Raw genomic sequence first — 143,328 nt, forward strand, 5'->3', positions numbered from 1 at the left:
TAGAATCCAGAGTGCTTCTGGGCAGTGCCCTTTCTCACTTTCTTAACCAAGCAGAAAAGACAAGCAATGTCCAAAAAGAAATTTGGTGCCTGTTTGTCCTTGGAGCCCTGAGAGAGGGAGGGACACTGTTTGGAAAGAGAAGTCCCAGCACAAGTCAATAAAAAGTTTAGGGTGGTCTGACTAATTTATCCTCAAATGACAGTGGTGTTGTGAAGTAAACCCTTGAGGGGACACACAGACTCTTATAGCCAACAGAAAGTCTTTATTCACTGACTGCAGACTATACAGGAAATCATGTGGTCCAAATCGTGTAGCCACAAGCCTTACTGTTCTTGGCTTTTTATACACAAAACCATATCCTGGTTGGTACACATCAATTATTAAAAACAGTTAGCAGTAAGCAAAGCTAAAAATGTAAAAGAGCAAGGTTAGTACACTTATGGACTATTCCAGAACTAGGAATAATAATGATTACGACTTTATTCTCATTTTGGCAGGTGTAGGGGTCTATGTGATGGGCTCTTAGGTTACAATGGTGCCTTGATACATCTAACATGGCACCAGTTGTGCTAAGTTCTGAGAGTGCTACAATGGTCCCCAGACCACACATTCGATGCTTGATCAGTACACTCTTCCTCTGGTGCTCCATCTCTTCTGTCCCAGCGTCATTTCTCTGTTCTCTGAGTATCACTGCTGTTTGCACTTTCCCGCAGTGGAATGGAGTCCTTCCTCCTAGGTGTGGTTTCATTTTTGTACACAGTGTTATCTCAGCATGATAACAAGGCTGTTGCATTGTTTACATGGCTCCTTCGGCAGTTACTATGAAACTTTCATCAGACTGTATTTGTTAAGCCAATATTTTCTTTGTGAATTTACACAGCTCCACAAGCTCTAACAAAAGAGAATAGGACTACATCTGGGTCTAAGACAAGTGTTTAAATTAAGTGTATACTTCCTGTAGCACTAGACGTAGCGCTTACTGTCTCTAATGATGGTAACATATTTTTGTTTCGGATTCATCCTACACAGTACAGTTGTTCATCAACATGTCTTTGATTCAATGAGAAATGCTCATTCTGACATCAGCAGCAAGTTGCTACAGTGGGAAAAAGAACTTCCTGGAAGCCTGAGACTTAGCTGAAATTCAGGGTCTGATACTACTTAGATACAACTGATTTCCATGTTAGCTTTATATCCAATAAAAATATTCCTTTCATTATAATAATTGATCTGCCACTATAGTGTAGATTTTTAGATTTCCCATCTAACCATTTTGTCTAGCAGCTATAGTTTAGATTTCTATCTAACCCGGAGAAAACAACTTATTTCTTCTTCTGTTTCATCTCTCTGAACCCCAATATTTCCACCAAACATTTATAACAAACTCTACCCCAAGGGGTAGTCTGAGGAGTGAAAGTAAAAGGCCCAAAAGAGACTGGATGCAGACACAGAGGAAGTGCTATGCCTTTCCTCCTTTGAAAGAATCTCTCCTGTACTTCTGAGTCTCAGAGGGAGGGAGGCAGAGACCTAGGTGCTGGAAAACTAAAGGAACGATCCTTACTTCTACCCTTCTGGCAACCCGTAATACTGGTAGATGCTTTGGATACAGCCAATTGAATGCTGTAGACTGGAATTCCGACTCTTGAGGTGGAGAAAGAAAACGTTATGTATTTTAATATGGAATGTCTACTACAGGCTTGTGCATTGATTGCTTGGTCCCAGTTTGGTGCCACAGAAGCTAGAGGCAGTGGATTCCCTGGAACTAGAGTTCTAGGCAGCCATGAGTCACCTGACAAGATTGCTAGGGATCAAACTTGAGTCCTCTGGATGAGCCGTTCATTTCCTTAAACACTAAGTCATTTCTCTAGCAGGACACCATGAAAATAATGGCATATGCCAGTTGTCTCTCTAGGGTAGGCCAGGAGTTAAGCCAAATCACCTTCTCAGTGAGGTCTTCCTGGCAGCCTTCTCTGGATTAGAGGTTCCCCTCTGTGCTTCCCCAGCTCCATGACATAGGCTTTCCTAGAACTTGTCACTTTCGCATGGGCAAAGCCTGCAGTTTTAGAACGTGGCTCGTCTGTTTGGCTTTTCACAGTGCAGCAGTCCTTACTGAACTAGTTCCTGGACTCAGTGCTGGGGAGCACGTGAAAGACAGACATGTTCTGCAGATGGTCTGCACACTCCCAGTCAACTGTCCTGTAAGGGGGAGGTGGGTAAGGGAAGAACTGGGAGAGGAGGGAGGGGAGGCTACTGTCAGGATGTAATATGTGAGAGACGAATAAATAAAAAAAGAAGTATTTCTATATCAGAATCTGCATCCACGTTATCCCAGGAGAATCAAATAGGGATGCAGAAACTCTTGAAATTTTCCACCCCTGAACATAAGGAAGTCATGAAGATACCCAAACATGCAATGAACATGATTTATTCTTCTTTCCCATGTCATTAGCATTTTAGTTACTAGGTATTATTTTTTCTGTGCATGTGAGTCCACAGACCGGAGAAGATGTCTGGGTCCCACACCACAACGTTTTCAACGATAGAACAGAAGCACGGCTGCTTCAGTTATCTCCTGGCTACTGCTGTACCCATTGTGAGTTGCGTATCCATTCCAATCAAATGCAGAGAAGTCACCACACTGCAAGGGGTCACCTTCTGGGAAGTATCCTCCTCCACCAATGCAGTGCTGAAAAACAGGGGAAGGAAGTAGCAATGAGAGGTGTTATGTTTTGGATATGAAGTTCCTTATCGAAAGATGTTATATTGAAGACCTGATCCACAAGATAAGTAATATTCAGAGGCAGCACTTTGGGGGAAGGGACTAAATATGAGGACCCTGCTTTCATCAGTTAGTCAATCACTAACAGAGTCACCATTTTGAACTGACTATTGGGAGGTGGTGGTGGTATGGAAGGGGGCATCTGGTTAGAGGAAATAGATCACTAAAAGTGTGAATGGCATGTTTTGAAGGTTGTCTTTCCCTGGCCTTTTCTAGTCTTTTTTGGGTCCTTGAAAACTGTGACATGGGTCATATTACTCTGATATGTCTTCTTGCATGATATTTCTGCCCCACTATGGATTTAAAAGCAATAGAGTCAAATGACTATGGGTTAAAATCTTGGAAACCATCAAGCTAACAAAGTTCTTAATCTTAGGGTGACATTTGCTGTGATGAAACATCATCAACACAGCAACTTGGGGGAGAAAAGAGTTTATTTGGCTCATAGTTTCACATCATTGTTCATCACTGAAGGAACTCAGGACAGGAATTCAAACCGGACAAAAACCTGGAGGCAGGAACTCATGTTGAGGTCATGAAGAAGTGAAGCTTTATGGCTTGCTTCTCATGGCTTGCTCAGTCTGTTTGCTTACAGAACTCAGGGCCACCAGACCAAGGGTGGTGCCACCATTTATCAAACAGCAATTAAGCAAATGTTCTGCAGGCTTGCCTACAGCCTGCACTTACGGAGGCATTTTCTCAATGGAGGTTTTCTCATCTCAGATGACTATAGTTTGTGTCAAGTTGTCATAAAACTAGCCAGCACACTTCTTTCCATGTATTGTTTCTCTCAGGTATTTATCACAGAGGCAAAACCCACTAATATAGCTAATGAGCTCAGAGACATCTCAAAAGCCAAGTTCAGTGTGATTCTTTGTCCTTCATCAGATTCTGCATTGGAAGTATCACTCTATTTGATCCATAAATCCCACTTCCATAGACTCTAGTGGCATCACTGTTTCTTCCTACCTTTCCTTCAACTTCTCTGAGGCTTTGTGCTCAGCTTCTTTGGCTAGTCTTTTCCTTCATGAATTCCTTAATTGTTACTTCTCAGGGGGCACACATTTACAACTCACTTATGATTTGTGTTACCCCTTTAGCTTTAGTTATGAACAATTCACTGGTTGCTTAAAAATCCCTATCTCCAATCCAGATATTTCTTAAGTTTAATGCTTAGAGATTGGACTGCTATTTATAATCACTACTCAGGGTCTTCATACTCCACATGACAAAAAACAAACAAATATTAAAAACACAGTTACTTACAGCTGTGCATAACTTAAAAATGGGGATTTATTTGGGGGAAGTTCATCGGCAAGTTTGCCATCGTGAATGTCATAGGCTGTACTTACACAAGCTAGAACGACTATGCTGTTTGTATGCAATACAAATCTCCGGGACCCCCTTCATATTCAAAGGCCATCAATGATCAAAGCATGTAACACTGGGGCTGAAGAGATAGTTCTGTGTTTTAGAGCACTTGCTGCTCTTGCAGAGGACCAGGTTTGGGTCCCAGAACCCATATGGGCTCATAACTGTTGTAACTCCAGTTCCTGGATATAGAATGCCCTCTTCTAGCTCAAGTGCACCGGGATCTCAAGCAACACACATACATATATGCAGGCAAAACACTCAAACTCATAAAATAAATACACCTGAAAAAAAGACAAAACAAAATACCACCCAAACAGGCTAGTAGCTTGGGGGCTGGAAGATGGCCCAAAGGTTAAGACATCTTACTACTCTACCATAGAACCAATGTTCAGATCCCACCATCCATATCAGATGCCAGCACCAAATCATAAGACTTTAACTCCAACTCCCAGGGATCAAATGTGTCCTTTTGACCTCTGTGATCACTTGAATATACATGTGCACACATACAAGCAAAGTCAAAAAAAGGTTTTAAAAATCCAACATCATATGTCTGTATATCCCTCATTGATCCCAAACATATTAATCACCCAGACCTCTTGGCTTACTATTTAATATTCATCTACTCAAACAAAAACCATGAAGTTATTAAAAATTACTTCTCTTTACACTCTCTGTGTTCTAATATTAATACATTTAAAATCTTTGGAGCTCATTAGTGCCCACTGTTCCCCGAAATGTTCATCACATTATATCAGGCTTTTATTTGGACCATGGACTATTGGACCACTTCAATATTTATTTCCTTACGCTTAGTCTTTCTTCCATTACAGTCTGTGACCTCTAGTATACCTGTGTCATCTTTGAAAAAAAAGAATGATCATATCAATCTTATGTGCACACTAAAACTTTATATTGTTGCTCATGACTTATACAGCCCCCAACCACTGCTGTGATGTAAAAGTGCTGTGTGATTTACTTTATGTTAACATTTCTAAAGGACCTCTTCCTGTATCCCACATCCATCCTACATACCAAAAATGAAAACAGCTTGCTGCTCCCCCAATACCATATGCTCTCCCCCATTCTATCATTCCATATCACAGTGCTAATGCCCTCTTTGATAATAAAACTGCTCCATCTTGACCAGATAAGGGACAAGCTAATGAGGAATGAATAGACACAAATCTATAGGACCACCTGCCAGGAACTGACAACACTATTCTCAGACTGTTACTTTAGGGATGGCTGGACCCCAAAAGAACATGCTAATTTATTTTTTAAAGATAAGGTCTTAATATGTTGTTTTTTTTTTAACTTGGAACTCACTGTGTAGGCCAGGATGGCCTCAAATTCACAGAGACCTGCATGTTTCTACCACCAGAGTTCTGGGATTAAAGATGTACATCACCCTGCTTGGCCAGAACATGCTAACTTGTTACAGCTTTCACTGTGGCAATAAAAGGGCCCCATCCTCAATGTGCTTTTGGGAACAAATTTTTAAAAAACAAAACAAAACAAAATGTTGTGAGTCTAATGATCACAGGCTCAGGGATCATCAGGTTGCTGTAGTGGAACTGAGTTCACCTGCCTTGACACTTAGTTAATATGCCAACATCCAACAAGAGAAATTTCCTGTGATAGGGAGGAGAATGGCCTGGGTGAGGTTTACCAGATGTCCAAGACTCTCCTAGTCACCCCTTTACACAATACAAATCTGTACAACCCCCCCCCCCAAAAAAAGAATGGAAAGGATATGTTTCACTCTGAAAGCTTAATTCTGGGTGGAGATTAACTCTCTAACAATTTCAGCCTCCAAAGGTTTGCACATACTTCCTGAATAAAAGTGTCACCCTTATTCCAGGTAACTGAGTGTTTTGTCTTAAAATCTAAACAAAAAGCAACAGTGCATTAGAAGTTTGTAATGTTGACTAGATTTCAACAAGACAGTATTATCTGTGTCTAGACAGAAGTTCTGATCCCTGAGACAAAGCAAGGTATAGAGAAAGGCCACACACCTGTATATGCATGTACACTAATATGACATCTCCCATACTCAATACGCACAGAAACACAGTCTTATTGGTCACTACAGACTTACAAACTCAGTGTTACATCCAGTGACCTTCATCCCAGCACACAAAGCATTGGCTGCTCCCTCATTATTAAACACTCTGAATTGGATGTATCCTGCAGTGAATTCATCTGAAAACAAGAGACAGAAAACAGCATTCAAGGAAAATGCTAGAAATATTTGTCAGTCCAGAGTTTAGTGGTGCCAAGTTCAGGATATACAGTCTAAAATATCAGCCCCATCAGAGGAGCCTCATCTATTCCCATCCACAGATCCCAAGAGCCAGTCTTTGAAAAAAGGTCCCCATCTGCCAGAGCTTGAGTGGAAAAATTTCTGATATGGCAAGGTCTCTACTGAATATCTCCAAGGACTTGTCACAGCAGTTAGCAAGTGCATCCATTGTGGTCCTGTTCACATTTATCTTGCTAACTTTTCTTACATCTCAAGAATAAATAAGAATAAATAAGAAGAGCTTTGAATTATACAGGTCAGGATTAGCATTTACAAAGGGCACATGCTACATATTAGTCATATTAAGCAACATGGCTGTCATCCTAACAACTGAAATAAATCTTCATTTTTTTCTGTTGTTTTGTCCTGTGCACATGGACCTGGTTTGTTCCTAAGAAACCTCTGACTGATAATGAGGTTGCCAAGAGTAGATTTCAGAATCATGTTTCCACAATGCAAATGCCAACTCTCCAGCTTATACCCTGTGCTCTCGGGCAAGTTCCTGGACTCAGTGCTCCAGTCTCCTAATCTGCAGAGTGGGTTATTAATAGTTGAGAGCCCAAGGGCAATCAACTAAATGGAGTGAATCAAAACACAAACTCTTACAGAGAGAAGCAGGCTGTGGTGGATGATAAATGGCTGCTACTTATCATAACTGAGTTTATCACGTGTCCTGCAGAGGGTTCAGTCACATTAGAGACTCACTCTGGCCATAGGGGGAGTAATAAGAGGCTGTCTTCTGAGCATCACCAAAGTCATAGAGCACTGGTGTTGCTGGGCCGTTGTCAGTCCAACACTTCCCTATTCCATATTTCACCGGGTAAATCTACAGGAAACAAAAGAAGTCACTGGGTAAGGATGGCAGCATTGGCAATCTTAGGCACACTAAGCTATACAGAGAAGCACAGCATGTGTTCAGTAACAGATGTTTCCCAACCAGTCAGATAAGAAAGAATTCTTCCCTTTGTCTGTGTCTCTCTGACACCCTAGACCCCTCCCACCTTTCTTTTCTTTCCCCTCCATACTTTTCTCCTCTCTTCTCTTTTACACATACCCCTACTCTTTGGCTTCCTTGGCCCATTACACTTTAGAATAAGGGAAACATGGAACACAATTTGCCAAACCTCAAACACCTGCCTCTCTCTCCACACAGATGAAAAACAGCTTCAGACAACAGTTTCGAGTACCTGGTACAGACCAAATAGGTTATGGCCCATATGCTTCAGGAAGCCACTGTAGGTATGGTATCTCAGCAGGGAGCTGTTCCTCCAATCTTCCAGGGGGCTATTGTTGGGAACATGCCAGATCCCCAGGTTCTCAGCCTGGATGTCGAAGTAGCCAGGGTTCTGGAAAGCAACCAACACTGAGCCTGACCAGACAAGATTTCGCTAAGCAGAAGATCCTCATGCACAGTGTCCAGCACAGCTGGTATCTCTGGGATCCAGGTGGACAGAGGGTCAGCCATGTTCAGATGTCATTATTTCCAAGGACAATGGTCCCACCACCACCACCTACTTACTGAAAACCCTACTTGGAAGGATGCTGAGATTCAAGATAAGCACTTTTCACTTCTTCAGCTCTGTGTTGAAGGACAAACTTCCCACCCTCTCCAGGGCATCCTTGAGCTACACTCACATCCTCATGTTTTCCCAAGTGACTACAGAGTGTACCAACCTTGTAGTCATCACTTGTGGCCCCCTCTGCAGTCCCAAAGGTGTTGTAGTTGGCCCAGTTGCCATCCCCCTCTGGGTAGTCTACTCTGTTGCCTTGCTGACTGGACCAGCGATCGCCCACTGTGCACTTCCCACGCATGTTGTTCTCGTGCACACTGGCCACCAGGGTCCATCCACCACCAGCAGTGGTCATGTCACAGAAGGTCTGGTAGATGGCACTGTTCTCCGTGTAGAGGAAGTAGAGGCCATCTGTAGAGAGAAGCAGTCCACAGTCCTGTGTGCAGGCTACATCGTCCATCTCTTTTCAGAAACAGAATGACTCTAAGGACCACAAACATGGCTAATGCCTCATACCCTGAGTGTCCCACCACAGGTGTCCCTGGGATTGTGCCTGAGTTCAGAAAGCCATGATTCTGTGACTGAGGCAGAACACGGAATTACCCAAACTGACAGGGATGTTTCTCCTAAAGTTAACCATAGTATTATCAAAGGACTTAGCAACTCCACTTGATTGATACCCAAAGAACTGAGAACAGGGACTCAGATATGGACATTCATGTTTGTTACAGCTCTGGACACAAGACCTGAATGGCAGAAACAAGTCAAGTATTTCTCCACATAAAAAGGTATAAGCGAAATATATGCTGTCTAGTAAGCAGAATCATATGTTGTGTATATTCCTATATATCCCATAGATCAAAGAGAATGAAGTGAACTGGAGAAATGCCTCAGTGGTTAAGAGCAAGTACTGCTCTATCAGAGGATTTGGGATAGCTTCCCAGCACTCACATTTGACAGTGTACAAGTCCTTATCACTCCAGCTCCAGAGGACTAGATGGCCTCTTCTGGACTCTACAGGTACCTGCCTACCTGCACATATATGTACAAGTTTCCAAACACAGACGTACATCTGCGCAAGAATATTATCATTAATATAGTAATAATTAATCTTTTTAAAGTAAGGTAACTCTTCTACAACACTTAAGTACCTTGAAGCTTGCTAATGTAATGAGGCGGATACCTTATATAAGATAACAAGAATTGACATATTCATAGATGTAGGAAACAAAACAGCAGCTCACAGGGAATACAGGAATTTGTTACTTGGTGACTACAGAATTTTTATTTAAGGAATGAAAACCTTCTGGAGATGGATAGTGGTGATCCCTCCCATTGTAAAAGTCATTCTTGATTCTGAAAACTCTTAAAATTGGTTAAGTAAAAATTTTACCCACCACGTACATTTGATCACATTTTCTATATAAAAAAAGAAAAATGATTACAGAGGACAAGTCTGATTTGTGTTTGCATTTCTGAGACAGGGTCTCCCCAGGTTGACTTTGAGCTTTTAGTCTTCTGCCGTAGGTTCCCAAGTGTTAGGATCACAGTGTGCTCCTTAAATGTTCATCACTCACCTCGTGCCCCAGTGACCTCCTGCTTGATTTCCTTGCAGCTTCTGAACAAAGGGGAAGACACAGAATTGGCCCGGCTGTTGGTGTCCAGGTTCCCTTTAACAAGAGAAGATGCAGACTTTCACACCCATGGGCACCCAACCTCCCCTGTCATTCCTCCTAAACTCATTCCATGACTTCTCAAAGCCTCCCTCTGAGAATCAACAAGATTTCTAAGTAGGAATAAAGATAAGAGATTTGAAGGTGTGGAGAACTTTTTGTCTAAAGTCTTGAAAGAGAGAATAAAGTGAAGTCCAGCTTTGCAGGTAGGAGAAATGCAGGGAGCCTAATGTGCCTGGAGCATGGGTCGTGAGGTCGACAGTGCAGAGACTGACCAAGAGACCATGGAAGTAAAAGCCTTGCAAATTGGCCTCAATTCTGTAAAGTCCTCTGAGAACATAGAAGGGGTGCAAACAAATGGAAACTTTGGGGTCAAAGCTACCCAGGTCGATGTAGCTCCATGTTTACCAGTCAAGTATTTTTGGATTGTATTCAGTATGTCTATGCCTCAGATCCCTAGTGCCTCATATCTCTCTGCCAAAGATTATCATGTAGAGATCATGTAAGATGGCATTTAGGGACTCGTTTCTTTCCTTAAAGATACTAAAAACCCAGTGAAGGGGAATTACGCATTTTAAAATACCACTGTGTTCGTGTAGAGAGTGGAATTGAAGAAAATATTCTCTGGGAACAAACTAGACCATTCACTTGGTATTGAAACCCTAAAGCATAGGTCCTAATCTTAAGGAGTCACTAGGATGGGACTCAGCTCTTGCAGAAGTACAGGATTGGGACCAGGACCTGTCTCAGCGATGTCATTGATACTGGCCATTTCCTTCAAGAACCAATCAGCATCCAGACTAATCTCAAAGGCATCATCTTTATGGGGATAGACTAGGTTGTATTTACATATCCAGGAATATTTATATATATACACACATATAATACAAACATATACATAAATACATCTGTATATTGGAAATGCTTATATATTCCACAGTTAAACAAATGGAGGCCTTTATTTTGTAGAATGTAGGGGTGGGAGATAAGTTAGAAAGGTTGGAAGGAGGAAAAGGAATGGTACAACAACACAATTATATTTAATTTCCGTTTGTTTAAAAAGGCATAATCAGCCAAGCTATGTTGACCCACATCTTTTTTTTTAACATTTTTTTTATTGATAAAAGAAGAATAAAGAAAAAAAAACAAATTTCCACCTCCTCCCAGCCTCCCCTTTCCCTCCCCCTCCTCCCACTCTTCTCCCTCTCCTCCCACTCTTCTCCCCCTCCTCCCACCCCTCTCCCCCTCCCCCCACTCCTCTCCCCCTCTCTCTCCAGTCCAAAGAGCAGTCAGGGTTCCCTGCCCTGTGGTAAGTCCTAGGTCCTCCCCCCTCCGTCCATATCTAGGAAGGTGAACATCCAGACTGGCTAGGCTCCCACCAAGCCAGCAGATTGCGTAGGATCAAAACTGCGTGCCATTGTCCTTGGCGTCTCATCAGCCCTCATTGTTCGTCATGATCAGAGAGTTCAGTTTTATCCCATGCTTTTTTTGGTAATAGTCCAGCTGGCCTTGGTGAGCTCTCAGTAGATCAGCTCCACTGTCTCAGTGGGTGGGTGCACCCCTCGTGGTCCCGACTTCTTTGCTCATGTTCTCCCTCCTTCTGCTCCTCATTGGGACCTTGGGAGCTCAGTCCAGTGCTCCAGTGTGGGTTGACCCACATCTTTAATTTCAGCTCCCAGGTAGCAGAGCCAGGCAGATCTCTGAGTCTGAGGCCAGTCTGGTCTATAGATGGAGTTCCAGGACAGTCAGGGCTACACAGAAAAACACAATCTCAAAAACAACAAACAACAACAACAACAAGATTATGATCTCTGGGCGCAGAGTCCCAGGTCCTGGAAGTAACCCAGTCTAATGACGACTGTCTTTAAAGCTAGGGGGTGACCTGAGGAAACTGGGGTCCTGCATCAATACTCACCTGAACTGCAAAGTCTGGTGGCCTTGATGATAAATAGCAGGAAGCCGAGTTTCATCATGGTCATCTAGAGAAAAGCAAGAAGGTCACTCTCTATCCAGACCATCTTTTCCCCCATCCCTGTCTCAGCTCCCATCTAGTCCCACTTAAAGATTCGTTTCTTTCCTTTAAACTCCTCGTATCACTGGGTCCTAAAGCAGACCTGAGCCGGAGTCCACTTTTCTTCTTCCTCTGACAGCAATTACCTTCCCCTCCATACCTGGCCAGACACTAAAAGTTGCCCGCTGAGTGGAGATGAGTTCCTCTCTCTCTGCAGAGTCTCTAGTGTGATCCAGGTGAGGCTCTTGTCCTTTTATGGGATGAACCTGGTGGGAATAGCCCAGACTTTGCCAGGCTCCCCCTTTTCTGGCAGGATGCCACTAGAAGGGAAACTTTTATTTACTTCAGGAAAGTTCTTTGTACCGCGATGACTCATGGGATTCAAGTCTCTAAAAGATACATTTAAAATGTCATATTCTAGCGCTATTACCAGGTTTGGGAATTTCAACGAACTGCGCATTTTCCAAAAAGGTAATAGATAAGGAAATTCACAACATTTGACATCCATTTGGGCTTTTTTGTTTGTGTCTTTCTTGCAATACTAAAAAAAAATGGCAAATGTTTATAATTATACTCACTTCATAAGAGAAGAAAACATTTTTGGGAGGCACTTACAATATATAAAAGAGTACATTTCCTGTAGGCCAGGCTGATCTCAAACTCACTGTATAGGTGAAGATGTCCTTGAACTCCTGATTCTCTTCATCCCACCTCCTAAGTGTTGCGATGACAGGGACACACCATCAAATCGTCACTATAAAAAAGGAAAGTTTAACAACAAAATAGGAAATAATCATTTAAGAATAAATATAAAACTTCAGGATGCATAAATTGAGTTCCATATAACCGTCATTATTTGTACTTGATTTTCTCATAATCACTACAAACTTGTGAAATTTTACAATAGACTGAACTTGGGATGAAGTCACTAGAAATCGCCCCTGAAGATGCTTCGTGCTTCCTCTATCCCCGCCTTTTGTTTCTCCAGTTCTTAGATACCACTTTGGCCTATAATGGAATAAATTTCCTTTTCCTCAGCAAAAAAACATCCTCAGTACAAAGCTTTGCTATAATACTGATAATATCGCAATCCTCTGGGAATCACCTTTTGGTAAAGCTTATATTTTATATCTTTGTGTGTTCACAGGACTGGTTTATACAATGTAACTCAGATAGATTCACAGAATAGAGTAAAACAGAGGCATGTAGCTCAGCTGGTAGAACATTTACCTTGTGTATGTGAGCGCTAGGTTCAGTCACTAGGATCATGCAAACAAGGTATGGATGGACATGCCTGAAATTGCTGCCCTTAGGAAGTGGGAGTAGGAGGATCAGAAATTTGGGGTTATCCCTTACTACATTGCCAGAATGGAGGACAGTCTATGGTACATAGGATTCCTGTCTCAAACATAAAAAACAAAGCAAAACAAAAAATAAAACTGTTCACACACAAAGAAAATCTGTACATCTTCTAGCGAACAAATTCAAGATCATTTTTTGCCTACATAGTGAGTTGGAAGTCACCCTCTCTGTGACTTTATCTTAGTGATTCCTAGATTGCTGCTGTAAGGATCAGACTTTAGCAGCTCAGGAATTGAAGGGGGGGCATGGAGTCTCCGACTAATCACTCAATTGACCTTTCTATCTGAGTGAGTAAAACTTAATTCTGGGGACAACCAGAAGGGACAATACACATGCATGCATGCACGTGCGCGCACACACACACATCACCCCTTCAGGGTTTCTCTATCACCTATCTCTCTGCTCTTTCTTTTTTAATACCCTTTTTAGAATCCCCATAACACGTTTGTTACAGAGAGAATTTTCTGCATTACCCAAAGTCACACAGTTCCTACATAATCACTGTCAAACCATTTTTCTGAAACAAGTCAACCCCAATGCATTTCTTAAGCACATCTTTATGCATTTCCTGAGAAACCCACACTTAGTCAAACACTTACCTTTTAGACTTCTCACAGATCAGGAGCCCGTCATCCATAACTGTGTAAATAGGCAGTAACTCTTATAATTGCCAGGAAAACAGGTTACTTACTTTACTTTTCATATTTAGAACCCTGTCCAGTTATCTTAACTAAGCATTCAATTTTTAAAGTTCTACTTACATAAAGTCAATGGTTTAAAGCTTTGTCTTAGCTATGATGACCCCACAACCTGTGAACACACTTCCCAGTATCAAAAACCACTTGAGCTAATTCTTGGGACTCAGTTGTTTTCCTAATCATTAACTTAAACCACAATCTATTTGGCTCCTAAAGTAAAACTTTTAAGTCCTAGCCTGGTGACACTTCCTTGTTCATATTTTCTATCCTTTCCCGGCCTTGCATTATGATGGGCAGGGGCAACATCATATCCTACATTTACCCATATTAATTTTTCCACAAAACTAGCCTCCATTATAATCCTTTTCTATATTTGTTAAAAACCCTTAATCATGAAAACTCTATTTAAACTAACACTGTTCTTGTATAAAATCATTACTTCAATTAAGCAGTACAGCTTAAGAGGAAACATCTTCGTAATAGTCCACAGGTAAAAATGCCCAGTAGAATGGGATACTTCCATGAAATAGCCACACTACATTAAAGGCAATGGGGATTTCCCCACACCCGTTCACACCATGCCAAATACCAGTGAAAAATGGGAGCAGAAAACATGTAAAGGCACAGCTGTAGCAGGAAACATTCTGGAACTGAAGCCCTCCAGGCCTTTTTTCCTCTGAAATTTACCCATCAGGGCCTTGTATTGTGGTGAGCTAACTCTTGAAACTCAATTGGCACCTGCTGCTCCTCTGACATCGCCACCACTAGATGTATCTTTTCTTTGTATTTATTTTTCTCTCACACAATACAGCCCAACTGCAGCCTGCACTCCTCCACTCCTCTTAGTCCCACTCCCCACACCCTCTCCCAGATCCTGCTTCTCCATTCCCTTCTTGTTATGTTGTGTTTAGTTTGTTACCCCTGGGAGACTTGCTCTTGTATTATTATTTTTGACATCTTTGACGTCATAATATATCTCTTCCTTACTGGTACATAGGTCATAGGGACCTTTTCCCTCCTGAGTTTCCCTGGCCAGCCTAGATATTAAGGCTTTTGACTTGTCTTATTGTATCTTGTTTTGTCATGGAGACCAATTCTTTTTTCAAGAGGAAATGGAGAAGAAGTGGATTTGGGGGAGAAGAAAGGTGGGGGGATCTGGGAGGAGTAGAGGTAGGGAAAACTGTGGTTAAGCTGTTTTTTTTTAATGAGAGAATTTGAAGTGGGATTCCCCTCTTATGCTGTGAATATCATTGGTTAGTAAAGGAACTGCTTTGGGCCTATAGCAGAGCTATAGTGGAACAGAGTTAGGCAGGGAAAACTAAACTGAATGCTGGGAGAAAGGAGGTGGAGTCAAGGAGAAGCAATGTAGTCCTGCTGGAGACAGACACCAGAAATTTAGCCAGTAAGCCAAGCCATGTGGCAATATACAGATTAATATAAATAGGTTAAATAAATATGTAAGAGTTAGCCAATAAGAAGCTAATGGGCCAAGCAGTGATTTAATTAATACAGTTTTTATGTGATTACTTCAGGGCTAAGTGGCCAGGAACTAACTAGCAGCCTCCCCTCCTCCAACAAGAACTGATTTTCAATAAAATTTAAAATTGTACATCTTTCAGGACTAGAGAGATGGCTCAGCAGTTAAGAGAGCATGTCACTTTTCCAAAGGGCCTAAGTTAAATTCTCAGCACCCATGTCACCTGTATCCAATACCAGTGACCTCCATGGATGCCCATCCTCATGTGCACACACAACTACCCACACATAGTTAAAAATGAAATAAAAAGTAAATATATCACTCTACGAAGTAAGAACTCTAAAGAGAGACAAGCCTCCAGGCTTAGTTGACATATTAGTTCGTTTGTCTTCAGGGCCATAGGTTCTTCACTGCCGGCGGCAGTGCCCTGTTAGAGCCATAGCAGGTGTCAATTGAAGTTCAGGTATCAACTTATCAGAAGAAAAACTCCATCATGGAAATGTCTTGTTCAAGCAAGGCTTATGCGAATACAGACTTCAGAATATCCTTTACTTATGCTGTGCCTTCACACTGTTGATGCTACATGTTCTTCTCTGGTATCTGCTATGATGTACTTATATATGGGGAGTCCCTCCATTGCCTGTCTTGTAGGCTGTTTTTTTTTTTTTGTCATGAATGCATCCCTATCTACTGGGGATGTCTATCTATGGATTGTCTAGAGGATCACTCCTCCTTAAGCTGTCTTGTCCATTTGATATCAATAATGTTAGCTTCTACAGAGTTCTGAGGAATAAAGATAGATCCAAAGAAATGCTACACAAGTTAGCAATTATAAATACCTGAGAACTGTTTTATATCACAGCTCAGGTTAACATAGAAAAATTATTTAATTTCCCCAGCTGACAAGATAGTTGTACATTATTAGGTGATATAAAGCTTCAGAGTAGCCTTAGAATAGACCAAGTGCCTTGCTAATGGTTTTTAAGATAAACTATTCCCAGGAAAAGCAGTCCAGCTCACAAGGACATAACAGCCAGTTTTCTGATTTGATGACGTTTCCCTTTTTATCTCCCTAGATAACAAAACAACTGGTACTTTCTATATAGTTGTAAGTAAGAGTTGAGATTTATTTCATATGAGTTTTTGAGATGATTCTGCTTTTTACCATTTACTTAAGAAATGGATTACAAATTGGCACCCCACCTGGCCAACTAAATCCACTTAAAACCTGAGAGAGTTTGGGAAGGAATTCTAGATATAAAAAAACAGAGTATAAGGCAGTTTCTTGCTCTGTTTGCTGGCGACAAGCAGAAACATGGCTCTTTTAAGAGGTTTCCTGACTCAGCTTTAGTGGCAGGAACTGCACAGTTTCTTTAAGGGAAGGCTTCCTGATTCATGTTAGTTACAGGAACAGCGTTGGATCCTTTTTTGGGTTGATGTCACCACCCACTTTGGGTTCGGATGCTTATGTGCCCACTTGGGGATGGAAGGAAAGTAGCTAAGACCATGACCAGGGCTCAGCACTCCCAGCCTGGGCAGGCAGCAGGATTGAGTCTGCTAGGCTTGCATAGGCAGGAGAGCATGGCAGATTCTAAGCACCATATACAAAGATATTTCCAGGCCATACAGTGCGCTGCATGGCAGATTTAGCTTTTACTCAGATAAAAATGGTTCATATGATGCATGGTGCTTTCCAGAGTTTAGGTAGTGAGGATGGCTCCCACCAGGCAGTCTCAGAGGCAGTAAACATGCTTCCTCCATGTTGGACTGGGTGGAGGAAACAGGGCCTTATTGGCCCTAATGAAGTCACTTAGCAAAAAAAGGAAAAGACACTTCTGGTCAGAAAATAACTACAGATCACAATAAAGACAGATTCAGATAAAAAAAAGACCTCTAAATGGGTCACGTATTGGATAAATGTACATAGGCTTGGGAGAGAGAAGAAAAAGAGTATAGAGAATTATAAAAAGAAGTAAATAGTTTTTTTTTAAAAAATAAAACAAAGTCTTTAAAGAGACAGAGTAAACTTGTAGAAAAAGTAATAGGAATAAAGAAAAATAAGCCACATAAAGATGGAATATACACAGTGTGGATTATGTATATTATTGCGTTTTCTTTGATTGTTTTCTTTTTTATTACTTAAAAAAATCAATCCAAATTCCCACTCCTTGCCCTCCTCCCATTCCATCCTCTCCTCCCATTCCATCCACAGACCCTCCCACCCCACCCCTTTCCAATCCTAAGAGAGGGCAATGCATCCTGCCCTTTGGAAAGTTCAAGGCCCTCCCTACTCCATCTAGATTGAGCAAGGTATACATTCAAAGAGACTAGGATCCCAAGAAGCCAGAACATGGAGTAGAGACAAATCTCAGGGTCATTATCAGTGGCCCCTCAGTCTGCCCCAATTGTCAACCCCCTTCAGAGGGACTTGTTTGTTTCCATGCTTGTTCACTCCCAGTCCAGTTGGAGTTGGTGAGCTACCATTAGCTCAAGCAAACTGTCTCAGTGGATGAACCACTCATAAGTGGATACTAGCCATAAACAAAGGACATTGAGCCTATAGTTCATGATCCTAGAGAAGCTAAGTAATATGGTGAACCCAAAGAAAAACATGTATAGATCCACCTGAAAATTGGAAACAGACACAATCGCCTGGCAAAATTAGGAGCATGGGGGTGGGGGATAGAAAGAAGGCAAGAAGGGGAAGAGAAAGAGAGAAAGGGAGGATTAAGAAGAACTTGAGGGAATGGGATAGTTGAGACGGAGAAAGGACAAATATGAGAGCAAGGAAAGAGATATATTGATTGAGGGAGCCATTATGGGGTTAGCAAGAAACCTGGCTCTAGGAAAATTCCCAGGAATCCACAAGGATGACCCCAGCTAAGACCCTAAGCAATTGAGGAGAGGGTGCTCGAACTTTGCCGTGTATTCAAACTGATGACTGTCTTAAATATCACTATAGAACCTTCATCCAACAACAGATGGAAACTGAGGCAGAGTCCCACATCAGAGCACTGGACTGAGCTCCCAAGGTCCAGTTGAAGAGTAGAAGGAATGAAAATATAAGCAAAGAGGTCAAGACCATGAGGGGTTTATCCACTGAAGCAGTTTGCCTGAGCTAATGGTAGCTCATCACCTCCAGCTGGACTGGGAAGGAACAAGCATAGGACCAAACTAGTAGGCTAAGATCAAACACAGCAATGATAACTTTTGCTGGAGAGGATGTAGAGTCAGAGGAACATGCCTCCATTGCTGAGAGAGCAAAGGGGGAGGAGGAGAGGAGAAGGGGAGAAGGGAGGGGTAGTTGAGGAAACAGGGTCATCAAGATGGGGAAAGAACAGAGAGGGAGACCAAGGAAAGAGATATCTTGGTTGAGGGAGCCAACATGGGTCTACCAAGAAATTTGTCAGTAAGGAAATTCCCAGGAATTCACAAGGATGACCCCAGCTAAGACCCTAAGCACTAGTGGAGAAGGTGCCAGAACTGGCCTTGCCATGTATCAGATTGATGACTATCTTACATGTCATCATAGAACCTTTATACAGCAATTGATGGAAGCAGAGGCACAGATCCACAGGGGAACACTGGACTGAGCTCTCAAAGTTCAGTTGAAGAGTGGGAAGAGTGAGAAAATGAGCAAAGAGGTCAAGACCATGATGCAAATACCCACTGAAACAGCTTGCCTGAGCTAATGAGAGCCCACTAACTCTGGCCTGACAGCAGTGGAACCAACATAGGATCAAGTAGGTTCTCTGAATTGGTGGACAGTTATATGACTGGGGTAGACTGTGCGGCTAACTGGCAGTGAAAACAGGATCTATCCCTACTGTTTGTACTGGCTTTTTGGAACCCATTCTCTTTGAAGGGATATCTTGCTCAGTCTAGATATAGTGGATAGGGTCTTGGTCCTGCTTCAAAGCAATGTGTTAGATATTGTTGATGCCCATGGGAAACCTTAACCTCTCTGAGGAGAGAATGGGAGTGGTATTGAATTGATGATGGAGGGAGCATGAAGAAGGGAGTGAGTGGGAACTAGAATTGACATATAAAATGAGAAAAGGTAATTTTTAAAAAATAAATTAAAAAGGAAGTTACTATTACCAACTTTTTAGAATAATAATGAAATGCAGGTTAGTAATTTGTCACCTATTACAATTAAACTTGTAGTCATATTAGGTATGTTTTCAATGTCAAACAGGGATATATTTTAGATTGATATGTCATTTCCATTCACTTCAGAGATATGCAGAATATGGCATTTAAGATGTTTTAATAGCATAGGTTCTTTTATTTTATGACAATGAGACATGTCTGCTCCTGGCAGCACCCATCTATTTTAGAAAAGATGGTGCACATTGAAGTAACTACACATGAAGTTTACTTTCTTTGTGGCAAATGTAAACCACTGGAAAAGAAATGCCTTTGCCTCAACTGCTGGTAGTATGCTGTCATAATTGGACAAGAAGGAGACAAAAAAGAGTGATTGCCAAAATTTGTCAAGACAAGGTGGAACAGTCCTTAAAAAATACTGCTTCACAGAAAAGTCTGTTAAATATCCTGGACCTTTAGGCCAAAGATGGATGCCACAACATTGCAGAGGAACCCTGGGTGACTGTCCAGGCAGCCAGCTCTTTCTGTCATTTCTTACATTTTTTGTAAGTCTCTTGTTTGCACTTCCTACTTACTCAGTTAATATTATTTCCCTCACGTCTCTGAGGTAGTTGAAGACTGGATAGTTATAGTTACTGTTTCTCTTGTTTACGAGACTTGGAAAAGAAATTTACTAAAGAAGTGTAATGTGTATAAGGTTGAGAGAGTAAAAGATAGTTTTGGATGGTAATGAAAGTTATAAGAGAAAGTAAATTAGGAACAAGAATTTGGACTCACCAAGATAAGACAGATAATGAAGTATTTTCTTTGAATTTGTCAAATACACATGGACTAGACATTGCTGATATATTTATTGCCTTTATATATTGTATATAGTTATTGTACTTATTGATTATAGTTTTTCTTATATTAGTTACAGCCTTATTTTTTATAGAAAGGGAAATATCATGATATTTTATTTGTGTTTTAATAACTAAAGCTTGCCTGAATGATGGAGGAAGGTCATTGGCTAATAAAGGAACTGCCTTGGCCCATTTCATTGGTTAGAAGATAGGTGGGAGGAGTAAACAGAACAAAACGCTGGGAGGAAGAGGAAGTGGGGTCAGACTCGACAGCTCTCCTCTCGGGAGCAGACGCCTCACGAGAGACACCATGCTCCCAGCTCCCAGGCAGACACAAGCAATGAAGCTCCGGCCCAGGATGGACATAGGCTAGAATCTTCCCGGTAAGCGCACCTAGGGGCGCTACACAGATGATTAAAAATGGGCTAAATTAATATGTGAGAATTAGCCTAGAAGAGAATGGGCCAAGCAGTGTTTAAAAGAATACAGTGTCCGTGTAATTATTTCGGGTAAAGCTAGCCGTGCAGGCGGCCGGGGTGTTGGGGATGCAGCCCTGCCGCCGCTCCTTATTACTACACCTGAAAATCAGAGTGCAAAGCTAGTTGCACTAGTCAGCCATACAAGCCAAAAGTGATGGCACACACCTTTTAATCCCAGCAGCCACACTAGTTAGCCATAGAGACGGAGGAGATGTACAACTTTAATTCCAGCACTAGGGAGGAATATAAGTTGGAATGAGACAAGAATTCACTCTCTTTTTAGTCTGAAGATTTTGTAGAGGTAAGAGCTCTCTAATGGCTATCTGCTTTGCTTTTCTGTCTTCAGCTTGAACCCCAATATCTGTCTCTGGGGTTTTATTATTTGTGCTACAACTTTTATTCATTGTTTTCATGGTGTGTGTGTGTGTGTGTGTGTGTGTGTGTGTGTGTGTAAGGGTATATGGAAGTCAGAAGACATTTTGAGGAATTAGTTTTATCTTTCCTCCATGTGGGTTCTGGGAATTAAACTCAAGTTTTTAGGCCTGGTTGTGAGTGAGTCATCTTATTGGCTCTGTCCATCTTTATAATCGAGACAGGGAATCTCCCTAAACCTGGAGCTTGCCCATATCGCTAGACTGGATGTCTGGCAGGGCCCAGAGATTCCCCATCTCTGTTTTCTCAGAGCTGTGAGTCAGGTACATGTTGCTCTACCCAATTTTTATGTTTTTATGTATGTGGTGGGGATCCAAACTGATGCTTGAGCAGTGTAACAACTAATCTTGGCTGTCAACTTGACTACATCTGAAATCAGCTAAAATTGAAGCAACTGGGCATGCTAGTGATAGATTTTCTTGACTGAATCATTTGAGGCGAGAAGACACACCCTATACCTAGACCACACCTCTGCTTGCAGCCCAATAAAGTGTTATGGAAGAAGAAAGCTTTTGCTTTTTGCCTGCTTGTCTTCACTCTTGCTGGTGAGTTTGTAGATTCTGTTGCTGAGACATTTTTCTGCTGGTGTTATAACATGCTTCTCTGAGATTCCTACATAGACTGAAGAATGGCAGCTCTCCAGGCTTTCCCTGGGACTCCAGCAGCACACTGGGACTGCTGAGACATCCAGGCTCATGCACTCAACAACCACTGTGTCCTTGGCTTTTCCTTTGGAGACTCGGGAAACATCTGTTGTTGGACTACTAGAACTATAGACTGTAAGCTATTCTAATGAATCTACCTCTAACAACTCTCTCTCTCTCTCTCTCTCTCTCTCTCTCTCTCTCTCTCTCTCTCTCACACACACACACACACACACACACACAATCAGTTCTGTTCCTTTAGAGATCCCTGATTAATATACCTAAAAGCCCTTTACCTTTTACCCTGTGAATGAATGCTTTGTTGTGAATTGTAGCACAAATTCTAATTGGTCTTAATAATAAAAACCCAGAGTCAGATTCAGGGTTAAATGTTGAAAGATCAGAGAAGTAAAGGAACCAGTCACTAGTGAGATTTTTACCTCTTCTAAATTCTCAGACTAAAGTAGGTAGGTCCTGTCTCCATGAATTCTCAGACTGAACGGGCTGAGCTCTGGTCTCCTCCTGCCTTATATTCCTCTCTTTGCCCAGTTGTATCCTTTTCTTTCTTCACTTCCCTAGTGCTGGGATTAATCATGTGTGACTTTCAAGTGCTGGGATTTAAGATGTGAGCCACCATTCCCTGGATCTATTTATTTCTCTTTTAAACTGGATCAATCTTGTGTAGCCCAGGGTGGCCTTGAACGCACAGAGATCTTCCTGCTTTTGCCTCCTGAGCACTGGGATTAAAGATGAGTGCCGCCACTGCATGGTCTCTATGGCTAACTAGGGTGGCTAGCTCCACACTCTGTTCTTCAGGCAAGCTTTATTTGTTAAACCACAAACAAAATATAACCACAATAAATGATTATCAGATTGTACACATCACACTTTTTAAATCTATCAAAATGGTGATATTGTGTTTATCTGCATTTTACCATAAGTTTATTTTAAATTCCACCTTTTTATGCCCAGACCTCAAACCCCAGTGATCCTATAGCAGCCCCTGCAGCAAAAACCCACAGTAAGAAGCCACAGGTTACACATAAAACATCACCTTTAGGCTTGGATGCCAAAAGCCCCTTGCACCAGCAATTTCTGTCCAAGCAGATCATGTCAATTCACTCAGCCTACATTCCTATTGCAGTCTCAGCCCCACAGCTTCCCCTCCTCCAAGCTGTGTCATCAACCCTGAGCCCTTGCTCAGAGTTACTTCTATGGTGCTGCACGGGACCTGATTCTTAGGCTTCTGACTGCAGAGGCTGAGCAATCCTCTCAGTGTCTACCACCCCCCATTCGCACCAGCAAACATCATAGAATCCTGCTTGTTTGTGGAGAGTGCCCCTCCTCTCCTTCTTCGCCACGCAGAGGAGACAAGCAATGCTCCCAAAGAAATATGGTGCCTGTTTTTCTTTCTATCAGAGAAAGACAGTGAGCTCAGTGGAGCCCTGGAAGGTGTGTGTGTGTGTGTGTGTGTGTGGGGGTGTCATTGTTTGGAAAAAGAAGTCTCAGCACAAGTAAACAAAAAGTTCGGGGTGGTTTAGCCTCAAATGACAATGGTGTTACTAGGTAACTCCTTCAGAGAACACACGCCTCTTAAAGCAGACACACAGTCTTTCTTTACTGCCTGGCAGACTACGCAGGGAATCATGTATCCCAAAATGTATAGCTACAAACCTTATTGTTCTTGTCTTTTTATGTATAAAAACCATACCCTGGTTGACATATTCTTCATTTATCAAAAACAGTTACCAATAAACAGAACTACAAAAGCAAAGAGGCAAGGTTAGTGCATTTAGAGACTTTCCCAGAGCTATGAACTATATTGATTTAGGTCTTTGCTCTCATTTTGGCAGGTGTATGGATCTATATAGTGGACTCTTAAGTTAGGATGGTGCTTTGGTACATCTAACATAGTTGTTTTGCTTATGTTCCGAGAGCCTGTTACAGTGGTACCCATATTCAATGCATGATCAGTGCACTCTTCCTCTGGTGCTCCATCTCTTCTGTTCCAGTGTCCTTTCTCTGTTCTCTATCACTGCTGTTTGCACTTTCCCTCAGTGGAATGGAGTCCTTCCCCCTAGGTGTTACTTCATCTTTGTACACAGTATTATCTTAGTGTAATAATAAGGCCATTACATTGTTTACCTGTCTCCTTTGGCAGTTCCTTCAAAACTGTTATGAGACTATATTTGTTAAGCCAATATTTTCTTTATAAATTTACACAGCTCCATAAGTTCTAACAAAAGAAAACAGAACTACTTCTGGGTCTAAGATCGGTGTTTAAAAGCATGTATTCCCTTCCAGGAGGACTCAAGTTTCATTCCTAACACTCTTGTCAAGTGACTGACTGCTGCCTATAGCTCTAGTTCCAGGGAATCCAATGCCTTTAGCCTCTGTTGCACCATCTGGGGACCAAGCATTCAACACGCAAGCCTGTAGTAGACAATCTGTATTCATTCCTCCAGTCCCCATCCCATATCTTAAATTGTATCTGTGTTTTTCATTGTTCTGTAGACATTTTCTCTAAATTGAAACCATTTTTTTTTCTGGAGGGAGGAGTAAGGCTGATAAGACTCATGAAGTAAACATAACCTATAAGACTCAGAATGTTCATGCAATTAATCAGATTCATAAAGACCCTTTCTCCTCATCTTTTCAAAATGTCCTAGTTTTATTTCTTCTGCTATAATAAGATACTCTAACAAAAGCAACTTATGGGAGAAAAGGCTTATTTTAGCTCAAAATTCCAGGCTACAGTCTATCACTGTGGGAAGTTAAGGCGGGAAATTGACATCCACAATTGAAAGAAGAGAGAAATGAATCAATGTAAGCATGGTTAGTGCTCAGCTAACTTTTTTCTTTTTTTTCTTTTTATTAAAATTTCCACCTCCTCTCTTCCTCCCATATCCCTCCTCCTCTCCCTACTCCCCCTCCCCCCCTTCTCCAGTCCAAAGAGCAGTCAGGGTTCCTTGCCCTGTGGGAAGTCCAAGGTCCTGCCCCCTCCATCCAGGTCTTGGAAGGTGAGCATCTAAACAGGCTAGGCTCCCACAAAGCCCGTTCATGCAGTAGAATCAAAACCCAGTGCCATTGTCCTTGGCTTCTCAGTCAGCACTCATTGTCAGCCACGTTCAGAGAGTCCGGTTTGATCACATGCTCCATCAGTCCCAGTCCAGTTGGCCTTGGTGAGCTCCCATTTGATCAGCCCCATGTTTCAGTGGGTTGGCGCACCCCTTGTGGTCCTGACTTCCTTGCTCATGTTCTCCCTCCTTCTGCTCCTCATTTGGACCTTGGGAGCTCAGTCCAGTGCTCCAATGTGGGTCTCTGTCTCTATCTCCATCTATCGCCAGATGAAGGTTCTATGGTGATAGGCAAGATAAATTATAGTATATCTTGTGGCTATAGTATAGGGCCTGTTCAGGCACTCTCTCCTCAGGTGCACAAGGAACAAGCTGGGGACATCTCCTTGGACACCTGGGAACCCCTCTAGAGTCAAGTCTCTTGCCAACCCTAAAATGGCTCCCTTAATTAAGATATCTACTTCTCTGCTCCCATATCCACTCTTCCTCTATCCCAACCATCCCATTCCCCCAAGCTCTCCCCATCCTCCCCTTCTCCCTTCTCCCTTCACTCTCCCCTTACCAAAAGCAATCTATAAATTCAACGCAATTCCCATTAAAATCCCAACAAAATTCTTCACAGACCTTGAGAGGACAATAATCAACTTTATACGGAAAAACAAAAAACCCAGGATAGCCAAAACAATCTTATACAATAAAGGAACTTCTGGAGGCATTAATTACCATCCCTGACTTCAAACTCTATTACAGAGCTACAATAATAAAAACAGCTTGATATTGGCATAAAAACAGAGAAGTCGACCAATGGAATTGAATAGAAGAGCCGGGTATTAACCCACAAACCTATGAACACCTGATTTTAGACAAGGGAACTAAAAGTATACAATGGAAGAAAGAAAGCATCTTCAACAAATGGTGCTAGCATAACTGGATGTCAACCTGTAGAAGAATGAAAATAGATCCATATCTATCACCATGCACAAAACTCAAGTCCAAATGGATTAAAGACCTCAATATCAATCTGAACACACTGAACCTGATAGAAGAGAAAGTGGGAAGTAGTCTACAACACATGGGCACAGGAGACCACTTTCTATGTATAAACCCAGTAGCACAGACTATAAGGGAGACATTGAATATATGGGACCTCCTAAAACTGAGACACTTCTGTAAAGCAAAGGACACTGTCATTAAGACAAAAAGGCAACCTACTGATTGGGAGAAGATCTTTACCAATTATGCATTAGACAAAGGTCTGATCTTCAAAATATATAAAGAACTCAGGAAACTAGACTTTAAAATGCTAATTAACCCAATTAAAAATGGGGCACTGAACTGAACAGAGAATTCTCAACAGAAGTAGTTCAAATGGCCAAAAGACACTTAAGGTCATGTTCAACCTTCTTAACAATCAGGGAAATGCAAATCAAAACAACTTTGAGATACCATCTTACACCTGTCAGAATGGCTAAAATAAAAAAACACCAATGATAGTCTTTGCTGGAGAGGATGTGGAATAAGGGGAACACTCATCCATTGCTGGTGGGTGTTGTAGGTGGATCTTCTTTCTATGTGTTGCTTTCATTGGTTAATTAATAAAGAAACTGCTTGGCCTGATAGGTCAGAACATAGGTGGGTGGAGTAGACAGAACAGAATGCTTGGAAGAAGGCAATGAGACAGATGCCGTAGCTCTCCTCTCCGAGATGGATGCAGGTTAGAATCTTCCCGGTAAGCCACCACCTTGTAGTGATACACAGATTACTAGATATGGGTTAAATCAAGATGTGAGAGTTAGCCAGTAAGAGGCTAGAGCTAATGGGCCAAGCAGTGTTTAAATGAATATAGTTTCCGTGTAATTATTTTGGGTAAAGCTAGCCAGTGGCCGGGAGCTGGGCAGCGGGAAGTGGCCCGCAGCTCCTTTTACAGGTGGGAATGCAAACTTGTGTAACCGCTTTGGAAATCAGTGTGGTGGTTTCTCAGGAAATTCGGGATCAACCTACCCCAGGATCCAGCAATACCACTCTTGGGAATATACCTAAGACATGCTCTATCATACTACAAAAGCATTTGTTCAACTATGTTCATAGCAGCATTATTTGTAATTGCCAGAACCTGGAAACAACCTAGATGCCCCTCAATGGAAGAATGGATAAAGAAAGTGTGAAATATATATGCATTAGAGTACTACTCAGCGGTAAAAAACAACGACATCTTGAATTTTGCATGCAAATCGATGGAAATAGAAAACACTATCCTGAGTGAGATAACCCAGACCCAAAAACATGAATATGGTATGTACTCACTCATAAGTGGATTCTAGCCATAAATAAAGGACATTGAGCCTATAATCTGGGATCCTAGAGAAACTAAATAAGAAGGTGAACCCAAAGAAAAACATATAGTTATTTTCCTGGATATTGGAAGTAACTTTTTCCTTTTTATCCAGCCCAGGACCTAAGTCCTGAGTAATAACGCTACCCACAGCCATTAATGCAAACAAGGAAAACTTCATCTCTGTGTTAATTAATTCATTGACACAATAGTGGCATGAATATTATAAAGGTAAGCAATAATTCCTGATTGCATTTAAGGCTTGCTCTACATGATGTAACTCATAGTGGCATCATTATTGGGTCTAATAACCTGTGGTTAGAGACTTGTAGATCCTAGGGGAGACCCTACTACTATTATTAGCTAAATAGACATAGTTTTTTTTGTTTCATTATTTACAAATTTATTATTATTATTATTAATTTCAGATTACCCCCTCTCTCATGTTTCCTTCTCTCAAATTCATGGTGGGACGTTTGGTTAATATAGTCTCTGAGAAAGAAGATTTTTTTCCACTCTTACTATTTCTTAGTTGCCTGTAGTTCTTTGTGTAAGATTGAGGCCTTGTGAACTTCCCCCTTCCACATTAGCCTGTCTATTGGTGTTTCTGGGCATAGATTAAATCTACTTCTCATGAAATTCTTATACCCACTGTTCAATGCATCTTTCAGTACTCAATCTTTAAAATCAGTGAAGCTTCTATTTAGAATAGATGAGACTCCTAACTGGTCAAGGGGCAGAGAACAAAAAATTGGAAAATATTTTTTCTTTAAAATTTTTACTATATTTATTTTGTGTGGATGCACATGGCATAGTGCATGAGTGAAGGTCAGAGGACAACTTATGGTTGTTGCTTCTTTCCTTCCACAATGTGGGTCCCAGGGAGGCAATTAGCATTTCCCACTGAGATAGCTCTCAACCCCCCCTTTAACTTAAGGGCATTTATTTTTTCTCTCTATTCTCTTTTCTCTTGTCTCTCCTTCTCATTCCATTCTGCTCTTCTCTCCTCCTTTCCTCACTCCCTATTTTGTTGAGATATGGTCTATCTATGTAGCACAGACTAACCTTGAACTTTCAGTACTTTTGCTCAAACCTCCCAAATACTGGGAAAATAAACATGTACCAGTACTTGCAGATAATGCCATCTCTTTAATAATATGTTAATGAGGGTAGGAAGCTGCCCACAGTGTCGACACTGTTTTTTTTTCCTCCTCCACTCTTGTGTACACAAGACTGGCAGCAAACTTACTGTATAGATAAGGTTGGCCTTGAAATCCCAATCCTCCCACTTTCACTTCCCTAGTATCATAGATGTGCACTACCACATCTGGCACGATGCCTGTTCTTAGCGTTCAAGTGTAGTAAACATAACAAAAGCCTTTGGTTCCAAAGGCAGTGGTTTGCATGCTTGTAGTATCCCAGTACTAACTTTCTTATCACTAAGGCTGCTAATAGAACCCCTTCCCCACATCCTTTTTATTTTTAGTTCTTGTGACAGGATCTCACTTTGTGTTCCTGGCTGGCCTGAAACTCACTATGCAGTCTAAGTTGTCATTAAACTCATGGTAGTCCTATTGTCTCTGCCTCCTGGATGTTAAGGTTACAATAGTGCTGGTCTAACATTTCTCTATCAGTTATAAACACGTTATCAAGCTGGCTGTTACAGTTCTGTGTCTTCCAAAGGCTCTGGGTTGAAGGCTTCATTGCTAATCTGTGGTGCTATTATAACTATTCAGGAGTGAGGTACAGAAGGAGGAAGTTAGAACTGGGGGTGTGCCCTTGAGGGAGGTGTTGGGGCCTGGCCTGGTTCCTTCACCTTTCTTCCTTTGCTTTGTAGTCACCATGGCTACCATTTGTTTTCCACCCTGATGTTTCCACCACAGGCCCAAGCAACAGTGCCAACTGTCTACTGATTAAAACTGCAGCCATTATATAGATACATATATACTTTTCTTCCTTGGGAACTGATTATCTCAGGTATTTTGTCACAGTGAAAGAAAGATGACCAACACTCTGAATGCCACACATTTTAGGTATTAATGAGTTAGGAAGATAGGCTGATTGATGCCTGCCCACCTCAGAGACTTCAGCCTCCAAGTGACTCTGCTTATATTTTGTGGCTAGAAGAATTCCACAGTTCAGTTCAACTTCAACAAAAAGAAGTGGTATCCCTTGTGCCTCCTATGAAGGGAAATGAATGTTAATGATTACCTGAGATGACTTATGATGATGTGATAGTCTTTTGTTTTTAAATTTTTATTGATTTATTTTTACTTTATGTGCATTGGTATTTTGCCTATATGTATGTCTGTGTAAGGGTTTCAATACCCTGGACCTAGAGTTCATAGACAGCTGTGAGCTGCCATGTGGGTGCTGGGAATTGAATGCAGATTTTCTGAAAGAGCAGTCAGTGTTCTCAACTAATGAGCTATCTCTTCAACCCCAAGATGATATTTCTTATTACATCATTTGAGGTGAGAAGATTTACCTTAATTCTAGACCACACCTCTGCTGGCAGTCCACATAAAAAGATTTGAATGAGGAAGCTTTTGCTTTTGGTTTTTTATTTTATTTTATTTTTTTACTTTTGCTGGTGAGGTTGTATATCCTGTTTCTGAGGCTTTTCTTTGCTGGTATTCTAACATACTTCTCTGAGATTCCAACATAGACTGAACACTGGCAGCTCTGTGAGATTTCCTTTCCCTGGAAGTCCAACATCAGACTGGGACTGCTAAGATATTCAGTCTCATGCACTCAACTAACACTGGGTCCTTGGCCTTTCCTTTGGAGACTTGGGAGACATCCATTGTCAAACTAGTAGGAGCACAGCCTGCAAGCTACTCTAATGAATACCCTTATAAAACACACACACACACACACACACACACACACACACACACAGAGAGAGAGAGAGAGAGAGAGAGAGACAGACAGACAGACAGACAGACAGACAGATAGACACAGACACACACTATCAGTTCTGTCTTTCAAAGAACCCTGAATAATACACCCAACAATATTTTTACCAAATGAGTTAGTTCCCCAGCCACTGTGAGTGGATCTTTTGTTATGAATGGATGTCAGATTGTACACATCACCCTTTCTATATCTATCAAGATGATGATATTGTGTTTGTTTTCATTTTATTACAAGTTTATCTTAAATACCACCTTTTAGTGCACAGATCTCAAACCCCAATGATTCTGTAGCAGCCCCTGGAGCAAGAGCCCCCTGTGAGGAGAACCAAGTGGCCCATATACCACCTTGGATCTAGATGCCAAAGAGCCCTTGTACAAGCAATTTCTGTCCAAGCAGATCATGTCAATTATCTCTGTCTACACGATGAGCACCCTGATTGCAGCCTCACCTGCATGGCTTACCCACCTTCCAGCCCTGTCACCACTCATGAGCAAGCACTTGCCTAGAGTTACTTCTCTGGTGCTGCACAGGACACCAGATTTCTAGGCTTTTGGCTACACAGACTTGGTAATTCACTCAGCCTATACTATCCCACATCCACAGCAGGAGACATCATAGAATCCTTAGTGCTGTGGACAGCATTCATCCCTACTTCTTTCCCCATGCAGGGGGACAAATAATGTCCCAAAAGGAATATGGAGCTTGTTTTTCCTTCTAACCAAGAAAGACAGTGAACTCAGAGGAGGAGGAGGAGGAGGAGGAGGAGGAGGAGGAGGAAGAGGAGGAAGAGAGAGAGAAAGAGAGAGAGAGAGAGAGAGAGAGAGAGAGAGAGAGAGAGAGAGAGAGAGAGAGAGAGAGAGACTGTTTGGAAAAAGAAGTCTCAGCTGTTGTGATCTATCTGCCCTCACTCCCCCTGACCAACAGAAGAACTGCCTTGTGTTCTGTAACCGACAAAGGATGTTTGTGTTCTTTCTGGCAGGTGCTTTTCCACAGAAGCAGTAGAGGTATAAAAGGCTTTAGCTTGGGATAAAAAAAAATGGTTGCTGTTCTTCTACCTGAAAAGAAGCCTCCATGTCTCAATCCCGGCACCCCCCACCAGTCTTGGCATCCAGGCTGTGCTGGTGCAGCATCAGCACAAGTAAATAAAAAGTTCGGAGTTGTTCAACTAACTTATCTTCTAATGACAATGGTATTATGAGGTAACTCCTCTAGACAACACACAGACTAAGAGTCAACAGACAGTCTGTATTTACTAACTTGAAGACTACACAGGGAATCCTGTATTCCAAATCATGTAGCTATAAACCTTACTATTCTTGCCTTTTCCCTTGTTGACACACTGTTCAATTATCCAAAGCAGTTACAAATCAGCAGAACTACAAAAGCAAAGAGGCAAGGTTATTACATTTAGAGACTTTCCCAGAACTTTGAACTATAATGATTTAGGTCCTTGTTTCATTTTAGCATGTGTATAGGTTTATGTGATGGACTCCTTAAGTTAGGATGTTGCCTTGGTACATCTAACATGGTGTTAGTTGTGCTAAACTCCGAGAGCCTGTTACAATGGTCTCCAGACCACATATTCAATGAGTGATTAGTAAACTCTCCCTCTGGCGCTCCATTACCTGCTCTATCTCTCCTGTCTAATATAATTCTTCCGTTCTCTAAGTATCACTGCTATTTGCACTTCCTCTCAGGTGTTGCTTCATTCCTGTACACAGTGTTATCTTAGTTCAACAGCAAGGCTGTTGCATTGTTTACATGGCTCCTACAGCAGTTCCTAGGAAAATTTTATCAGACTGTACTTGTGAAGCCAGTATTTTCTTTGCAAATTTTCACAGCTCTGTAAGGTCTAACAAAAGAGAATAGGACTACATCTGGGTCTAAGGTCGCTGTTCAAATAAAATGTATACTTCCTGTAGCACTAGACTTAGTGCTTACTGTCAGTGAGGATGGTTCATGTTCATTCAGTGACATATTGTTGTTTGTGATTCAACCTGCACAGTACAGTTGTTCATCAATATGTCTTAGATTCCATGAGAAATGATCATTCTGACATCAGCACAGAGTTGCTATAATGAAAAAAATCCCCCGAAAGGCTAAAGACTTAGCACAAATCTAGGGTTTGATACTGCTTAGATACAAGTGATTTCCATGTTAGCTTTATATCCAATAAATATTCCTTTCATTTATTCTGATAATTGATCTGCAGCTATAGTTTAGATTTTCTAACTAACCATTCTATCATCTGGAAGAAATAACTTATTTCTCTTTCTGTTTCCCCTCAACCTCAGTATTCACACCAAACTTTTATAACAATCTCCATCTCAAAGGGGTGCTGTGAGGAGAGAGAGGAAAAGGCCAAAAAGAGAATGGATGCAGACATGGGGGAAGGATTACACTTTTCTTCCTTTGCAGAAATCTCTCCTGTACTTCCTAGTCTTGGAGGGAGGCAGAGACCCAGATGCTGGGACATAAAAGGAATGATCCCTTCCTCATACCCTTCTGCGAATCCATAATACTGGCAGATAGCCCGGATATGGCCATTTAGATGCTGTAGCCCAGAATTCTGACTCTTGAGGTAAAGAATCAAAATGATCTATTTGAATATGTGAATTGAATTATGATTCTAATTAGTCTCTATAAATTCTCAGACTGAATGGGGGGGGGACTGAGATCCTTTCTCCACTTGCCTTATATTCCTTTCTCTACCTCTCTAGTGTGGGGATTAAAGTCATGTGCCTCCCAAGTACTAGGTTCAAAGGCATAAGACCCCAAGTGCTGGGATAAAAGGTGTGAGCCACCACCATGCTCTGTTTCTCATTTAGAATGATTCAACTAGTGTAGCCCAGGGTGACTTTGAACTCCTGATCTTCCTTCTTTCTCCTCCCAAATTCTGGAATTAAAGGTATGTGCCATCACTGCCTGGCCTCTATGGTTAACTAGTGGCTATATCTGCCTTCTGATCTCCAGATAAGTTTTATTAATCAGAACACAAAATATCATTCAACATTTCCCCGTTTTTTCTTAAATAAAAATGGAAGTTTTAAGTAACATAGAAAAACTACATACAATAGGTAAAATAGCTATATACAAATACACACAGGCAATAGTTAACATTAGCAATGTCTAGTCCATTCACAATTGACAAATTCAGTGAAAATACTCCATCATCTGTCCTATCTTGGTGAGTAAAAAGTATTGTGCCTAATTCTCTTTTTATTCTAACTTGCATTACCAATACAAAACTATTCAAAACTATCTTTTGATATCTCTCAAATTTATACATCTTTTGTGAGTGTCTTTTTAAAATTTTTTAAAAAATAATGCTGTAACTATAAAGTTTTCAACTACATCAGAGACCTGAGAAGGGTACAATATTAACTTAGTAAACAGGAAACATAGAGCAAATACCTCCAAAAATAAGAAATGACAGAAACAGGTGACTGCCTGGACATCCAACCATGCTTTCTCTGCAACTTTGGGGCATCCATCTTTGACCTACAGGCCTAGAATATCTGCCAGGCTTATCTGTGAAGCAGGATTTCTGAAGGTCCTATCTTTTTTTTGGCAAAATTTGGCAGTCATCTTATTTTCTGTCCTGCTTGTCTAATTTGGATGGCATACTGTCAGCAGTCAAGGCAAGGATATTTTCTTGCCCAGTGGCTAACTTTTGTCACAAAGAAAGTAAACACCATATGGAGTTTCTTTCTTTTCTATCTTCTTCTCTAGAGTTGATTGGTGCTGCCAGGAACAGACATGTCTCATTGTCATAAAAAAACTTATGCTATTAAAAATCTTATATGACATATTCTACAGATCTCTGAAGTGTTTTAAGACTATATATCTATCTAAAACATATCTCTGTTTGACCTTGAAAACATACCTAACATGACAATTTTGATCATGTAATAGATGACTAACTACTAACCTACATTTCTTTATTTTCCTAAATAGTTTGTAATAATACCTTTCAAGTACTAAAAATTTCCATTACATTGTTAAATGAGTTGCATAGGTACAATACCTTGAGCAAGAGTAAAAATATATGTACAGTATGTTCTAACAAAAATAGCTATATGTTTGTATTAATGTACGAAAATCCATATCAATGTAAAATATTTAAAACTAGTAGCTGCTGTTTGGTTTAAAAGTATATTCAATAATTTAGCTTTTTGTCCTATCATTTCTACAATATATGTACAGTATAATAAAAGTAACCTCAACTTTGTTTCAATATACAAAAATCCAAGCTAATGTAAAATATTTAAAAGTAGTGGTTGCTTTTTTGATTAAAAATAGATTCAGCAATCTAACTTTTTTATTTCTATATCCCCCTTTTCATTTTAGAATGAGATCATTTGTTCAACTTTTTCATGACCATTACTAATAACAACATATAACCACCCCCCCATAAATGATGACAAATATCCATAACCCACTGAATGACCAAAATCCACCCATCTAACTCATAAGAATGTGGGCATAATGTTCTTAAAATTACTTCCTACTACCTGTGGGTGATGGCATTTTGAGTAGATCCTGAAAAATTTGGGTTAATCGTCAAGTTCTGGCAGAGTTTTTCATATCATTTGCTGTCTAGTCTCTGTGTAATAGGAAAATACAGGGTTTGTGTCAAGTCCTGGTTAGAGTAGACTGAAGCTGGATCATTTCAGCTAGCCACCTTGAAATTGTTCTTTGTAGTTCAAAGACAATCTTTAAGTGATGTTTGTTAACTTAGTGGCATTACCATTGTCTAGGTGGAATCACCATTGTGGGATCCCATCATCTTTTGTAGTCTTCAAAGTTCACATTAGATCAGATTATTCCTTTTCTTGGTATTTTTTTGGGGTACTTCTCCCTCCTTTTTTAGATACTTATTTGCTGTGGGACAATTGTCTGTATCCTGTCAATTATATTTTAAATAAGCAATGATTGGCCAGTAGCCAGGCAGGAAGTATAGGCAGGACAACCAGACAGGAAGTAGAGGAAGGTCAAGGAGAATAGGAGAATTCTGGGAAGAGGATGCAGTCTTGGCCCAGACACAGAAGAAGCAAGATGTGACTGCCTCGCTGAAAAAGGTACTGAGCCCTGTGGCTAACATAGACAAGAATAATGGGCTAATATAAGTTATAAGAGTTAATAAGAAGCCTGAGCTAATGGGCCAATCAGTTTATAAATAATGTAGACCTCTGTGTGATTTCTTTGGGACTTAGCAACTGTGGAAACCGGGGAGGGGGGGGGACACAGAAACTTCAGTCCAAAGGTCTTTAAATTCCTCAAGGTGTTTTTTTTTGCTTGTTTGTTTTAGCTTTTGTTTTGTTTTGTTTTGTTTTCCCCTGGGAAGACAAAAACAAAATCCTTCAACACTAAGTTTGAGGAGGTTCCCTTTTGGCAAGTTATATCTGATCAAATGAGAAGCATTTGTTAGTCTTCTAAGTTAGTTTAGATTGAATGGTAATGCTCTTGATGAACTATCAGCTCTTTTAATTGAGAGGTCTATTTCATTCTGGTTTCTCCTGAAATTTTTGTTTTATCTTCTAAAGTTCTATCATCCATAGTGGTATGGTTTTTTACAATAGGAATTAAGTCCTTTAATTGCTCTGGGAAGGAGTTTCCCCTTCATGGAATGACTGAATCAAATTTGACATGGAGGCCTATGAGAGGCCTCACAAGGTGTTTCCCAATGGCAAAAAGTTACCCTGACTGTCCCTTGATGATGTGCATTCATTTGCCCAATGCCAGCTTTTGCCACACTTTCTGCAAAGGGTCTTTTCTTGGATTATTACTAGAAAAAACATTCTTTCTAGGAACACCCTGTCTACAATCCCTTTTAAGGAACCCTTGTTTGCCACAATTAAAAATACCTGATGTTTTTATTTTTCTTCAAGTTTCTGGAAATCACCTTTTCTATCTAAGTACCATCATGGTTATGAGATTCCATATTGACTGTATCTCAAATCCATTCCTCAGTGGGTGCTGATCTTGCCTTTAAAGGTCTAATTAACCTTTTGCAATGATAATTAACATTTTCAACAGCCAAAGATTTAATTATTTGTGTAGCTTCTAAATTTGGTATCATCCTATTTACTAATGAAGTCAGTCTTTGTAAAAAAAAAAAAACCAAACCAGTGAAGGTTTCTTTGGGGCTCTAATTAAACTTCAGTAAATGACTCATTTTTCCTAACTTCTTCAGTTCTGTCACAAGCATTCAAAACTGCTGCATGGCATAGAGCCAGGGTGTGGTCATCTTATAGACTGTCTTCATACAGCAACATAATTGCCCTCTCCAAGAAGTTGGTCTTGAAATAGTTCAGTACCTTTAGCCCTACTTCATTGTTCAATGGTCCTAGCTTTAGCTTTCCACCAGGTTCTCCACCGTAATTGAGGACCAGGTTCCAATACTGCTATAATTAAATCTCTCTAGTCTTGTGGGATAATTTTATTACTAACTGACCATTGACTTACCATCTGCTTCACAAAAGTGAATGCATACCCTATGAAACTACCAATTCCTTAAATATCCTTAAATATAACATTTCTAAAGGAATCCAGTCAGCTCTGACACAGACTTGGAATTAGGTATCATTTGGCAGTTCTTATAAGATGACTGGATAAATTAGGGTTGATTGTTTAGAAAGATTGGGCTGTTCTTCTCTTATTTTATAATGTAATGCTGAGGTTGGTTGCCTTTTAAATTTCTCTGTCTGGATCTGAATATCTCTATGAGCCATTTTAATAAGTTTTTTAAGGCCAGTGTCTTGGCACACATATCAGCCAATTTTTTTTAGATATAAACAAAGAATTATCAAACTGATAGGAAGAGGTATCAAAATGATAATTAACATTATGCCGATCCCTGTTAAGATGATTATCCCTTCATTTAATTGTTCCATTTTTAAACCATGGATTGCATCATCATACAGAGACCCGACTTCACTATAACAGTGTTTTCCATTTTTTTTGATCTGTAAAATAACTCTCTTTTATAACCAGTTCCTCCCTTTAAGGATTCCCAATTTTCTCATCAAATCTCCTGCTGCTGCTGCTGTGAAGAACAGTTGGAACCTGAGTGGATGTCAGGGCAGTTACCTAGTTGTTGTAGTATGAGCGGCGGGGCAGCTTCCCCAGCACCCCACTGCCCACATGGCTAGCTTATGCCCCGAAATAATTACACAGAAACTGTATTCTTTTAAACACTGCCTGGCCTCTTATTAGCTAGCTCTTACATATTGATCTAACCCATTTCTAATACCCCTGTAACACCATGAGGTGTCTTACCAGGGAAGATACCTGCCTCTGTGTCCGGTAGGAGAATCATGGCGACTCACTGACTCAGCTTCTTTCTCCCAGCATTTGTTCTGTTTACTCCTCCCACCTATGTTTTAACCCATGAGGCCAAGAAGTTTCTTTATTACTTAACCAATGACCTTCCTCCATCATTTCCCCTTTTTCTGTTTAAACAAAAAGGAAAGGCTTTAACTTTAACATAGCAAAATTACATATAACAAAACAGTTATCAAGCAAGAATTACAGTTACAATATTTATATCTATTTTATCTTTTATCATAACTAAGGAAAACTATAACTATTCATTCTTCAACACCATCAAAGACTCCAGAAGGATATAATACTACCTAAGTAAACAAAAAATAAGAAAACTCTAGAAATGACAGAGACATCTCACTGCCTGGACAGTCACCCAAAGTTCTTTTGTACCGTTGGGGCATCCATCTTCAGCCTTCAGGCCCATAGTATCCAGCAGACATTTTCATCAAGCAGGAAATTCCAAAGACAGTTCAGTCACTTTCTGCTGTGTCCTGCAGAATGTCTCACAGACTCTTTCATGAGTCAGGAGCCCCGAAAGATTATCTCACCTTTAGGCAAGTTCAGTAGTCCTCTCTCTGCGGGTTCTCTGGGTCCATTTTATGCAACAGTCCAGGCAAGAGCAGTTTCTTGCCCAAATGGCTATCAAACTCCATAAGAAACCTCTTTGATGCCCATCTTCCTCTCGAAGTAGATTGGTGCCGCCAGGAGCAGACGTGTCTCATTGTCATGAAAAGTCCTAAGTTATTAAAACATTTTAAATGCCATATTCTGCAGCCTTTGAGAGATATGAAGAATGCCTATCTGAAATATACCTCTATATATCTAGAAAATCTAAGTAACATGACTACAAACTTGACTATTATTTATGATTATCCATCAGCAACCTATATTTCCTAATTATACATTACATTTTAAAAATGAACTACACAATCACAATACCTTAATCAAGATCAGAAATACATATACATATAACAAAATTGACCTTAAAATCCATACCAATGCAAATTATTCATACCTATATCATTTCCCCCTTTAAATGTAAAAGAACATTTATAAACAATATTTTGGGAACATGGGCACAGTTTTTTCTCTCCAAACTGCTTCCTGCTGAATGGGGGCGCTGTTAATCATTTAGGGTGTAACCTGTGTGCCAGGTTATCTCAGTTGGCAGTTGAGTGAAGTAATTTTTTGAGGGTGTTCACAGCAACTTTTCGGGAGGTCGTGGTCTATCATACCAAATTGGGATAGATGCAATCCACAGGGTCTGGTCCTCTGTGAAAACAAAAGAAGACCCACTCCAAAGCATCATATCCTTAGACCCAAATTTTGAAATCGTAATACCCTTATATCCATTCTGGTTTAGTTTGGCAGCCCATGTAATGAAATGTCTCTCTGTACTTAGCTCCTTCACAGTCAAAAATTTTAAAGAAAGCACAATGTACATAATCCAGACTCTCTGTGAATTTTCCATTTTTACGTGGCTTATTTTTTTATTTCTTTTAATCTCTTAACTATCTGTACTCTGTCTCTTTAAAGACTTTACCCTTTTTTTTAAGACATTAACTTTATTCTTTATATTCTTTTTCTTCTCTCTCCCAAGCCTACGTACATTCATCCAACAGTGTCTGAATCTGTTTTATTGTGAATCTGTAACATTTTTTTATTATCCAGGAGCATTTTTTAAAATGTTAAGCAGTTCTTAAAATCTTAAGTTGCACCATGTACAGGTAATATGGTACTGCCTGTGTCCTGCCCAGTTGAGACCTTAACTGCGCTGTTTTTATGGTAATTATGGTAGTTCCTGCCTGAGACCAGCACAGTTCAGCATGGCGGAGCTGAGCCCCTCCTGCCTCAGAGCCATTTGGTGCCCCTGAGCCACACACAGTTCCAGGCACACAGCAGTCCACATTGTCATCAAGCAAGCCATAGAGCTTTATTCCAAATGCTCCATTCAAAAGCTCTGTCTCCCGCAGGAGCCAGACAGAGATCGCAATGGTGGCATAGCCCAGAAAGCCGGCATTTTAAAACAGCCAGTTTTTTTCCTGGAAAATTTCAAAATGGAGAACGTACCATTTTGTGCTAGCTCTGAGGCCGCCAGGTAGGAGTGGCACTCAGCACTTTAATTCTGAGACTGAGTGTGCAGCACAGAAATTCTTTTCATCCATGTTACATCCAAATCTGACATGCAGAGCACTGCGCAGTTTGAAAACATCTCTCTATATGGCGGCAGGAATCCGCCATGCTCTTCTGCCTGCCTAAGCCTGATTCTCCCTTCTTCCCAGGTGCAGGTGGGGAGCGCTGAGCCATCTGCACGGTCTCCAAGCACTCTCCTTCCGATCCCAAGCGGGAACACAAACATCCAGGGCGCCACTCTGTTGTAGTAAGAGCGGTGGGGCTGCTTCCCCAGCACCCTGCCGTCCACATGATTAGCTTATGCCCCGAAATAATTACACGGAGACCAGCCTGGTCTACAGAGCTAGTTCCAGGACAGGCTCCAAAACCACAGAGAAACCCTGTCTCAAAAAAAAAAAAAAAGAAACTGTATTCTTTTAAACACTGCCTGACCTCTTATTGGCTAGCTCTTACATATTGATCTAACCCATTTATAATACCCCTGTAACACCATAAGGTGTCTTACCAGGGAAGATCTTAACCTGCGTCTGTGTCCGGTAGGAGAATCATGGCGACTCACTGACTCAGCTTCTTTCTCCCAGCATTTGTTCTGTTTACTCCTCCCACCTATGTTTTAACCTATGAGGCCAAGAAGTTTCTTTATTACTTAACCAATGACCTTCCTCCATCACCTAGTATGGCAGCAGCCCCAAGAAAGGCCCACAACCCTCCAGGAGAGAAGCCATAGAGCCAGCTCTCTGCATGGGGGAACATGCAAAAGTGTCTTACTCTGGTGTCCTTTGGAGCCCAAATATCTGTGGATCTTGCTGCAGAAAGGCTGTAAAAGAAAAATCCTAAACTCACTAAGAGGCTTGGAGGGGGGGGAAAGGAAAACCTAGCCAGTGTGGTGGTGACTCCAGCAGGAGCTCCACATGTAGCTCTGGCATGTGCCTGTGGCTACAAAGCCATGGGCATGCAGCTTTTTCATGAATTCATACCCTAAATGTTAGACACAAGATGAAGCATAATCTTAATTAGTCTCTATGAATCATCAGACTGAATGGGGACCCCAAGATCCCATCTCTGCCCACCTTGTATTCCCATCTCTACTTCCCAGTATTGGAATCAAAGGCATGTGCCTCCCAAGTGCTGGTATCAAAGACACGAGATCTCAAGTGCTGGGGTAAAAGGCATGAGCCAACACCACCAGGCTTTGCTTCTCTTTTAGACTTGATCAATCTAGTGTAGCCCAGGGTAACCTTGAACCCCTGATCTTTCTTCTTCCTCCCAAGTGCTGGGATTAAAGGTGTGTGCCACCACTGCCTAGCCTCTATGGTTAACCACTAGCTTGGTCAGTCCTCTGATCTCCAGGCAAGCTTTATTTGTAGGAACACAAACAAAATGTCCTAGAACAAACATAGAATGTCTACTACATGTTTGTGTGTCAAATGCTTGGTCCCCACCTGGTTTCATAGAGGCTAGACACATTGAATTCTCTGAAAGTAGAGTTATAGGCAGGAGTCAGTCTCCTGACAAGAGTGATGGAAATCAAACTTGAGTCCTCTGGAAGAGCAGTCCTCTTAAGCTCCAAGTCATTTCTCCAGTGGAACACCATCAAAATGATGGCATATGCCAGTTGTCTCTGTAGGATAGGCAAAGTGTTAAGTAAAATCACCTTCCTAGTGAGGTCCTCCTGGCTGCCTTCTCTGGATGAGAGGCTTCTTTTTGTGATTTTCTAGTTCCAGGAGACACACTTTCCTAGAACTTGTCACGTTTACATTGGAAAACCTACAGCTTTAGAACATGCCTCATCTAGCTGCTCTTTCACGAGTCAACAATCTTTACTGAACTAGTTCCTACACTATGTGCTGGGGAGCGCGTGAAAGACAAAAGTGTCCTGCCACTGGTCTGCACACTCCAGTCAACAGTGCTTGGCGCAAGGGAACAGGGCCACCCACAGCAGACTGTTGTTTTATCCTTGGTTCAGTGGTGCAGTGGCTGTTCCTTTATCTACTGCTATTTCAGCCAGCAACCGTGACCGTGCAGTTCCCGGCCTGCTTTTCTGGCAGTGACCCCGCTGCCCATGCTGCAGCCTGGTGGGAATTCTGTTCCCACAAGCATAGGCTCTCCTGCTGCCACTAAAGGTAGCTTTTACCAGATCTCTATCATTCTATTTATAAACAAGACTCGAGATTCAGAAGTTGTGGGGAGACCTGCTAGCTCAAAGAGGTTGAGAAGCAACTAGCTAACCTCCTCTCCTTGTTGGAAGCTCCCCCAAAAGCATGCTTTTCTGGTCTGCCAAAATGAAAAAAGCCACATCTCTCATACTTCCAGTGCATCTCTCTGTCTCTCCCAGATGCCCACCGATGTTCTATGATAACTTTCTGTCAACTAGTTCCTGATTCAGCCTCCTGACCCAAGGTTAATTTCATTTAATTAACACAAATGCTTACTTGGGGTTCACAGTGTGATCAAGTATCCCCCAACAGGGGACTGCCATCAGATAAAACTCATTCAGATTTCTTTTTGCTTTCTCTAATTGGAAGAAAGGTATGTGAGAATACTGAGGAGCCAAGAAAATCCATATAGTTTTTTTTAATATTCTCATTTATTTATGCATGTCTGTGTGCTTGTGTGTGCATGCATGCACATATTTGTGTGTGTGTTTGTGTGTGTGTGCATGTTTATGTATGTGTCACTTTGTGTTCTATGTGTCATTATGCCAAGGAGGTCAGAGGACAATTTTGCAACTCGCTTTTCTTTTTCTATCATGTGGATCCTGAGAATCAAACTCAAATCATTGAGCTCACTGGCAAGTACCCCTACCAGATAAGCCATCTCGCTGGCTGTGCATCTTCAGGATGAGGAATGAGGATAAGAAGTAAGAAAAAATTAAAAAAAAAGAACAGCTTATGAAAGCCAGGCTATTAAAAAAGAGAAAGAAATGGGAAAAATGGGGGAAGAATAGTGAGACCACAATTTCTCATTCAGAATCTAAGAAAGTTATCTCAAAAAAGATATTCTTCCCTGCCACAACATTCTTTTTTAATATGTATGACTGTATTGCTTGCATGTATACATGCACCATGTGTGTACAGTATCCAAGGAGCTTGCAAGAGGAGATCCGGGTACATACACATTTGTGAGCTGAGGGTGCTGGGAACCAAACTTATGTCTTCTGCAAGAGCAGTTCAAAGCCAATTTAGGACACGTAAGACTCTGTCAGAATAAAAGAAAGAGAGGTGAGGAGAAAGAGGAGTAGTTTGGAAGGGGACATTGTTTCTTTCAAAGGACCCAAGTGCAGTGACCAGCACTTCAGGTCTCTATAACTCCAGTTCCAGGGAATCAAATGTCCTCTTCTGGACTCAGCAGGCACCTGCACATAATGTGGTGCACATTGCCACACAGACATATATACCTAATTCCTTTATATATAATTCTTTGATTTTGATCTTTAAAAATAAAAAAATAGTATGCAAGGTGCTTTCTACGTACCCTGTATCCCACAGGATGATTGGGAGGCCATCCTTGAAAAAAAGTATTTCTTTAAGTAGAAGAGTGGTGGGAAGCCATGCCAATCAGAAGAACAGATAAGAGGCCTATCTCTCTTTGGAATTATCCCACACCCTTTGTTCAAATCAGTTTGATTGTTATAGATAATTATTAGCCTGTGATTCTTTATTATCCTAAATAGCTTCCAAGGATTAAAATGTTACATTTTAAAATGAGATGCATAGAAACAATACCTTAAACAAAAACAGAAACTTACATAAAGTATATAAAAATCACCTTAAATTTGTATCAATATACAGAATTCCATACCAATGTGAAGTATTTGATACTAGCAGCTGTTTTTTCGGTTTAAAAGTACCTTTTTCTCTTATCATTTTTATATTCCCCATTTTTCCTTTCTGGATGAGATCCCTGAATCTAATCTCCTTTGTTCAACTTTATTTTCCTGACCATAACCAATAACAACTTGTAACCAACCCCCTAAATGAAGATAAATATCCATAACCAACTGAATGACCAAAAACTTTTGGGAGTGTGAGCATCATGTTCTCTAGACTTCCTTATGTTGTTTGGGAGCAATGGCATCTCTAGGGGACCTTTTGAAAATTGGGATAATGGACAAAAACTGGGAGAGCTAGCTGTTGTCTAGTCTCGGTGTGATGGGAAAATGTAGGGCTTATCTGAAGTCTGGTTGAAGTAGTCTGTGAGGCTGGACTGCCTCAGCCAGCAGCCTTGAAGCTGTTCTGGATGTAGAACTCTGAGGAAACCACAACAGAGGCACCCTGAGAGGCTGGATCACCTGAGCCACCCGTTTTCATTGGTGTCTGGTGTCCTCGTTCTGAAAACACACACATTTTTAAAGGTAACTTGCATATCTGCATTAACACAAGTCTGGAATTTGTGGTGTGCACAAATCCGTTAAAAATGATTTTCTTTATTCTATATTTGAGAAGGTAAGAGGAATCTGTCAACTTTATAAGACCACCTGGACTGCATAACCAAAGTGTAATACAAGTCTCCATCCATTGTATATAAAAGGATAGCATGTAATAATAAGTCATGAGGTCTCTGTAGCTAACAAGATTTATCATGTCTCATCTCATCTCTGAGAAGTTCTCATGCAGAGTGATCAGCTTACACATCACCTGTCCTGTAGTCTTTCTTGGCTTCCTCTCTCACGTCTGTAGCCAAGATACTCGGTAGTCTTTCCCTGGTCAAATATGATTTCTATTAACCTGAAAGGAATTCACAATCTTTTGTGTCCTATGGAAACAAAAGCATAATCTCTTTCCCTAATGTAAGACATATTTTAACTTCCATTTTAAAGTTAAGGCATTTCTAAACTATATAGGTTGGTTTAATTCAGCAGTACTTTCCACGATCCAATGTCTCTCAGCAGCTGTTGTCTGTTCATTAACATTGAAAAAATTCAAAATTAGCAATGCACCACATAAGGTCCAAAGTCCTTATGTTATAGTATTTCCCATTCTTACATGGCTTCTTATTTATTTATTTTACTTCTCTCTTTAAAGGATTTTTTTTTATTTTCACAATTTATTTTTTTCTACTGGTGTCTATATTTTATTTTTCTGTCTGGACTTTGCTTTACTAGGCACCTGCATCATTCTGTGGCCTCATGAGTCAAATCTTAAAACCACCATACAGCTTAGCTCATGGTGTGCTGGTGGTTCAAGCCCACAGCTAGCTGCTGGGAGACACAAGGCAGCCCAACCCAAATGAGACACTGTGCCGCTAGGAAGCTGTGTTTGCTCTGTGTTCTCTCTCTCTCTCTCTCTCTCTCTCTCTCTCTCTCTCTCTCTCTCTCTCTCTCTCTCTGTGTGTGTGTGTGTGTGGTGTGTGTGTGTGTGTGTGTATGTGTTTGGAGACTTTTTTTTGAAAAAACTTTCTCAGGGCCTACATGGATATGTTTCCCTGTGTTGGATACCATTATTTAAACAGATTTTCCTTTTTTTAAAATTTATTTTACTTAAAAATTTCCACCTCCTCCCCTCCTCCCATTTCCTCCCCCTCCCCCTCTCCTCCCTCTCCAGTCTGAACAGCAGTCAGGTTTCCCTGCCCTGTGGGAAGTCCAAGGTCCTTCCCCCTCCATCCAGGTCTAGGAAGATGAGCATTCAAACAGACTAGGCTCCCACAAAGCCAGTACATGCAGTAGGATCAAAACCCAGTGCCATTGTCCTTGACTTCTCAGTCAGCCCTCTTTGTCCGACATGTTTAGAGAGTCCGGTTGGATCCTATGATCCATCAGTCCCAGTCCAGCTTGCTTTGGTGAGCTCCCATTAGATCAGCCCCACGGTCTCAGTGGGTGGGCGCACCCCTTGCGGTCCTGACTTCCTTGCTCATGTTCTCCCTCCTTCTGCTCATTTGGACCTTGGGAGCTCAGTCCAGTGCTCCAATGTGGGTCTCTGTCTCTGTCTCCATCAATCGCCAGATGAAGGTTCTATGGTGATATGCAAGATATTCATCAGTATGGCTATAGTATAGGACCATTTCAGGCTCCCTCTCCTCAGCTGCCCAAGGATTTTTCTTTGGGCTGCCAATGTTCAAAAATGAAATGAAGACTTCTTATTAATGATAAAAGTTTGACCTTAGCTTAGGCTTGTTACTCTCTAGGTTTTATAACTTAAGTTAACCCTTTTCTATTAATCTTTAAAGTATTGCATGTCTCATGACTTTTGTTTCTCCTCCTTCATGACTGACTTCCTTTATGTCCAGCTGTTACTCAACCTTTCTTCTTCCCAGAGCTCTTTTTGTACAGAAGTTCTTGCTATACCACCTACTTTGCTACTGTGTGTGTATGTATATATATGCATATATATACTTTAAAATTTTTATTTTATTGTTTTTATTGTGCTATATATGTTTCTTCACTCGGCCATTTAGATTTTAATTAAACCAATCACGGTACCTTTACACTGTATAAAGGGATATTGCATAGCATTTTCCTGCTACTGGGTTGCCTCGTCCAATCTTAATATGAGGGGATGTGCCTGTTCTTATTGTAACTTGTTATGCCATGTTGGATCAATAGCCTTGGGAAGCCTGTGCTTTTCAGTAGAGAAATGGAGGAGGAGTGGATCTGGGGGAGTGCAGAGTAAGGGAGGGGCTGGGAGGAGAGGAGGAAGGGGAGGCTGCTGTCAGGATGTAATATATAAGAGAATGAATAAAAAGAGTATTGCTGTATCAGAATTCCCACCCTGAATAAAATGCCAAGAGAATCAAACAGGACAGCAGAAACCCTTTTGATATCACCCATCCCTACACAAAAAGAATTCACAAAGACACCAATGTCTGCAATGAACATGATTTATTCTCCTTCCTGTATCATTAGCATTCTAGTAACTAGATAGGTTTTTCTCCATGCATGTGAGTCCACAGATTAGAGAAGAATTCTGGGTCCCACACCACAAAGTTCTCAACGGTAGAATAGAAGCACGGCTGCTTCAGTTATCGTCCGACTATTGCTGCTCCCAGTGTGAGTTCCATATCCATCTGCATCAAATCCAGAGAAGTCACCACACTCCATGGGGTCCCTTTCTGGGAAGTATCCTCCTCCACCAATGCAGTGCTGAAAAACGGGGAGGAAGTAGCAATGAGAGGTGTTATGTTTTGGATATAAAGTTCCCTATCAAAAAAAGGTGTTAGATACTGAACACCCGATCCCCACATAAGTAATATTCAGAGGCAGCACTTTGGAAAGGGACTAAATATGAGGACCCTGCCTTCATCAGTTAGTTAATCACTAATGGAGCTACCATTTTGAACTGACTATTGGTAAGTGGTGGTGGTATGGAAGGGGGAGTCTGGTTAGCGGAAATAGATCACTAAAGGTGTGAGTGGCATGTTTTGAAGGGTAAATTTTTCTCTGACCTTTCCTGGTCGTTCTTGACTTCTTGTAACTAAGAAGTGAGTCATATTGCTCTGATATGTCTTTCCTGCATGATATTCCTGCTCCACTATGAATTTAAAAGCAACAGCGCCAAATGACCATGGGTTAAAATCTTGGAAACCATCAAGCGTTGCTATTGCTGTGAGGAAACATCATGACCAAAGCAAGCTTGCTCTCTTGCTCTGGTTGGTGTGTGGCATGGTACTTAGTGTGTTTGGAGACCAGCAAGTGGCAGAGAGATGGCACAGGATCAGAGGTGACTTCAGCCTTACTCTGTATCTGTGAGTTTGTCCTTCTCATTGCATTCCCCAATAAATCGGTTTTTAAGCCTTTATGATTTCATGCTTCACAAAGAGGAATTGAAACCCATGGCCTATGGCTAGCCTGCATGACATCCTTGTTACATGATATCCAGAGTCTGCAGACATCCGTTAGCTGTCACCTGGACATGGTGGAGGTCTTCTCTGATTAGGCACAGGGTCCCACAGCAAGCCATCAGTTAGGCTGTTTCCCATCTGGAGCTGATTTCTCCATGCATAGTGCCATAGGCACGTGTATTAGTCACATTAGCCGCCCCAGTCTCCCCTCTCCCCCACGCTGAACCCTGTGGCTGTTGTAACAGCTCAATATTTCTGATCTGCCTTGTGCTTCTGTCTTACCTGACCTGCTCTGCACACGATCTTGCTGTTTTGTGGACTGAGGCTGTCTCCAACCCAATCCCAAAGACACTAGGTCTGGTCAGGGAATAGTCATGGCAGTCACAGTCAGGTCTGTCCCATGCCCAAGCACAAGAGTTTTTTCCCACATCCTCAGACCATCCTGCCCTGTAGGAGCAGAGCCTGCGTCTAGCCAGTCTCTCAGCCAAGCAGGCCTGCTCTGGAGTGTGTTTATGCCCCTCCACAAGCTTCACATTTAACACCGGGTTTTATTTGTATTTGTTTTTGTCTTTTGGGACAGGGTTTCTGTGTGTATCTTTGGCTGTCCTGGAACTCGCCTTGTAGACCATGCTGGCCTTGCACTCACGGAGATTCGCCTGCCTTTGCCTCCCTAGCACTGGAATTAAAGGTGTGACCCACCATGCTTGGTAAACACTGAGTTTTAAATTACGTGCTCTGGGTTTCCTGTGTGTAATCAATCAATCCCTCTAAGACTACAGGATAGGCCTTTACCGCCAGTGATTATTGAGCTGGTTGTTAGGACTGCTCTCTGGTTGCTCCGCATGGCTGCCATCTTCCTTGGCATGTACCCCATCTCCTAATCAGGTTCTAACCAAATCTAACCAATTTTATTAGATATAATTCATTTCAGCTTTGCTAGGTCTCACAGGTTATTCATGTTGTGCTCCAGAACCTTAGTGTTACAATGGCAACACCTGCTGGCCAACATCCTTATTACACCATAAAAATCTCAGTAGCCACCTGAACCTGCCACCTGAACACTGGCTCCACCTGCTGATCAATCAAGATTATTACACCTACCACAGTTTTTTGAGAATTTTAATGGAGGTAAATTATTTGATAATTAAATATTAGATTGATAAATAAATAATTTTTCTACACCAATTGTGGATAATATCACCATCCAGGAATTTAAAAACCTTTTCATTTCTACTATAGATGGAATTTTAGAAGAGATTTAGGACCTATCTGGGATGTATACATTCTTAACCATAGTTGCTATAGTCTGAAAATTCATATTGCATCCTTAAAATATGGTTTTATAAATTACAGGAATGAGAAACTTAGACTTATAGACTTTACAAACTGACACTGAGAAATTACCAAAAGGATTTATTCCATGGATGATAAATTAACAGGCAAAATTTATTCCATAGAACATGCAAATGTTCAAAAGGCAGAAAAGATTTATTTATATCAAATGGTTATGGAATGTTAGCAGATAGAACATGGGTTTCGGAAGGCAATTTGCAAGCTTTCCAGATAATCTCTAAGAATAAAAGTTATGATTGATGGCTAAAATTAAATCCTTAGAATCATATGTGAATGATGAAAACAAGAAGCTGAGTGATCTAATGAAATCACTGGAATCATTCTCTGTTCAGGAAGTTCAAACCTTACAGAAAGCAGTGAAAAGTAGATTTCAATATTTAGAAGAACTTGTTAAAACTGATAAAAAGAACATTGATGCTCAGACAAAGAGATTAGAGGGACTTAACATCACCAGTATCTCACAGAGTCAGAGATGACTTGCCAAGACTTGTAACTTCACCTGATATAATCTATCCTGTTACAATTCTGAAAAGGCAGCAAACATTAACTATCCAAAAGGATATACAGAGAGTAAATGGGAACATATACATACGAAAAATTTAAAAGATTTTAAGGAGGCAATAGTTTCTTATGGTACTCATTCAGCGAGGCAGTTGTTAAATACATGGTCTTCAAGAAATAGGATTACACCATGTGATTGGCTTCAGCTAGCCTTAGCAATTTTATAATATGGCCCTCAGTTACAATGAAGGAACTATTAAAAAGAGGAAGCTAAGGTCCCTGAACATCAAGGTAAAAATCAGAGAATATGAAGTTTCCCAAGATCAAATTTTTGGTGAGGGCCATTATGCTGATATAAATAGTCAAGCTACTAATAATGAACATGTTGTGTCTCTATGCCATACAGCAGCCTCAAATGCTTGGGACAGGATTCAAAAACTAGGAAAAGAATTGAGTTGTATACTAAAGTTATACAAGGCCCACAAGAACTCTTCTGTGACATTTTACAGAGATGAACTAAAACTGTTCATATAGGGGTATCAGATAAAGAAGCTAGATAAGTACTAATAGAATCTCTGGTTTTTGAAAATGCTAAATGAGAATGCAAAAAGATACTTGGGCCTTTAAAGATCAGATCAGCACCAATAGATGAGTGGATTTAACACACAGCCAATGGTGAGTCTCTTGACTAATGAGACCTGGGCAAGAGAGGCATTTTCCAAAGGCCTGAAGACACATCAACATGTGAATCTTTAAATTGTGGTAGAATAGGACATCTGAGAAGAAACTGAAGACAGGGAATTCCTAGAAATAATGTTTCTTCTGGGAATGACCCAAGTAGAAGGCCCCAACCTTCTTGACTATGTAGAAAATGTGGTGAAGGTCAACATTGGGCCAACAAATGTAGCTCAACAAGAGACAAACAAGGTAACTCTTCACCACTGGGAAGCTTCTTGGGGGACCTTTTACAGGCCCTCAAGTTGAATGTGGTCTAATCATTCCCAGTCAGTGTGGAGGACAATCTTCCCCAAAATAATTAGAAAATCAAGGGTCTATTGTAAAAAAGCATAATACTTGCTGAATGATAAAGTAGTTTTGGAGGATGAATCATAAGTTCCAGGAGGAACTAGAACATGTGTAATTGGCAGACTTCTATAAATGACCAAAGACCAAAGCTAAAATTACAAATAAATAACATCATAATTGAGGGATTATTAGACACAGGTAAAGCTGTGACTATTAATACTCCATAATCTTAGCATCTGAATTGGCCTCCTGAGAAGGTAGATGTTCAATTCCTTAGGATTGGAACCCTATCTCAGGTAAAACAAAACATGAGATGGGTTGAATGCACAGGGCTAGAAGGACAAAGAGGAAGGCTGAAGCCATCTGTGGCTAATGTAGTAGTGGTTCTATGGGGTCATGTTATACTGCAGCAATGGAATACCCAGATTATTATTCTTCAGATCTCTGAAACAGACCATAAACCAACTCATGTTTGTGGGAAGAATATTATAAGGCATTATTAAAAAAACAGTTTCTGACCATCCAGGCTGTACAAAAACAAGGCAAACAGCTCTCAAACTCTCAGAGGTACCAACAGTCCTATCCTTAAAATGGTTTTGTATTATGCCTAGAACTTTTGTATTATGCTCTATAGTAGAACTTGAAGTCAGGGATTGTGATGCCTCCAGAAGTTCCTTTATTGTAGAGGATTGTTTTATCTATCCTGATTTTTTTGTTTTTCCGTATGATGTTGAGTATTATTCTTTCAAGGTCTATGAGAAATTGTGTTGGGATTTTGATGGGGATCACATTAAATCTGTAGATTGCTTTTGGTAAGATTGTTATTTTATTATATTGATCCTACCTCGTGGCTTTTACCTCTCCTCCATCACGTCTGACTTCTTCTGTGTTCATCTGGGGACTCTGCCTTACTTCCTCCCAGCACTCTCTCTGTCCAGAAGTCCCTGCTATACCTCCTGCCTAGCTATTGGTCATTTAGTTTGTTATTAAACCACTCAAAGTAACATATCTTCACACAGTGTAAAGGAATATTCCACAACATTTTCCTGCTACTGAGTTTCCTCATCCAGTCTTAATATGAGGGGATGTGTCCTGGGAAGCCTGCCCTTTTCTGAATAGAAATGGAGGAGGATTGTATGTAGGGGAGAGCTGGATAAGAGAGGGACTGGGAGGAGAGGAGGGAGGAGAGGCTGCTGTCAGGATGGAATATATGAGAGAAGAATACATTTAAAAAAAGGGTTTTGCTGTATCAGGATTCCCAGTCCTAATAACCCAAAAGAATCAAACAGGGCAGCAGAAACCCTTTGGAAATCTCTTATGTCTGCCCAAAAGAATTCACAATGATACCCAAGCATGGAATAAACATAATTTATTCTCCTTTCCCATGTCATTAGCATTCTAGCTACTAGGCAATGTTTTTTTTTTTCTGTGTATGTGAGTCCACAGACTGGAGAAGATGTCTGGGTCCCACACCACAACGTTTTCAACGATAGAACAGAAGCACAGCTGCTTCAGTTATCTCCCGGCTACTGCTGTACCCACTGTGAGTTCCGTATCCATTCCAATCAAATGCAGAGAAGTCACCACACTGCAAGGGGTCACCTTCTGGGAAGTATCCTCCCCCACCAATGCAGTGCTGAAAAATAGGGGGAGGAAGTAGCAATGAGAGGTGTTCCGGTTTGAATATGAAGTTCCCTATCAAAAGGTGTTATATACTGAAGACCTGGTCCCCAGGATAAGTAACATTCAGAGGCAGCACTTTGGGGAAGGGACTAAATATGAGGACCCTGCCTTCTTCAGTTAGTTAATCACTAATGGAGTCACTGTTTTGGACTATTTGAAGATGGTGAAGCTGGGGATGGGGTGGGGTCACACTGAAGGAGTGAGTGGCATATTTTGAAGAGCATTTTCCTCTGGCCTTTCCTGGTCTTTCCTGACTCCTTGCCACTATGAAGTGATCTATCTTGCTCTGATATGACTTTCTTGCATGATATTTCTACTTCACTACCAATTTAAAAGCAATAGAGCCAAATGAACATAGGTTAAAATCTCAGAAATCATCAAGCTAACGAGGCCTTTTGTTTTAGTTAGGGTCACTATTACTGTGATAAAACACCACGATCAAAGCAGCTTGGGGAGAAAAGAATTTGACTCATACTTTCATATCACTGTTCATCATTGAAGAAACTCAGTGGAGTTCCTGGAGGCAGGAACTCATGCTGAGGCCACAGAGAAGTGCAGTTTTATGGCTTGCTCCCCATGGCTTGCTCTGTCTGTTTTCTTACAGAACTCAGGGCCACCAGCCTAGATCGGCACCACAATGGACTGGGACTCCTTCAATTGGCAATAAGCACATGCTCTGCAGGCTTGCCTACAGCCTGATCTTATGGAACAATTTCTTAATTGCTTTTCCCTTATCTCAGATGACTACAGCTTGCATCACGTTGTCATAGGTCTAGCCAGCACACTTCCTTCCATATATTGCTTCTCTCTGGTGTTTATCACAGAAGCAAAAACTGACTAATATAGCTAATGAGTTCAGAGACATCTCAGCCAAGTTCAGTGTGACTCTTTGTCCCTCATCAGACTCTCTCTTTTGGCAGTATTGACCTATTTGAACCACAACCCCCACTTCCATTGGTTTTAGTGGCATCGTTATCTCTTTCTACCTTTCTTTCAACTTCTCTGAACCTTTGTTCTCAGGTTCTCAGTCAAGACTTTTTCATCATTGATTCCTTAAGTGCTACTTCTCAGAGGGATACATTTACAACACTCATACTTTGTGTTATCCCTTTAGCTTTTGTTATGAACAATTCATTGAAGGTTTAAAATCCTTTTCTCCAATCCAGGTGTTTCTTAAGTTTAAGACTTAAAGATTGGACGGCCAATTAGAATCACTACTCAGGGTCTTCACTTTCCACATGGCAACAAACAAACAAACAAAAGCACAATTACTTACAACCACACATAACTTAAAAATGGGGATTTTTGTTGGGAAATTCTTTGATAGTTTTGTCATTGTGAACATCATAGTCTGGGCTTACACAAGCTAGAATGACTATGATGCTTGTTGACAATTCAAATCTTGTGGGACCACCATCACATGCAAAGTTCATCAATGACCAAAGCATGTAACATTGGGGCTGGAGAGATAGTTCTGTGTTTAAGAGCACTTGCTCCTGTTGCAATTGACCAGGTTTGGGTCCTAGAACTCATATGGGGCTCACAACCATTGTAACTCCAATTCTAGGGTATAGAATGCCCTCTTCTGGCTCAAGGTTTAAACATCTTATGACACTACCAGAGAACCAAATTTAAGATCCCAGCTTCCTTATCAGATCCCAGCACTCAATCAAAAGACTTTATCTTCAGTTTCCAGGGATCCACTGTGTCCTTTTGAACTCTGTGATCGGTTGAATACACATGCACACACATACAAATGAGTTCAAATAAGTGTTTTAGAAATCCAGCATCATATGACTATATATTCCTACTTGATCACAAACATATTCAGCATCCAGACATCTTGGCTTACCATATGATGTTTACCTCCTCATATGCAAACTATGGAATTATTCAAAATGACTTCTCATAACATTCTCTGTGTTAAATTATTAATAAATTTAAAATATTTGGAACTTATTAGTGTCCACCCTTGCTCCAAATATCCACCACATTTCATCAGACTCTCATTTGGACAATGGAAGCCATCTTAATGCTTATTTCCTTATGCTTAGATTTTCCCCCAAGAGAATCTGTCATCGCTAGGCCACAGTGTCATTTCTGCAAAAAAAAAAAAAAGAATTCTCTGAGGAGTGGGTGGGGGATGGGAAGAGAGGTAGGTGGAGGGAGCAGGAAGTACGGAGGGAGAGGAAACTGGGATTGGTATGTAAAATAAAATAAGAATGCTTAAGTCAATCTTATGTACCCATAAAACATTTAAGTGGTGCTCACCCTTATACAGTCCAATAACCACTGGTGTGATGTAAAGGTTGTTTCCTGATCTTTTCATTAACATTGGACATTTCCAAAATGAGTTCTTCCTGTATCCCACATCCATTTTACATACTGAAATAGAAGCAGCTTGATACACTCTTAACACCACATGCTCTCCCCATTTCATCATTCCACATCACAGTCCCACGGTCCACCTTGACAAAAAGATGTCTCATCTTGACCAGGTAAAGGACACACTAATGACCGAGGAATGAATGGATACTGAGATCTTCAGGATCACCTTCCAAGAGCTGACAACCCTTTGCTCAGATTGTTAGTTTAAGGAGGTCTGGATCCCAAAAGAACATGCTATATTTCTTTTTGAGACAGGGTCTTACTATGTAGGTCTTATTAGCCTGGAACTCACTATGTAGACCAGGAAGACCCCAAACTCACAGAGATCTGCCTGTCTCTACCACTTGAGTGCTGGGATTAAAGATGTGTACCACCATGTTTGGCCAGAACTTGCTAACTTGTTACAGCTTTCCCTATGGCCAATGTGCCTTTGCCACAAATTATTAGAAAGAAAACAAAACACTATGAATCCAATTATCACAGGCTCAGGGAGGCATCAGATTGCTGCAGTGGATCTTAGTGCACCTGCCTTGGCACTTAGTTGCTATGCCAACATCCAACAAGAGAAATTCTTTGTGATAGGGAGGAGAATGACCTGGGTGAGATGTCCAGGACTCTCCTAATCACTACTTAACACAATGAAAATCTGTATAAACACTGGAAAAGGTTAGATAGAATTTGTTTTACACTAAAAGCTAAATCCTGGATGGGGAGTGACTCTCTAACAATCTCAGCCCCAAAGGCTCCCACAGGACTTCCTGAATGCAAGTGTCATCCTGACTCGAGGTAGCAAGTGTTTTATTCTAAAAGCTAAACAGTCACAGTTCATTAAAAGTTTGTAATGTTGACTCTGGTTTTCAACAAGACAGAATATCTGTATCTACAAAGAAGCTCTAGTTCCTGAGACCAATGTGAGGAAAATGTCACATGTTCATAAAGGTGCACACACTAACATGGCAGTCTCCCATACTCAGTATTCACAGATACACACAGGCAACTTAAATCTTATTCATGTACTTCTTTGGTCACTACACAGACTCACAAACTTGGTGTTACATCCAGTGACCTTCATCCCAGCACACAAGGCGTTGGCTGCTCCATCATTATTAAACACTCTGAATTGGACGTATCCTGCAGTGAATTCATCTGAAAACAAAAGACAGGAAACAGCATTCAAGGAAAATTCCAGAAATAGCTGTGAGACCAGGGTTTGGTAGTGCCAGGATATACAGCCTAAAATATCAGATCCGTTAGGGAAGCCTTACCTACTCCTGTTTACAAACCACAAGAGCCAATTGTTAAAAAGGTCCTCGTCTGCCAGAGCTTGGATGGAGAAATTTCTGATATGGCAAGGACTCTACTGAATATCTCCCAGGCTTTGTCACAGCAGTTGGCAAGTGCATTCATTTTGGCCCTGTTCACATTGACATTGCTAACTTTTCTTTAAAGCCTTACATTCTAAGAATAAATAAGAAGAGCTTTAAATTATACAGAACAGGCTTAGCATTCATAAAGGACATGTGTCATGCTTGTATTTATATCAAACAACATGTCAGTCACCCCTCAAAACAAAAATAAAACACTATTTTTTTTCCTGTTGTTCAGCCCTGTGCACATGCACCTGGTCTGTTTCTAAGAAACCTCTGACTGATAATGAGGTTGCCAAGAGTAGATTCCTGAACCATGCTTCCCCAATGCAAATGCCAACTCTCTTGCTTATGCCCTGTGATCTCAGGCAACTTCATGGACTTCAGTGCTCCAGTCTCCTAATCTGTAAAATGGGTTAGTGATAGTTGAGAGCCCAAGGGCAATAAACTGAATGAAGCAAAACACAAACTCTCACAGAAGAGAAGCAGGCTGTGGTGGATGGTAAATGACTGCTACTTATCACAACTGAGTGTCCTGCAAGGGATTCAGTAGCATGAGAGACTCACTCTGGTCACTGGGGGAGTAATAAGAGGATGTCTTCTGAGCATCACCGAAATCATAGAGCACAGGTATTGCTGGACCATTATCAGTAGAACACTTCCCTCCATTATTTTTCACCGGGTACTTCTACAAGGAACAAAAGAATCTGTTGTAATAAGTGCAGCGGGCCACTTCCCGCCACCTGGCTAGCTTTACCTGAAATAATTACACAGAAACTGTATTCTTTTAAACACTGCTTGGCCCATTAGTTTTAGCCTCTTTTTGGCTAATTCTTATATCTTGATTAACCCATTTCTAATAATCTGTGTAGCACCATGAGGTGGTGCCTTACCAGGAAGGATCTTAACCTGCGTCCGTCTTGGAGAGGAGAATCATGGTGACTCTGCCTCACTTCCCTTCTTCCCAGCATTCTTTTCTGTCTACTCCGCCTACCTAATTTTCTGTCTATCAAAGGCCAAGCAGTTTCTTTATTAATTAACCAATGAAAGCAACAGATAGACAAATGACCCACCTCCATCAAGAATCCACTAGGTAAGGATGGCGGCATTGGCACTCACAAGAACATTACCATCTACAGAGAAGTAACTGTATCTGGGATTGTTTCCCAACTACTCAGATAAGAAGGAATCCTTTCTTTTGTCTATGTCTCTCTGAAACTCTAGACCCCTCCCTCTTCTTATCTTCTCTTCAGTCCCCCTTCCTACTCTCTTTTCCACATACCCCTACTCTTTGCTATTCTTGGCTCATTGCTCTTTAGAATAAGGGAAATATTGAACACAGCCCACTGAACCTCAAACACCTGCCTTTCTCTCCATACCCATGAAAAGCAGCCTCAGTCAGCAGTCTTGAGTACCTGGTACAGGTCGAACAGATTATGACTTATGTTCTGCAGGAAGCCACTATAGGTGCGGTACCTCAGCAGGGAGCTGTTCCTCCAATTTTTCAGGGGGCTATTGTTGGGCACATGCCAGATGCCCAGGTTCTCAGCCTGGATGTCGAAGTAGCCAGGGTTCTGGAAAGCAACCAACACTGAGCCTGACCAGACCAGGAGATTTCACTAAGCAAAAGACCCTCATGTACAATCTCCAGTAGAGCTGATATCTCTGGGCTCCAGGTGGACAGAGGGACAGCCGTGCTCAGATGCCCCCATTTGCAACGGCAGTGGTCCCACCACCACCACCTACTTACCGAGAACCCTGCTTGGAAGGATTCAAGGTAAGTACTTTTCACTTCTTCGCCCATGTTGAAGGACAACCTTCCCACCCTCTCCATGGCTTGCTTGAGCTACACTCGCATCCTCACGCTTTCCCAAGTGGCTACAGAGTGTACCAACCTTGTAGTCATCACTTGTGGCCCCCTCTGCAGTCCCAAAGGTGTTGTAGTTGGCCCAGTTGCCATCCCCCTCTGGGTAGTCTGCTCTGTTGCCTTGCTGACTGGACCAGCGATCGCCCACTGTGCACTTCCCACGCATGTTGTTCTCGTGCACACTGGCCACCAGGGTCCATCCACCACCAGCAGTGGTCATGTCACAGAAGGTCTGGTAGATGACGCCGTTCTTTGTGTGGAGGAAGTAGAGGCCATCTGTAGAGAAAACCAGTCCACAGTCCTCCTGTTTTCAGGTTCAGTGTCTATTTCTGCTTTTGGAATGGCTCTAAGATCTACCTGCAATACCTGCACATAGATGTACATGTTCCCAAACATAGACACGTGCATCTATGTAATAATAATGATAATAATAATAAATCTTTTAAAAGTAAATTGACTCTTCTACACATATGAGCTATGAAGCATGCTCAGATACTCAGATGAGGTAACAAGAATTGACAGGTTCATAGATGTAGGAAACAGAGCAGCAGCTCACAGGAAATACAGGAATTTGTTACTTGGTGGCTACAGAATTTCTATTCAAGAAATGAAAACTTTCTGGAAATGGATAGTGGTGATTCATTCCATTGTGAAAGTTTTTATGGCCCCTGAAAATCCTTAAAATGGGTTAAGTGTCAATTTTTAACCACTATGTATATTTTGTAACATTTTCTATATATAAATAAAGCTGTTCCAGAGGACAAAACCTGATTTCCTATCTGGGTTATGTGCCTGCATTTCTGAGACAGGGTCTCCCCAGGTTGATTTGGAGATTTCAGTCCTTCACCATAGGCTCCCAAGTATTAGGATCACAGTGTTCTCTTTAAATGTTCATCACTCACCTCGTGCCCCAGTGACCTCCTGTTTGATTTCCTTGCAGCTTCTGAACAGAGAGAAAGACACAGGATTGGCCCAGCTGTTGGTGTCCAGGTTCCCTTTAACAAGAGAAGATGCAGAGTTTCACACTCATGGGACACCCATCCTCCCCTGTCATTCATCCTAAACTCATTCCATGACTTCTAAAAGATGACATCTGAGAATCAGCAAGATTTCTAACTAGGAAGAAAGACAAAAGATTTGAAGGTGTGGAGAACTTGGTGTCTAAAGTCCTGAAAAAGAAAAATAAAGTGACGTTCAACTTTGCAGGTGGGAAAAATGCAGGGAGCCTAATGTGCCTGGAGCATGGGTCGTGAGGTAGACAGTGCAGAGAGTTGACCAAGAGACCATGGAATAAAAAAGCCTTGTGATCTTCCCTCAAAGTCATCTGAGAACCTAGAAGTGTAGAAGCAAATAAGAACATTGGGGCGAGAGCTGCTCAGGTGTAAGTAGCTCCATGTTTCCCAGTCAAGTATTTTTGGATTGTATTTACTGTGTCAAGCTTCAGCTCCCTATTGCCTCATATCAAGCTGAAAAAAGACTGCCGTGTGGAGATCAAGTAAGATGGCATTTAGGGACTTGTCTTTTTCCTTAAAACTACAGTGAAGAGGAATTACATATTTTAAAATAATGTTGAGTTCTTGTAAAGAGCAGACTTGAAGAAAACATTCTTCTGGAACAAATAAGACTGAGCACTTGGCACTGAAACCCCAGAGCAAAGATCCCAAGCATAGGGAGTGAGTAGGATGGGACAGTTCTTACAGCAGTTCCCCTAGAGCTACAAGTACGGAATCTGGACCAGGACTTACCTTGACAATCTCATTGCCACTGGCCAATTCCTTCAAGAGGCAATCAGTACCCAGTCTATATCTCATGGACTGTGTTGTATTTACATGTCCAGGAAAACACACACACACACACACACACACACACACACACACACACACGGGGAGAGAGAGAGAGAAACACACATGTGTGTGTATATATACACACAATTAAACAAATAGAGGCATTTAGTTTTGTAGAATGTGTGAATGAGGATAACTGGGAAAGATTAGAAGGAGAAAAAGGAATAGGAAAACAATACAATTATATTTAATTTTGATTTTCATTAAAGGAATGATTGGTCAAGCTGTGGTGATACACATCTTTAATCATAGCACTCTGGTAACAGAGGCAGGTAGATCTCTAAATTTATGGCCAACCTGGTCTACAGATGGAGTTCCAGGACAGTCAGGGCTACACAGAAAAACCCTGTCTCAAACAAACAATAACAAATGTATAATCCCTCGTTCTCAGAGACCCAGGACATGGAAGCAACCCCATCTAGTATTGATTTCCTTTTAAACTAGAGGGTGATCTGAGGAATCTGGGGTCCTGTATTAGTACTCACCTGAACTGCAATTTCTGGTGACCACAATGAAAAACATCAGGAAACCAAACTTTATCATGGTCATCTAGAGAAAGGAAAGAAGAAGGTCACTCTCTATCCAGACCATCTTTATCCTCATTATAGTCTCAGCTCCTGTCTAGTCCCACTTAAAGGCTTCTTCCTTTCCTTTAAACCCCTCGCATCTCTGGGTCCTAAAGCAGACCTGAACTGGAGTCTACTTTCCTTCTTCCACTGACAAAAACTACCTTCCCCTCCATACCTGGCCAGAAACTCAGAGTTGCCTGCTGAGTTGAGGTAAGCTTCTCTCTCCTTTGCAGAGTGTCTAGTGTGGTCCAGGTGACGCTCTTGTCCTTTTATGGGAAGAGCCTGGTGTAAATAGCCCAGACTTTATTAGGCTCCCCCTTTCCTGGCAGGATGCCGCTGCAGGGGCAACTTTTATTTACTAAAGGAAAATTCTTTGTATAGTGATGACTCATGGGATTAAAGGCTCAAAAAGACATATGTAGAAATATCATGTTCTAGCACTATTAACTAGGTTTGGAAATTTTACTGAACTGTGTATTTTCCAAAAAGGAAATAGATGAGGAGACATTGCAACATTTGGCGCCCATTTGAACTTTTTATGTGTGTCTTTCTTGGAATATTAAAAACAACAAATACTAAAAAATGACAAATATTTATAATTACCCTCATTGGGGGAAGTTTACAATGTATCAAAGAATACATTTCATGTAGCCCAGCTTGGCCTCCATCTTACTGTTTAGGTGAAGATATCCTTGAGTTCCTGATTCTCTTTATTTCACCGCCCAAGTGCTGGGATTATAGACACACAACATAAAATCTGACTATAAAAAGAAAAGTTTAATAACAAAATAATAAAATAATAATTTAAGAATGAATATAAACCTTTAGTCTGCATAAATTGAGTTCCATATAACCCTCACTCTTTGTCCTTGATTTTCTCATAATTACCACACACTCGTGAAATTTTACAATAGACTGAATTTGGGATGAAGTCACTAGACATCCCCCCTGAAGATGCTTTGAGCTTCCTCTATCCCCACCTTTTTTTCTCCAGTTCTCAGATACCACTTTGTTCTATAATGGAATGAACTGCCTTTTCCTTAGCAATGAAGCATCCTTAGTACAAAGTTTTATTATATATTAGCCATAATACTGCAATCCTTTGGGAGTCACCTTTTTGCTAAGCTTATATTTATATCTTTGTTATTCAAAGGACTGATTTATACAATGTAACTCAGATAGGTTGGTAGAATAAAGTGAAACAGAGGCATGTAGCTCAGCTGGTAAAACGTTTGCCTTGTATGCATGAGCTCTAGGTTTAATCCCTAGCATCATGTAAACTAGGTATGGTGGGACATGCCTGATCCCTACCCTTTGGAAGTGCAAGTAGGAGGATCAGAAATTTAACATTATCCTCTACAACATAGTCAGATTGGAGGCCAGCCTCTGGTACACAAGAACCTAGAAACAAAACAAATGAACTGTTCACACATAAATAAAATCTGTACCTCTTTTAGTGGATAAATTCAAGGTCATTTTCATCTACATTTTGAGTTGGAAGTCACCCTGGGCAATAGAAGACCCTGTCTGTACTACTTTATTTTATTGGTTCCTAGATTGCTGCTGTAAGAATGAGTCTTCAAGCCGGGTGGTGGTGGCACACGCCTTTAATCCCAGCACTCGGGAGGCAGAGGCAGGCGGATCTCTGTGAGTTCGAGACCAGCCTGGTTTACAAGAGCTAGTTCCAGGACAGGCTCCAAAACCACAGAGAAACCCTGTCTCGAAAAAAAAAAAAAGAATGAGTCTTCAGCAGCTCAGCAATTGAAGGGGAGCCATGGAGTCTCTGACTAGTTTCTCAGTTGATCTTTCTATCTGACGAAAAAGGGAAATACACACAGACATACACACACACACACACACACACACACACACACACACACACACCTCCTGGGTCTATCATTTTCTATATCCTCTTCATTCTTTTAAACACCCTTTCTGGATTCCCTACACCATACTCATTACAGAGAGGATTTTCTGCATAACGCAAAGATATCGTTACTACATAATCACCATCAAAACATTTTTCTGAAACAAAGTCAACCCCAATACATTTCTTAAGCACATCTCTTTGCATTTCCTGAGAAACCCACACTTAGTCAAACACTTATTATTTAGACTTCTCACAGATCAGGAGCCCGTCATCCATAACTGTGTAAATAGGCAGTAACTCTTATAATTGCCAAGAAAACAGGTTACTTGCTTCACTTTTCACATTTAAAACCCTGTCCAGTTATCTTAAGTAACCATCCAATTCTTTATTCTTTATTTTCTACTTACACAAAGCTGGTCGTTTAAAGCTTTGTTTTAGCTATGTCACATACCAAAAGCCGTGAACACATTTCCCAATATCAAGAAGCACTTGCGTTAACTTCTGAGATTCAATTGTTTTCCTAATTATTAACCTAAACTTCTTAAGTAAAACTCTTAAGTCCTAGCCTCATCACACTCCCCAGTTCCTATCTTCTGCCCTATGCAGCCCGTGTTTATCAGGGATGGAGGCAACACTATATCCTACTTTTACCTATATTAATTTTCCCACCAAACTAACCTGCATTATAATCCCTTACTACATTTGTAAAAAGCCCTCAATCATCAAAATTCTATTAAGCTAACACTATTATTGTATAAAATCATTACTTCAATTAAACAGTACAGCTTAGGAAGAAAGCATCTTCATAATCCACAGGTAAAATTCTCAGTAGAATGGGATATTTCCATGCGATAATCACACTACATTAAAGGCAGTGAGGATCTCCCTCACCCATTCATAGCATGCCAGATACCAGAGAAAAATGATATCAGCAAACATGTAAAGGCATAGCGGTAACAAGAGACATTCTGGAACCAAGCACTTGGGTCCTTTCCTACCCAAGATTCACCCATCAGGGCCTTGCGGTGTGATGAGCTTACTCCTAAAGCTCAATTTCCACCTGCTGCTCTTCTGACATATCCACCACTAGATGTATCTTTTTTCTTTTTATTTATTCTTTTCTCATGCAATATATCCCAATGGCAGCCTCCTCTCCTTCTCTCTTCTCAGTCTCCACTTCCCACATCCCTTCCCCCAGATTCTCCTCCATTCCCTTCTTGTTATGTTGTGTTCAGTTGCTATCCCTGGGAGGTTTGTTCTTTTTTAAAGAGGAAATAGAGGGGGAGTAGATTTGGGGGAGAGGAGAGGTTGGGGTGATCTGGGAGGAGTGGAGGTAGGGAAAACTGTGGTTGGGATGTTTTGTATGAGAGAAAAATCTATTTTCAATAAAAATTTAAAATGTAAGACTATCAGGACTGGAGAGATGATTCAGCAGTTAAGAGAGCATGCCACTGTTGGGGAAAGGGGCTTGTTGGTTCCCGGCCACCTGGCTAGCTTAGACCCAAAATAATCACACAGAAATCGTATTAATTAAATCACTGCTTGGCCCATTAGCTTTAGCTTCTTATTGGGTAACTCTTATATTAATTTAACCCATTTCTATTAATTTATATATTGCCACATAGCTGTGGCTTACCGGGTAAAATTCCCAGTGTCTATCTCTGGCCACTCCACCCCTTCTCTCTCACTCGACCCTTCTTTCTCCTAGCATTCACTTTAGTTTTCTCTGCCTAGCTCTGTTCTTTTGCCCTATCACAGGCCAAGGCATTTTCTTTATTCATTAACCAATAAAAGCAACACATAGCCAGAAGGACCTCCCATACCATGTCACTTTTCCAGAGAACCTGAGTTTAATTCCCAGCACCCATGTCTGGTGGGTCCAACACCAGTGACCTCCATGGATACGCATGCCCATGTGCATACACAGACACCCACACACAATTAAAAATGAAATAAAAAGTAAACATATCACTTCATTAAATAAGAACTCTAGAAAGAGAAGAGTTTCCAGGCTCAACTGACATATTAGTTTGTTTATGTCTTCAAGACCATAGGCTTTTTCTGTTGCCTTCTTTCTTCACCTATGACTACATTCAAAGTAGCTGCTGCTGTTCCATGTATTGCCACAAAACAAGGGAGAATGGATCCTCTCTTTCTACAGATCTTTTTCATGAGCGAGAAAGAATTTCCTAGGAGCTTTTTCATGACTTCCCCATTGACCACAAATGGGTTCTGTAGTGCAACAATTCTTCTTTGGGGAACAGTAAGATTAAGGGGCCTAAACACTGTCAACTGATTTTCCTACAGTTCTGTAGATCAGAATCCAGATGAGTATATCAACAAGGTTCTTCTCTGCTAACCTTGTAGACAACCACCTTCTCACTGTGTTTTCTTATCATAGTCTTTCATTTCTCTGTGTGTATTCCTGATGCCTCCCTCTGGGCTCAGATTTCTTCGTCTTTAAAATAGACTATCTGTATTGAATTAAGAGCTGTCATAATTATCTGTTTTTCATTGGAGAATATTATTTAAAGATGTGTTACATTTGTTTATGCTGTGGAACATTTGTTTAATGATGTAAAGATGTGTTGCATTCTTTTATGTTGCATTTGTTTAATTTTGTGAGACTGTGTTACTTTGTCTAAAACACCTGATGGTCTAACAAAGAGCTGAACAATCAATAACAAGGCAGGAGAAAGGATAGGTAAGGCTGGAAGGCAGAGAGAATAAATAAAGGGAGACATCTGTGAGGAAAAGAAGAAGGAGCAAGAGAAGGAGAAGGACATAAGGGGCCAGTCACCAGCAATGGAGTAAGAAGGAAAGATATACAGAAATAGTAAAAGGTAAAATCCCAGAGGCAAAATGTAAGCAGGACAATTTAAGCTAAGGAAAGGTGGCTAGCAACAAACCAAACCAGGACCAGGCATTCATAAGTAAGAAAAAGTCTCTGTGTATTTATCTGGGAGCTGGGTGGCAGGCTACTCAAAGAGCAAAAGAGTAAAGAGTAATTAAACAACAAACAGCTACACTTAATCACTATCTTAAAAAAAAACCTCATCTCCAAACATAAACAATCTGAGGCACTGAACAAGGACTTCCACATGAAAATACCACAATTCACCTCCCTTATAGCAATTCCTGTAATAACAACTGGCAGGGCGTGAAACACCTGCCTTAAGACTATGACCTGGCCATGGGCCAGATGCTGGACAGCAAAATTTCGGCCTCCATTTTGAGCATCTTAACTCTTGTTTCTAGTATTGACTGACTCCAATCTCTCTCCACACAACTGTTTTATCTTTAAGCACAGTGGCTGCACCTCAATCTACTGCTATTTCGACTGTTGATTGTCACTCTGCAGTTACTGCACAGCTTCTCTGGCAGCTACCTGGCAGCTCAAGCCTCAGCCTGACAGGAATTCTTTTCCTGCAGGCACTGGCTCTGCCACTTCTACTAAAGTCAGTTTTAAATAAATTTCTATCATTGTATTTATAAATAAAACACAAGATTCCAAACCTAGGTGAAACACACTAGTTCAGAGAGGTTGAGTAGCATCTAGCTAACCTTCTCTCCTTGTCATTGCCTCCCAAAGAGAGCCTATTCCTCAACTCTGCCAAAACAGGAAAAGCAAAGACCCTCAAGACCCCTCCTACTCCTGCCAGGGCATCTCTTTGTCTCTTCCCGGTGCCCTCCAATGCTCTATGATTACTCTCTGTCAATTAGCTGCTAACCCAGTCTCCTGACCTAAGGATAATTTTATTTAACTAATGCAAATGCAAACTCTGGGTTAACAGCGGGATCAAATATCCCCCAACACCACACTGCTGCCACCAAGGATCCTTATAAAACACAAGGCTTAGCTAAGATTGATGGCCCATAACTGTAATTCTGGCATTTGGGAGGTAGAGACTCAAGGATAAAGTATTCAAGATCATCTTGGTCTATATTGTGAGTTGAAAGCCAGCCTGAGCTATAGGACAAAAATCCCTATCTGAAAAAAGCAACACACACAGACACTTTTATTCATTTATTTCAGTGTGTGTGTGTGTGTGTGTGTGTGTGTGTGTGTGTGTGTGAGTGTACATGTATGGAAGGCAGAGGACAGCTTAGAAAAGTCAGTTTTCTCCTTCCTCCATGTGGATTCTGGGCATTAAACTCAGGTTTGGTGGTGAGTGTCTTTACCCACTGAATCATCTTATTGGCTCTGTCTATTTTAATTATTAAGACAGGAACTCTCCCTGAACCTGGAACTTGCCCATGTAGCTAGACTGCTTGTCCAGCAAGACCAAGGGATCCACCATCTCTGCATTCTCAGAGATGTGAGTCAGGTACATACTACTGTACTCAATTTTTATGTGTGTTCTGGGGATCCAAACTTATGCTTGCACAGTAAAACAGCTAAACTTGGCTGTCAACTTGACTACATCTGGAATCAGCTACAACTGAAGCAGCTGGGCATGCTTGTGATGGATGTTCTTGATTGGATCATTTGCGGTGAGAAACACACCTTAAACCTAGACCACACCTCTGCTTGCAGCCTTAAAAAGGATATGGAAGAAGGAAGCTTTTGCTTTTTGCCTGCTTGTCTTCTTTCCTGCTGGTGAGTTTGTATAGCCTGTTCCTTAGACATTCCTTTGTTGGTATCACAACATACCTGTTTGAGATTCCCACATAGACTGAAAACTGGCAGCTCTCTAGGTTTTTCCTGGGACTCTGGCACCAGACTGGGACTGCTGAGGCATTCAAACTACACATTTAACAATCACTGGGTCCTTGACCTTTCCTTTGGAGACTTGGGAGACATCCATTTTTTTACTACTAGGACCATAGCCTTTAAGCTACTCTCTCTCTCTCTCTCTCTCTCTCTCTCTCTCTCTCTCTCTCTCTCTCTCCCTCTCTCTCTCTCTCTGTGTGTGTGTGTGTTCCTTTAAAGACTCTCTCTCTCTCTCTCTGTGTGTGTGTTCCTTTAAAGAACCCTGACTAATACATTGAACAATTCCTTTACCAAATGAGTTAACTTCAGTCCCTGTGAACAGATGCTTTGTTGTGAGTGAATGTCAGATTGTACACAGCACCCTTTCTACTTCTATCAAGATGATCATATTATGTTTATCTTCATTTTCCATAGTTTTATCTTAAATCCCACTTTTTTATGTCCAGACCACAAATCCCAATGATCCTGTAGTAGTCCCTGGAACAAGAACCCACAGTGAGGAACCCCAGGTGACCCATGTCAATCCACTCAGTCTACACATTGATCATTCCTACTGCAGCCTCACCCCACGGCATCCCCACCTCCCAGCCCTGTCATCACTTACGAGCCCTTGCTCAGAGTTACTTCTCTGGTGCTGCACAGGGCACCTGATTTCTATTCCTCTGGCTCCAGAGGCTGGGTCATCCTCTCAACCATTACTATCCCACTGCCACAGTGGGAGACTTCATAGAATTATGAGTGCTTGTGGACAGCACTCCTCTCTACCTTCTTTCCCATGTAGATGAGACACGTAATACCCAAAAAGGATTATGGTACTTGTTTGTCCTTCTAACAGAGAAAGACATTGAGCTCAGTAAAGCCCTGAGAGAGAGGGCACTGTTTGAGAAGAGAAGTATCACCACAAGTGAATAAAAGTTTGGAGTGGTTTAGCTAACTTATCCTCAAATGACAATGGTGTTGTGAGTTAATTCCTCTAGACACCACACCGACTCTTAAAGCCAACAGAAAGCCTTTATTCTCCTGCTGGAAGACTACACAGGAAATCCTGTAGCCCAAATTGTGTAACTGTTCTTGGCTTTTTATGCACAAAATCATACCTTGGTTGACACACGTCAATTATCAGAAGCATTTAACAATAAGCAGAGCTAGGAAAGCATAAAGAGAAGGTTAGTACATTCAGAGACTTTCCCAGAACTATGAACTATATTGGTATAGGTGTTTGTTCTCATTTTGGCACATGTAGGCATCTCTGTGATGGACTCTTAAGTTAGGGTGTTCCCTGGTACATTTAACATGGTGTCAGTTGTGCTAAGTTCTGAGAACCTGATACAATGGTCTCTGGACACGATCAACTCTTCCTCTGGTGCTGCACCACCTGCTTTAACTCTCCTGTCCCAATATCACTCCTCCATCCTCTGAGTATCAGTGCTATTTGCACTTTCGCTCAGTGGAATGTAGCCCTTCTTCCTAGGTGTTGCTTCATTCCTCGTACACTGTTATCTTAGTGTGATAACAAGGCTGTTGCATTGTTTACATGGCTCCTTTGGCAGTTCCTGTGAATCTATTATGAGACTGTACTTGTTAAGTCAATATTTTCTTTGCAAATTTACACAGCTCCATAAGGTCTAAAAGATGATAGGGTTACTGCTGGGTCTAAGATCAGCATTTAAGAGCATATATTGCTCTTCCAGAAGACTCAAATTTGATTCCTAGCATTCTTGTCAGGAGACTGACTGCTGCCTATAACTCCAATTCCAGGGAATCCAATGCCTCTAGCCTCTGTTGCACCATTGGGGACCAAGCATTCAATACACAAGACTGTAGGAGACAATCCATACTCATTTCTCCAGTCTTAAATTGTATCTGTGTTTTCATTGCTCTGTAAATATTTTCTCTGAATTGAAACCATTTTTCCTGGAGGGAGAAGGAAGGCTGATAAGACTCATGAAGTAAACATAACCTATAGGACTCAGAATGTTCATGCAATTGACTAGATTCATAAAGACCCTCCCTCCTCATCTCTTCAAAATGGCCTAGTTTTATTTCTTCTATTATAACAATAAGATACTCTAACAAAAGCAACTTAGAAGAGAAAAGGTTTATTTTAGCTCAAAATTCCAGGCTACTGTGCATCATTATGGGAAGTCAAGACAGGAAACTGAAGCAGCTAGTCACATAACATCCACAGCTGAAAGAAGAGAGAAATGAATCAATGTATGCATGCTTATTGCTCAGCTAGCTTTCTGCTTTTTATTCAGCCCAAGCCTCAAGCCCTAGGAAATAATGCTACTCACATCTACTAATGCAATGGAGAACCATCCCCTGTGTTAATCACCCCCATTGTCACAATAGTGGTATGAACACTATGAGAGTAAGCAATAATTGCTGATTGTATTTAAGGCCTGCTGTACAAGATGAAACTCATACTTGGCATCACTACTGGGGCTAATAACCTGTCATTAGAGGTCATAGGTCCTAGGGGAGACCCTACTACTATTATTTTGCTAAACGGACATAGTTTTTTCTGTTTCATTATTTTTAAACTTATTATTATTTTGAGATTACAATGACATGATTTACCCCCCTCTCATGTTTCTACCCTTTCTCTTAAATTCATGGCTTCTTTTTTTTTTGGTTGACACACACACACACACGCACACACACACACACACACACACACACACATCAACTGTATAATCTCAGTCTGTATAATGTTACTTGTATGTACACATCTTCATGACTTTTCATTGGTATTGGATAACAAATTGGTGTGCTTTTCTCTCGGAAAGAAGTGTTTTCCACTTTCAATATTTCTTAGCTGCCTGTAGTTCATTGCGTAAGGTTGAGGTCTTGTGAACTTCCCCCTCCAATATTAACTTGTCTACTGATGTTTCTGGACATAGTTCAAATCTACTTCTAATAACATTATTTTTCTTTTTTCTTTCTTTTTTTTTCAAGACAGGGTTACTCAACAGTTCTTGTTGTTCTGGAACTTGCTTTGTAGAACAGGCTGGCCTTGAAATCACAGAGACTCACCTGCCTCGCACTGATGACATTCTTATACCTACAGATCAAGGCATCTCTCAATCCCCAATGTCCCAAACTAGAGAAGTGTCTATTTACAGTATATGAGACTCACAACTGGTCAAGGTGACATGAATGACAAAGCTGGGAAGTCTTTTTCCTTTAAAATTTTTACTATATTTATTTGTGTGCATTTGTGTAGATGCACATGGCATAGTGCGTGAGTGGAGGTCAGGGGACAACTTGTGGGTGTTGGTTCTCTCCTTCCACAGTGTGGATCCCAGGGAGGCAATTAGCATTTCCCACTGAGATAGCTCTCGTGCCCACCTTTTCTTAAGGGGATGTATCTTTTCCTCTCCTCTCTCCTTTCTCTTGTCTCTCTTCCTCATTCCATCCTACCCTTCTTCCTTCCTTTCCTGCCTCTCCATTTTGTTGAGATATAGTCTATCTCTATAGCTCAGGCTATTCTTGAACGTTCAATCCTTTTGCTCAAGCCTCTCAAATATTGGGAAAGTAGGCATGTTCCACCACTCCCAGATAAGGAGAAATGTGTTATTGAAGGCAGGCAGAAGCCACAGTGTCAACAGTTTTCCTGTTCTTTTTCTCTTTCTCTATCTTTCTCTCTTTGTCCCTCTCAAACTTGCTGTATAGATAAGGCTGGCCTTGAAACCCTGGTCCTTCTGCTTCTACTTCCCTAGTATCACAGGTGCACTCTAGTACAGCTGGCATGATGCCTGTCCTTGGCACTCAAGTGCAGTAGACAAAGCCTTTAGTTCCAAAGGCAGGGGCTTGCATGTTTCACTGTAGAATCCCAGTCCTAACATTCTTGCCTCTAAGGCTGCTAATAGAACCCCTTCCCCATGCTGTCCTTATTTTTAGTTTTTGGAAAGGATCTCACTTTGTGTTCTTGGCTGATCTGAAACTCACTATGCAGTTCAGGATGCCATTAAATTTATGGTAGTCCTACTGCATCTGCTTCCTGAATGCTAGGATTATAGGCTTACACCACTAGTGTTGGTCTAACATTTCTCTATCACTTATAAACACGTCGTCAAACTGACTACTCAGTTTTGTGTCTTCCAAAGGATCTGGGTTGAAGGCTTCACCGCTAATCAGTGGTGCTATTGGCAGGGGCTGTAACTATTCAGAAGTGAGGTACAGTAGGAGGAAGTTAGAATTTGGGGTTGTGCCCTTGAAGGGGGTGTTGGGTCTGGCCTGGTTCCTTCATTTTTCTTCCTTTGCTTTGTGGTCACCATGGCTACCATATTGTTTTCCACCCTGATGTTTCCACCACAGGCCCAAGCAACAGTGCCAACTGACTACTGATCGAAACTGCAGCCCCCCTTCTCTCTCTCTCTCTCTCTCTAAAAAAAAAAAGTATATATATACTTTTCTTCCTTAGGAACTGGTTATCTCAGGTATTTTGTCACAGTGATGGAAAGATGACCAATACTCTGAATGCCACACATTTTAGGTTTAATGAGTTAGGAAAATAGGTTGATTGATTCCTTGCTCTCCTGTGGGGCTTTAGCCTCCAAGTGACTCTGCTTATATTTTTGTGGCTAGAAGAACTGCACAGTTCAGTTTAACTTCAAAGAAGGAAAGTGGTATCTCTTGTGCCTCCTATGAAAAGAAATGAACATTAATGATTACCTGAGATGAGCTATGATGAGGTAATATCCTTTTTTTTTAAAGATTTATTTATTATGTGTTCTGTATGTATGCCTACATGCCAGAAGAGGGCACCAGATCTCTTACAGATTGTTGTGACCTACCATGAGGTTGCTGGGAATTGAATTTAGGACCTCTGGAAGAGCTGCCAATTCTCTTAACCTCTGAGCTATCTCTCCAGCTGCTATGATATTATATAATATAATTCAGTGGTGATATTCTTAATGGTTGGAAAAAATTAGAGATGTATAACAGAACAATCCTTAGTTCCTCCTTCCCTCCCTGATTTAGGGTTATGCTTGGCAGTTGCTGATACTTTCTATGCACAAGATCTTTCTTTTAAAGATTTTTTCTTTATTATGTATTCAGTGTTCTGTGTGAATGTGTGTGTATACCTGTAGGCCAGAAGAGGGTCTCATTTAGACAGTTGTGAGTCACCATGTGATTGCTAGGAATTGAACTCAGGACTTCTAGAAGAGCAGCAAGTGCTCTTAACCTCTGAGCCATGTCTTCAGCCCCATGCACAAGATCTTTTTACAAGAACAATCACCTAACAAGGTGGTGGCAGTACACAGCTTTAATTCTAGCACTCCAGAGGAAAAGGAGGGTGGATCTCTGTGAGTTTGATGCCAGCCTGATCTACAAAAGTGATTTTCAGGACAGTCAAGGCTACAGTCAGATACCCTGTTTCAGAAGAAGAAGGAGGAAGAGGAAGACTTGGTCCTTTTGTGAAAACCTTGGTTTAGGTTTATAAGGGAGGTTCACTGTAAATTCCATATACTTTTGATGACCCGGAGAGGTAAGTTTGGATAAATCTCTTGGCCACAAATACACCAAATATGCTTAAAAAAAAACAACTCTGGAATATTGTTAGAATTTGCAGAGCACAGAAGGATAATGCGAAAGTGAGTTGTCCTCCCCTCCCCCACGCAGATTGTCATGGAAATTCAAGAAAGCAGGAGGTAGCGATGTACATGAAGTGGAGGAAAGGTCTTGGTACAAGAGGCAGAGATGGTGCTTTACAGATTTGGGGAAAGGAATAGGACTCAAGACTGAAAAGTTGGGCTTATATAGGCTGGGAAGGAGTCTCAGAATTTAAATACATGGCCGCAAAACATCTCTGATCAGGGATTTCTGAGTCTGAAACAATGCTGAGAGAAGGCATGCATTCTGTCTTGTGTGCACCAGCCTTTCCTGCACAGCTGTTCAACTGCATGGGCTGTTGCTCTGCCCGAAAGGGAAGATAGGAAGGAAGTGCTGGTAGAGAGTGGAGCAAGAGGAGGCAGTAGTCCTGGGGGCTCCAGCCTAGCGAGAAAAGCTCACAGCTCTGCTAAGGTCCGTGATCGGAGACAGCTGGAGGGACAAGGTACACCAGAAAGCACAGAGAACTGCTCATGAAAGTCATGTCTAAGGCTGGGAGATGGGCAAGGAAGGGGAAGAAAAGGAGGAACTCAGCCAGACAGGAAGTCAGAGCTGGTCTCTTGTGTGGGTGTAGAAACACATCCTACAAGACATGATTAGCAGCACGCGGAGTCCAGGAATCTGTCAGTCCTGTTATGGGTTCTATAAGATAGAGAAACAAAAACATGAAAGGGTAGAATTTTCCAGAAGGTAGCTGTGTTGTGTAAAATCAATTTCCCTTATGGTTAACTGTGAATGTCCATCATTAAAATGATTTAACCTGATGGCTTTTATCTGCTGATGATACTGAACTCTGGTCACATGTATGTGTCTTTAGGGACTCTGGGGAGGCCACTGAAAAGAACTAAAGGCAACATGGGCTTGTATGAGTTACTGTACCATTAAAATTTCAGTTTGCTCTGTTATCCTCAGAACTTTCAAACTGGCTATAATTTAAAAATCAGGCAATAAGGTACCCAGAAGTCATTGTGTGCATTTGAAAATATTTTGGTATATTAATATGTCAACTCTCATAATATCAAAACTTCAGAATATAACTTGTTACTAAATCAAATTGGAGTCCATAAAGTATAATTGGAGTACAAATATATAAGACAAGTTTATGTTTGTCTTTAATTTATTTTAAAATTACATTTTATATATTTTGGAGATCAGACCTTTGTCAGTTGCGGGGTTGGTGAAAATCTTCTCCCAGTAAGTGGGTTGCCTTTTTGTCTTAGTGACAGTATCCTTTGCTTTACAGAAGCTTCTCAATCTCAGGAGGTCCCATTTATTCAATGATGCCCTTAGTGTCTGTGCTGCTGGGGTTCACCAAGGCCAGCTGGCCTGGGTCTGAAAAAGCATGGGATAAATCCGGACTAGCTGAACATAGCGGACAATGAGGAATACTGAGAACTCAAGAACAATGGCAATGGGTTTCTGATCCAACTGCACGCACTGGCTTTGTGGGAGCCTAGGCAGTTTGGATGCTCAACTTACTAGACCTGGATGGAGGTGGGGTTTCCTTGGACTTCCCACAGGACAGGGAACCCTGATTGCTTTTCGAGCAGATGAGGGAGGGGGACTTGATCGGGGGAGGGGGAGGGAAATGGGAGGCAGTTGCGGGGAGGAGGCAGAAATCCTTAATAAATAAATAAATTAAAAAAAAGAAAAGAAAAGACTACAAAAATGTAAATAAAAAAATTACATTTTAGTTTTGTATGTGTGTGTATAATACATACAAAGGCAAGTGAATTTACATATATATATATATATATACCACAGCAAGTGACCTTCACATACCAAGTGAAGGTCAGGTGACAACTTCAGGGTTCCTGGAATCAAACTCAGGTCACCAGCCTTGGAGGCAGGGGTCTGTTCCTGAAGAGACATCTCTCTAGATACTTAATTATTTTCAAATTATACAAGGTACTTTACTGGTATTTTTTTAATTTGGTACAAGTCTTTCACTCATCTTTTGTGTGTTTCTAACATGCACTCATTCATCCCATCTTTACCCCATGTTGCTAATGCGGGGGATGGAGCCTCAGTTCTGCATTTTTGGGGATGTTTCTTTGCTGAAGCTGGGAGCAGCAAGTTTCCCATGTTAAAATTCTAAGAGGAGCCATGTTGTGAACTGCATGTTGCGCTTCCTTTAGGGGCTCAGGTGTGGGTGCTCCAGGCTACCTGATGCCCCAGGTATTGTTTGAAGAAGCTCTATCTTATGAGACCTTCCATATGAGGCTGTTGCATTCCTCACCTTTAGCCTGAAGTTGAAATTCACCATAAGCAAGAAATAAGCAACAATGAGCTAATTTCTAAGGATTGGGTGAAGTCTGGGGTGAATGTGTATTGTTGCAATGGGTCCAGCCCAGTCAAGGATCCTGATGTCTTAGCATCATGTGAGTCTGGCAAAGTCTTCTCCAGGTGAGGCTCAGAGAGTCTTTCTCAGGTTGAAGTGTAAATGCTGACAGTGTGCAGAAACAGCAGCTTTCAGCCTCACCCCTGTGTCTACAGCTTGAAGATTGCTCCCCCATAGACTGCTCCTATCGAGATTAGCAGAACCTGTCTCCTTGTTCAGCTGTATGTAGCAGCCCTACTGCTTTGTTTATCTGTTATGTAATAATTCAACATCCTTGGTCAATTGTGTGCAAAAATTCTACCTCCCTGTTCAACTCTATATAACATGCTAAGCTTCAAGGTTACTGATGCTTCTCCAGCGGAAAGCCCAGTCTATATATGGTCTCAGGTTTTCCTCATTGCTCCCAGCCAGGGTCTTGGGACCTAAGCCCTGCAAGGATGTGGTAGGCTAAGTCTTCTTTTTAAATGAGGAGTGAAAAGCCCAAGAGATGGACACACACACACACACACACACACACACGCATGTATGCACATACACATGTACACACACACACACACACACACACACACACACACACACACACACACGGAGAAACACTTTTGTAGCTCTCATGAGAAATAGAGACTAGAAAGGAACAGCTGCTTGCTAAAAGCTTAGTCATGATGCTGAGGTTTGGGTGTGATTTGCATGTGTCACCCAAAGGTTCACCTTTCTTGAGCACAGTGTGCTGAAAGGTGTTGGGGCCAGCTGAAGGAAGGGTCTAGTGGGAGGAGCTTAGATCATGTGGGGGAACTACACACAGAAGGGACTGAAGTACATCCCAGTGACTAGGTGTGGTGATTTATGTCTGTAATTCCAGCACTTGGGAAGCTAAGACAGGAGGATCACTGTGGGCTTGATGTCAGCTGGGCTACATAACGAATTCCAGAATATACAGAATAAAATTCTGTTGCAAAAACCCTATACAAAACAAAAACAATAAACAACAGCAACTATGGAAAAACAGTACTTCTCACGGGACTTCTGAACTGTTACCAGAATGTGTTTGACTCTTGAGTAGTTCTCTTGCTTTCATGTCAACGATGTGATCGCTTATTCCGATGAACCGCCTGCCACTGTGAGATCCTGACATTCAAACGGAACATAAACAGTACTGATATTTCTAGAAATAAAGACATTGAGTTTTCTCTTAGTGTTTGTATCACAGCAATTATTTGTTTAATTCTTTACAAACTGGCTGACGTCGCCTATAAAGCCAGGAGTCTCCTTTGTGAAAGATTCGCTTTTAACTGCCTGAATAATTTTTTCTTTCAAGATGTACAGAAAAGGATTAGCATTGTTTAAAGAAAGGCCTGGTCTTCTCCCCTTGGCCTAAAGGAGGTAATTTCCAAGCCTTGGAATATTGCTGACTAAAAGTATCTTCATTTAGCATGACCTTGGACCATGACAGGTAGTCTGTGCCAACAAAGTGATTTACTGTAGAATGACTTGGTCCACTTAGCATCAGATAGACCTCTGAAAGGGTCAGATAGGAAAGCCAGCTGTGTGCATGATGAACCTGTATGTGTGTGGCCAAAGATAAAGAGTCTAGACACACGGCTCACAACCTTTCCTGGGGGCAATACTACATATATTGACACACACTTTCTAGAGGTAATTTCTTGTTTAAAAAAATCATTTCTATCATTTATTTTATGTTGCTTAATGACTTTAAAAATCAGTGACTTTATATTATTTGATCATATTGTTACTGAAAAGGCGTTTGGTTTAAATTAACATCATTTTGGGGACAAATTTGAACATATGTACAATGTACTGTAACCATGTTTGGAGAAGTAAGCTCTGTCTGCTTAACTGTCTGCGGGCCAGACTCTGTTCATGGTCCCTTGGGGCCTCCCCTGGATCTTGTTCCTTTTAATCTTTGTTTCATTTTTGCCTGTATTTTCATTTCAGCTATGAACCAGCTGAAAGAGGCTTTTAATGAACTCATTGAGTTTTTCTCCCAAGTTAGCAAACCTCAAGGTAGTCTTGGCCCTCTCCAGTCTGCAAAGTGTCTTGGAAGTGGGATTTATGAGGAAGACCCAACTCACGGCAAAGTAGTGAAAGCATAATTTGGGAAAAGGAAGGTGAAAGTATAGAGCTGGAGGAACCTTTGACCTCGTCTTGGCTACTGATTTTCAAAACCCTTGTTTGAGCCTCTGTCCCAGACTTCCAGAGATCTGGGGAAGCCTCTGAGTTTACAGGAATTTTATAGGGTCTTCAATCTTTATAGTAAAATGTCTAAACCACACAGAAGCTCCCCATCCCAGAAAGTGGCAAAGTAAGGTAAAACTAACTGTCATGATGGGGAGAGACTGTGATGGAATAGCTCACCTCTGTACCTCACTGGGAACGGAAGTGCCTTCTTTAGGGAGCGTATTCATGCCTTCAGCACCAAAGGCTTTTTTGGGATATGCAGATTGCTAACACTTTTGTCCTTTCATGGTAGAAAGAATGGAAAATGAGCAGTATTCTTGAAGCCTGTGGGGTCCCCTACCCTACTTTTAAAATAAGAACATTACTCCATACAGGAGAGCTCTGCTCTCAAAACTTGATAACTCACCCAACACTCCACTTACTAATACCAACATACTGCTGACTAGATTTCAAGATATGAGTTAGAAGGATGGGACAAAAACATTCAGATTTACTTATTATTAACTTAAAAGATTAACATACAAAGTTGTGGGTTTATTATGGCATTTAAAAATTTATTTATTTTAATTATTTTAAGTATATGAGTACTCTATCTGCAGAGGAGGGCATCAGATCCCACTAGAGATGGTTGTGAGTCACCATGTGGATGCTTGGAATTGAACTTAGGACCTTTGGAAGAGCTGCCAGTGCTCTTAACCACAGGGAGTAATCGTTCCAGCTCCCTTATTATGCACCTTTATACATGTGTGCACCAGAGTTTTATATACACACTCTCAGGGATAACTATTAATTTGATTCTAAAAACTATCTTGGAGGACAGCCAAGTATTGCTGATCTTTAAGAAAAAAAAATCCACATATTTATTTACTTGTGTGTGCATGTGTGTGCTCATTTACATTTTGGGTCCTTGTGGAGGTCAGGGGTGGAGTTGATTCTCTTTTCATCATGTGGATCCTAGGGATCATGCTCAGGTCATCAGGCTTAAGGACAAGTACCTTAACCGACGGAGCCATCTCTCCCGCCCAAGTACTGTTGATCTTAGGACTTAGAGAGTAATTCGCTCAGCATCACACAGGTTCTTAAGTTGATTTGGAGTTCAAGGCCAGGTGTTTGACTCCAAATTTTTTGTCTTGTCCAGAGCATCTGTGCTGCCTCCACTGGCAGGCAAGAGTCTCAATGTCATCTTGCTCAGTTTTGGTCAGTCTAGCGATAGACCTTAGGATAAAGAGGATGGATTTGGAGGGAAATCACAAGTATTTGTTGCTAAGGGGAAAAGCGGAAGAAAGAGGCATGGACTCTAGGTATGTCCTTGAAGTAAAGTGTGCTTAGGAAGGTGGGGTACCATTATCCCCATCCTTCCATGGAGTTCAAAGGGATCGTCTGCCTGCTTTCTACGGGATGGAATCCAGCTGAGGATGGGTGGCCAACACCAACGGGCTCACATCCTCTCTTGGGGAAGGTTAAAGGAAGGTCACAATTGGCACATGCTGAACATTTGGTATCGTAGATGTCCTAGGCTGGTTAGATATTTCCCAGCAAACTCTAAACTTTATGTCTCTTCCTAAATCACCCCATGCATTCCTCTCCTTCAACCACTTACTCAGGGGTCTTCTTCTCAGATCACCCTACTTACAAATCCCTTCCCACTTCTGCTTCCCCAATGTGTGTTGGTTTGGGGCAGTCTGGGATAATGGCTGTTTGTTTCTCTCCACACTGCAAGCAGGGTTGAGGAGAAAGCACACAGGCCTGAGGCAGACCAAGGGCTATGTCTTTCTTTGCAGCTGGTTTGTGAGTCACTGCACACTCTGAGCACCCGCCCACTGGAGGCAGCTTAGCTTGTGGGAACGGTTAGACCCAGTCTAGGGACTGGGGCTTTCTCAGTGGCCTTGTCAGCTCACAGCAGAAGTGAACAGCCTTGAGTTGAGGAAATTGTGGCTGGACAGGCGCAGGGGTAGTTCTGCTCCATGCTCATGTCCTCCTGACTGAGCTGCTGAGCCCATTAAATCTGAGCACCCGAAGAGGAGAGGCCTCCTCTGGCCCTCACTGGCCTGTTCTGTTCTGTGGTGCTGTGGGGATGCTGCGGCAAGCCGCCCTACTGGCACTCTTCCTGCTCCTCAGGGGTCACCAGGGTCACGGTAAGGATTCCTGGTTGGTGTGGGGTGGGGCTGGCATGGACTCACGGGTGCGTGTATGTGTCTGGGAGATCAGAACGCGCAGTTTCTGATTAGGCCATCCACATAGTCACCTGGAATTCAGGGAGCAAGAGGAGAGACTGGAGGAAGTGGTCCAGGTCCTGTAGGCCATTGTGAAGCACACGGATTTTAGTCCGTGTGAAATGTGGAAAGCCGGAGTGATGTGTACATTCGGGCTTCACGTCCAGTTTTCTCTGTCTGGGAGCAGCTTCATCGCCAGCCGCGGGATTTCTATTTTATCCTGTTTGTCCAAACACCACCTTGCCTTCCCCACTGTGAGCGCCGGCAATTCCTGATCTTTCTCTCTACATGATATTCTCAAATGTCCTATCTCCATTTTACCTACCACAGTGCTTACGTTATTCTCTGTCGCACAGTGTCTACTTCAGCCCCACTAGAATGTAAGGTCCTAGAGACCAAGGCTTTTAATCTTTTTTTTTTTTATATTTCCTTGCTGCTCACACCCTCCTCTCTGTTCCCATCTGCCCCCCCCCCACAATATGTTTTGAGCAGCTCTGTATTAAGCCAGATGACAGACATTGAGGATCATGTTGCATAAACCCTTGGCACATATGTGTAGGGGGCTCCATGCTGTCAGCACAGTGCCACGACATGCCTGGCAGAGCAGACGTTCAAAATGTTTGTTGAGTGAATAAGCACATATTTTTCTGGAATCATGGGGATGGACTAGGATGATAACTTGAGTCAGACACATAAAAACAGTTCATCTGGGGCCCTGAGTTCAGATTTTTGGCTGTCTGTTCTGAAGAAAAGGATGGGGCAGGAATTGTGAGTCCCTTGGATGCTCTGGGTCTGCGTGAGGATGGAGATAAAGGAAGAAAGACTGAGACGGCGTCTCCCAGGATGGATTGTGTTGGACCTTGCATTCCTTGGGGGACTGGCACTTGTGGTCACTGCTCTGGAAGGGACCTCAGGGAGGCTCTATCAGGTCAGAGTCTTTTTAACTCAACTTTTACGCATCACCTCTCCTCTCAAACAAGGCATGAGTGGGGGAGGAGCTGGGTGTGGGAGAGATTTTGGCTCAGGGACCCAAAGGAGCTCTAGTTCTGCAGGAATCACTCCAGAGGCAGCCAGATGATGTATTTACCAACAAATGCTTATTAAACCGTGATGTATGTACAGAAACGTGTATGTCAGCCAGTTACTTTGGGGACAACTTTGGAACAATCATATTCACCCCCAATCACTACCTACTCTCTTTTCCAGAAATATAAATAATATTCTAACTTCAAATCTCACAAGTTAGTTTTGCCTGGATGTAAGTAGAATTCCATGGTATGGGGGTTCCTGGCTTCTTAACATTTTTATGAGGTTTGACTACTTTATTACCTGCAGCTTATCCCTTTCAAGTCTGTGTGATATTTCGTCTCATGTTTGCATCCTAATTTGTTCATTCTGTTATGGGTGGACATTTGGAGTTTTAAAACGGCATTATAAAAACGCTGTGAGCCTTTCCAAACACGTAACAGCACATTTTCAGGGTCAGATCACGGAGGTCAAGGGTATCGACTCATAGCAGGGGTGCTGCCGAGCTGTTTTCAGCAGGGCTTGAGCCAGGCAGTACAAGATGTTTCAAGTTGCTTCAGGGAGGGCAATTGGCTTTTTTTTCTTTGAGGTCCTGTAAACAGGAAATGAAATTGCAATGATGTGGAGCCCACAGAGCGAAAGGCCAAAGCCCAGGGGCCTGTGTCTTTGTGACTTCTTTGACATTTGACATGAAATCTCTGTAGGAAGCCACTCTTGGGAGCTAAACAAAAGGCATTCGTGAATTAATTAAACAGATTCATCATGGCTTTTCTATGTGCTGGGAATTAAGCAAAATTTAGCAAGGAATCAGTTGAAGCTGTGCTTTTATTTGTTATTGTTTGTTTGGTTGGTTTTTTGAGACAGGGTTTCTCTGTAACTTTGGAGCCTGGCCTGAAACTAGCTCTTGTAGACCAGGCTGGCCTCGAACTCACAGAGATCCACCTGCCTCTGCCTCCCAAGTGCTGGGATTAAAGGCCAGTGCCACCACTGCCTAGTGGTTTTTTTTTTTTTTGGATGGAATTTCATGTATCCCAGGTTGGCCTGGAACACAGAGCGTTGGCCATGGGAGGCAAGGACCCTACTAATTAAATTATACCTCCACCCTCAGATGCTGATCTTATCTTTGAGCAGTTTTACCCTTGAGCTTCTTTCAGACAGGAAAATAGCTGTGCACAATTCTAACTAGAAGGGAAGGCAGAAGATGCCCTGGTGCTAAGAGTCAAGGGACATTTGAAAGACTCTGGGAAGACGATGGGTTCTTCCAGGTGGGGGTTACTTAGAAAACTGGATAACGTGGACCAACCTTGACCCTGGAAATAGTCTAAATAAAAGAAAACACAGAGTTTGAATGAGAAGCCTACGGCAGTAGTTCTGTTGGAGAAACAGAGATACTTAGGTGAACTGGGAATAGGAGAGGGACACAAGCTAGGTCTGTTTTGACAGAAAGGGGAGAATCAGCTTGCTTGAGGAGAGGCTGTGGTCAGTCCGTATAAAGCTAAGTGGAGAGAGAGGAAGAAGGAAGTAGGCTGGGGTCTCTGCAAGGAACTCACTATTTTGTCTTGGCTGCTGCTGGCCCTGCCAAAAACTCTCTGTCTCTGTTCACTCTCCAGCATTTGACCTCATCCGCTGTCTCTGCCCCAAGCCTGGTAACACAAGCCCCCGCAAAGAAAGACCTCCCCGCCTCCCTCCCCCGCCCGCCCCGCCTCCTTCCCCCCTCCGGAGCTCAGGCTTCCAGTCTTCCTGTGAACTGTGTGAACTGTAAGTCTAGGTTGGAGAAAGCTGAGCTGACTGATCCCTGGGGAGTGTCAGCGTGGGTGACTCCCCTGTTGCGTCAGAGCCCTTGGCCATTCTTTCTGCTTGCTGCTCACTTCCCCAAACAGTGGTAGAGGTCATTAAATTTCCCGTCCTTCTTCTATAGACTTAATATTTTACCTCATCCGTTCTTAACCACCGGAAAAGAGCCCCCGAGGCTGTAAGTAGCAGCAACAGCAGGGGCTGTGGCGTCCCTGACCACCGGAACTGACTGCGGCCACTCCCTTCTGAACTGACATTCGCTGTACTCTTTCATCTCACTCTGAGCATATAAGAACTTGTGAAATTACGCTTTCTTTCTCTCATCTTTTCATATTAGCATTTCCTTTTCGCTCCCGTGTACTGTACACCTCCCCGGGATGGGGACTAAGGTCTTCTTTCTCTCACAGTTCTTGTCTTTCCACTAAATTTACTTGTGTGTCTCAGCTGTTCGGCCCCTCCAGGAAGTGCACACCAACTCAATTGCCTTTCTCCTCTCACTGACCATGGAGACCTGTTGGGATATATTGATTGGTAGAGGTCGCAGTCTGCCATAAACCTAGCAACTTTTTCCCTAGACTCTGGCAATATGGGGCCCCCTTCCTCCCCAGCAAGACTTCTTGCTCTCCTCCTGCCCTTATCTGGAGAATGTCCGTGGGCCTGGAGGACTGACCTTATCTGAAAGCTGTTTCAAAACTAGGTGCTGTCTTTAAAACCGGACGCCTGACTTATCTTTAGCTCAAACCCTGACAGATATCCCTGCTGGAAGGCTCCCTTGCTGCACGTATTAGGAGCCTTTTGATAGGTGTGCACCTCTTAGGCAAATTAGGGGATGGCCCCGCAGCTGTCCCCAGCCTTTTTATTCCCCTTTCCTGCTGAAATAAAGTGGAGTTGTAGCATTTAGTCCAAGTAGGCTTCTCTGGAAAGCTATTTGCCCCCGACTCACAAGCCCTGGGATCCTGCTCCCTTCCCCCACACGAAGATCCCCAAGATCTTCTCAAGGAAGAACAGGAGCAAACTGCAAGCAACCTGCAGGAGAAAATTCTCCAAAGAACAGATGTAGACTCATGGCCTCTGAGCTCAGCTGAGCCCTTAAAATCCTAGGAGTTCCTTTGCCCCTTTGAAAAACATTTTAATTTATTCTTTGAGACTTTCGTGTAATATATTTGGATCATTTTCTTTCTTTTCTCCCAACTCCTCCCAGGTTCACCCCTCATCTGCCTACTTACCCACTCAACTTTATGTTTTTCTCTCAAATAAAAACTCGTACACACACATGAGTATTGGTCAGCTACTCGAGTATGGGTCCTACCCTGGAGTGTGGTAGATATATCCAGTGTTACTTCATTGAAGAAAACCGATTTTCTGTTTCCCTCTCCTGGAAGCTATCGATTACACACACACACACACACACACACACACACACTAACCTTGAACTTCTGATTCCTCTAACGTCACCTCTTAAGTACTGGAAGTATTAATGTGTGCCATCATGGCCAGGTTATGCGGTGCTGTGGGAGTCCAACCCAGGGCTTCGTGGTAAATACTCTACTAACTGAGCTACATCCTCAGCTTCTGGTTCCTCTTTAAAAAATCTTTTAACATTACATTTTATTGTGTGTGTGTGTTCTTGAGACATGGTGCTTAGGTGGAGATCAGAGGACATCTTTTGAGAGTTGATTCTTTCCTTCCACCCTGTGGTCCAGGAGATTGAACTCAGATCATGAACCTTGGCAGCATATACCTACCTTTGCCCACTGAATCATCTTGCTAGCCCCCTTATCACCTCTTTTATTTATGGACAAAACCATATTAGGTATATAAATCCATTCAGCATTACAAAAAAAATAAAGAATAGTGGCATAATTAAGTGATTGCCCTCAGTACAGGGTAGCGTTAATAATGACTATAACTCTCATGTTTTGTTTTTAGGAACTAACAGAATACTCCGTTTTCTGTACGCTCCACACTTAATTGTGTGATAGTGGAGAACAGAGTGGGTCTTTGCTCTGACCTGCCGCTGATTACACAGCAGCTTACTTATTATTATCTATTATACTGTATGCTTTTAGATTAAGCAACTTTTGATATCTGTACTACCTCTCACAGTCTTATGAAACACCTAAAAATTAAACGTCTGTCTGCCACTCCACTTTCTAAACCGTTGAAGAAAGCTTTGCTACAATCCTTATTAGACCAGAGCGCTGGCAGGCAGCTCAGCTCATGCTGCTGCTTTGCCTGTAAAATCTTCTTCCTCACTCATTTCTCCACCCACTAGGCTGACACCAAGGTTTTCTTCTAATGGCAGCTCCCAGCCACCTCCTCTAGGCAGCCATTTCTAATACCCTGGTGCAGAGGAAGGCACACTCTTCTTACACCAACATTGTATCTTTATGTCCTGACCTGTACTGGCTGAAGCCAGTGTAGAGGTTGTACCTCGCGCTGGCAGCCGAACTTGGTAGGATGGGAGTCACCAGGTGGCCCTGGCTTTTAAAGGCATGAAGGGGTCATGTAGAGCAGCTGAGGCTTGAGACTGCGTGCCAGGGCTGGAATCCCTGCTATTGGTGAAAGTGTAGCCCAGTTGCAACAAGGGAACCCAGGAGTTTTGGAGAGGGCAGTGCCATAGGCTGACCACCGAGAACAGCAGCTGCAGTGGAGTGGAGCCTAGAAGACCAGTGGTGTGTGCTGCGGAGGGCAGAGCTGGAGAAGTGACCCAAGTCCCTTGGAGGAGCCCAGAAGTTCGTGAGTGAATCCCAGATAATTGGACACTGAGTTATTTACACGGTTGGAGTTTGGTTTGGTTTTGTTTAAATTGTGACTGTGCCCTGGTTCTTCACTCTTGGAGAACACATTTGCCTTAATTTTAAATTTTTTCAGTAGTTTATAGCTGAAAGACTGAACTTTTAAAAGAGATTTTTTTTTAGAAAGATTGGATATTTCAAAGAGACTGAACTTTTAACGTATTTGACTTTGTAAGGACTGTGGGACTCTTAAAAGAGTTATGTTTATACTGTGATGCTAACATGCCGTCTTGGGGATAAATGCAATAGGAAAGATTCTCACTGAAAAGGGGTGTGCTTGTGTGTCAAGCTGACAGGAGGTCCGTTGTAATGGACACTTTTATGTCAACTTGACATAAGCTAGAGTCATCAGAGAGAATGGAGCCTCACTTGAGGAAGTGCCCCCATAAGATGGGGAAGATGGGGTTATCGGCAAAACGTAGGACATTTTCTTAATTAGTGGTCATGGAGTGGGCTCTACCCATTGTGAGTGGTGCCATCCCTAGGCTGGTTCTATAAGAAAGCAGACTGAGCAAGCCATCTGGAGCAAGTCAAGCACCTCTCCGTGGCCCCTGAATTAGCTGCTGCCTCCAGGTCCCTGTCCTGCTTGAGTTCCTGCCCTCATTGCTTTTGATGATGAACTGTTATCTGTAGCTTATCTTTCACTTCTCAGTTTGACACCTAGAGAGGTCTTCCCCCACCAGGAATCTAGAGGTCCCCACATGCCTCTAGGCACTCTGGTGCCACCTTTTAAATTAAAACATTTTCTCCCATAACCCTTAGGCCTCTCTGAGAAATCTTTTCAAATTTTTCTGCTTGTTTACACCCCAACAGGAATGTGAGCTGTGTGAGAAAAGAACCTTGACTTTCTTGCTCACTCGAATACTCAGAATAGTGTTTCTCCAAGACGGTTTTCCCCAGGGCACATTTGGCAACGTTTGAAGATGTTTTTTGCTTGTCATGGCTGAAGCTAGGGTACCACTGGTATCTAGTGGGCAGAGGCTAGGGATGCTGCTAAAAGATGCACAGCACAAAGTTCCCTCCCAACACCCAAGAAGGAATTCTTGGGCACTGAATACTAAGCTAAGGGATAAAGTTAAGAAATCCAGTTTTGGAGCACCGCTGAGCACATAAAAGAAATCTGGTGCCCTCTTCTGGCCTCCATGGGTAACTGTATAATAATTTTTCTTTCTAATTTTGTGGAGAATGTTATTGATAGTTTGATAGAGCTCACATTAATTATTTTTAGGAAGAAGTGCTATTTAACAATAATGATTCTATCTTTATATTCTTTTGACCTTTTCAACTTCTTCTATTATGTTTTCATAAATTTCATTAAGGAGATCCTTTAGTTATACTTATTCATAGGATAATTTTGGTAGCTACTTAAAGACTGTTTTATGATAGAAGTGTAACTTACTGTCTTTTTGATTCAATTTTCATGGAAAATTTTATCTTACTCCTTCATTTCTAGTTTATTCATTTCCTTAGAGATAAGGTAAGCTTCCTTCTTTTGCTCGCCCTCCCTCCCTCCCTCCCTCCCTCTTTCTTTCTTTCTTTCTTTCTTTCTTTCTTTCTTTCTTTCTTTCTTTCTTTCTTTCTTTCTTTCTTTCTTTCTTTCTTTCTTTCTTTCTTTCTTTCTTTCTTTCTTTCTTGGAGAAAAGGTCTCATGTGTCTTAGGCTGGCTTCAAACTCCTTACATAATTAATGGCAATCTTGAACTCCTAATCCTCCAGCCACTACCCCCAGAATTCTGGGATGCACAGTTTATGCAGTGCTGGGGTGTAGGGAGCGAGTGAAGTCCTGAGTGAATGTGTGTTTGACATGAGCTGGCCATGTCAAGAACCAAGGCCTTGGACCCATGAGGATTTGGTAAAAGCCTCTCTCCTGGTCATGTTGTGTTGGTGAAGGCAGTCTGTGACAACTTAGGTTGATGGTAACCTGGGTCATGCTTGAGTTTCACAACCTCAAGGACCTACATTCTCAGGGATGAACAAGGACTGTGCTACAGCTGGGAATAATGCCAGAGTCCAGTTCCAGTGAGGTTCAGGTCCCAAAGAGGAGGTGTGGAGTCAGCAAGGGGAAGGAGCTAACAGGATCTAGGGGTGAATCAGGATGGCTGCCCACTTATTGAAAAAAGGTTACAACTTTATACTCTATAATTACACAAAGGATTGCATGAGGGAAAGGGGGCATGTGAGCTGGGCTGTGGCTTGTGATCAGGAGTTGAGGAAGCCAGCACCGAATCATGTGTTCTCAGAAGGGCCACAAGTTCTTCTTGCCAGAGATAAGAATATCTTCTCTTTAAGCAAGCAGGAACTTTCAAGACCCCAAGAGAATGGGGCTTTTGTCTAAATGCCTGACCTTGGGAAAAGGACTTTTCTCGGGGAACCAGAAGTTCCAGTATAGAATACCGCAGTATTTTGTGTGGTTTAGTTTATCCAAATAGCTAAAGCTTAAAGTGATCAAAACAAAACTAGACAAACATTACTGTGAACCTGAGTAGACCTTAGGGATTTATAAATCTTGGTTATCAAATATACCTTATTTATCAAGCATATGTTACTGACCTAAATTTTCTGGCAGCTTGGTGTTAACTTGTATAGGAGTAGAAAGAGTTATCACACTTTATGGTTCCATGATGATGGAGATTTTTTCCAAAGAATTATTTTATTTAGAAAGACTGCCATTTTATGCATCTTCAGCCTTCAAAACCCACACAAAATTTCCCAAAGGAAAAAGCATAATAGTGAGAATCATTAAAAATGAAAGTAAAGGGTATTAGAGAATTGTGATCCCCAAAGTCAAAATGCTGGCACGTTGTCAAGCGCCAGTGGTCAGCACACAGACCACACCAGGCGGTATCTGCTGAAACACTCGTCTGGTCCATTGGTGCCTAGGTCTTTCTGATGCAGGGCTTGTGTGTGTGTACTTTGTCCGGCTTGTTCAGTTTCTACTAAGTTCTGGTTACTCTGTGAAGGTCTGTCAGTGATCTCTAAGACAAGCCTATCCCATCTCCCAGCAATTGGTGTCTTATTTCCTGCCCAGCTACCTGATGTTGCAAGAGGAGAGGTGGAACATTCAGCCTCTTAGCCTAAGGTGGTTCTGGTAACTCGGTCTATGGATATCACCTCGGTAGGGGTTGTGAGGATCTGTAGCAAGGAAGTTTTACTGTGTCATGTCCGGTACAAGGTTTCAAGCCTAAAGACTGAACTTAACCATTCACATTCCCAAGTTGGAGACACCGCTCTTTACACTGGACTGGTTGGAGTTGGGGTGCTTCCATCATTTTCTGGATGAAGGTTCTATGATGACAATTAAGGTAGTTATCAATATGATTACAGAGGAAGGCCAGTTCAGGCATCCTGTCCACTATTGCTTAGGGTGTTAGCTGGGGTCATTGTGTGATTCCTGGGAATTTTCCTGGTGCCAGGTTTCTTGCTAGTCCCATAGGGGCTCCCTCAATCAAGATATTACTTTCCTTGCTTTCCCATTCTGTCCATCCCCCAAGTTCTCCTTCCCTTTCCCTTTCTGCCCTCCCTTCTCCCCCTACCCCTAGGCTCCCACTTTTCTCAGGAGATCTTGTCTATTTCCCCTTCCCAGGGGAATACATGTATGTTTCTCTCAGGGTTCTCCTTGTTACCTAACTTCTCTGGAGTCATGGACTATAGGCTGGTTATCCTTTGTATTATGTCTAATATCTACTTATGAATGAGCACATACCATGTTCATCTTTCTGGGTCAGGGTTACCTCACCCAGGATGTTTTTTCTAGTTCCATCCATTTATCTGAAAATTTCAATGTCATTGTTTTTTTATTGTTGAGTAGTACTCCATTGTGTAACTGTACCACATTTTTTTTTAATCCATTCTTTGGTTGTGGGGCATCTAGGTTGGTTCCAGGTTCTGGCTATTATAAATAATGCTGCTATGAACATAGCTGAGCAAATGTCTTTGAAGTATGATTGAGCATCCTTTGGGTATATGCCGAAGAGTGGCATTGCTGGATCCTGAGCTAGGTTGCCTCCCAATTTTCTGAGAAACCGCCATACTGATTTCCAGAGTGGTTATATAAGTTTGCATTCCCACCAGCAATGGAGGAGTGTTCCCCTTACTCTGCATCATCTCTAGAATAAACTATCATTGGTGTTTTTGATCTCAGCCATTCTGACTAGTGTAAGATTGCATATCGGAGCCATTCCGATTTGCATTTCCCTGATGGCTAAGGATGTTGAGCAGTTCCTTAAGTGTCTTTTGTCTGTTTGAGATTCTTCTCTTGAGAATTCTCTGTGTAGCTCTGTACCCAATTTTTTAATTGGATTATTTGATATTTTGATGTCTGGTTTCTTGAATTCCTTATATATTTTGGAGATTAGACCTCTGTTCGATGTGATTGAAACAGCTTACCTGGGCTAATGGGAGCTCACTGACTCTGGACTGACAGCAGAGGGAACAAGCCTAGAAGCAAACTAGACCCTCTGAATGTGGGTGACAGTTGTATGGCTGGGTCAGTCTGTGGAGCCACTGACAGTGGGATCAGGATTTATCCCTGTTGGCTTGAATTGGCTTTCTGGAGCTCATTCTCTTTGGAGGGATACCTTGCTCAGCCTAGATAGATATACTGGGGAGGGTCTTGGTCTTGCCTCAAAGCAATGTGCTAGGCTTTGTTGACTCCCCATGGGAAACCTTACCCTCTCTGAGGAGTGGATGAGGGGTGGGGTGAGGGAGGAGGTGGGAACTGGGATTGGTATGTAAAATGAGAAAAGTTTGTCTTTTAAAAAATTAATTAATTAATTTTAAAAAAGAGTGCATACTGCTCTTCTAGAGGATCCGAATTCAGTGCTTAGCATTCATGTAGGACATAGCTGTCTATAAATACCAGTTCTAGGGGACCTGAGGACCTCTTCTGGCCTCCTGAGTACTGCCCCCACAGGCACAAACCCATATACAGACACACATGCCTATATCATATTTTTTAAAAATAAAAGTGAATCTTCAAAAAATATTTTAGCTGCTATTGATGGTCTGTGAGTTTTTCCCAACTAGAGGGCAGAGATTGGGGACAAGTAGAAACAGTTGGGGCTCTAGGCTCCTCACATTTCCTCCCAGATCCTTAGCTTAAGGAAGTTGTAGACAACTGCCCACACTTCTCTGGTCTCATACTCTTTCAGTCACCTTCAGACCATGTTCTTTTTCTTAGGCTGCTCAGATTCTACTGAAGACGTGGCTGCTGTCTCAGGAAAGCCTCTCTGGCTGCGGCCCAACATACAGACCAAAAATGTTTCCACCATTCAGTGGAAGATGACACTGCAGAACTCAGATCAAAAAATAGAGATCCTGAAACATAACGAAAAACAAACTACTAGTTTCAAAAGTAAATATGATTTTAACTCCTCCGATTTTGCTCTTGGCATCAAGTCAGCCAAGCTGGAAGACAGCGGTTTTTATGAGCTGGAGATCACCAACTGGAGTGGAAGAGTTTGCACTAAGAAATTCTGGATTCTTATACTTGGTGAGTTTTTGGCACTGCTCACTCGGCCCCTCTGATTCTTGTAGGACTTGTATTTCCAGAACCCTCTGACCAGAATCTCTGCTTCCAGATCGTGTTGAGAACCCTGAACTGCAGGGCGAGTGGAAGACCCAGGCTGATGGGATGTGTCTACTGTCTCTGTACTGCTCTGTGTCCAAGGATGACAATGTGAGCTTTGCTTTGTACAGAGGGAGCAAGCTGATCTCAACACTAAGGAACTTTACCTACCTGGAGAACCAGACTGACGCCAGCATCCTGCACACATATACTTGCAATGTTAGCAACAAAGTCAGCTGGGCAAGCAACACACAGAACTTCACCCAGGGCTGTCAGAGTGTCCCTCCAAGTAAGTGGGGGCACTTTGGCTCACTGCAGGGATTCCACATCCAGACTCACAGGAGACCTGGGTATCAGGTCACATGGCCTTCTGGTCCAGTGCCTTGGTTCCTTCCTTAGCAGGCACCTGGCCTCTCAAAGGCACAGGCCTGTCTTAGCCTGGGAGGATTTGTATCTTTCTCTTCTAGTGGAAATAGTACCATAGTTTTCCCACCTAATGTGGAATATGTAGTTGTTTAGTGTCTTTTGAGATTCCCTGAATATTAGTTTCCTAATTTGAGAGATTAGAGAACCAATTTCTCCAAAGTGATGTTTAGCTCAAGCTGGAGAGTTTTCTGGGAGGTAATAACACTGTACCACAGTAACCTTGTCAGTGGGGGCAGCAGAAATGTCAAGTACCTGGAAGAGTTCTGCATTTATTGCTTATCCTTAATTACTGGAGTTAAGGTTATATCATGTTTTATTAGATAAAGGCTTAGTGTGCTGTCAGCATGGGCAATTTTAAGAAAAACAATCCAGTTCAAACCCAACTCAACCAACCCAACCCTACACAACCAACCCAACCCAACCCAACTCTATACAACCCACCAACCCTACACAACCCACTCAATAAAACCCACACAACCCTACACAGCCCACCTAACCCAACCCAACCCTATACAATCCATCCAACCAAACCTAACCCACCCAACATAATCTGTACAACCCTATACAACCCACCAACTCACCCAACCCTTTACAACTTACACAACCCATCCAATCCTATACAACTCACTCAACCCAACCCTCCACAGCCCACCCAATCAATTCAATCCTACAAATCCACTCAACATAACACAAACCTACACAGCTCACCCAATCCACCCAACCCTACATAGCCCACTAAACCCAACGCAACCCACCTAATGCACCCAACCCAGCCTACCCTACTCACCAAACCCCACCCAAATCACAAAATCTAATTGAACCCAACTCATTGCAACGAACCCAGCCCATCCCAGATAATCCAACCCTTCACAACCCACCCAAAATGCCTATCCCATCCCACACCTCCCCAATCCATCCAACCCAACCAACCAACTTAACCCTACACAACCCCCACCACTCTGACCTGACCCAACCAACCCAACCCAACCCTCAGAGTCTCTATTCTTAAATTTGCAGCAGGAAATATGTGCAGCGCCTTACTCTGGGTTCAGGTTCCCACAGTGCTAAGTTTAAGTTCATGGAGTGCATTTTCTTATCTTGGGGTCAGGAACACCTCTTCCTTTTCAGAGGAGGAAAACACTGAAAGAGCAGAAGGAACAGGTCCTCAGAACCTTTTTCCTGGAACACTGCTTGTGTTCCCACAGGCCTGGGCCTGAAGTATTCCACATTTGAGCCTGGATTCTGGATGGAGGTCTACTGCCATCCACTTTAGGCATGAGGACCACTGATTGGCATTGCTGTGGAGCTGTCAAGGAAATACAGCCCCACTATGACAGTGTCCTGTATCAGTGTTCTCAATCCAGTGGCCTGTGCCTCTGAGGACCCTTCAGTGGAGATGCCAAATCCTTAGCAAGCAGCCTTAGAAAAAAAACGCCCAATTTTTAGCCTCCAGAAACACACTTCTGAGGAAATAGGGAGTCACTGCAATAGGAATCCCGAGCTAGGAAGCCCTCTGTGAAACTACAGATCTGAACTGTACTAACTCAAAGCATAGATACTGAAGGAGAAAATGGAAATCATAAACTAACGTATGGAATCTCTCTACCAGTAAGTTTGTGTGAGTTCAAGGCCAGCCTGATCTACAAGAGCTAGTTCCAGGACAGGCTCCAAAACTGCAGAGAAATCCTGTCTTGAAAAACAAAAACAAAACAAAACATAAAGCTACAAGGAAGAGAAAGCAACTCAAGCCTCTGCTGGGCCCTTCAAGGAGATGACTCTGGTTGCTTACAACTGCCCATTTGGCTCTCTTTCCATGTCAACAGGAGCCTGCCTCTGCTGAGAGGGTTATAGGAGATGACCCTGACAGACAACTGCTCCTTCAACCCTCTGCCGTCTATCAGGAAAAGCACAATTCTGCCAGGTAGCCAAGGTGACTGTGGTTAACAGTTGCCCTGGAAAAGCAGCTCTGGCCATTGTTGAGATTTTTTTTTATTGTGAATGTCCTCAAGCAACCAAACTTGCAGTTTCATGTCTCTGCAAAACGTGTAACTGCTCAAAGTTTCTGGAACTCTAAAAGAGATTTTCAGATGAAAGCCCGTGTAAAAATACAATGTTTTAGTTAGAACCTATGCAAAATGTAAAAAATCTCTGTTCATAGACAGTTCCCCTTTGTACATTAGCCAGAACTGGCCCCACCCTATTATATAAGAATTTTTCCTTAAAAAAAGCAGGAAAAAAAGAAACTTATAGCCAAATGGGGCAACAAAACTAAATTATTCATGGGCAGAAAAACAGCAGAAATGATGTAAAGTGTAGTAACAGGGACACTAGTTCGGGGGTCTATACCATCACTGTTCCATCATGGTTTACTGGGATCTGTTTCCTTCTATTTTTCAGTTGGGTAAATGGGAATGATAATAAGAGGTGCCTTACAGGATTGCTACTAAGATCAAGAGAGATGTCTATGAAAAGCTCGTTAGTGGACACCTATAACATGAAATTCTTTCCCATTCTCTTCTTGTTGGTTGGATTACATAACAGTCCATGTATAATACAAATGATAAATGTAGAAGGTCAAAATATTAAGAGCAGTGAGGGCAGAAGAACCAGGAGGGAGAAATGAAAGGTTTGTAGTAGTAGGTGTGTAGTGAGTATTTGCTGTGTTGAAAAGATTAGATAGATGTAACCGTTGCTATGCAAGATGTTTATGAGTACCAGATCATGTAATTAGCCCCTAGAAGGAGAAAACATTATCTCCTTCTTTCAGGTAAGAAAATTACCTCAGTGAGGTAAGTAAGTAGCGCAAGTCATCTGGACCAATCTGTCACCCAACTGAGGAGGGACAAGAGGGTGATGAACTCATAGGATGCGAGGAGACTGGTCTCATGAGAGAGGACAGTGAGCTTGGGGATAGTTCTTGAAGCTGACATATGGGGAAGTGAGGGCTCAGTCCTCCTACCTTCTGTGTCCCTCAGAATTTGCATTTCTGCCCCTTGTGGTGGTCATCGTTATTCTAGTCCTACTATTTCTCGGTGCCGTCACTTGCTTCTGCATACGGAATAAGAAGAGGAAGCAGTCACGTGAGTAGAAGACCCCAGAAGGGGCTCTGGGTCTTGAAGCATCAGGACCAGTGGGTAGACCCCGTGTCCATGGGCTATACTCTACACACGGCTTCTCCTTTCCTGGGAGAGGTGTTGGGGTTTGTGTGAATATGGGTGGGAGAGGACGGCCAATGTCTGCAACCTCCTGTCCACACTAGCTGTGCTGGCTTCAGGATGTTGTTTACAGCATGGTCCCCAATGTACTGGTTTATCTAAGGTGGTTGGTGACTTCCCAGCTTGGTGGAGGATGTTTGGCAAGGGAGGGGTCATTGCTCTACTGTGCTCTTTAGGTATCCTAGCAAGAGCATTAACCTGCCTGATTTCCAGAGCCTTTCTTAAGATCTTTACCATCCATGGTAGAGGGGTGACTTGTGAAGTAGAAGCCTGGTAAGGAAACTTTCATAATGTTTCTGAAGTTCTGATCTTTATTTTCCTCCTTACACAGAGTCTGATCCTAAGGAATTTTTAACAATATATGAAGATGTCAAGAACCCACAAGTCAGGAGGAATCAAGGACATTCTGGGGACTCAGAATCTCTTTCAGTTGTCCAGGAAAATGGAAGGGAACAAAGAGAAGCGAACGGGTGTCTTTTCGAGGTGACCTTCAGCCCTCTTCCATTTTTTTCTCTACCAGTTTCCTGCCTCTGACCAAAGAGATGAAGGGGAAAAGAAATGGTGCAGAGAAAATGAAAACAGGGCAAAAGGGGCATCACAGGATGTACTGTACCTGCTAAGAAGGAGCATCACAGGCTGTACTGTACCTGCTAAGAAGGGGCATCACAGGCTGTACTGTACCTGCTAAGAAGGGGCATCACAGGGCTGTACTGTACCTGCTAAGAAGGGGCACAAATCAGCAGAAATCCATAGCGGAGGGCAGAATGTGGCTAATACTGCCTTCCCAGATCGCATTCTGGCATCATTCTCATTTTGACTCAGTCTTACCAGCTGAATGCCAGGATGAGTATGACCTTCATATTTCTATTGCCTGACCATATTTCTGAGATCAGAAGTTAAGAGCTCTCTGTTGTGGTTCTCTTAATCCCTGCCCAGACTGGTGAGCATGAGCAGCCAGACTGAGAGTTGTGCAGATTCCTCAGTGGTCTGTGTTCAAAGACAGTTGGGTAGAAGCCCAAGCGTGGCTAAAGTAGCAGAGAAGGCAATCAGTTCGGTACAGAGTAGGCAAACCAAAGGCTCGCCTATGAAGACCCCTCTCTTCCAAGCTCTCTTCAGGACCTAGATCTTCTAGTCAGCTAGGAGAAACCTTCAGAGGGCCTGTTTGCAGGATATGGCGACAGGCTTAGGGGAAAGGTGCAGAACAGCCAGCTAGTGCTGGTGGGAAGGATGGTAGGAGAAGAGAGGAAAGGCTTTCTTCCCATCCCCATGTCTTTTGCTAAGCAGAGAGAGACACATGGGTTCATTTCTAATGTCACAGAACAGCTTTTCTCAAGTCTGTTTCTTAGCTTGCTGAGAGAAGCTCCCTTTGCCTTTGTCTTTGTCCTAGCAGTGAACGACTGGACTGTGGGAACTAAAAAGAAGATGGATTTTTCCCACTGCTATTAGTTCTTATGGCACATGTATTTACCTGTAGCCACCTGATGCCCAAATGCTTATAAAATTATCCTCCCCATCACCCCGAATGAAGATGACATTAGACTAGGTAAAATAAGGAGACCACAGGAAGAAATAATATTTAGAACAAAAGGGGCCTCTTGGGGACTCAGGCTGTTGACCACCTTTTGACTTGAGGTTCCTCCCTGTCTGACCTCAGCCTGGCCTGGTGTCTTTTCACTACTTAGGGTTTTGCCTTGAAAGCCTCCATCCCAAGTTTCATGTGGCCTCCCTTTGGGTCACAGATTCAACCTTTTAGGAGAAAATTCACATGGGTCTGGAAGAAGTGAAAAGCAACAAACTCCTGTTGACTTTCTAACTGTCAAGAATGGCTGATGTTTCTCTGTGTCTCAACCTCCTGCTTCTGGAGAGCTCACCTACTGAACTCTCATAGCCTTCCTGACCCCATGAGAACCCCACTTGGCACTGTGTTCTTAGAGTCATGTAAGATGGAATACTTCCATCTCGAATTGCCCGTAGGGCAGGCATGAGGGAAGGGAAAGAAGGAAGTAGTGTGTGCTCTCTGGCCTTGTCGAGACAAGGCTTTCACTCAGCATTATAACATCTGTGGGGTTGGATCGAGGCCCAGGGTAAGCCAACCCTGGATCTGGAAAGGAGCCTTATGACTGCCACATCTTTAAAATGTTTGGACCCTCTGAATTTCAATGTCTTGAAGAGGGAAGGTTCAGGTCACAGATCTGCAGAGAGCTCTTCCCACTGTCAGTGGTTGTGTTGGTATAAAAGCCAGCAAAGGCAAGAAGGGAGTTTACATTATTAAAGGGAAGAAAGAGACAGGAAACCTGCTGGGTTGTTGACTCCTGGGTGGTTCCTTGCTGCTTGTCCACAGCAAATCACTGTTCTTCACCTCTCTCCTCATCCTGGGATGTTTGATGATGAGTCTTTTCCAGTTTTGCACCTCCCTGCCCCTGGAGACCCTTTATTTGTGATGGCCACTGCTCAACCCCAGCCTAGATAGACTATTATATAATCCTTTCACTATTCTATGCAGGAGCAGACACTGGAGCAGAAACCTCCTGGAGAAGGAGGTACCATCTACTCTATGATTCAATACAAGGTACCTTCTAACCTTTCTAATCCATCCTATTCCAGTAAATGGAACTTCCCAAGCCTTACTTAAAACATACCATTGAAGGAGAAGGGGACATTGGTGTTTCTTGGGGGGCAGAAGACAGCCACCAGTGCTCTCACAAATTGTTTGAAATGATCAGCATCCTCAGAGTATCTTGACAGTGAATTTCACTTGTTCACATATAGCAGAAATCTAGACAAGGCTGTCTGTGGGAGAATGCACTTTGTTACAGGATCCAGCTTATGTTTTTCCTCTGATACAAAGAACTGGAGTTCTTGTACTGATCATCCTAATGGTACCATAATGATTATCTCCCTTAAGGAAAGGACAGATGTGTATTGATCTCAAAAAATCGTATTTAGACTTAATAACAATGGACATTTTCTTAATAAATCTCTTTTGGCAGTGTTATGAAGTTTACAAATGAGAAATCTAAGACTCGGGTTAAATAATGTGTACAAGGCCCCATAGATTAGTTGTAAGAAAGTTGAGCCAAACAGTTTTCCAGTTTCCATCCTACCTCTTCCTGCCATGCCTGTAACTCCAGACAATATAGATGTTCATGCATGAATTACTAAGACATTTTCTATTATTGGCAAATAATATGACTTCATTGATAACCAGGGTCAGGTGTTCTCTTCCAAGGGAAAGTACTTGGTGATGGATAGTAGTGAAGTTTCTGATGAAAGCCTTCTCTTCCTATTATCTCCCTTTCTCCTCTCCTCTTCTCTCCCCTTCACTTTCTGAGGACCAAGTCTGGGAACAGCAACACCCTCAGCTTGCTGACAAAGTTGTATCACAAAGGAATTCATCCCAAGAGTGAATGATACCTGCCAGCTTACTGGTTTTAGCCACACTGGGCTTGAGAGAGAACAGCTTGAACAAACTCAAGGAAGAACTCCTCTTAAACAGGGTGCTGAGTGAAAATGAGATTCCTCTCCTGGATTATCTTACTAGGCAGGTCGATTTCTTCTTCCTCCTCCTCCTCCTCCTCCTCCTCCTCCTCCTCCTCCTCCTCCTCCTCCTCCTCCTCCTCCTCCTCCTCCTCCTCCTCTTCTTCTTCTTCTTCTTCTTCTTCTTCTTCTTCTTCTTCTTCTTCTTCCTTATTTGTCCTCTTCCCTTTCTTCTTCTCAATCTGTGACCTTGGTTATGGCAGAAGGAACTATTTTTTTTTAAATTTAACATAAGAGTTAGGAAACAAAGAATATAGATAAAATAAGTGCACAGCAAATGGTGATTGTTACTAACAGTGAGAGTGGAATTAATGTCAGGCCCTACCCCTCAGCTGCTCCAGACTTCTCATTGATTAACCAAGCTTACATTTAGGCAGAGTTGAGGTAAAGGGTTATGCTCGATCTTTATTTATGAAATACTTTTTATTTTTTCTCATTAGCCTTCTGATTCCACATCACACGAAAAATGTACACTTTATTCAGCAATCCAGCCTTCCAGGAAGGTGAGGAGTCTATTCCTTTGGAGGGTTTTATTGAACAAATGTGTCTTGCACGTGTGTACTATACTGTGTTTGCAGAGCATGTGCATATACCCCAGTGAGCTGTGTTCTGTACAACTAAGTAGCTTCTGTTAAATGATCATATCTAAATGTTTAGAGATTAACAAGGAGAAATGCTTTTCAGTTCATCCTATGGAAAAAAAGAACAGTTCTGAGATGCAGAGAACAGTGAATTGTAGGGTTTTCTTAGACTTTTTATGGCATGTAAAGGGCAAGGACAGAAGTCAAGATGGAAGACATGTCTGGAAACACAAAGCAGTGTGTTTTGGGGCTCACACTTATCCATTTGACAGGCGTGGGAGGGAGCAGGAAGAGTGGTGCTCTCATGGATGGAATCACAGAGTAGAGCTGCAAGCTATGACTCAGCAGAATGGGCAACTGGAATTCCACAAAACTGGGAATCTGTGCAGGTCAGGGACTGTGGTTTGAAAGTGTTTAGGTCAAGTTTGCAAATTTCATTCATTTTCTTCTAAACCAATCAGTCATCCAATCTGCTTGGATTCCACTATGAGACATTTAATTTTTAATTACATGCTACGATATATGCACATATAAATGCTCATAGGCACTGTGGCATGGATGGTATTATATTCTAAAAATTTTGGGCTGAGGAGATTGGCCAAGTACATAGGAGCACCTGCTGTGCAGGCCCAATGGCCTGAGTGTGAGCTCCAGAACCATGGTGGAAAGAAAGAATTGATTCCTGAGAAGGTGTCCTCTGACCTCCTCATGCACACTGCCTGCCGCATGCATGCCCAATCATAGACCATACACACAATAATAAAAAATTTTATGTACAACTGAAAGCATAGCTAATGATTCATAAACCCACTGTGTTCATGATATGTGCTAAGGTTAGCACACATGTATTTGCTAGAGTTGTTTACATTATAGGAGGGTGTATTGAAATGATACACGGGTTCAAGTGGTATTTACATTAGGATTGCCTAAAGGATGTGTGTTTGTATTTGTGAACACCAGGATTGTGTGATTGTGGATTTGGGAGCTGTGTGGGTACAGAAACTAAATTCTGACTTATTTCAGGAGGACACATCATAGGCCAGAATGCGTTGTGTTTCTCTGGATACCATTAGGCATTACTTGTTGACTCCTGGCTGAAGGGCTTTCTCTTTGGGATCTTGCATGTGAGACAGGAGCAAGACATCTCTCATCTTAAACTTAAACCTTCTTACCCCTTAATTTCTAGTCTGGATCCAAGAAGAGGAACCAGAACTCTCCTTCAAGTTACACTGTGTATGATGAGGTAAGATTCTGGAACTCTCCTTCACAGTGGGTTTAGTGTCTGTGTACTCCCAAGACCCAGTCAAGAGGATATATTTATAACAAGGTCATCCATACAGCCCCAGGGTTGCTGAAATTTTAGGGACCCCAGAAGACCAAATATCTAGCTCAAAGTCATATTATGTGTTCAAGGCTGGGAGGCTTGAGGTCTAACTTAGGACTGTCCCCAAGCTAGTTCCCTAGCTATATGTTAATGTTAATAGATGTATGTGGGGCATACAATGGAGGCTCAGAAAGGGGAAAATAAATGACCCCAAATTATTTCCTTAAATTAGGAAGTTATTGGGAACTACTTCAGAATGTGGGTGATCTCAGACTTCTGCAGAGGACATTGCTCAAAAGCGACACTGAGTCTGGTAGCTAACTGATGCCCATTAGGGCTACATGGAAGGAGAGAAGAGAGACATAACATTTATTAAGGATTTTTTTTATAAATTAAAAGGCAAATTGCCAGTGCCTGCACACAAATTACCTCAATTAATCTTCACAAAATGCTAGAATGTAGGCATAGTATAACCATGGCTTTCATTTGCTCTACCAGTGCTTGGGATAACCCAGGGCCTTGGGTGTACTGTACCATTGAGTTATAGCCCCACCTCCATGCTTGCAGTTTATATCCAGAAAAAATAAGGCACAGAGAATACCCTAAGTATTAGCCTCAGAACCAAAACACCCAGGTCTAATAGAAATGTCGTTAGTCACAAGGGAGAGGCTACGTGGTTGCTTGTGAAGATTCTTAGCTCTACAGTGGTAACCTAGCCTTAAAGCCAACTTGACAGTTCAGAGTTGCAGAGGAGACTGTATGGGCCAAGGCAAGCTGGTGGCCACAAAGAAGCATGGAGTAGCTAAAAGGAAAACCAGCACTGAGCATAAGAATGGATTTAAGTCCTGCCTTCACTCACACTAATCACTGGCCTCGAGGAATGTGTTAAGCCACTCTGATCTTTTCTTTTCTTTAATTAGTCTAGTTTGGGGATAGTAGTTCATGCCCTACAAGATTATTTTAAGGATAGTCCAGGGTGAAGGCTTAAAGTGTCTCCCTTTCTCCTACAGGTTGGAAGTCAATGCCTCAAACCCCGCAACCCTGCCAGACTGAGCCGCAGAGAACTAGAGAACTTTGATGTTTATTCCTAGTTGTTGCAAGTGTTCTCATCCTGTGTTACACATCAGCATTGACTTTGGAAGGGAGCACAGCAGAAGATGATGATGTCGTATGAGTCTATGGAACAGTTCCTGGGCTGAAAGAATATAGACGTTTATTCATGGTTTATATTTTATATTCTTCTTTTAAAAAAAATTTAGACAAGATTTAACATGGCCCAGAATAACCTGAATTTGCTAAGGAACCAAGGATAATCTTAAACTTTTGACCTCCTTGCCTATACTTCCCAAATTCTTGGATCACAGAGGCATGTACTACTATATAAGGCTTGGAAACAATTTTTAACTGCTACTGTTAAGATTAAGGTGGTTAAAAAAATCTCTCAAGCTTACAGACCAGACAAGAATGGGTAGAGAGGTTGTGTTGATCATACTCTGAGAGGTTGTAATCCATACAGTGTTGTAGAAATGTGGGGTAGAGGGAGAGTCCCTTCTTGTGGTTCTCTAAGTTATTATCCCCTACCCTGATACCATTAATATGGAATGCCTGCATTCTAGACCCTTCCTCTGCCCACAATGTGAAGAAGTCCAGCTACTCATTGAGGCTGTGCTATCTGGCTGTGAGCTAGCTATCACTTCTCCCAGGGAAGCTGGAGTCTTGACTTCATTCAAATTTGGGGAACCCCTGATCATCCCACATCTTTACTTCACAAGGGATAGTGGGAAGAACTGAGAGTAGATGGTGCAATTCCAGCAGGTTTCTGGACAGGAGAATCACCCAGAGCATATGCCATCCTGATAATAGGTGGGTAAGGTCAGTGATGCTCACAGTGTGATGGTTTGTTTACAGTCCTATCATTAGAAATTCAGAGCCCTGAAGAGTGTTCCCTGTGATAGATTTGGAGGGAGGGCTCTGACCATAGTTTATCCAAGTTCAGAGTCCTGAGAAATGTTCCCAATGATATACCACAAAAGGAGGGCTCAAATAATTGATTGCTGAAGATGTGGCAGTTGGGTACCACATGCCATTCTATTCAGCAACAGGTTAGCTCCTTCAACAATGCTGGGAGAACAGGCCTGAAGGACTGAATGAGCTCAGGAAAGCAGAAGTATGAATTAAGAGAGGACTTAGTCAAATCTCCAACAAGGGGCTCAACTCAGAGTTTAGTTATTTTTCTCTTTCCTCTGCTGGAACTAAAGGCACACGCCACCATGCCTGGGTCAGAGTCTTGTTCTTCTAGAGTCTCACTGTGCACTTATCATGGGAGCTTGACATAAAAATTTGATCTTACACAGAGGCAATGTCAATCCTTTGACTGAATTAAACTGATGAACTTCTTAACACTCAGCATGTGTGGGTCATTGATTAACATACATAAGCATGTCTGTTTAAATTCTGCCAGAGATGGGGTTGACTTTCTGGATAGCTGACAGTCTTGTTGACACAGAGATAGCAGAAAGTCAGAAGCTTGGGTCTATTCAACCTCATGAAAGACAGACAAGCCATAGGCTTGCTTGTGCTTTACCTGATCCTTCTTTCTTGAATATGCCTAGCAGGCTGGCCTCCCCTTAGATAGAAGCACAGACATAGCATGTCATAAAGTAAGTGCCAAGGGAGGAATATATTTAAAAAGAGTCTGTGTTCTGGAGGCAGATATTGGGAGTCAAGCCAAGGAGTTTGATGAACAGAGACAGTAAGAAATAGTGGAGAGAAGGCTCAGTGTTTAAGAGCACTTGCTGATCCCAGAACTATATTAGATAGTTCACAACAGCCTATAATTCCTGGTCCAGATGATCCAACACTCTCTTTGGCCCTCCACAGGTACTAAATGCATGTAGTGTGCATATATACATGATGTGGGATAATGCTCTTGTACCCTGTAAAGATTTGTCATTCATATTCGTTTAATAAACACTGATTGGCCAGTAACCAGGCAGGAAATATAGGCAGGGTGACCAGACAACTAAAATTCTGGTAAGGAAAGGCTCAGTCTACGGTCACCAGTCAGATACAGAGGAAGCAATATGAGAATGCTGTACTGAATAAGGTACTAAGCCACATGGCTAAACATAGATAAGAACTATTGGTTAATTTAAGTTATAAGAGCTAGTTAGCAATAAGTCTGAGCTAATAGACCAACCGGTTTATAATTAACATAAGGCTCTGTGTGTTTCTTTGGGACTGAATGGTTGTGGGACAGAAACATCCATCTATATATACGTGCAAGCAAAATGTTCATACACATAAAATAAATCTTAAAAAATCATGGAATAAGAGCAATCTAGATGAACACCGAATATATCTCCATTGATTACTTTCTACTGCAGCAATAATAATGAATAATAGTGTCTATTTGGAGATGTATGGCATGCATGTGGAGAGCAGAGGACAACTTTGTAGAGTTGGTTTTTTTTTCTTTTGACCTTTCCAATGAGTTCTGAAGATCAAACTCAGGTTTCCAGACTGTGCAGCAAGGACTTAAACACACTGAGCCATCTTGTCAACAATATCATTGATTTCTTCTGGCTTTAGAAATGTCATGGACTATATAACTCTTGAGAGCAGAAGGAACTTTAAGGCCCAGTGTTTTAGGAAAGCAGTGTTGTGGAGTGTACTGTGGGTATCACCACCATATTATACGTCTGGTTGCTGAGCTCTTCTTTTTTCTCTTTTTTTTTTTTATTGAGAAAAGGAAAAAAAAAACAAGTTTCCGCCTCCTCCCAGCCTCCCATTTCCCTCCCCCTCCCCCGACTCCTCTCCCCCTCCCTTTCCAGTCCAAAGAGCTGTCAGGGTTCCCTGCCCTGTGGTAAGTCCTAGGTCCTCCGCCCTCCGTCCATATCTAGGAAGGTGAACATCCAAACTGGCTAGGCTCCCACAAAGCCAGAACATTAAGTAGGATCAAAACCCCGTGCCATTGTCCTTGGCTTCTCATCAACCCTCATTGTTCGCCATGTTCAGAGTCCGGTTTTATCCTATGCTTTTTCAGTCACAGTCCAGCTGGCCTTGGTGAGCTCCCAATAGATCAGCCCCACTGTCTCAGTGGGTGGGTGCACCCCTCGTGGTCCCGACTTCTTTGCTCATGTTCTCCCCCCTTCTGCTCCTCACTGGGACCTTGGAAGCTCAGTCCGGTGCTCCAGTGTGGGTCTCTGTCTCTATCTCCATCCATCACCAGATGAAGGTTCTATGGTGATATGCAAGATATTCGTCAGTATTACTATAGGCTAGGGTCATTTCAGGTTCCCTATCCTCAGCTGCCCAAGGAACTAACTGGGGACATCGCCTTGGGCTCCTGGGAGCCACTCTAGGTTCAAGTCTCTTGCCAACCCTAAGGTGGCTCCCTTAACTAAGAATTGTGGTTCCATGCTCCCCTGTCCAACCTTCCTTTATCCCAATCCTCCTTTTTCCCCAAGTTCCCCCCATCCTCCCCTTCTCCCTTTTCTCTCTCCATCTCCCCTTACCCCCATCCCACCCCACCCCCAAGATCCCAATTTTCTCCCCAGCAATTTTGTCTACTTCCCATAGCCAAGAGGATAACTATATGTTTTTCCTTGGGTTCACCTTCTTACTTAGCTTCTTTAGGTTCACCAGTTGTAGACTCCATGACCCTTATTTATGGCTAGAAACCAATTATGAGTGAGTACACCCATGTTCATCTTTTTGGGTCTGGGAAGATGGTGGTTACTGGGAGGAAAACTCTCATTATATGATATATACTTGCATGGAAACATTTAAAACTGCAAGTGCTTGTGGCTTACAGTAGTGGAACTTTCAATTTCAATTTGACAAGAGGCTTAATTAGATTCTCTGAGTCAGCTTCTTCAGCTCTCAAATGTGAATGACAAGACGTTTCCAGGGCTTGTTACAAGGATGTAGGGGACATGTTTGCCAATTCCTTATTAACTGTGAGATTTTACGCAAAAGTTAGTTGTTGTAGCCATTATTATTTAGTAGTAAATTCTAACATTAAGCAACCCACTTAATCTCCTATAGTCTTAACCTCTGGTTGACATTAAGAATAATCAATATCAGATATTAAATCAGTTGTTAAATGTTTAAAGACTTTGGTCACACAAGTGTGAGTCAGACATCTCTGTTGACCATAAAATGTATCAGAACCACACTTCCTGAACAGATTTGAGTTCCTGAGCCACAGGAATCTAGGACTTTCATATAAAATGGTTCGTAACAGTTTTTTACTTTATGGATTTTAGAAAAAGAAAATGGTTTCCACCATGTAAGGTTTCTGTACCAAGCAGTAGATTGTGTTTGAGTTTTCTTTCTTCTGAGGAACTGGGGTCTTTCCCTATAACAGGTGAGTAGAGGATTAGCATTAGCCATCAAATGAGAGCTTTCCTGTTTAACCCACTGTTGTGGAATATATTTTAAATGTGTTACATTTGTTTATGCTATGGAATGTTTGTTTAATGATGTAAAAGTGCACTGCATTCTTTTATGTTGCATTTGTTTAACTCTGTGAAGCTGTGTTACTTTGCCTGCCTTAAACACCTGATTGGTCTAATAAAGAGCTGAATGGCCAATAGATAGTCAGGAGTGAGGGATAGGTGGGGCTGACATGCAGAGAAGACAAACAGGAGGAGAAATGTAGACTTCAGATAAGAGAGAGGAAGGATCATGAAAAGGAAGGGAGAGGAGAACACTAGGGTCCAGCCGCCCAGCCACACAATCAGCCGTGGAATAATAAGGAAATAAAGTTATATCGACTAAGGAAAGGCAAAATATAGTTAAAGAGAGATGAAATAATTTAAGTTAGAAAAGCTTACTAGAAACAAGCCAAGCTAAGACCAGTCATTCATAAGTAATAATAGGTCTCTGTGTATTTATTTGGGACCTGGGTGACAGGACCCCAAGAGAAAAAAAAACAATACTTCTTGAGGCCAGAGAACATCCCACTGTGTTCTGGTCTCAAAAATTGAGAGTTACCTTATGCCTGGGGATAGTGCCTCTGTTTCTCTCATCTCTGTGTTGATGGCCCAACAATGCATTCCACCATTTCAAAGGATCTCAAAGTTTGGTAATCATGACTGAGGCTCTGTATGGTCCTTGTTCTATCCACAGATAGACAACAGTTTTAAGGACTAGCCTATGACATCAGATAGACCAAGATGTAGAAGGAAGATGAAGATGTGTTAGTCAGAACTGATCACCTGCACTTTAAGGCACACTTGTATGTATGTAGTGTCCTCTTAAACCTCACACATAACCACTGTGTCATCCAGAGTGACTAATGCATACTCAGAGGTCAATTCATGTGCAGTATCCTCCTGAGTGACCAAGCGATACCCCTGTTTTCTTCCATCAACAGTGTTGTGCATTCTGGTCATTTCCTCATCCTCTTGTGTTGTTGCACTGTTGTCCGAGCTGGAGTCTGAGGCAGGCTTAGGCCTGGTAGTCTTAGTGGGCATGTCTAGTGTCTCATACCATTGGAATATCACAGTAGATTTCATGTGGCCAGCTGGGGTTTCTAGAACACATTGTGCATGCAGAGTTAATAAAAGTATGCCAACTCCCACATCTTTCTTGACCCAACTTGTTGTGACCTCTACCCTAAATAAGACCTCAAGGCTGGAGGTGTTTTCATCTGTCTCCATTAGGGAGCTCCATTTTGGTCCTCCTTTCTCCTTTTCAATGACCAAATAATTTATATCTAATAGGTAAATGTTCACTAGATATAATGTGTGATGGTCTTTTCAGCAACCTTAGTGAACAGAACTGGACCGGACCTTTGGATATGCCATGCTGAGGACCCAGACAGTACGCTGGGGAAACAAAGATAAAGAACGTCTGGTCCTGGAGTTCACTGTCTAGCTGGGGGACAGGAGTCATATACATGACTAGATTGTTAATGCAAGGTGGTCTCTGATAGGTGTCACGTGAGAGGTGTAAGGAAAGTGCTGAGGTGGGGGACTTGGCTTCTGGTTGGAACAAGGAAAACCTTGAAAGTGGCAGAATTGAGGTGGGCTTTAAAGGAAAGGCAAGCCTTGATGAGTGACAGGATGTATTTAGTATGGGGAGCAGCATGGTTAAGGCAGTGTGAAATATGCAGCACCCTCCCTTGAGGAAGGGATGCAGTTCTAAGACTTAAAAAGTGTAATTGCCTGTAGAGGGTCGGATTTGAACTGCATAGAAACTCTGTGCAGGGGTGACTTGAGGTAGCATCCTCACAGGCTTGGTAAACCAAGTCAGGAAGAGGCAAACCTCTCCCATCAATAGAGTGCCTTGCCAATAGTCAGTCCTTGAGAACACAGATGTGCACTGTAGTTCAAAGGCTCTGATTAGGTTGTGGTTTGTCTTCTGATGAGGTATTTTTACATATTATATTTCAGCAAGAGTTATTCCCATAACATCAGGCTTTTTGTTTAGACTAACTAGGGCATGAAGCTCTTGAAAGTATTTGCAACCAAGTTACTAGTTTATGAAATTATTTTCATGTATTATGGGAACCTAGTTTGAATCACAATTTTGGTATTATAAAAAAAAGCACTGGCTTTGCAATAAAGTATGCAGTTGTATCTCTTGCAGTTGTGTTCCGGTTTCTGTGCCATTACCCAGGGTCATCCATAACCGAGGAAGTTGGGGAAGGGTCACCAACAATGGCCCAGGCACAGTACAATCAGAACACGTGCCTGTTACAAGTACCTATCATGGCACACTAGGTGGGTAACAACTTTGGCTTGGGGACATCTAATAGCTCATTTTACCCAAATACAGGAAAAGTATCTCTACCATTTGCTACGCATCTATGATGTGTCAGGCAATGCTCCAAAATGTCTTTAATTTGCCTAAAACACCATGAAGCACAGAAATGAGAAATTGGATCACATAAAAGTCAAGCATGGCACCACCTACATGACAGAGCCAAGATTCAAATGCAAGTAGCTTGGTTCCTGGTGTTCTTGCCACTACCCAGTGCTTTCCCTGGCTTTGTATGGGGAAAAATAAAGTATGAGTTGTTCTAATGGTCAACAATAATAAATATCACTGATTAGCCACTGTGGACATCACTCCACTTTGGTTCTCATAGCAGATGAAGCAAGCCCATTTTCCAGATAAGGGAAATGGAAGGTGTTGGAGCTTGAGCTATCCAAAATGCTATCATTGGTAAGGAAAAGAAGCAGGGTCCACGATTGCCCTGTGTGACCTGTGTCCATGCACCTGACAACTAGGCTCTGTTGACTTTTGACACAGAAGAGCCATGAGGAGTCACTGATAGCTTTGTCCATTCCAATTTCTTTTGGAGGGGTCTTTACATTTCTCTTTCAGAAAGTCTACACTGTATAATGATTCCAGCCCCAGTCCCTCCTCTGGCCCCATCTCCTTGGTAGATCTCCTCCATGAGATGTGACAGAGTCTTCAGAAGCATGAAACATGGTTCAGTTGAGAAGACCAAGTAAGGGACTCCTTGGTGTCCCAGAGTTCTGAAGTTTAAGGTGGTAATTTAGGGCATCATGGAATGGGCATGAGGACATAAAAGCCAGCATCTAAGCTCTCCACCCTAATATCTGCTAGAAGGGTTTTACTTTTACATGCTTTGTGATATGGGAGCATTGAATAAGAGTTTGTTTCAAGAAAGTATTCCTTAGCATAGGTCAAATTGGAAAGCCCAATGCTTCCCAATGCTGAGACCCTTTAATACAGTTCTTCAAGTCATGGTGCCTCCCCAACCATAATATTACTTTACTGCTACTTCATAATTGTAATTTCACTACAATTGTGAATTTTAATGTAAATATCTGATACACGACCCCTGTAGGATTGCGGCTTACAGGTTGAGAACTACTGCTTTTGAATAAGAGGCGTCTGTGCACCTAATTTTCATTAGCTTCTGGTTTTGCTCCTGTCACAGTTTTACTGTTTCATTTGGCCTATGTTTCTGTGTTCTTGGAATGGAAAATAATCCCATCTTTACAGTATGTCACATCAAGTGGTAACAGTCAACACCCGAGGAACCCAGGAGGCTCCAGGACACGGAAGACCCCTCTTAGTTCCAGTAATCATCTCTACAGGGTCTATTTTCCAGGAGCTCTTGTTCCCAAACTACCTCCTTTCAACATACTGCTTTTTTAGACTTTAGCAGGCATATAGGTCGCCAAAATGCAGATCGTATTCTGTATTCTGGGGAAGCAATCAAAATTCTGCATTTCTAATAAGCTCCTAAATAATCCACACTGCTGGTTGGCTGAGCTGGAGAGCTGGGCTTTGGGACTTCTTTCTGGAGCAAGACCCCATATCCAGATTTACCAATGACATTACCTGGTATTTCAGCGGGGGCTTCGTCTTGGCTGTACCCTGATGTCTGAAGATGAACCTGAGAAACCAAGTAGAAGAAGGTTACCAAGACGACTGAGTAGGGAGATGTCTTTGGTTCTGTGAGACTCAAAGGAGAGGGAGAGAGGCTCCTGAAGACATAGTGTCCCTAGGACACTATGGAGAAGGAGGGCACCCTCAGGTAAGCACAGGACAAGAAAGGTAGTAACTAGCACCTAGGGTCATCTTCATCTGAGAAGAATGCTGTGGGACTTCCTGGCATCTCTCTGGAAGACAGAGCTGTAACTTTCTCTTCAGAGAGATGTCAGTCATTCTTCCAGGGCCCTGTGTATTTTAGCCTGCCATATAAAAAATTGTTACATGTTAGTTATCTACTCTAAATTTATTATCTGCACAAAACTTTCTTAATATATACAGAACACTTTACAAATCAACAAAGATGTCAAATTACCTGATTGGTAGATAGATGGTATTATAAAATAAATATTTTTTTCTCAAGACTTCTTAGATTCTAATCTTAAAGCAAACATCTCAGAATGTGACTCATTTGGATACAGGTTCATGTTTAGAGATAGGGTGAACAACTTAGAGTAGGCCCTCATCTTATCTAACATCTGATGTGGGAGGTTCTTCTGTATATGTGTTGCTTTTATTGGTTAATAAATAAAGAATCCACCTTGGTCTGCATAGGGTAAAATAGCGCTAGATGGGGAAAACAAAACTGAATGCTAGGAGAAAGAAGATGGAGTCAAGAGATGCCATGTAGCCACTCCTGGGAACAGACAAGCTGGAACCTTGCCAGTAAGCCACACCATGTAGTGATACACAGATTAATAGAAATGGGTTAAATTAAGATGTAAGAGTTAGCCAATAAGAAGCTAGAGCTGATGGGCCAAGCAGTTATTTAATTAATACAGTTTCTGTGTGGTTATTTTAGGTCTAGCCATCCAGGAACAAACAAGTGGCCTCCTACAACAAACATCCTCCTTAGAAGAAGATAAATAGGACATCAACAACATAGACAACCATCTGAGGACATAGACAGAAGATGAACATCTTCAATCCAAAGCTAGACTTCAGAAGAAACCAAACATACAGATACCTTGATCAGACTGTAAAGTTGTAAGAAAATTCACTTCTATTGATTAACCTACTCAGCCAATAAAACATCTCTAAAAATTTATATTTATTAGTGTTTTGCCTGCATGTATTTCTGTACATTACATACATGTAGTGTACATGTAGGCCAGAAGAGGTCATTAGATCCCTTTAGGACTGAGCTGTAGACAATAAATTGTTAATGGCCATGTAGGTGTTGGGAGTTGAACCTGAGTCCTCTAGATGAGCAGCTAGGACTCTTAACCATTGAATACCCTTTCCAGCTCCATCAGTGAACAATATTTTGTTATAGCAACATTAGTAAATGAATAGATATTTTGATACCAAAAGTTAGGTGTTGTAACAAATATCTAAAAATATGGAAAGTGTCTTTAGAATTGGTTAATGGGTAGAGGTTGGAAGAATTTTGAGGTGTGTGTTAGTAAAAGCTGGGAGTGTGAGTAGAAATCACGCTGAGGCATATGGAACACATGGTTATGGAAAAAATACCTAGTTTTGAATCCCAATCCTGGGAGAGAAGCTTGGGGTGGGAGAGCCTCCTGAGTCTCATGGCACCAATAAAATAAATTAATGAAAATATGCTGTGGATCCACAGCAGCTGCAGTGGACCATGAGACCTCACACAGGTCCCAGAGTGGGGGCAGGCAGCAGGCCCCAGACCAGCCAGTCCCAGGCAGGGATAGCACATGAGACCATGCTGCAGATCTCTGAAGGCGGCTAGTCCTGTGCAGCGGGTGAGAGAGGGATGGATAGGCACGCCATACAGAGTGAAGTTGGATACTTGTTTAGTGGGTTATGGAGGGGGAATGGAGAAGGGGAGAAGAGCAGAGAGAGAGAGAGAGAGAGAGAGAGAGAGAGAGAGAGAGAGGAGTCCAAAGCTGCCTCTTCTAGAGGGAGACGGAAAAGAAAGAGACTCAGGCTTCAAACAGGAAGAAAGCTCTGCCTGCCTCAGTGGAATGGGGAGGGAGGGAGTAGGCATGACTTGTCTCTTAAAGAGACAGAACAGATCATTACACATAGTAGTCTTTGTCTAGAGTAATTACATCTTTTGGGAGGAATGTCACAGCCAGAGACTTGGGGGATAACTCCAGGCAACATACTCAATCTCTGCATCCTCTGAGATGTTTAGGGGAAAAGTCACAGAACCCCCTAGGAACCCTGACATCAATATCAAGATGTTTCCTTCCCAGAGGCTCCTTGTTCTGTGGAGACAGAAGAGGGACTTGGAGGAGCAGCTAAACTCCTCAAACCAGCTTTCATGTATTCATCTATTCATTCACTCAGTAAACATATTCGTCACAAATGTCACACACTGAGGTATGAATGACTAGACCTCCTTCTAAGCCCATTAGTTAGCAAAGCCATTCATTCATTCATTCATGCATGCATTCACCCACTCCTTCAACAATTCTCTCCCATGGAAGCAGCTGTAGTAATCAATAAAACATTCCTTCTAAATTTCTGTTCTAATTAAGGAACTAGCCTTATGACTGGGTGAATCTTTGAATTTTTATGTCAGATTATTCATCTGTAAGACTGATAAACTCATCATAGCTACATCATCTACAAGAGGTATGTCAATACATAAATTGTGGGGGGCGAATTATGCAGGCCCATATTCCACATTGTGTGGTGGTCAGAGAATCTAAGCAGTTTATAAGGCACAATTTGCACTTTCCACACAGGAGGAAATTGCCTAGCTCTTTTACAGTAAAAACAAACCGTGTGCCACTTCAACAGGTACCAGGGTATGATAATTTTGTTCTACTCCTTCTATTGTAGGAAGTCACCTGGGGAAGAGGTGTTTTCAGTCTATGTGACAAAATAGGCACAAACCAGACAGAACTTAAGTCATTCCCCTGCTCCCTAGGAAACAATGCTAACAAAGTTTTTTGTTAACTTCCCTCTCAGTTTACATTGATATAAAAGCTGTTTAAAATGTAAACACAGGTGATTTCAGGATTTGAATGATTCTTGAAACTCCCTCCAAATGCTGTCATGTAAATTGTGCCTTCATTTATCCCAGGCCTCCATGCTGGCATGAAAAATGTTTTATGTTGGGGCTGGATCCCGACAATGACTCCCAACGTGGGGACAATTGGTAAACCCCCAAAAACATGGAAGAGTGACCAGCCATACAGAGGAGAACGTGAGGCATCCATGAAAAAACTACACCACAGGTGGATAGGTGAGTAAGGGATGCTCAGAAATAAATAGTAAAATAAAAAAAAAAACAGAGAGAGAAGTGGCAAATAAAAATTGGGACTAAAAATTTGTAAATAATAAATATAGCTATGGGACAAGGAAGAAGTAATCAAAGGGCTATACAGTTGATTGGAGATGTATTAAAGGATGGGAGCCTGAGTACAGCAGCATCCGATACAGGAATTTTTGGAATTTATAGAGCAGCTATGCCCTCGGTTTTCTGAGTACAGGACTTTAGATGCTGCAACGTGGAAAGAAGATGGGCTAAAAATTCAACATTATTACGATTATGGACCAGAAAGCGTCTCTGCAGATATGCTTTATTTTTGGATGCTAATACAGGAAAGTTTGGACTTAAATCACAAACAGCAGGAGATACTTTCCTCTGAGCCAGTTAGAAGGGAGACAATACCCTCACACCACTGGAGGAGTTGCTAGATGCATTCACAGAACTGAGTGATTACAATCAGCCAAAGCTAATGACTTAGAGAAGTATTAAGAGGAGTCTTCATCTCCCTCATTAATAACCAGCAATGCTGAGAGTCAGGGACATGATGATAAGATTCAAAAGGAGCTAAAAGGCTTAAAAGAGTTGAAAATTTCACTATCATGGAGACCAGAAATTCTGCAGATCCAGAACTCTTGCCAGAAGAGTAATTCTCTTCCTACTGTAATAGCTGGTTTAGATCCGCCTATGGTACAAAGAGCTCCGAAGGTGAGGAAGACTCCTAACATTAGTTACGGGTCTCCTTTACAAGCTTGTATCAGAAAAGCTGCTGGCAGAGGGAAAGAGATACAAGGATTTCAATTATTTCCTAAAATAGAGCAAAGAGATGCTCAAGGATACATACTCCTATATCATTTAAGTTACTCAAAGAATTAAAAACTTCTTGTGCTCAGTATGGCCCAATGGCTCCTTTTACTCAGACACTATTGGAAAGTATAGCTGTAGAAGCTCTCCTCCCAGGGGATTGGAAGCAGATAGCCAAAGTTTGCCTGTCAGGAGGAGACTATCTATTGTGGAAAACTGAGTTTGCAAAACAATGTCAGGCTTCAGCTGAGAGAAACAGGGCTCAGCAAGTTTCTATTCCATATGAAATATTTGCAGGTGAGGGACCTTATACAGGGGCAGATAGAGCAACTAGGCTTTGATATGGCTGCGTATGTCCAAATTAATGCAGCTTTCAAGAAGTCCTTGAATAGACTTCCATCTTCTAAAGAACAGGCTGAGGAGTTGTCTAGTACGAGACAGGGACCAGATGAATTATTTCAAGACTTAGTCTCCAGACTAATGCAGACGTAATAGGTTGATTGGGGACACAGAAGCAGGGCAGTTAATCGTTAGACAGCTAGCCTTTGAAAACACTAATGCTGTATGTAAAGCTCTCTAGGACCTTTTAGAAAGCAGGGTAAAATTGCAGATTATATTCGTGTTTGCATAGATATCGGCCAATCGTATACACAGGGAATGGTCATAGCTGCTGCCTTCCAGGGAAAGAAAATTAATGACATCCTATCCCAGCAGAGAGATGTAGGCTCAGGGAGAAAGCAAGCTACAGGACCTCCTGGAAGGTGTTTTGGATGCAGTCGTATGAGGCATCAGATCAAACAATGTCCTGATAGGAGAATAAGCCCGAGGACAAGAAGGGAACCAGAATTATGCAGAAGATGCAAAAGAGGAAAATATTGGACTAGTGAGTGCAGGTCAAAAAGAGATGACCTAGGGAATCTCCTTTCAGGAAACAGATGCAGGGGCCAGCCTCAGGCCCCAAGACAAAATTCTGGGGCAATCCAGCAACCTATTCTCCCACGAGGAAATCCATTTTGGACTTTTTCAGGGCAACCCCAGGAAGCACAGGACTTGACCTCAGCTCTTCCGTATACATGGTTCTGACTCCCAAAACAGGGATGCAAGCTCTCCCCACTGCGGTTTATGGGCCCTTACCAGAGGGCACTATAGTGCTGTCATCAGGGAGAAGTGGCACCACTCTGCAAAAAATTATTGTTGCCCCTGGAGTCATTGACACTGATTTTGAAGGAGAAATCAAGGTGATGACTCACTCACTAAATGGAGGTCAGAGTTTTGCACAGTAATTCTACTTCTAGCTGTGCAAACCAAAAACCAAATTAAAAAAGATAAGAGAGGGAAGGAGAGATTTGGTTCATCTGACATCTATTTGCTACAAGTCTTAAGTCCTCAGAGAACAGAACTCACTTTGTTTATAAATGGAAAAAAGGTTTTCTGGTCTTCTAGGTGCTGGTACAGACATTTTGGTTATAACTGCTAGCCAATGGCCTTCTAAATGGCCAAAGGTGGAGACTATTACACAGCTGCAGGGGATTGGTCAGACTCAAAATCCTGAACAAAGCAGTAATGAGCTATCCTGGAAGGATGGAGAGAGCCATGAAGGAACTTTTTGGCCACATATTATTCCTCATTTACCCGTAAATTTATGGGGCTGAGATATTATGTCCAGAATGGGTGAAGGCGTAAGCCACAAACAATTCCACACCAGTTTGGAATTATGATTAATAGGGTGGTATTTATTTAAAGGGGAAAAAACTTACAGATCACTGTCCCAGGCAACAGCCCTCTACGCAACCAGGAAGGGAGTCTAGTTGCTGGCAGAGCAGGAAGTGAAGAGAGAGAGGAGAGGGAAGTGGCTGCTTTTTTAAAGGGAGAGAGACCACGCCCCAATGGGCTGGTATCTCAGCAGCTATATGTTGGAGGAGTGGGAGGACCTCCCGCAACACCTTCCCCTTTTGTTTAAATAAGAGAGTTCTAAACCTACTATGAAATTATATACAATAAATACAAATATCTTATTCTAACTAGCTTAGGTCTTGTATAATAAATAACTAGGCCAAGTCTTGAGAGAAAGTAACAACATTTATATAGTCTTCAACCCCATCAAAGATCTGCGAAGGGAAATAATGTTACCTGGGTAATTAGGAAGTTCAGTAAAACAACTTCCAAAACATGCAACAAATCACAGAGACAACTAGCTACTTGGGCAATCACCCAAAGTCATGTTAGCAGAGTTGAAGCAACCAATTTTGGCTAAGGCCTAACATAACTGACATACCATTTTCAAAGGCAAGCAACTTTTCAAAACTATCTTACCCTGTCTTGGCAGGATATGACAGTCCTGTTTTATCCATTGATGCATGCTCTGTATCTCTGTCAGTGGTTGAGGTATGGGCATTTCTTTGCCCAAAGGCCAGTTCTGCCAAAAAGAAAGGCTCCGGGTGGAGTGTCTTTGGTGCTCAACATTCTCTCGGGAATAGAGTGGTGTTGCCAGGAGCAATTGTGTCTCACTACCACAAAACTCTGAGTTAGATTAAAGGCCATTTTCTACAGCTCTTTGAAGAAGTTGAAGATTATCTATCTATACTGAGTATAATCTCTATATATCTAAAGAACCTGATTAGTTTAATTATAAATGACAAACTTAGATGACTATTAGTCTATATAATTCTCAATATCTATCTAACTTAAAGACTAAGAAAATAAACGACTGTGAAACAAATGAGGACAATGACCTCCAAATATAAACAATGTACAAATATACATTGCAGTAGGTAAATATATATCAATAAACAAACATTATGTAAGTATCTTAATCAGAGGTAGAAATGTAAACTGCAATATGGTAAATATATACAATATATATATATATCAATACAATATATGTCAATACATAAAAAATGTTTTACACAGAGGTAGAAACATGCATGCATACAATAGTCAATATAATTTAACTTTGTATCAATATACAAGAATCTATACCAATATATTTGTCTAAAAACAGTAACTCACAATTGCAGATCTATTATCCCATCATCCCTCTTTTTTTTTTTCAAAATGATCCCTGAGCTTATAAAATTCCTCCCCCAACCCTCAATCGTATACTAATTATAATCAACCCCTAAATGATGTCCCTAAACCCAAGGGCAAACTTTATTGGGAGAGGTGACGTTGTCCTCTAGAATTACTTTCAGCTGTCATGGGGGCGACGTTCTTTCTGGGGGATCCTGTGAAAGTAAAATGATGATTAAATTTCAAGATCAATGTCTTTTAAAATTGCCAATAGTCTCTGAGTATTTTGTGCAGGTCTGGCCAAAATGTTGTATAAGATGTGCACCATTTCAGCTAACCAAGTTGGAACTGTCTTGTGCAGCTGGTACCCAAAGCAGGTCTTGTAGTAGCGCTATCAGTATCATGACGTCATATCAACCAGGTGGAGTTGTTGTTATGGGGCCCCATCTTCTTCTTGGAAACTCCAAATGTCACTTCAGGAAAAACTCATTGTTCATTGTGAAAAACTTAAACATTAATCATATAGACACACACACACACACACACACATATATTCAATGAAAGGCATGATAGATATATTCAATGAAAAGTATGATAGATATGAAGAAAAGCAAAGATGTTTTCTAAACTCATTATTCTTTCTGTCCCATATCATGGCTCTTGACATGAGACAGAAACTCTAGAAACTCTGGGTTTTTCTCTTACTAACAGGCTTGGAATTGGAGAGGGACTGAGCCAGAGTCCAACTTCAAAACCTGCTTTATAAATTTAGAAATATGGTTTAATATTACTTACACAACCCATTCAGTTTTCTTGATATTTCCTATTGGGCAGGTATTTTTCCATCTGTCAGTATCCAAACATCCAGGGTCCCTTGAATTTTTCAAAGATGAGTTTTCCTGTGGAGGTAAGAACAGAACCCTGCCCCCATTCTATATGTTTTTCTTACCACCTGTATGAATATCATCATTGTGGATGAGTTGTCATTTCTCCTTTCCAAGAGGTTTCTCCTCTTCAAATTGAAACTTTATTAATTTTGATGGTATCCACAATTTTTCTCCTCCTGTGGAAACAAGAGCAAAACCCCTTCCCCAACGTAGCACATCTCCTGGCTTCCATTGAGAGGTCAGCACATCTTTGAAATAAATCGGTTGATTTAGTTCAGCAGACTTTTCCATTATCCACTGTCTCTCTGCTGCTGTCATTCCTTTCTCATTAGCGTTAAGAAAATTCAAGGTTAATAAAGCATTATGTAATCTATTTCTGGGGGTATTTTCAGTCCCTTTCTGTTTGTTCAGCATATCCTTTATAGTACGATTTGATCTTTCTATAACTGCCTGGCCTGTAGGATTATTTGGTATACCTGTAATGTGTTTTATATTATAATAATCAAAAAAGCATTTCATTTTCTTAGATACATATGCTGGACCATTATCTGTCTTTATTTGTGCAGGTATACCCATGATAGCCATAACTTCCAATAAATGTGTGATTACTGAATCAGCCTTTTCTGAGCTCAGGGCAGTAGCCCATTGAAAACCTGAATACGTGTCTATGGTATGGTGTACATATTTTAATTTACCAAATTCCATAAAGTGGAACACATCCATCTGCCAGATTTTATTTCTCTTAGTACCCTTTGGGTTACTTCCTGCAGGCAACAGTGTTTGATTATAGAAAGAACAAGTAGGACATCTCTTTATAATGTCCTTAGCTTGTTGCCAACTAATGGAAAATTCTTTCTTTAGGCCTTTACTATTGACATGATGCTTCTTATGAAATTCTGAGGCCTGCAACATACTTCCAATCAATAATTGATCAATCTCAGCATTGCCTTGGGCTAGAGGACCAGGCAGACCTGTATGGGACCGGATGTGTGTTATGTACATCGGACAAAGCCTATTCCTGATTATGTCTTGTACCTGGATAAACAATGAAGTCAACTCTGTGTCATCTGGTATAAATTCAGCGGTTTCAATATGCAAGATAACTCTTTCTGCATATTGTGAATCTGTAACTATATTAAGAGGTTCTTTAAAATCCCTTAGCACCATAAGAATGGCATATAATTCTGCCTTCTGGACAGAATTATAAGGGCTTTGTTCCACCTTACTCAATTCATCTGACTTGTAACCTGCTTTCCCTGATTTATTTGCATCAGTATAGAAAGTACGGGCTCCAGTTATTGGAGCATCACGTACAATTCTAGGAAGAATCCAAGAAGTTCTTTTCATGAGGTTAAGTCTACCACTTTTGGGATAGTTGCTATTAATTTCTCCCAAAAAATTAGCACAAGCTCTTTGCCAGGGTTCATTGTCTTCCCATAACTTTTTTATTTCTTCAGTAGTAAAAGGCACTATAATTTCTGCTGGGTCTATACCTGCTAGTTGATGAAGTCTCAGCTTACCTTTTATAATTAATTCAGAGACTTTTTCCACATAAGTTTTTAATTTTTTACTTGGTTTATTAAGCATAAATATTCACTCTAAAATAATATCTTCCCTCTGCATTAGAATCCCTGTAGGAGAAATTCTGGAAGGCAATATGACTAGGATGCAGCTAAGATTTGGGTTCACCCTATCCACATGTGCCTCCTGTAATTTTTCCTCAATCATTGTCAGTTCCTTTTCTGTTTCAGCTGTCAGTTTTCTTGGACTATTCAAATCTTTATCACCATCTAAGGTTTTGTTTAAATGAACTATTAGATCATGTGTTATCCCAACAGCTGGTTGTAGACTGGAAATGTCTCCTAACAATCTTTGGAAGTCTTTAACCGGTCTCTCCTAATTTGTGCCTTTTGTGTTTTAATTTTCTCTAACCCTATTCTGTAACCTAGGTAATTAATAGAATTTCCTCTTTGAATCTTTTTAGGGGCAATTTGTAATCCCCACCTAGGCAAGACTTTCTTTACTTCTTCAAACATCCTTTCTAAAGTATCTTTATTTGAATCAGATAAAAAGATGTCATCCATGTAATGATAAATGATGGACTTGGGGAATTGTTTATGAATTATTTCCAATGGCTTACTCACAAAATATTGGCACAATGTAGGACTATTGAGCATATCCTGTGGGAGGATAGTCCATTTGATATCTCCTATTAGGCTGAGAATTATTATAAGTAGGCACTGTGAAGGCAAATTTTTCTCTATCCTTTTCTTGTAACGGTATAGTGAAAAAACAATCTTTCAAATCAATAACTATAAGAGGCCATCCTTTTGGTAAAAGAGAAGGCAAAGGAATTCCAGATTGTAGTGGGCCCATAGGTTGAATTACTTTGTTGACAGCTCTTAGATCTGTCACCATTCTCCATTTACCAGATTTCTTTTTTACAACAAACACAGGAGAATTCCAAGGGCTGGTTGATTCTTAAATATGGTGAGCATCTAGTTGCTCTTGCACCAGCTGTTCCAATGCCTGTAGTTTATCTTCAGCTAGAGGCCACTGTTTGATCCATATTGGCTTCTCAGTTAGCCATTTTAAAGGTAGGGCTGTTGGTACCTCTAAAGGTTTGGTATTTGCTGTATGTTCTTGTACAGCCTGAATGGCTGGTGACCTTTTTCCATAATACCTCATCATATCCTTCCCAGAATTATGAGTTCCTGGAACTACAGGAATGTTAATGTGGGTATTCCATTGCTGTAGCAGGTCATGACCCCATAAATTTATGGCAATATTGGCTATATATGGCCTTAGTCTTCCTATTTGCCCTTCGGGCCCTATGCATTCAACCCATCTTGTGCTTTGTTTTACACGAGATAGGGTTCCAATTCCCAGGAACTGAACATCTACCTCTTGAAGAGGCCAATTCGGATGCCAAGATTCTGGGGTAATGATACTTACATCCGCACCTGTGTCTAATAAGCCTTCAATAAAAGTGCCATTTATACAGACTCTTAGCTTTGGTCTTTGATCATTAATAGAAGTCTGCCAAAATATACGTTTACTCTGTCCTACTGGGTTTTTTGACTCATCCTCCACATGTAATTCATCATTTAGACCAGTATTACTTTTTACAGCAGAAATTGGAGCTTTTAATTTTCTTGGTGAGGCACGTTCTCCACTGTGATTGGGAATGACTGGGCCACTGTTGGCTTGGGGGCCTGCAAGAGGCCCCCCAAGGAGTTTCCCGATGATATCGGATTGCCCCATCTGTCTGTTGTTGACCTACATTCGTTGGACGAATGCCGGCCTTTACCGCATCTCCTACATATACCTGAAGGCCGAGGTCTCCTATTTTTGTCATTCCCAGAAGAGATATTATTCCTAGAAATTCTTTGCCTGCAATCCCTTTGCAAATGTCCTAATTTACCACAATTAAAACACCTGGCAGTTTGATGTCTCCTCATTGCTTTGGAAATCGCTTCTCCTACCCAAGATTCATCATTATAGCTAAACGTCTCAACATTCATCGTATGCTGAATCCATTCATCCATAGGTGCTGATCTAAACTTTAAAGGCCCAATTATCTTTTTGCATTCTATGTTTGCATTCTCAAAAGCTAGAGATTCAAGAAGTATTTGTCTAGCTTCTGGGTCTGTTACCCCTATGTCCAGAGCCTTAATTAATCTTTGCAAAAAGTCAATAAAGGGTTCTCTCTGTCCCTGCCTAATTCTGGTATATGATTCAACCCTTTTTGCTGGATCTTGTATCCTATTCCAAGCATTTAAAGCTGCTTGGTGACATAGACACAGTACTTCATCGTCATAAAGAGCTTGGACCTGTGGATCAGCATATTCTCCTGCACCAAGAATTTGATCTTGGAAAACCTCAACACCTTTTGCTCTTCCTTGCTGTTCCATATGTTTGGATTCTTCTCTGAAATAAATTCCAAACATCAAGGAAGGTCCATTATCTAAAACTGCAGACACTAACTGATGGAAATCATGGGGGGTAGCTCTAGCATTAGAAGCCCAAGTCCTTATCATTTCCTTTACATATGCATTGGGCAAGCCAAAATTAACAACAGCTTGCTTAATTTCTTTCAGATCATTCATTGCTATTGGCATCCATCTAGCTTCTCTGACTCCCTTTGAGCCTTTAGAAGTTGACGCTTTGTCAGAATTAAGTATAGGGTATGTTGCTAGAACCCTGGGTATGCCAGTTCTAATAGCTGGTGGAGGTATTGTATCCTGTCCTTGTGCCTCCATACTCTGTTCACCAGCTGCGATAATTTCTCCAATCTTTTCAAATCTTTTTATCATTGTCTCTCTTAAATCCTGAATCTCCTGACCTGTATATATTTCCAGTGATTTCACTGAGGTATCAATTTTTTTTGGTCCCCATTCTGTACCTGTGATTCCAAAGCTTTAATTTTTTCCTTCAAAGATAACATGTCCTCCTTAAACTTTTCTTGTATATCATGTAGATTCCCATCTTGGAGGTACATTCTGTCTGTTACCTTATCAAAACTTTGTGATAAAGTCTTAACGTCAAATTCAACAGCCTGAACCCTTTCAGGTAACTTTCTAATACCCTTGGATATGGAGTCAATTTTGTCTGTCATAGTATCCACTTGTTTAGATAACCTCTGATTTTTAATAATTTTAATCCTGTCAATTAATTGTTCATTATTAGTTCGTAAAGATTCTATCGTTCTTAGGAGTGCCATATTCTTCCTTAATGATAGAATATGGAAAAGAAAACTGAAACCTAGTAACAAGCAAATTAAGGTATCCCCATAATCATATAAACCTTGTATGATGTAATCCATTGTATTAGTAAATATAAATTTACTAATCCATTGTATTAGTGAAAACAAAGCAGTAAAATTTGCGTTAGAAACGAAAACTGCCATATTACCTATTATCCAGCAGGTGGCGCTGTTGCCAAGTCGTGATGAAAACGGGGTCCTGTTTCAGTGCCTTAGTAGATGTTAAAAACGGGAAAATGCAAGTTTCTCAACAAAGCAAATGTAATTAAATCAATTCCAGAGACGGAACCAGAAACCCAAATCCAGGGGTAGAGAAGAGCAACCTGGAAAGCGCTTATGCCTCCACATGACAGAGTCACCCTGAGGGGTAGCAGCTTTCACCAACTGCGTGGTTTGGTTTGTGCCATTTAAGAGCTGTGCTTGCAAGGGAGATTTAAAAACGACTCAGAAAAGAGCAAACCATGCGGGCAGAGACTACGCGGGCCTGTGGAGTTTAAATCTACGTGGGGAGGCCAAGGCCGCCACTGCAAGGCACAGGCGGCGGCTGAGAAAGGGAGGGCTCCTGCCAAGCCTCGCGGCCGGCAGCCGAGTGGGGAAAGGAGAGGTTCTAAAACCAAACGTTGGGCGCCAACTGAAGGCGTAAGTCATAAACAATGCCACACCAGTTTGGAATTATGATTAATAGGGTGGTATTTATTTAAAGGGGAAAAAACTTACAGATCACGGTCCCAGCCCTCTGCACAACCAGGAAGGGAGTCTAGTCGCCGGCGGAGCAGGAAGTGAAGAGAGAGAGGAGAGGGAAGTGGCTGCTTTTTTAAAGGGAGAGAGACCACGCCCCAATGGGCTGGGATCTCAGCAGCTATAGGTTGGAGGAGCGGGAGGATCTCCCGCAACAAATGGGGGTATATTTATATTCCCCCAGCACAGCTGTTATTAATCAAATGTTTCAACAAGGATTATTACCTAATCAAGGTCTAGGCAAGGAAAATAAAGGAAGGATTGATCCTATCATACCAGACGATAGACCTTCCGGGGCAGGGTTAGGGTATTTTTAGGAGAGATCATTGAAGAACCTGCACTCCATGCAGACCTAATACTCTAAAAAAGTGATGAGCCTGTATGGGTAAATCAATGTCCTCTAACAGAAGAAAAATTACAAGCTGCCCAGCAGTTAGTGCAGAAATAGCTGGATAATGGACACATTACGCCATCTAATTCACCATGGAATTCTCCATTTTTTTTTATTAAAAAGAAATCAGGAAAGTGTAGATTAATTCAGAACTTAAGGAAGATTAATGCAACCATGCAGCCGATAGGAGCATTACAACCAGGCTGCCTCCTTGTACGGCTATACAAAAAGGCACCAATAAAATCATTTTAGACTTAAAAGATTGTTTTTAATACCATCCCGTTGGCACCACAAGGTTGCCAAAGATTTTCTTTTAGTATCCCCTTAGTTAATTTCAAAGAACCGATAAAGAGATGTCAATGGAGCATCTTACCTCAGGGTATGGCAAACAGTGCCACCTTATGCCAGAAGTTTGTAGCTCAGGCTATACCAACGTTTACAGATCAATTTTCACACATTCATATTATCCATTATATGGATAATATCCTGCTTGCCCGTAGAGATGAAGATTTTTACTGGATCCATATGGACTATTACAACAGAGCCTAAGCCATGCAGGACTAGTTATTGCTCCAGAGAAAGTGCAGAGGCACCCACTTTTCCAATATTTAGGTCATATGTTATACCCCAAAGAAATTAAGCAGATTGCTTAAAGAGCTAGAAATACAAAGGTGAATGATAGAATAAATAAAAGAATACCTTGGTAGAACTCAGGTGCTCGATGTGGGGAGACTAGGAAATGAAAATTCCCTGATAAGGGCTATACCCTGCTCCTGTACCAAGTGTATACTATAACATTCTCTCAGTTTTCAAGTCTGAGAATTTCTTTATCAGCCTACCTTCTGCCTCATCATCCAGGAGGCCTTAAAATGTCTTTGGCTTCGTTAGATTGGGTTTAGGATTGGGGAAAGATAATAGCATTAGCTCATTCCTAATTTTTTTTGACTCAAACAAGATCCATATTTCTGATAAACATTGTTATCAAAGCCCCCAAGAGCTTGGGTCTTTGGTCAACATAGCTCATTTTCTTATGACAGCTCTGTGGTATTTGCTGGATGATCTCAGCCTAGACCCCTGGATTCTAGGGCTCATACAGCTTTGTAGAGTACAGTGGGAATTGAGGTAAAATCAGACAAGTTTTGGAGCATGGCTACTTCAGGAATTTTGGGTGGAAAAATAATAGAAAAATATCAGAGTAGAAGAAGACATAGAAATGAAGCCTAAAGAGGAAGGGAGGATGAGGAGAAAGAGAAAGGGGAGAAACATGCATAGATCCCCCTGGGAAGAGGAAATAGACAAGATGTCCTGAGAAAATTGAGAGTGTGGGTGTTGGGGAAGAAGGGAACATGGAAAGGGAGGAGGAGGGGGAAAGGGGAGAAGGAGGAGAACTTGAGGAAACTGGATGGTCGAGATGGGGGAAGGACAGAGACAGCAAGGAAAGAGATAGCTTGATTAACGAGCCATTATGGGGCTACCAAGAAACCTGGCACTAGATAAATTCCTAGGAATCCACAAAGATGATCCCAGCTAAGACCCTAAGCAATAGTGGAGAGGGTGTCTGAACTGACCTTCCCTTGTAGTCAGATTGATGACTATCTTAAATGTCACCATAGAACCTTCATCTAGTAACTGATGGAGGCAGATGCAGAAAACCACAGTGAAGCATTGAGATGAGCTCCCAAAGCCCAGTCGTAGAGAGGGAGTAGTGAGAATAGGAGCAAAGAGGTCAAGACCATGATGGGGATACCCACTGAAACAGTTTACCTGAGCTAATGGAAGCCCACAGACTCCAGCCAGACAGTGGGAGAACCAGCATAGGACCAAAGTAGGCCCTGAAAATGTGGGTGACAGTGTGGGGCCACTGGCAGTGAGACCAAGATTTATCCCTACTGCTTGTACTGGCTTTTTGGAACCCATTCTCTTTGGAAGGATACCTTGCTCAAACTAGATATAGAGGGGAGGGCCTTGGTCCTGCCTCAAAGCAATGTGCTAGTCTTTGTTGATTCCCCATGGGAAGCCTTACCCTCTCTGAGGAGTGGATAGAGGGTGGGATGGGGGAAGATGGGGGGAGCAGGAGGAGGGGAGGGAGTAGAAACTGGGATTGGTATGTAAAATGCGAAAATGGGAAGTTTTAAAAAATCACAAAACAGACATACATTGTGGCTACCACCCTCTTGGAGACTGCTCACTCCCACCTCTCTTTGGAATGCTTTGCTAAATAAACTTCTGAAAAGTTGTCTGTGACTCTTGACTGGATTCTTTCCCCTGAGAAGACAGGAAGAGCCCTACTCCACCCCAACATCTTTAAGAACATGCCTATGCTATTGTCTGGTTGTAGGCCTAAAGGTGAAGAAGCATAGGAGAGATGTGTTCTGAGGAGAACCAGCAGTGTGTTGTGTGACAGCTGTCTCTGGAGGAGCTGTTATTGGTTCCTCAAACAGTGTGAATGCCATGAGAAAGAGACAGGAAGGTGGATATCCATGGTTGTAGAGGTGCCTATGACACTGCAGTTGGTGACGCTGTCACCGTTGGGAGTGGGAGTGCTGTCATAAGCTGAGAGGTAGTTCTACCTCTGGTATGCACTCTGGGCTCCGGTACGCGCTTTTACAGGTGACAATACTATTTCAGTGTTTGTGGGAAGTCACTTATCGTTGGTTAAGAAAATGACTCATCAGAATTTAGGGACTTCATATCCTTAGTTTGATCTGTTTTTTCCCCCATACCTCCCTATCCCAAGTTACAGGACCCCATTTCCACCAACTCTAACCTCCCGTTAAGGCAGCACCCTTTACGATCAGACTTAACTGGCATTGTAGTTCTACCAATTGCTGGGAAAGGTTCTGGGCTGAATTTTCAATAATTTCATCCTTGTGTATGATGACAGGTGATCATGCTTTTCTTTAAGGCCCATCTGGAGGCCTTTCAGTTGTTTTTATCTTATTGACAATAGGTTTTTTTCATATACTACACATACTATATTATGATTATGGTTCCTCTACCATACTCCTTCCAGCTCCTCCTCACCATCCTCCTATCCAGCTCCACCCCTTCTGTTTCTCATTAGAAAACAAACAAGCATCCAAAGATTAATAATAGAATAAAATAAAATAGAGACAAATTGGAATGGGACAAAACAGAAAAAAAGAGCTAACAGAAAAGCACAAGAAACACAGAGACACATTGACACACACGAGTCCCATAAAAATGTTAAAATCCCATGATACAATATGAAGGATCTATAAGCCAAAAAAAAGCCTTTACATAGCATTATGAAACAGAGACCCTCAAAAGACATAATTGAGTTTGTTTTGTATTGACCATCTAACGCTGGCATGGAGCCTACACTTAAAAGTGGTTTGCTTCCTCAGTGAGACTCCCTTGCCCTTGGAGAAAACTAATTTTTCATTTGCAAGTGCTTATCAACTGGAGAGAGCTTCTGGGTTAGGGATAGGAGTTGTGTCCGCTTCTCTCAGCTCTAGACTCCACTTGGTTCAAATCAGGAATGGTGTTACCTCCAGAAGTTCTTTTATTATATGGGATTGTTTTAACCATCCTGGGTTTTTTGTTTTTGTTTTCTATTTGAAGCTGAATGTTGTCCTTTCAAGGTATTTAAAGAATTGTGTTGGAATTTTGATGGGGATTGCATTAAATCTGTAGATTGCTTTGGTAAGATCTTTTGGTAAGATTGCTTTTAGTAAGATCTTTACTATGATAGTCCTACCAATTCGTGAACATGGGAGATCTTTCCATCTTCTGCTATCTTCTTCAATTTCTTTCTTCAAAGCCTTGAAGTTTTTGTCATACAAGCCTTTCGCTTGCTTAGTTAGAGTTACACCAAGATATTTTATACTATTTGTGGCTACTATGAAGGACGTTGTTTCCCTGATTTCTTTCTTAGCCTTTTTGTCATTTGTGAATAGGAGGGCTACTGATTTTTTTTGAGTTAATCTTGTTTCCAAATATTTTGCTAAAGGTATTTATCAGCTGTAAGAGTTCCCTACTAGAATTTTGGGGAGGGCATATATATACTATCATATTATCTGCAAGATACTTTGACTTCTTCCTTCCAGTTCTTACATTGGTGTCTAGGCATCTAGGGTTTGGGGTCATTTTAGGTCTAGGTGCCGATTTCTGAGTTTATTTTTCTTGGATAGGTGTTTTGTTCCTTAATTTCTGTTTCCTCTCTGATCTTCTGACTGGAGTGGCCTGTGATTGGTCTCCACTTCAGTTCTGGGCTGGACTTCTGAAGGCCAGAGTAGCCACTGGTCTAGCAGGTGATTTCTGCCCAAATTGGGGGCTGAGGTTCTGGTGGTTAGTGTGGCTCTGGTCCAGCATGACAGGGGGGGTCCTCTGCTGGGATTGGAGGCTGGGATGTGGTTACAGGGAGGGGTGGGGCAATTGAGAGTAGACTGGGTGGGCACTGAGTGGGAACAGTTTGCGGGCAGATGGTCTACCTAGAGATTTGGTGGCTAGTGTGCCCTCTGGTTGAGCAAGGGGCCTCTGCCAGAACTGGGGGATGGGATACCATAACAGGAAGGGGAGAGGTGGTTGGGGGTAAGGTTGATGGGCACTGAGAGAGAAGCAGCAGTGGGCAGTGTGCAGGGGGCGGTCTACCTGGAGTTCTGGTGGCTGGTAGGGCCTCTGGTCCACCAGGGTGCCTCAGCTGTGATTGGGGGCCCAGGTATGGTGACGAGGGGAGGGCCGATTGGAGGTAGGCTGGGCAGGCACTGAGAGAGTGGGGATGGTCTGTGGGCTAGTGGCCTACCGGAGGTTCTGATGGCCAGAGGGGTCTCTGGTGGAGCACAGGGGCTTCTGATGGAGTTGTGGGTTGGAATATGATGACAAGGAGAAGAGGGGTGATTGGGGGTAGGGCTAGGTGAGCACTGAGGGTCAGGGGCTTACCTGGGGTTCTGGAGGCTGGCTTGGATTCTGGTCTGTTCATTCTTTCATAACCTTTCACCCTTCTATCTTGTATCTCAAAGCTACTGTGATTAGAGACAACCGGAAAAAGTGTGTGGGCTGATGTTAACATATGAGTGGTCCAGCTGCTGTCATGAGACAGTCCTCTATCATGGTCCTTACCCTTCTGTGGTCTTCTCATGGGTAAGTATACTCCTCTAACTCCTAGGATCTTCTACCTGCCCCGCATGTGGGTTTTTCCTAAGAATGGGACGTTGTCATGGAACGTGTTGCCTTTACGACGGTGTATTGTGTGCCTGCAGGGACTGGCATGCTGTGCTGAAATGAAGTCATGCAAGCCCAGACTTTGTCCTTACTGCCCTCACCTTTCTACCTATGACACTCAGGGCACCTAGGCATTTCCCAAGGGGCTGAATGCTGGCAGCATGAGCTAGGGACAAGCCACAGCCAATTCTAGGACTCATTTTCTCATCATTTCAGCAGATTTTCTGACACGTTTAGGTTTTTAAGGACTCATAAGGGTTTTTGTGTGGTATCTGTCAGGTCCTGTTTCTCTTTCTCATTTCTCCTTTTCCTTCCAGCCCCCCGAGAGTCACTCACTGTTAAGAACGGAGACTGCCACGTTTCATAAACAACTTCAGGGCACAGGTCTGGCATGTGCTCAACAGTTTCTGTCTCTGAGGGTTCTCACAGCTCATCCCCAGGGACCTAACAGATGGCAGGAGGTGGCTCCAATGGTGGCAGTTAGGGGAAACTAGACCTTGGGAAACCCGCAGCGAAGGTTGCGTTCCTTTCTTAGTCTTATGAGTTTTATTCTTTTGCATTTGTTTTCCTTCAGGAGAAACCCAAGTTGTCTTAGCTGCAAGTCATTGACCATCATGGTTGTTCCCACTACAAACACTAAGTGTTTCTTAACATACTGATGAACCATGGATGGAACACTTTGAAGTGCTTATGGCTTAGTAGTTCCTAACTACAGCCATTAAGACTTTAAAGAACTGAATCTTTCCGACAATTTTTGAAATGAGGAGAATTCTAGCGTGGTTTCTGTTGCGATAATGCACACCATGATCAAAAACAGCTTGGGGAAGAAAGGGTTTTTTCATTGTACAGGTTACAGTCCATCATCTAGGAAGCCCAAGGCAGGAACTTGAGGCAGAAAACATGCGGTAGGCTGCTTACTGGCTTGGTCCCAGACTCACACTCAGCTGCTCTTCTTATACAACCCAAATCCACAACCTAGGGATAGTACCATGTATGATGGGCTGGAGGGATCATTAGCAATCAAAAAAATGCCCTACAGACATGTCCACAGGACAATTTGATGGGGGCAATTCTTCAACTAAAGCACCCTTTCCCCAGTGTGCCATGTTGACAACCGAGGTTAGCCACCACGAGGAGAAACTTTGCCTGGGGAACCCTGCTATGGAAGCAGTATAGTAAACTGGATATCAGGCTGGGATCCAAAATGCCTGTGTGTTTGTTTGTTTGTTTGTTTTCCCCCTGCTACTCCCTCCTTGGGGAGTACGGGCAGCTCTTAGGTTCCCTGAATCTCATGGTGTTCATTTGTAGAATGGAAATAGAAATCATGCCTTATCTATTGGTTGGGAGGATAAAATGGCACACACAATGCCCTCAGACAAGAGTCTGGGTGTTGGGATTTGTGCCCTGTGTCTGACCCCCTTGTGCCACTTTCCCTTCAGTTGAGTCAAGAAATGGGCTTCACACTATCAGCCTGATACATGCGCCGCTACACCTAGCTATGAGGCTAATCTAGCCAGCTTTCTGCATCAAATAAGGCATTTTATTCCTTACCTTATTGCAGGTATTTATTACCCCCACCTTCTCTTACCCTGGAGGGACTCACGGCTCTTGGAGAAGACTCATACACAGCTCTTCATATGAGGTAGGATGAAGTACATCTTTGAAACCAAACTGGTCAATAAATGTCGGAAACTCGGAGGGCTTGGCTGGGCCAGGATCATGGGACTAGGAGAAGGCTGCAGCAGGGGAAGAGCGACTATACCAGCTTCAGGGACCCCAGAGCTGCTTTTGCAAGGTGGGATCCCCCAGTATATTTCAGATGGGGGCAATGCTCAGAGAGGAGTGTATATGTGATGTCGGCACTGTTCTCCTGTGGATGAGTCCTAACAGCCTGATCCTAGTGGAACCAGAATAGCTCTGCAGAGGACGTGAACAGTGTCCAGTGGATTCATCGATGAGCAGACTAGGATGCTGTGATTCCCTGGCATGCCACCAGCCTGGCACCAGCCTGGAACTCCACAGGTTCTGTAAACAAGGCTGCTTAGTTCAACTATGTGTGTGTGTGCATGTGCGTGTGTGTGTGTGCATGCAAACGCGTGTGTACATCGTATGCAGATGTATATGTCCATGTGTGGACACATTCGGTGGTCAGAGGTCTATGTAGAGTGTTTCCCTTGATTACTTTTATTTATTTATTTTATTTATTTCTTTGAGACAAGGTCCTGCTATATAACCTTAGTTGGCCCAGAACTTTCTGTATAGATCAGGCTAGCCTTGAGCTCTTAGAGATTCAACCACCTCTGCCTTCTGAGTGCTGGGATTAAAGGTGTGGGCCAGCACACCTAGCCCTGCCTTATTTTTTGAGACAGAATCTCTCAGTGATCATTGAGCTCACATATTTGGCTAGGTCGGCTGGCCGACAAGCCCTAAGGGCCCCTGTCTCCTCCCTTCCTCCTGCAGTACTGCAGTTACAGGCACATTACACATCTTCACTCTTGCTTGGCAAACAATTTACTGAGTGAGCCACCTCTCAAGTCCCTTGGTTTAGCTTTTAGCTGGTGCCTACTCATTACACTCGGGTACAATGACATGGTCAGCACTCTGGATCCAAATTTATATCCGGATACAGACCTTTCCTGGTGCCATAATGACTTTTCTCTTTAAATGCCTATTTGACAGACGTTGGCCAGCTTTAAACGTTTTGCTTCTTGGAATTGCGGGGTACAACCCAACCTAGGGTCTCAGCTACCAGTAGAATCTTCTACAAAGTTGGGTCATGCCACTGAGAGTTGACTTTATTTTTTTTTATTTATTTTATTTTTATTTTTTTTTATCTTTCAAAATCTACAATAAACCTGTATCCAAAGGATAGGTCACTGATGTGCTGAGCTTTTGAGTTCAGGGTTCCGGATTTGCAATGGACTTGTGGGCCAGCTGGCATGAGTAGGGCTCAATTCCTGCCTGTGAAGAGTGAATTGCTACACGGAGCTATGATGTTTTCGGAGTGGCAAAATTCACACAAGTTCCAGGTTATTTGTATCAGGATCATTCCTTGTGCAAAGTTTGATGTAGATGAAGATAAAGTGGTTTCTTGGTCAATAACAGTAATTTTTTTCTTTTAAAGTCAGTGGGTTTCTTGTATAATTCTATTACAATTGGCCCAGGAAATGTTTCTGCATCTGGGCACAATGGTACATGCCTTTAACCCAAGAATTTGTGAGGCAATTTATGGGTTCAAGGCCAGCCTGCTCTGCATAGTTAATTCCAGGTCAAATAGTGCTATACAGTGATATTTTATCTAAAACAACCATCTTGGCAAGACAGACAGTACTGTAATCCCCGTACATGGGTGCCTGGGACAGAGGAACAAGAATTCAAGATTATCCTTAGCTGTACATTGAGTTGGAGGCCAGGCTGCACTACACGAGTCTCTGTCTCAGAAAACAAAACAAAAGAAAAAGTCTCTACAAGGAGGTTGAACAATTTAGGTGACGGGCAAACGAGTTATATCCGCTAACAGATTTCAGAGATATTAAGGATCTTTAAGAAGGGCTGAGAGGTGATGGCTCAGCAGATAAAGGCTCTTGTCACCAAGGCTGATGCTGTGAGCTCAGGCCCTTGAGCCCATTGTCCTCTAAACTCCACATGGCTGGGGCACGAGCATGCCATTTAAAAAGAAGAATCTTGAAGAATACTAATGATGAATTCTATTGAACTGTAATAATTATAGGGTACGCTAATAAAGATAGTGAGTAATGTTTCACCACCTATTTCACGTAGCCCTCACAAAATCCCAGATGTCACACCCTGCTCCACAGGGGAGAAAATTAAGAAACTTGATTCGAGATAACAGCTAGTACCTGGTAAGAGCAAGAGTTTGAACTTGGCTGCTCTTCCTGGTGTCTGGAACTTAGACTTATCTCTCATGTGCACTTTATGTTGGGATTTAGCAAATGCCCCACAGAGCACCTTTAAATTGTCTTAGCCAACCGGGTGCTAATCCTGTTCCCAGGAATCATGGCTGGGTATCTATTTGGGGACCCGCAGCTCTGGAGATGCTGCAGGGCAACAATGCCTACAAATGCATTCTGCTTTAGTTCATCCACCAGCAGGAATGACTCAGGGGCAGCAGGGATCATTAGGTATTTCGCAAGTACTCCACACCAATAGCTGTTTCTTTCTGTGTCTGTGTAGAAGAGAGCCCTCTGCTGGTAGTGATGGGAATTGCAGCCTTACTCTAGTTGAATCACCATCTGGCTGTGTAGTACTGAGCCAAACCACCTATGTTGTTTGGTTCTCTGTTTCCTCCTCTCAAATTTTTAATAAGTCCCTGGTTTGCTCTCAGACATTCTGAGACCTTCTGCTTATTCTGGATAACCTGAAACTTCTGGGTTCACAGGACTAGGGGACTTCCAGAGAGGATGCAGAATCCCTGCTGATAACTGGGACCCTTGGGACCCCTGGCGCTGCTCTCTGGAAGGCAGGTGGACAGCATCTTTCAACACGCCATTCATAACCAAGGACATTTGCCTCTATCGCTGTGGTGGAAAGTGGAGAGCTAGACACTTGACACTGGGGTCACGTGAGTGTTGTGGGCCCTGACTTCTCTCAGCAGATTAGCAACCTGAACCTGGAGGATGCAGGGTCTTACAGGGCCCACATCAACCTGAAGCACTCTCCTGTCACCTGCACCCGGAAGTACCACCTGCAAGTCTGGAGTGAGTGTCCTGGGGAAGGCAGGTGGAGGGGTGCCGGCCTGTGATTATTGTCACAGCCTTTAGTCACATTACATGTTCTTTCTAATGATAAGACTAACATATGCTGACCGCAAAATTTGTGGAGAAGAGTTGCTGAAAGCTTACGGACTGGCTGCTTTTGTGTGTCAACTTGACACAAGCTAGAGTCTTCCAAGAGGAAGGAGCCTGGGCCGAGGAAATGTCTCCATAAAATCCAGCTGTAAGGCATTTCCTCAATTAGAGATCAGTGGGGGAGACTCAGCCCATGGTTGGTGCTGCTATCCCTGGGCTTTTGGTCCTGGGTTCTATAAGGAAGCAGACTGAGCATGCCAGGGAAAGCAAGCAAGTAAGCAGCACTCCTCCATGGCCTCTGCATCAGCTCCTGCCTCCAGGACCCTGCCCTGCTTGAGTTCCTGTTCTGATGTCCTTCAGTCATGAGCAGCAATGTAGAACGATAAGCCAAATGAACCCTTCCCTCCCCCACTTGCTTTATGGCCATAGTGTTTTGTCACAGCAATAGAAACCCTAACACAGCCCAGGACCTGCTTCTCACCCACTAATGCAGAACTCCTATGTAGGCAACAGTCTGTGAATAATTTCAGCACCTGAGAACTGGGGTTTGCTGCAATCTATTCCTGGGGTTCAGAGCTTCCCCGCGGCTGAAATAGAAGCACTACATTTAGCTGAGAATAAACACACTGAGCAGATGAGGGCAATCTCTCACTTTTCTCAAAGAAAATTTGAAAACTTTTAGCAAGGGAAATTACCAAGAAAACTGTAGGTGTGGGGTTGAAGCACTCACTGCCTTGGAAAGGCCAGAACCGAATTCACCCGACCAGTAATGGGACCAGAAGCCACTTTTGCGTTCAATTAGTTTATTGCCTATCGAAAGGAAGAAGGAATCAAAGGTCCAGGGCTACATGAGCCTCCCCTACCATCCCCCGCCAACACCAAAGCTGATGTTGGAATAAAAGAATCCAGGTAATGGTGATGAAGATGGTGGAGCAAGTGACCCTGAGGATTCTGGTCTATACTGTAGCTGGGGTCAGAGAGGTGTTGTGGTGGCACTGGGGTGGGGATGATGAGGGGCAGGGATGGGTTACGCTCTACATCTCTGCTCTGTGGGGATGAGGAGCCCCAAATCAAGAATTGTCTCAAACAGCATCCAGGTGAGGGAGAGGCAAGGAATAGTGGCCTCGATCGGAACAGTGACCTCATTGGCTTCCCTGCCTGTCCTCATCTTCTCCTGTTCTGGGATCTCACTGTGGTCATGCCTCCGGTTGGCTGTGACTCCAACTCTGCCTGGAGGTGATGGGCAAGGTCCCAAAGGCCTCGGCAGAGCTCTTCTGAAATAGGTCGGGTAGAGATGAGGGAAAACTAATATGGGGGGGGGGGGCTTCTTATTTTCTTTGAGTTGTGTGACAGGAAATGCTCCTTATTGAGGACACTGATAAGACTAGCTCCTAACTGACCTAGGCTGTTTATGGTCTGTTCTTGAAGGGTTGGAGTTGAGGCTGTAGAACCTGGATAGCGCTACTCACTAGGGTGGGTTCAGAGTTGAAGAGGAAGCTTCTTGTGTCGTGCTGATGGATGTCCAGGAAGATGAGCTCAAGTATAACAATAACAGTAGCAAGATATGAGCCTTGCTGACCAGTCAAGGCGAGTCTTCCATGCAACACCTCACTCTGGATGCCTTGCTTTTCTGGTTGCTGTCATGTCACCCTGGTGTGTGAGGACACAGAAGGGAACTGCAGATGTCAAAGGAGAAGAGCTTTCTCTAGTTATCTTACAGAAGACCCCCTGGGAAGAAGCAGCAGAGTCGCCTGGCAGTAGAAGTCCAGTCATCTCCCAGAAGACACTTAAAGCACAACTGACCAGCTGCTCCTGGGGCTGCCAGTGATTAGGCCATAGAGCTATGCTTGGACAGCGGACAACCTTCTCCAGATTCAGGCTATATCCAACCTAGGTTGCTCATCTTTGTCCATAGCTGCTCTTGCTGCCTCCAAAAATGTTGCTGATTCTAATAATAAGAAAATGGAAGCCTGAAGAAGAGGATGGGTGTGTGTGCCTGGGGGAAGAGGAATAAACATGTAGGTCCAAGGGAGGGCAAACGACTGGGAAAAACTTAAAACATACAGGCAAGGAGCCTGGTGGTGGCGCACGCCTTTAATCCCAGGGCTTAGAAGGCAGAAGCAGGCGGATCTCTGTGAGTTTGAGGCCAGCGTGGTCTACAAGAGCTAGTTCCAGGACAGGCTCCAAAGTTAAAAAGTAACCCTGTCTCAAAAACCAAAAAACAACACACACACACACACACACACACACACACACACACACACACACACACGTTCTCTGGAAACCTTGGTCACTCACTATATAGAAGCCAAGTGTATGCTACAGTGCACCCTGTCGGGAGAATGGCATAATCACAACACAGTTCCACACTTCTTTTATATGCTCTGGGTAGGGGTTAGAAACCCAGGAATAGGATCAGATCCACAACATTTAAATCTGGGATTTGCCATTTAAATAGGTGAGACTTTGGAAAAGTTATCCAAGCATTCTGAGCCTGTGACATGGAATAGATGTGACCCTTGCCTTTCTTACACCATGAAAATAAAATGAGTGTTGGGGACCAGCCCGAACATAAATCATTTCTTGTACCAGAGTGGAGGTATGGGAATAAATGAAGCCCAGTTCACATGACAGTATCGGGAAGGAGTTGCAGAGATAATTCAAATCCTGAAATCTGAAATCACATCCTGAAATCACCCACATTTATTTTCCAAACAGCTTTTATATCAAGGTAAACTGAGGGAGGCAGGGAAACTTAGCATGCTTTCCTAGGTGGTGGTGGGGGATGACTTAGGTCACTTCCTGTCCATGCCTATTTTGTCACATTCTGAAAACATCTGTTCCCTAGGTGACCTCTTAATTTACAATAGAAGGAGCAGAACAACATTAGCATATCCTGACCACTTGTTAGGATGGCATCAGGATGTTTTACTATCAAAGAGCTAGACAACCACCTCCTGTGTGGGAACAAGGGAAATGCTGTGGGACAATGGTCTTTATCCTGTCACTTGTATTACTTTTAATAAAATGCTGATTGGCCAATAGCCAGGCAGAAAGTAGAGGCATGACAATGAGAATTCTGGGAAGAGAGACGTTTCAGTCTTTAGTTGTGACCCGGACACAGAGGACACAAGATGTGACTGCCTCACTGAAAAAAGTACCAAACCACATGGCTAACATGGACAAGAATGGGCTAATATAAGTTATGAGTTAATAAGAAGCCTGAGTTAATAGGCAAACCAGTTTAATGCAGACCTCTGCGTGTTTCTTTGGGACTGAATGACTGCAGGACCAGGTGGGACAGAAACCTCAGTCAACAACAGCCACCACCTCTACCTGCTTTTGCTAACTTTCTCTTTATTCCTATTTTGAATGGCTATTATGGCCTCCTATCTACTTTCATTTGTCTCTACCCAGCTTGAGTTATCAGATGCTATTTAGTTTTTTTTTCTGAGACAGGGTTTCTCTGAGTAGCCCAGGCTGATCTTGAACTCACAGAGATTCACCTGCTTCTGCCTCCCAAGTGCTAGGTTAAAAGGTGTGTGCTACCACCACCTGGATAGAGGTTTACTATTTTAAAATTTTTTTGAAAAAAGAAAACAAACTATCTTTTTTTATTATACTTACCAATCCAAGTTACTACTCACTTTCCTCCTCCCATTCCTTCCACATACCCCCCCCCCCATATCTACTATTCAGAGAGGATAAGGCACATTGCTTTGGGGAAGGTTCAAGGCCCTCCCTACTCTATCTAGGCTGAGCAAGGTATCCATCCAAAGACAATAGGTATGCAAAAGCCAGTACAAAGAGTAGGGTGTTACGGGAGGTCCTCCCACTCCTCCAGCCTATCGCCGCTGAGATACCAGCCCCTTGGGGTGTGGTCTCTCTCCCTTTAAAAAAGCGGCCACTTCCCTCTCCTCGCTCTCTTCACTTCCTGCTCCGCCGGTGACTTGACTTCCTTCCTGGTTACGCAGAGGGCTGACAGTGATCTGTAAGTTTTTTCCCCTTTAAATAAATATCACCCTATTAATCATAATCCCAAGTTGGTGTGGCATTGTTTGTGACTTACGCCTTCATTTGGCGCCCAACGTTTGGTTTTAGAACCTCTCCCGGCTCGCAGCCGCGAGTTCGGCTTGGCGGCCGGAAGTTCGGCTTGGCGGCCGCAAGTTCGGCTTGGCGGGTGCTTGTTCGGCTTGGCGGGAGCCCTTGCTTCCTCAGCTGCTGCCTGTGGATTTAAACTCCACAGGCCCACGTAGTCTCTGCCCGCGTGATTTGCTCTTTTCTGAGTCGTTTTCAAATCTCCCTTGCAAGCACAGCTCTTAAGTGGCGCGAACCAGAGCACGCGGTTGCTGAAAGCTGCAACCCCTCAGGGTGACTCTGTCACGTGGAGGCATAAGTAGCTTCCAGATTGCTCTTCTCTACCCCTGGATTCTAGGTTTCTGGTTCCATCTCTGGAATTGATTTAATTACATTTACTTTGTTGAGCAACTTACATTTTCCAGTTTTTAACAAATACTAGGCGGACTCTGAAACAGGACCGTGTTTTCGTCGAGACTTGGCAACAGCGCCACCTGCTGGATAATAGGTAATATGGCAGTTCTCGTTTCCAACGCGAATTTTACTGTTCTGGTTACCAATACAATGGGTTATATCATGCAAGGTTTATATGACTATGGGGATAACTTAATTTACTGGTTACTAGGTTTCAGTATTCTTTTGAATATTCTATCATTTAGGAAGATCATGGCACTCCTAAGAACCATACAATCTTTACTAGAAACTCATGCAGGTCAGGAGATTCAGGATTCAAAAGAGACAATAATAAAGACAATAATAAGAAGACTTGAAATGATTGAAGAAATGATTGGAGCCGGTGAACAGAGTAATAAGGCACAAGGACAGGATACAATGCCAACACCAGCTATTAGAACTGGCTTACCAAAGGTTTTAGCAGCATACCCTATACTTAATTCTGACAAAGCGTCAACTTCTAAAGGCTCAAAGGGAGTCAGAGAAGCTAGATGGACGCCAATAGCAATGAATGATCTAAAAGAAATTAAGCAAGCTATTGTTAATTTTGGCTTGCACTCTGCATACGTAAAGGAAATGATAAGGACTTGGGCTTCTAATGCTAGAGCTACCCCCCATGATTTCCATCAGTTAGTGTCTGCAGTTTTAGATAATGGACCTTCCTTGATGTTTGGAATTTATTTTAGAGAAGAATCCAAACATATGGAACAGCAAGGAAGAGCAAAAGGTATTGAGGTTTCCCAAGATCAAATTCTTGGTGCAGGAGAATATGCTGATCCACAGGTCCAAGCTCTTTATGATGATGAAGTACTGTGTCTATGTCACCAAGCAGCTTTAAATGCTTGGAATAGGATACAAGATCCAGCAAAAAGGGTTGAATCATATACCAGAATTAGGCAGGGACAGAGAGAACCCTTTATTGACTTTTTGCAAAGATTAATTAAGGCTCTGGACATAGGGGTAACAGACCCAGAAGCTAGACGAATACTTCTTGAATCTCTAGCTTTTGAGAATGCAAACATAGAGTGCAAAAAGATAATTGGGCCTTTAAAGTCTAGATCAGCACCTATGGATGAATGGATTCAGCATACGATGAATGTTGAGACGTTTAGCTATAACGATGAATCTTGGGTAGGAGAAGCGATTTCCACAGCAATGAGGAGACATCAAACTGCCAGGTGTTTTAATTGTGGTAAATTAGGACATCTGAAAAGGGATTGCAGGCACAGAATTTCTAGGAATATTATCTCCTCTGGGAATGACAAAGATAGGAGACCTAGGCCTTCAGGTATATGTAGGAGATGCGGTAAAGGCCGACATTGGTCCAATGAATGCAGGTCAACAACAGACAAACAAGGCAACCCGATACCGTCGGGAAACTCCTTGAGGGGCCTCTCGCAGGCCCCCAAGCCAACAGTGGCCCAGTCATTCCCAGTCACAGTGGAGAACGTGCCTCACCAAGAAAATTAAAAGCTCCAATTTCTGCTGTAAAAAGTAATACTGGTCTAAATGATGAAATCCATGTGGAGGATGAGTCAAAAAACCCAGTTGGACAGAGTAAACGTATATTTTGGCAGACTTCTATTAATGATCAAAGACCAAAGCTAAGAGTCTGTATAAATGGCACTTTTATTGAAGGCTTATTAGACACAGGTGCGGATGTAAGTATCATTACCCCAGAATCTTGGCATCCGAATTGGCCTCTTCAAGAGGTAGATGTTCAGTTCCTGGGAATTGGAACCCTATCTCGTGTAAAACAAAGCACAAGATGGGTTGAATACATAGGGCCCGAAGGGCAAATAGGAAGACTAAGGCCATATATAGCCAATATTGCCATAAATTTATGGGGCCGTGACCTGCTACAGCAATGGAATACCCAGATTAACATTCCTGTAGTTCCAGGAACTCATAATTCTGGGAAGTATATGATGAGGTATTATGGAAAAAGGTCACTAGCCATTCAGGCTGTACAAGAACATACAGCAAATACCAAACCTTTAGAGGTACCAACAGCCCTACCTTTAAAATGGCTAACTGAGAAGCCAATATGGATCAAACAGTGGCCTCTAGCTGAAGATAAACTACAGGCATTGGAACAGCTGGTGCAGGAGCAACTAGATGCTCACCACATTGAAGAATCAACCAGCCCTTGGAATTCTCCTGTGTTTGTTGTAAAAAAGAAATCTGGTAAATGGAGAATGGTGACAGATCTAAGAGCTGTCAACAAAGTAATTCAACCTATGGGCTCACTACAATCTGGAATTCCTTTGCCTTCTCTGTTACCAAAAGGATGGCCTCTTATAGTTATTGATTTGAAAGATTGTTTTTTCACTATACCGTTACAAGAAAAGGATAGAGAAAAATTTGCCTTCACAGTGCCTACTTATAATAATTCTCAGCCCAATAGGAGATATCAATGGACTGTCCTCCCACAGGGTATGCTCAATAGTCCTACACTGTGCCAATATTTTGTAAGTAAGCCATTGGAAATAATTCGTAAACAATTCCCCAAGTCCATTATTTATCATTACATGGATGACATCTTGTTATCTGATCCAAATAAAGATACTTTAGAAAGGATGTTTGAAGAAGAAAGTCTTGCCTAGGTGGGGATTACAAATTGCCCCTGAAAAGATTCAAAGAGGAAATTCTATTAATTACCTAGGTTACAGAATAGGGTTAGAGAAAATTAAAACGCAAAAGGCACAAATTAGGAGAGACCGGTTAAAGACTCTTAATGACTTCCAAAGATTGTTAGGAGACATTTCCAGTCTACGACCAGCTGTTGGGATAACACCTGATCTAATAGTTCATTTAAACAAAACCTTAGATGGTGATAAAGATTTGAATAGTCCAAGAGAACTGACAGCTGAAGCAGAAAAGGAACTGACAATGATTGAGGAAAAATTACAGGAGGCACATGTGGATAGGGTGAACCCAAATCTTAGCTGCATCCTAGTCATATTGCCTTCCAGAATTTCTCCTACAGGGATTCTAATGCAGAGGGAAGATATTATTTTAGAGTGGATATTTATACCTAATAAACCAAGTAAAAAATTAAAAACTTATGTGGAAAAAGTCTCTGAATTAATTATAAAAGGTAAGCTGAGACTTCGTCAACTAGCAGGTATAGACCCAGCAGAAATTATAGTGCCTTTTACTACTGAAGAAATAAAAAAGTTATGGGAAGACAATGAACCGTGGCAAAGAGCTTGTGCTAATTTTTTGGGAGAAATTAATAGCAACTATCCCAAAAGTGGTAGACTTAACCTCATAAAAAGAACTTCTTGGATTCTTCCTAGAATTGTACGTGATGCTCCAATAACTGGAGCCCGTACGTTCTATACTGATGCAAATAAATCAGGGAAAGCAGGTTACAAGTCAGATGAATTGAGTAAGGTGGAACAAAGCCCTTATAATTCTGTCCAGAAGGCAGAATTATATGCCATTCTTATGGTGCTAAGGGATTTTAAAGAACCTCTTAATATAGTTACAGATTCACAATATGCAGAAAGAGTTATCTTGCATATTGAAACCGCTGAATTTATACCAGATGACACAGAGTTGACTTCATTGTTTATCCAGGTACAAGACATAATCAGGAACAGGCTTTGTCCGATGTACATAACACACATCCGGTCCCATACAGGTCTGCCTGGTCCTCTAGCCCAAGGCAACGCTGAGATTGATCAATTATTGATTGGAAGTGTGTTGCAGGCCTCAGAATTTCATAAGAAGCATCATGTCAATAGTAAAGGCCTAAAGAAAGAATTTTCCATTACTTGGCAACAAGCTAAGGACATTATAAAGAGATGTCCTACTTGTTCTTTCTATAATCAAACACCGTTGCCTGCAGGGAGTAACCCAAAGGGCACTAAGAGAAATGAAATCTGGCAGATGGATGTGTTCCACTTTATAGAATTTGGTAAATTAAAATATGTACACCACACCATAGACACGTATTCAGGTTTTCAATGGGCTACTGCCCTGAGCTCAGAAAAGGCTGATTCAGTAATCACACATTTATTGGAAGTTATGGCCATCATGGGTATACCTGCGCAAATAAAGACAGATAATGGTCCAGCATATGTATCTAAGAAAATGAAACGCTTTTTTGATTATTATAATATAAAACATATTACAGGTATACCAAATAATCCTACAGGTCAGGCAGTTATAGAAAGATCAAATCGTACTATAAAGGATATGCTGAACAAACAGAAAGGGACCGAAAATACCCCCAGAAATAGATTACATAATGCTTTATTAACCTTGAATTTTCTTAACGCTAATGAGAAAGGAACGACAGCAGCAGAGAGACATTGGATAATGGAAAAGTCTGCTGAACTAAATCAACCGATTTATTTCAAAGATGTGCTGACCTCTCAATGGAAGCCAGGAGATGTGCTACGTTGGGGAAGGGGTTTTGCTCTTGTTTCCACAGGAGAAGAAAAATTGTGGATACCATCAAAATTAATAAAGTTTCGATTTGAAGAGGAAAAACCTCTTGGAAAGGAGAAATGACAACTTATCTACAATGATGATATTCATACAGATGGTAAGAAAAACATATAGAATGGGGGCAGGGTTCTGTTCTTATCTCCACAGGAAAACACTCATCTTTGAAAAATTCAAGGGACCCTGGATGTTTGGATACTGACAGATGGAAAAGTACCTGCCCGATAGGAAATATCAAGAAAACTGAATGGGTTGTGTAAGTAATATTAAACCATATTTCTAAATTTATAAAGCTGGTTTTGAAGTTGGACTCTGGCTCAGTCCCTCTCCAATTCCAAGCCTGTTAGTAAGAGAAAAACCCAGAGTTTCTGGAGTTTCTGTCTCATGTCAAGAGCCATGATGTGGGACAGAAAGAAATATGAGTTTAGAAAACATCTTTGCTTTTCTTCATATCTATCATACTTTTCATTGAATATATCTATCATGTCTTTCATTGAATATATATATATATATATGTCTATATGATTAATGCTTAAGTTTTTCATAATGAACAATGAGTTTTTCCTGAAGTGACATTTGAAGTTTCCAGGAAGAAGATGGGGCCCCATAACAACAACTCCACCTGGTTGATATGACGTCATGATACTGATAGCGCTACAACAAGACCTGCTTTGGATACCAGCTGCACAAGACAGTTCCAACTTGGTTAGCTGAAATGGTGCACATCTTATACAACATTTTGGCCAGACCTGCACAAAATACTCAGAGACTATTGGCAATTTTAAAAGACATTGATCTTGAAATTTAACCATCATTTTACTTTCACAGGATCCCCCAGAAAGAACGTCGCCCCCATGACAGCTGGAAGTAATTCTAGAGGACGACGTCCCCTCTCCCAGTAAAGTTTGCCCTTGGGTTTAGGGACATCATTTAGGGGTTGATTATAATTAGTATACGATTGAGGGTTGGGGGAGGAATTTTATAAGCTCAGGGATCATTTTGAAAAAAAAAAAAAAGAAGAGGGATGATGGGATAATAGATTTGTAATTGTGAGTTACTGTTGTTAGACAAATATATTGATATAGATTCTTGTATATTGATACAAAGTTAAATTGTATTGACTATTGTATGCATTCATGTTTCTACCTCTGTTTAAAACATTTTTATGTATTGACATATATTGTATTGTATATATTTACCATATTGCTGTGTACATTTCTACCTCTGATTAAGATACTTATATAATGTTTGTGTATTGATATATATTTACCTACTGCAATGTATATTTGTACATTGTTTATATTTGGAGGTCATTGTCCTCATTTGTTTCACAGTTGTTTATTGTCTTAATCTTTAAGTTAGATAGATATTGAGAATTATATAGACTAATAGTCATCTAAGTTTGTCATTTATAATTAGACTAATCAGGTTCTTTAGATATATAGAGATTATACTCAGTATAGATAGATAGTCTTCAACTTCTTCAAAGAGCTGTAGAAAATGGCCTTTAATCTAACTCAGAGTTTTGTGGTAGTGAGACACAATTGCTCCTGGCAACACCACTCTATTCCCGAGAGAATGTTGAGCACCAAAGACACTCCACCTGGAGCCTTTCCTTTTGGCAGAACTGGCCTTGGGGCAAAGAAATGCCCATACCTCAACCACTGACAAAGATACAGAGCGTGCATCAATGGATAAAACAGGGCTGTCTTATCCTGCCAAGACAGGGTAAGATAGTTTTGAAAAGTTGCTTGCCTTTGAAAATGGTGTGTCAGTTATGTTAGGCCTTAGCCAAAGTTGGTTGCTTCAACGCTGCTAATGTGACTTTGGGTGATTGCCTAGGTAGCTAGTTGTCTCTGTGATTTGTTGCATGTTTTGGAAGTTGTTTTACTGAACTTCCTAATTAACCAGGTAACATTATTTCCCTTCTCAGATCTTCGATGGGGTTGAAGACTATATAGATGTAGTTACTTTTCTCTCATGACTTGGCCAAGTTATTTA

At 42.0% G+C, this 143,328-nt stretch overlaps 3 protein-coding genes and 1 long non-coding RNA gene across 4 annotated transcripts; 2 read left to right on the top strand and 2 right to left on the bottom strand.

The window, feature by feature from the left end:
* Window positions 1-2,533: 2,533 nt before the first annotated feature.
* Window positions 2,534-11,615, bottom strand: LOC142858363 (intelectin-1a-like). The gene is made up of 7 exons (XM_075987549.1): window positions 11,571-11,615; window positions 9,547-9,658; window positions 8,133-8,380; window positions 7,646-7,804; window positions 7,164-7,284; window positions 6,255-6,358; window positions 2,534-2,686 (listed from the first exon to the last, which is right to left on the bottom strand). The coding sequence occupies exons 1-7, from the start codon at window positions 11,613-11,615 to the stop codon at window positions 2,534-2,536; spliced, it is 942 nt and encodes a 313-aa protein (XP_075843664.1).
* Window positions 11,616-51,626: 40,011 nt separating this feature from the next.
* Window positions 51,627-59,835, bottom strand: LOC142858162 (intelectin-1a-like). Its single transcript, XM_075987358.1, has 7 exons — window positions 59,778-59,835; window positions 58,351-58,443; window positions 57,477-57,724; window positions 56,997-57,155; window positions 56,149-56,269; window positions 55,257-55,360; window positions 51,627-51,779 (listed from the first exon to the last, which is right to left on the bottom strand). Exons 1-7 carry the CDS (start codon window positions 59,833-59,835, stop codon window positions 51,627-51,629), a joined length of 936 nt encoding a protein of 311 aa, XP_075843473.1.
* Window positions 59,836-78,459: 18,624 nt separating this feature from the next.
* Cd244 (CD244 molecule) lies at window positions 78,460-101,483 on the top strand. The gene is made up of 9 exons (XM_075989136.1): window positions 78,460-78,733; window positions 89,608-89,919; window positions 90,008-90,283; window positions 93,396-93,500; window positions 93,967-94,118; window positions 96,139-96,204; window positions 97,613-97,675; window positions 98,940-98,996; window positions 100,088-101,483. The coding sequence occupies exons 1-9, from the start codon at window positions 78,673-78,675 to the stop codon at window positions 100,166-100,168; spliced, it is 1,173 nt and encodes a 390-aa protein (XP_075845251.1). The 5' UTR covers window positions 78,460-78,672; the 3' UTR covers window positions 100,169-101,483.
* A 2,059-nt stretch (window positions 101,484-103,542) lies between these two features.
* Window positions 103,543-109,570, top strand: LOC142858996 (uncharacterized). The gene is made up of 3 exons (XR_012912108.1): window positions 103,543-106,810; window positions 108,420-108,603; window positions 109,360-109,570. It is a non-coding gene; the product is annotated as an uncharacterized LOC142858996 (long non-coding RNA).
* Window positions 109,571-143,328: the final 33,758 nt, after the last annotated feature.

Source organism: Microtus pennsylvanicus, chromosome 10, assembly GCF_037038515.1.
Source record: "Microtus pennsylvanicus isolate mMicPen1 chromosome 10, mMicPen1.hap1, whole genome shotgun sequence".
In the NCBI taxonomy this organism is placed as follows: domain Eukaryota; kingdom Metazoa; phylum Chordata; class Mammalia; order Rodentia; family Cricetidae; genus Microtus; species Microtus pennsylvanicus.

Coding starts and splice junctions, on each gene's coding strand:
- LOC142858363 (XM_075987549.1), bottom strand. CDS start 11,615: ATGATGAAACTCGGCTTCCTGCTATTTATCATCAAGGCCACCAGA. Junction 7,285..7,645: donor ACCTATTTGGTCTGTACCAG/GTACTCGAAACT, acceptor TGTTTCCTGTAG/ATTTACCCGGTGAAATATGG. Junction 2,687..6,254: donor CTGGATGTAACACTGAGTTT/GTAAGTCTGTAG, acceptor CCTGTTTTTCAG/CACTGCATTGGTGGAGGAGG.
- LOC142858162 (XM_075987358.1), bottom strand. CDS start 59,835: ATGATAAAGTTTGGTTTCCTGATGTTTTTCATTGTGGTCACCAGAAAT. Junction 57,156..57,476: donor CCACAAGTGATGACTACAAG/GTTGGTACACTC, acceptor GTTGCTTTCCAG/AACCCTGGCTACTTCGACAT. Junction 55,361..56,148: donor TTACTCCCCCAGTGACCAGA/GTGAGTCTCTCA, acceptor TTTTGTTTTCAG/ATGAATTCACTGCAGGATAC.
- Cd244 (XM_075989136.1), top strand. CDS start 78,673: ATGCTGCGGCAAGCCGCCCTACTGGCACTCTTCCTGCTCCTCAGGGGT. Junction 90,284..93,395: donor CTGTCAGAGTGTCCCTCCAA/GTAAGTGGGGGC, acceptor TGTGTCCCTCAG/AATTTGCATTTCTGCCCCTT. Junction 97,676..98,939: donor CAATCCAGCCTTCCAGGAAG/GTGAGGAGTCTA, acceptor CTTAATTTCTAG/TCTGGATCCAAGAAGAGGAA.